We start from the raw sequence: 144,179 nt of genomic DNA, 5'->3' as shown, positions 1-144,179 counted from the left end.
ATAAGATTTACATATTTTCGTACCGTAAAATGACATAGATGTTAGATACAATGTAATTCAGGGGTGCCGTGGATGAAAAGGTTATTGACCCGGGCCAGAAAAGTTTGAGAACCACTGCATGCAGTAGAAGACTGTAAAATCCTCAGCGTTAATATAACTTGGTGTACACATGTACTGATCTGGTTCCATTTGTACACTCTCTGAAGTACAAATGGGTTAGGTTCCTTTTGGTTCCATTTCTAGACGCTCAGCGTTGAATTAACAGAACACTCAATCAATTAAGGCCTCAGTCATTACAATATGGTGTCATTGTATAAAAATGAGGTGTTTTGGGGGGTATTTTCGATGCTGGTGATGTGAGAATATTACATGATGTACCCGCCATACGTTCTTCTGTGGACACGTGGGAGATATCGACTTCCTGTTGGCGTGTGAATAAAGTAGCGATGGTAATAACAGTGTACGTCCCTGTCTGTCTGTCGGGAGGCCCGCTGAAACACATGCACGCACGCACACACACACACATCAAAGGGAGGTGTGTGCAGTGCACGTCCGTGTGTTGTGTGTGTGCTGGCGGGGCCTCTGTCTGCGGTCCCCACCCCACATGAATAGAGCCAGGCCCAGTGCAGTCGACAGCTGTCTTCTTTGAACCCCACGAAACAAAAAAAAAGAGCCTTAAATCCACAGCCCTCCTCTTTCATGTGTTCATTTGATACCAGCCTTCCTCACCTCACTGTCACTGCATTCAGGTCCATGGCCCGAGGCCTCGACTTATACTAGTGCTACTACTGCTTCCTGCTCCAGGGCTCCACTTTAATGACGCTGTCTTCTCTGAACGTTTTAATGAAGTGGAAATGGATCTGTTATTATCTCTTATTTGTGTTTGAAACAAGAACAATACAAATATAACATTTTAACCACTTATTATGGCCCCATTTTATATTGTCCAAAAAATTGCGAGATTATCTATAGGCCTACGTTACAAGCTCGTCATAATGCACTGTGAGCTTGTAGATCGACTAATTTGCTTAGGCTGTTTCATTCAAAAATGAAAAAAACCTTTGCCTATAATGACCCAAAATAGGGATGTCAGGTTAGAGATTCTGATCAAAGTGAGCTGTTTGTGTTGGGTATTATTTTATAAGAACACAAACTGCACTGAAGGATTTCTGTTGAAATGAGTTAGAATGTGTCTTTATAAGGCATTTAGTGAGAAGTTACAGTAGCATGCATGACTGCCAATATGTGAGGCACAGTTTGACAACATGGGGGAGGAAGTTCAAACGGTCTTAATGCTTTTTAACCTTCCTTGGCTCGGGCTGCAGATTACGGTTAGTCTAATGAGCACAACTGCAAAGGCTCCACGCTTCTATTCTCAACCAATCGCAGACTCACTTCGAGACGTTTTCATTGCTCATTCCTTGCTTGCTTGAAGTTAGACAACACCCCATATTTGGGGTATAGCTGCATTGGGAATTCCTTATATGGTTATGGCAGAGTCATAGTGTCATGAGTGAGACGATGTGGTCCACCGGCCGGCCAGCCACCCTTTTCCAATTGTAATATAATAATGCTGGGTGGTGTGGTGGCAAAAATCCATAACACTAGGGTATTGATTAATTTAATGAAGCCTACTAGATGGAAATTGTGTCCCACTGAGTAACAACTGTTCGTCTCTGACAAACTGCGACTCATGCAGACCTTCTCAACAAAACTAGTTACAATTAGCGTAAACTAGACTGCACCTAAAACAAGACCTATGTCCATCATGTAAGGATTTGTTGAATGACCATCTGTTGTTACCGTTGTGAACATTGCTTGTCAATATAAGTGTGTGTGGGACATGGACTGGTGAGCTGGGAGGGAGTGATGCTGTCATTCTGTCGTACTGACAATCTACTGAGAACTATGAATAAAATAATGAAGTTTGAATCCTGACCATGGAGTCCTGCAATTTCCTGATTCGTCTACCCTCCATCTATCGGCATTAAATAATGCTACAACATTGGCATTTGAAAGCAACTGTATACAGTACCCAAAACAAGTCATTTTTAATGATGGATGCCGGTGACATGAAGCTACAAACTGACAGCCGTCACTGCGTGACGTCGTGACATGCTACAAAGTTGAACAGGAAACCTTTTGAAGCGCTACAATGTTAAGGTCAAGTGTCTCTTCCGCTGCCCTTCTCTCACCTCACAATTCCTGTTCTGTTCCATAAGTGAACGAAGTCATTATTGCCGTTAGCCAGTTCCCTGTGCTATTTAACCCTACCCTTTTATTTACCGGGACGCTAACAAAACAAAAGCAACTTGGCAGAGGTTGTCCACTATTGCGAGAGTACGAGCGCTTGAGCAACACTTCAATGGTGACTCTGTGACAGTGTAACTGGCCACACCTGACCAGTTACACTGTCACAGAGTCACCATTGAAGCTTTTGTAGCTTTGTCACTAGGAGTATGAACTTAGCATTAGGTAGTGGCCCACTACCATACCTCCCATAGACCCAATGGCCTTTGATAAAACATAAAAAAGCTACAGTACAGAGGTGAGCTAAAAATAGTAAGTTGAGGAGAAGAATGGGGAGTTCCGCGGTGTGTTCTGTGATAACCCGGGCGATTGGCCCTCTGTGTGTCCGCCTGCCTCCCATCCAACAAGGGCAATTAGAAATTCTTGAGGGCAGGATTCCTTGGCTCAATGCGTGCACGTTTGTGTGTGTGTGTGTGTGTGTGTGTGTGTGTGTGTGGTTGTGCGTAAGGGGGCAGGGGCCCAGCACTGTACCAGGCAAAGGTTTCCACCAAACTGCTCTTGCATAACTCAGTGAGTGATAACACCGGTGCATTCCTCTCAACACACATCACAACTGCCAACATCTTTTCTCCTTAGCTTCTCCCCTTTTCGCCTTGCCTATGCACTATGCAGCTAACGTTGAAATACTGCCACAGTCTATACCGCTGTCCTGCGTTGAGTCAGTGCACGCACTTTCTTCTCGTTTCGAGCGGATTTAATCAAAGCGCGGCAAGGAGCTGAGGTGGCTGGCCTGAAATGAAGACACCCTTTTCGCTCGGCTCTTTGAGGGGAGAGAGAGGAGACGGATTGGGGCTGGGTTCTCCTCCAGGGGTAGAGGTCACGTTCATCAAGAGGTAGGTCAGCTCAGGTTATGGCTGTAGGTGTTCCCACATCTATAGAGTGTCTGTCTGTCACCCTGACACAAAGCAGAGGCTGCCTCAGGCGGCATGTCTTAACATGTGGCTCAGGTGGTAGAGCAGCCGCTTGTTAAACGGAAGGTTCCCGGTTTGATCGCCAGCTCCCTTCAGTTAAGTGTCCTTGAGCAAGACACTGAACCCCTGACTGCTCCCGAGCAGGTTGGTGCCTTGATGGTTTCATCTGCCGCGTGTGTGTATGAATGGGTGTATATAATGTACATTGTACCTGTGTATAAATGCACAATTGACCATTTTAACATGTGAAACAATTTTATTTTATTTTAGCCCCACATGAAGGGAATTTTTTTTCCAGCTGATGGCAGGATGTTGGCAAGACGCTGAACCCCTAATTGCTCCCGATGTGCAGGTTGGTGCCTTGCATGGTTTCCCCCGCCATCGGTGTATGAATGTTTGTGTGAATGGGTGAATGTAATGCACAACCTATGTAAAGCGCTTTGGATAAAAGCGCTACATAAATGCACCATTTACCATTATGTTGATTCAGGGGCAACACACCTGGAGTTGTAGTTCCTGTCCAAATGCATTGGCTCTAACAGAGGTTCTCAACGTGGGGTTCGGCGGGTTCGGCCACCCCCAGGGCACCTCAAGGGGATTCCCGGGAGTTCTCAGCTAAATGAGTGATAGCTTAAGAACTAAATGGACTCTTACAATCGACATTTGTACACTCTTAAATTAACAATAAGGATTTCGCTGTGTAAATTGGGATCCTTGAAATTGATTGAGAATCACTGGGGTATAAAATTACAGAACACTTCCCTGAGAGGGAACACAGAGGAGCTGTACCTGCATTCTCAACGCATCATTATCCATCACCCAAGGAACAGCTGGTGTCCTTGACTCCCGCTGCCTCATAGGGCCCTCGACTCCCGCTGCCTCATAGGGCCCTCGACTCCCGCTGCCTCATAGGGCCCTCGACTCCCGCTGCCTCATAGGGCCCTTGCAGGGCTGTGTTGCGTCTTTGCTGCCCCTTGATTGGCTGTGGGGATACGAAGAGGTCCCTGCGCCTGGAGACCTATTTTGTTGACAGAGAGAGAGCAAGAGAGAGACAGAGAGGGAGAGAAAGAGAGGTTCAAATTCAAAGGGTGTGTTTGGAAGGCTGTAAAAACTACTTTTAACTTGGCATGGCGATGGCGCCGTCCATAATTTGGGCATTTCATTATACCATAGATGACAATTGTTCCAAAATGTAATGATAAAAATATCAGATCTACAAGCTCACAGGGTGCCATGATGAGAGGTGTGAGGTGTGAGCTTGTAGATCTGCTATTTTCACTATTTTGTCCTAGGAAGAGTTGTAACTTGTAATAGAGCTAAAGTGGTTAAACTGGTTGAAAGGTGTACATTTATAGACCTCTTACTGTGTGTGTGTGTGTGTGTGTGTGTGTGTGTGTGTGTGTGTGTGTGAGAGAGAGAAAAAGAGAGAGAGAGAGAGAGTGGCAGAAAGCAACAGAAAGGGGGATGGTCAGCTGATGTTTGGGCCCATGGACTTTGATCCTCATTTCCTTCCTGATTCATATATTGAATGAAATCTGCTGATCATTGACTTGCAGCCAGAGACCAGTGGGTGTGACTGCATTCAGTCAACAAGGTCATACCATCCTCAGGGTGTTGTGGCTGGTGTCTTATCTAATGATGAGCATGAATCCTGCATGTGCCTTTTTCGTCTCAAGGGATCATAGATCATACACATGCATTGACTACGGCTAGGGTTCTCAACCTGTGGGTCATCACAGGTTGGGGGGGGGGGGTTTGCCAGATTATATGGCCGCGACTAGGCCGCGAGACATGCACAAAGATATTCCCGGGGTCCCCAGTCGGGGGTCCCCGGCCAAAAAGGTTGAGAACCCCTGGCCTACGGTATCATTCACAATCACAATACACATGCACCGCAAACAGGTATAAAATGCATTACATTCTGACTGTACACAAGATAGAGCCCCAGCTGGCGCCCTAGTGTGTATAGTTTCAATGTACAGATTCTAGATGTTTTGAAATTATACTGTTTAGACCGATGATATAGATTCTTGGTTTACCTTACCTTATATGATCCTAGAAGATTACTATTTCTATGCATTTGATGTATTACCTCGTGTTTTGTTGCTTACTGTAAATGAGGAGCGTCATTAAGAGCGTCTGCTAAATGCCTAAATTGTAAATTGTTTTAGCTTTTGTAGTGTAGTCCTCTATAGTGACGCATTGGAGAGTGTAAATGACAGAGCGGCAATAACTGACTATTTGTAAGAATAGAAAAAGCACTCTGCTTGGACTGTAAATGTATGCATTTCCTAGGGTAAATGTAGGTTAATCAGATTATACGGTCTGTAAAGATGCCACCTTATTTTTATTGCCATCCGTTGCCATTTAGCTATTTTTATTCCCATTTCTATTCTACTTGTATTATAATTAGAGGTGCAACAATTAATCAAACTAATCGATTTAATCGATTATAATATTGATCATTTAAGAATGAATCCTTATTTTGGAATTATATGCAATCTATGTAAAGCTATAGAAATGCACCATGTTGTATATGGTTATGGGCGTATCGGGTTTGTTCTGTTCTCTGGGATTACTCACTTTAGTTTACAGGCATGCACCTTATTTTAATCACATTTAAACGTTTCGTTTTTTCATAAATTAGTGCTCTACTTCATCGTACAAGAGTGTCATGCGAAAGTGGAAAGAAAAGCCAATCTACAAGCTCATGTGTCACGACGTGTAGTAGATGTACTATTTACTTTTTTTATTTAGAAAGTACCATAGTTACAGTATGTCTGTCTGTGGGTTTAAAGAATCATTGTAACCATTGTAAAGTATTAACCAGAGCTTCTAACTAACCTACAGTATATAAATAAAAATAGTAAATAATAACTACATTGGATCCATTTGAAGACAGGTTATTTTTTGGACATACAAGGTCTTGGACATACACGTACATTCGTACAAGGTTTCCACCTGCCTGACAGCGAAGGTGTAGTCCTTGTTGATAACAAATATATTCATTATATTCATATTCACTGTTGATAGGCTGTACATTATTCAGATACTCACTGCTAAAGGCTGGTTGACATATACATTACTGTATATTCAGTCTCACATTCACTTTGGATAGTCCGTGCATAATCAATCCATTCATATATCCATTGACGCAGATGCATATTCATGCATAGATTCACTGCTGATAGAGTGTACATTTACTTTACTGTATATTCATTGACAGAATATCCACGTTAACTCAGTCAGACACCCTTCAGATTTCTGGTGTTAGACTATTCTATTTTATCTAAATGTTTATCCCTCTACCTAAACCTATCCTGTGTTTCACTCTCACTGCTGTTGCTGCTATGAGTTTATCTTATCGCTAAATAGCAGAATATACAACAAGTAAGACGCGCAAACGCGTGAAGCGAACGCAGCTCGTGTGTGTGTGGTTGTGTGTGTGTGTGTGTGTGTGTGTGTGTGTGTGTGTGTGTGTGTGTGTGTGTGTGTGTGCGTGCGTGCGTGCCACAGCTGCGCCCTCTGGTGGCGGGCCGGTGGTGTAACAGCGTGACACACACACACAGCGTGACACACAGACACTCAGCCCCTGCTGTCATAGTAAGTGGCTCACTGCGTTCGCAACCAGATACAGCGCCGGTTATTAACTTTTTTTAATAACCATTTCCTGCCACAGTTAGGCCTGTCACAATTATTACATAATTGTCTAATCGCAATTTTTTGAGTTAATGGCAATTATTTTGTCATAATCGTCATAATTGTTTCCATGTTGAAACATTTTCATACATTAAAATAGCTGAAATAGGAGATCTACATGCTCACTTGTAGATCTGTCACTTCGTGATGCATTGTAAAATAATGAATGTCAGTATTTTTTTTTGTATATTTCCGTTATGTCATATTTACCCTGTGCATTTTTTTTTATTACGAGGCAAACTAAATGTTCCAATGTTCAATGCCAAAAACACAATGAAATCCTTAATCACAATGAATTGTGTGATAATTAATCATCAACTTAAATTGGTAATGGTGACAGGCTAGTAGCTACAGTATGATGTCCAGGAAACCAAGTGGTTTCTGTTTCCATTCTTCATGAAGTGCTGTTCCAGTGAAGGGGCGTGGCACTGCCTCACGTCCAAAGATTTAGTTCTGGTTCAATCTCTGGTTCACTCTCATATCCTTTATGAGATAAATGAGGTGATTATGGAGTGAGTTATGGAGTGTCATGACTGGGCCTTTGAGGGGGCGAAGCGAGCTGGGTGTCTGGGTATCTCCCTGCCCACACCACTGCTGAGGTCAGATGTATATTTTGGCCATGGCTATCGGGATTACCAAGAATTGTAAATTACCAAGAGCTACAAATCTCATTTAATTGGAACCTTTAACACGGCTGTCTTGTAAATTGCAGACAAAGAAACCCGACTAGAATCTAAGCTTATGTGCTTGTTTTCAATGTCGGCGCTGAACTCTACTGTCTGTCAGCAGGAGAAATGGCAGATATTTATAACAAGGCCAAAAATAAAAAGTACCAATGAAGATCACTTGGCGTGGTAGAAAGTAACTATAAGTACATTTACTTGAGTATTTCCAATTTACAGTACTTTTACTTCTAACCTACTGGTACTCATAGTCATACTGGTGCTCATTAACGTCACATAGGTGAACCAACACATGAACACGGACATTGCTGTTCCTTGGAGTGGTTGCACCACTCAAAAATCACACCTGTGTGAAGTGGTGCATCATCAGCATGCATCATCTCACTGGCCAATCAGAATGCCTGTTGCCACAAATTTACGTCAGATTTGGCAGACATTTGACCTAATTTCTCCTTTCATTGTCAATGGCAAATATTGAGACGTGTGGGGTGAAAAGCTGTATATAGGAGGGGCTAGCGCCCCTCAAAAAATCAGGATACATTTATATATACAAAGTGTAAAATAATAAAAACCAACAGACCCACCCATCCATCCCAGCTAGGACATTATTCTATAATCAATTGTATCAATTGATGAATGTCACAAAAAGCATACCTGTGCAAATTATGTTATCATTTCCCTCTTTTATGTGTACAATTTGAGGTGATCTCTCATTCACCTTGTGTTATATAGAAGGTGCCTCACACCTTCTCAAACACAATGCATGTGTAAGTAATGGGCATGGCGCGCCACAGGTCGATGTGTGGCGTTTCCCCAGCGTGGCAACAGGTCCCAGTGGGCAGGGCCCTGGCTGTGTCTTCACCTGACTGCCTCTCTGGTCCCAGTGGGCAGGGCCCTGGCTGTGTCTTCACCTGACTGCCTCTCTGGAGGACGCCTCTCCACATCACAAACACATGTTGCATCATTAGCCAGATCTGCTGTTCCCCTGCACGCAGGAACAAGCAGCCCAGGGCTCCATGATACAGGCTCTCTCTGGGAGAGATCAGTGCTTATTCATGTCTGACACACGGGCTGAAATGGATTTGCTGGTGGCTCTGTATAGCTTAACGAGCATTTGAATGTTATATATGTGAGATATTATGAACAGAAGCTTGAAAACGTGGAAAGCTATGATGTCTTCCGAGGCCCATATTTTGAACGTTCACATAATCTGGGAGATAAAACGGAGTGCTTTGCTTTGCTCTTCTTATAGCTTTTGTTCTAATCTGATTGATGTGTGTGTGTGTGTGTGTGTGTGTGTGTGTGTGTGTGTGTGTGTGTGTGTGTGTGTGTGTGTGTGTGTGTGTGTGTGTGTGTGTGTGTGTGTGTGTGTGTGTAATGGCCATAAAACAGTTAGAATTGATGTGAGCTGGTGATTAATGGCTGTGTGGTTTTTACCCTGCTATAAAATATTACTGTATTTATATGATTACTGGTGTATAGTCTATCAATTGTATCAATTGAATGAAATAATCTTTATTGTGCAAATGTGTACATTCTGGCCAATGGGAACTGTGTCTAACTTAGACTATTGTGTATGTGTACTGTAACATTGAACTATTAATTTACCGGTATGTCCATTTGCCCTGTTCTTTGTTCATACGGTTGAGGCATTAGATACAACATAATCGTTCTAACGTTCCTGAAAGAGGCATTGTTTGTGCTCTGCTGGCAGCTGGTTCCTTTTAAGGACAGCAAGGGAGGTTGGTTGGTTGGTCAGTCAGTCCAACAAATAAGATATCTTAAACCTTAAGCCACTGTACATACAATTGTGTAAATTACTTCGACCACTTAAACCCTGTATACTTTGGTGTACGAATGTCATACAGGAAACGCAACAAGTCACAATATACATTATAAGCCTGTAGATCTGTTTTTTTTGCCAAATGTCCATCGCCTGTTATGCCTTGCAGACTAGGGACGCTAGGGCTCAAGTGGTTAAGGGGAAACCAATACAAAATATCTTATTTTCACTGTGCCCAAACATTAACCCATTTAGACGGTTAGACCTGATAGAGGCTGACCAGTTTTCTGAAAAACCTATGTTTCTATTTTCAGTGGTTCTCATGTCAAGAACCCGGCCGATATTATCTGTATTTGGCCACGGACCCCCATATGAAAATATGTTGTTCCTGCAGGGACCTTGAAAACGTTCACGTTGAAAGAATATATATGCAAAGGTTTATGCCACATTTTCACATTTTTTCAAAAATAGCAGATTTACAAGCTCGTAGCGCGGCACTAGGTGCCACGCTATGAGCTTGTAGATCTGCTATTTTTCAATAGCTAAAGCATAACAATGCTTAAAACACCAAAAGGGGTTCCCACCCAGAATAAGGTGGTTTTAGACGGTCAGTTGTGTGGGTGAAGTGTTGCCTCTTTGACTAATCCATGTATCTTTTCTAGTCAAAGGAATGAAACATCTCATACTCGCTCATGTGACAAGTAAAAGGCCTGGAATGACCCACATAACAAGGCTTTTGTTAGAGACAGACACACTTTTCCTTTCCCTCGGGTGAGCTCATAACACAAACATAGACTGAGGTATACACCCAGTGCTTCTGATGTTATTGAACTTATTGAATCTATTGTCATTTTCCTCATCGTAATGCCTTAGTAAACACATCACACAGCTAGCTAATTACCTGGGACCAAACAGAGAATCTTTTGGAAGGAACGGGCAGGTGTGTTTGGAGATGTTTGTTGCGCTATCATAGTCGTTCATAATGCAGTTGACTGAGCACACAAACCATTTCATGCTAGTAGACAATGCCAGATTTGGCCCCAAGGCAGCGAGGCGCACATGCTATTTAGTGCGGCGCACAATGACTAGTGACCTTGAGGTCGACATTCAAACTCATTTTCTAAACAAACTCCCAACGTCTCAGGCATGGCTGCCTCTCACCCCTCACTGCTGAAACTTGACACAGGGCAAGCCCTCCACAAAGGTGATTGATAGGCAATGAGAACCACACCAATGGCATAGTGCATGTCCCTCTCTCTCTATCTCTGTGTGTGTGTGTGTGTGTGTGTGTGTGTGTGTGTGTGTGTGTGTGTGTGTGTGTGTGTGTGTGTGTGTGTGTGTGTGTGTGTATAGTGTGTGTGTGCATTTGTAAATGCATTCGTGCATGAGTCTGTCTGCAGTTGTGTGGGTGTGCATTATGTGTGTGGAGGCAAGTGTTTTAATCTTTGCGATCATCCTTATCATGTATTAAATTGTACTTATCACTACCAGTGGCTTTTAATGGACACTCAATATTCCATGGATAGATTATATATCGCCGTAGATTGACTGTCCAAATTTTAAATGTATGCATTCTCTCACTGTGTATGTAGCTGGCTGACACTACAGTGCATACTGTACTGTATGTAGGTTATATATTGTCAGCCCCACATTTTATGTGTCTAGTGGGATACGACCAGCAGTGGTGTAAAGTAACTAAGTTAATTTACTTAAGTACAATTTTGAGGTATTTGTACTTTGAGTATTTCAAATTTCCAGTGGCCTACATTTATTTCTACTCCACTACATCTCACAGGCAAACATTGCACTTTGACTTCACTACATTTATTTGAAAATTTTAGTTAGGCCTACTAGTTACTTTGTAGATTTGGATTATTATTACAAAACATACATTAACCACTTCAGCCCCATTATATATATATTTCAGCCATTTGAAAATAGCTGATCTATAAGCTCACAATGTGTCGCACAGCAATGCATTGTGAACTTGTAACATTTTTTTGAAAACGTGAAATGGGACATTCTGCATTGAGAGTACTTTTTTTTTTACTTTTGGTACTTTCAGTATATTTTGATGCCAATTCTTTCGTACTTTTAATTAATTTTGAATTGCAGACTTGTACTTTTACAAAATATTTCTAGATTGCAGTATTGCTACTTTTACTTAAGTAAAGAATGAGAGTACTTTCCCCCCCACTGCATATGACATATGAAATGGATGGTGATAGATTGTACAGTATATTAGGCTATTAATACAGTATGTTTCACCACTGATTATATATTCCTCATTTATCCACTGTAGATTTAATATTGAAAGGTTGTTATACAGTAGATTGTTCGAGTGCAGACAGCCAGACCTGACCATATATATCCTATTTGGCATTTTGAATATTAGTTAATTAATACTACTACCTGTAGTCGACTCCTATCTGTGCCTGTCCTGTGTTTCATACTGCGGTGCTGCAATGACATCTGAATTGACTTTGTGGAATCAATAAAGGTCTGTTCTCTGTTAGCCCTGCCTGTTGTCTCCCTTAGTAAGAGGAGATTCACCTTTGGATGAAGGGCAGATATTTGGTGAATCAAGCAGGAGACCTGGGTTTGAATCCAAATGGTAATATCAACATTAGGCGATTAGGGTGATTGCCCAACAAAATGTGCAACGTCAAATTCCTGGTAAAATGCTTACTACTTTCCTTACATGAATTGATCTTGTGTGGATTTACGTTATGTGGCTTTACCGTACGTGGATTAATCTTATGTGGACCATGCCATGTGGATTTACCTAATATGGATTTACCTTTCCTTGCTGCACGAATACTATAACTGCATATCGGTATCTGTTATTGCTCTAGTGAATTGCACCTTACGTATTTTTGCACCTGTGGCTACCGTTAACATCACCATATTGCTGCACCGTATGTACATTTCTGGATGGCACTTACACCCCTGCCTTCTAATGAGAGCACAAAATATCTATATATTCTTCACTAGTCCGATCCAGAGAACACAGTTTGCCGGCCACTACTAGAGAGCTGATCATGAGGTTATTCTTCCCTTCTTCTCTGGAATCCTGCCTCAAAGCAGACCAGAGGTAGAAAACTGTCGTTCCCTGATGTCATCGCTTGGGACACATGCATCAGTAAGCAGGAACTGGGGATGGCAATGACGGACTGGGAAGTCTGATCTCGACCACGGTCGAAAAATGTGGATGATGCCATTTCCTAACCTCATGTATATACCAGTATACTTCTACCTGTACTGTATGTATGGCGTATGCATGTATACAGTATATCTATTGATTATTTGACTTGTTCCTATCCTGTGTTTTTCTCCTTGATCTTCCTCTGTCTCTATCCTTCTCCATTGTCATGCAAACTACAAATGGAGGGTGCAGGGGGAAACGATTTTCACCCGCACCCACTTCTAAAACCCATAAACCTGTGTGACCGTACATTTGATTTAGATTCTGATATAAACACTAGTGTATAGAGTCTGTTTAGGTGTGTGCTATCACATTATGGAGTTTATGCATTACTCTGCACTATTCCTATATGGTGAGGAAGGGCTTTCCCATTGCTTGCACCGACATCAGACTAAAACAATAGTAAGTCGGCCTCAACCAGCGGGCCAGCCAAACAGGTGTGTTGTGGAATAAGATGCAATAATAATTGGTGTGGCTTGCTCCCCTTCCCCTCCCGTCCCTATGGTAACTGCCACACTGGGGATTACGGGGTACGGTGGTGACATACACACGCCACACCCCTTACTAAATCCTCTGAGGGCCAATTACCTGCTGCTGCTGGAAGGCGGCAAGTTGGAGCAAGGCTGTGGTTGCTAGACTGCTTGTGTGCACCTCAGTCCCTCGGCGATTCCCTTATACCACTCCTTCATGCTCAAATCTCCTCAAGTGTCCAAACTATACGCGTCTTGCGGGTTCCGTCTGTAGAGGTAAAACGGTGAAACGTAAAAGTCATACACTGTAAAAATCGAACGAACGTATTCCAGTGCCGTCATTCATGAGTGCATTGCAATAGCGGTGGCCTCACTTGGCGGCTGCATGACGTGCAGACATTGTTCTCCGGTAACCAGGCAGACATTGTTCTCCGGTAACCAGGCAGACAGGGGAGCTAATTGGCGAGAGACTCCGTAGAAATCAGTGGTTGAGTGGCTGATCAGGGTAATGAGGGGCCTTTAAACATCGCACCTGTGCTATAAGTCCTCCAATTTCCTGTAAGACAATGTAAATCTATGTAATTATCCCAGAGTCACCTGAGCAGCAGGGCAGTGCATGAAGACAGCTGGATGAAACAACAGAAACGACCAAACAAACAGATGCTACTTTTTGCTATGGATGGGTGTTAATGATAAGGTGTGTCTACTAATGGACTGTCTATCGAGGGTGACAATACATTCTGGCTATGGCAGTGGTTCTCAAACATGTCATTTTCAAGGAACCATGGGTTCGGGGACCTGTAAGGGTCCATTTTGAACCCGAACTTACAGACCTGTAAGGGTCCATTTGGAAAGTAGCATGGAAGCCATTGGAAACGGTACAGCCTTTTATATCTGTAACTATAGTATATCTGTTACTACTATTATGTTCCTGTATATTTAAGTGCATATATATACAGAAATTCAACACGCATCATACTGTAGCATCGAACTATAGAATATGTGCATGTCATGTTTTCATTACCGCTGATCGGAACTGGAACTGATAAATACCTGTGACATGTGTCGTATACCTATGCGACATTGCCTACGTGACATTGCCTATGTGACATTGCCTACGTGACATTGCCTATGTGACATTGCCTACGTGACATTGCCTACGTGACATTGCCTACGTGACATTGCCTACGTGACATTGCCTATGTGACATTGCCTACGTGACATTGCCTATGTGACATTGCCTACGTGACATTGCCTATGTGACATTGCCTATGTGACATTGCCTACGTGACATTGCCTATGTGCAATAACCTTTCCAGCTAAAGATAAAAGTCAGATGTTCACGAGCTGTTTTTGTTCAGTAGGAAAGGGGCTTACGTTGAACAATCATGCTAGGATAGGATATCTCTGTATTCAGGCTAATATCAGGCTACATCTCTCGACAGGGGTTATACACGCAAGTGTTGGTGTAAAAGAGTTGTCGATGACCCATTTAGATCGGGGTCAGACATGTTTGTTTAACCTGTGTCACTGCAGGTTGAGCTATTGCGAACTGGCTGATTATGATTATATATAGTCTAGAGTAGACTCTACACATTGATAATGTGATGTAGTGTAGTGTAGTACCCTGTAAAAGGGGAGATCTCAGTAAGAAAGCTGGACACAGTGTTTCCTCTCTGTCAGCAGTATGAGAATCATTTATTCACTTTTAGTTCAGAAATATTAACATAGTCACAATGTTTCATTGCAATATCAACCTTTCTCTATGCAGGTAAATACCATTTTTAGCATAATAACATGTCTCTTTTCTCACAATAACATAAACACAAAATCGTTTTCTCTTATTTCTCTTGCCTGCATGAATGCATGCAAGTTACCCACACACACACACACACACACACACACACACACACATTAGCAACGTTGTACACTGCATGTAGCATGGCCACGTTGTGTTGCATTGTGCACTGAATCCACATACTGTATGATCCAAACTCTCAAAATAATACTTCCAAAACACTTTATATTTGGTCACAAAGTTACTCAAGATATACACAACACATCATAACAACACTGTAATCAGTCATGAACAGAAATACTCATTTTATACCTGTAAAAGGGGAGATCTCAGTAAGAAAGCTGGACACAGTGTTTCCTCTCTGTCAGCAGTATGAGAATGAAACAACAAGCCCGCGCTCTCTCACTTGCTCCCTCTACAGACAAGACCAATCGATTACCAACACCAAGTGTGAAGTAGTAGATTACAGATGCACTGATCTATTCTGACTCTGTTCTCCTTTTAACTATTAAATCTGAATCACAGAACATATTATTTGCTAAATGAATTGTCCAACTAGATCACTGCCATGGATCCCAGCTATATCACTCTATCACACACTCCCCTGCAACATTAGATGTCGTCCCGACATCACATTTAGGAACCAAAGGTTCTCAACCTGGTATCAGTTTCTCATATTCAGTCCAAACCCTATTTTATGTCTAGTATCCCTGCAGAAAGAAGGGTTGGTAAACCTGGAATGGGTTCGGCCATATTGGCATGGGTTGCATTTCTCTATATTGGGGCTGATACTGATAAAACACTCCATTGGCATGTGCTGCACTATAGCATGATGGGGTGCCTAGTTGGTCATAAGTAAAGGTTTTAGGGGCGTGTCTTTCCCTACTCGGCCTGCCATGCACTCGTTCTCCCTCATCTTCGCTTGAACTTGGACATGGGGATAGGCCTATGGGGTTTCCATACTGGGCTTCTTCCACTGGTTGTACATAGTCATCCTGTGTCTCAGACTCCTCCGTGTTCGTTACAGGCCTTTCTTCAACTATTGGGTCGTCAGCACTTCCAACAGGTGTTTCTTGTTCACTGTCCTCTTGTGAGTCAATGTCATCACGCACCCATTCTGCATTGGGTACTTGACGCTGCACCACCGGCTCATAATAAAAACCCCATTCATCATTGTCACATTCCTCTTCCTGGCTCGTGTTTTCTGAGACTGTTCTTGTCCTTCTTTCCTTTTCCATAGGTGCTGCTTTTGGCTGGACTTCCAACGGTAAGTGGTCACATGGTAGCAACAAGTTGCGGTGCAAGACTCTCAATCTTCCTTGTCCCTGCTCAGGCTTAACTTCGTAGACCGGGATGTCTTTTCCAACCTGGCGGACCACCACATAGATGTGGTCTTCCCAATGATTGCGAAGCTTTCCAGTGCCTCCTCTTGGTGTCAGATTTCTGACCAGGACACGGTCACCAGGATGCAACAATGAGCTCCTCACTTTTTCATCATAGTGTCGTTTACTTCTGTCTGTTGACGTCTTTGCATTCTCTTGCACTATTTCATATGCTTCCTGCATTTCTCTCTTCCATTTCTCCATGTATGCACGGTGGTCTGCTTTTCCTTTTTCAGAGGTAAGACCAAACAGAAGGTCAATGGGTAACCTTGGGGACCTTCCAAATAGAAGGTAAAAAGGGGAGAAACCTGTAACATCGCATCGTGTGCAGTTATATGCATAGATCAACTTGTTCAGGGATTCTTTCCAGTTGGTTTTCTGCTTATCGGTAAGTGTCTTTAGCATTTGCAGCAATGTCCGGTTAAAGCGTTCGACTTGCCCGTTTCCCTGCGGGTGATAGGGTGTCGTTCGCGATCCTGCTACGCCACAGTTCCTTTTCAGTTGTGCGAAAAGCTGATTCTCAAATTCGCCTCCTTGATCATGGTGGATCCGTGCTGGCATGCCGAACTTCAGGGCATAATCGTTGAATATTCGCTCAGCAACTGTTTTGGCAGACTTGTTGGTGGTGGCATAAGCCTGTGCAAAACGAGTAAAGTGATCAACGATCACCAATATATATTCGTAGCCGCCTTTACATTTGTCCAAGTGGAGGAAATCGATCGACACAAGTTCAAATGGCTGCGTGGTGACAATATTGGTAAGAGGTGCCCGTGTTTCTCTGCATGGCCTCTTTTGCTTCAGGCATGAACAAGTTCTAGCCACATAATGTTCAATTTCCTTTTGCATGTAGGGCCAAAAGAATCTGTCCCTGATCAGTGATGTTGTTCGATCAATGCCTTGATGGCCCATGTCATCATGCAACTCCTTCAGTACAGTGGCCTTATACCTCTCAGGTAGTACAAGCTGCGTTTTGTTTGATGTTTTCCTGCGGAGAATGCCATGTTCATCAATATGAAGTCTTTCCCATTCACGCAGTAGACACTTGCTTGGCTTACTGAGGGCATTAATTACATGTCCTGGGGGCTTGCTGTCCCTCAATTTGCACTGCATTATTAGACCAATACTTTCATCATCTTGTTGTGCTTGCTGAATCTTTTTAATCGAGAGCGGTCTGTGTGTATCTTCACTCAATGCCGTACATTGAAGATCGGTAAGTATCGAGCAGACCCATGGTGAGCTGGAGTCTTGCATTTCAACAGCTTGCTTTGTTGCTGCCACACAATCTGATGCCAACTCTTCTGTACACTGTTCCATCACCTTCTCAATATTCACAGGCATTCTCGACAGGCTGTCGGCATCCACATTTTCTTTCCCTGGACGATATCGGATGGTGAAATGAAAGTCAGCGAGCTCCGCTACCCATCTATATCCAGTTGCATTGAGCTTGGCACTTGACAGGACATAAGTGAGTGGATTATTATCCGTGAACACAGTGAAAGTCGGTGCATAATACAGGTAATCCCTAAATTTTTCTGTGATTGCCCACTTCAAGGCTAGGAATTCCAACTTTCCTGAGTGTAAATGATAATTTCGTTCAGCTGTGTTCAGTGTCCGGGAACCGTAGGCTATCACTCTGAGTTTACCTTCTTGTTGTTGGTATAGAACTGCCCCGAGACCTTGATTTGACGCATCAGTATGGAGGACAAATGGCTGCGAGAAGTCTGGGAATGCGAGGATTGGTGGCTCAACCAGACAATCTATTAGCCGCTCCAATATGGCTTGATGTTTTTCAATCCAGACAATTGGTTTGTTTGACGGCACTCCTTTACTCTTCCTCGTCACCCGCCTGGTGTTTGTCTTAAGTTGTGGCACATTGTTGTCTTCTGTTGCTTTCAGCAAGTCATAAAGTGGCCCAGCGATACGGGAAAAGTCCTTTATGTATTGTCTGTAGTAGCTTAATAGTCCCATGACAGTTCGTAGCTCTCCTACGTTGCTCGGTCTCTTATCTTTCAAGGCTCGCACAGCAATAGTGTCAGCTGGATCGACTTTACTACCTTCGGACGAAACGACTCTTCCCAGATAGCGCACCTCTCGTTTAAACAACTCACACTTGCTCGGTTTTAGTTTGATCCCATATTTCCTCAACAGCCGAAGCACTCTCCTGACATGATTTACATGATCCTCAAATGACTGACTGTACACAAGTGTGTCATCCAAATATGGAATGCAAATGTTGTCTCGTACGTCTTCCAAACACTCCTCCATACAGCGCTGGAAGACTGCGGGCGCATTCATCAACCCGAATGGGATCCTTACCCATTCATACAGACCCCATGGAGTCACAAATGCAGTCAACTGTCTACTGTCTTCATCCACAAAGCCCTGATGGTAGGCCTTTCCTTGGTCTAGTAATGAAAACCACGAGTTGCCACCAAGACTGTCAAGGATGTCCTGCACTCGTGGAATGGGTTGTCTATCAGGGTGGGTCTTTTTGTTTAGTTCCCTGTAGTCTATGCAAAGGCGTAGGCTGCCATCCTTTTTTCTTACGCAGACAACCGGTGAGGCATAAGGTGAGTTGGATTTCTTCACCCACCCTTGTGCAATCAGATTGTGCAGGTAGTCTTTCATCTCTTTATATAATGGCTTCGGCACCGACAGGTAAGTACGCGCTACAGGCTCCATATCTTTCAATGATATGCTCAACTTCAATTTCTCGACACATCCAATGTCATTGTCTGATTCAGAGAAAGATGAACGTTCTTCATGAAGCATATTCTTTACTATTTCTCGTTCGGGCTCATCCAAGTGGCTGAGGTCAATTGGTGGACTCCATTGAGTGTCAGTAACCAGCTCACCCTCTGCATTCACTTGACTCACTGACACTGGGGGTCGGTGTTTGGGCTTCTCTAAAACAGTAGCTGGATACACAGCCTGCACCTGCTGTAAGGTGCCCACAACAGTTCTCCCTGACAACTCAATATCATGATCAGTGGGGTTTTGGACATCAAGGACAATGTAAGGTGGGGCCCCACTTCTGAGGGTTACCAAAGTCTCACAAAACTCTAGGCCTTCAGCCCACTGAGGATTTATGTCAGGCTCAAATACTAGTGTGGTAGCCTTCTTCAATGGCCATGTCTGTGCTTTACAGTCAATCTGAACAGAGGTGTGTTTTGGGACAGTTACTTTTTCTTTTGTTGTCCTCACAACATAGTCACATGACTGTTCTGCAGTAACCAGATCAATGAATGCCGTGACATTCTCTCTCTCAAGACTTGGGAACGCTGTTCTCAATGTCTCATGCAAGTGTTCTCTCTTCATAGTATCAAGTTGTTCTGTAGTGCTGGTTTTGACAATTTCCTCAATGACATTAAAGCCTAGGATGGGCTGTGAAAGACATCCGCCTTCCATCACTAGCATGGGGACAACAAGTTTCGTGGGGTCAGTTCCCTCTGCAGCTAATCCAAAAGTGACCTCAATGAAACCCTTATATGGCATTCTCCCTCCATTAGCGGCTGTGATCTTCAAATCCCCAGGGGCATCCAGTAGTTCAGACACATCTCTTAAATGTGCCTGTGGCAAATTTGTGTTTTTCCACTCTTCATCAACAATACAAACTTGGGAGCCTGTATCCCATAATGCTCTGGTTTTAAGACCTTGTATGTAGCATTCAACTATACAGCGTTTTCCGACCAGCCCAACAAGACGAGGACGGCTGTCCTCTTTTTCTGTGTAGACAGCTTTTACTTTTGGGTGAGAGTACTGGTTGCACCGTTTTCTATGTCTTGGCCAATGCTCCACTTGACATGTTTTTGAACAGTAAGTGTCATTTTTACATGTTGCACATCTCATAAGCCTTTGGTCTCTCCCAGGGGCACCACAGTTTGAGCAATGTGGTTGGGACATTATACTGTTGCTGGTTACTCCCAGTCCCGTGGGGGCAACCCTCACCCGTTTAAAGGACCCTCTTTGTCTTGTCTGGTTCCTCTCACTCTGCAGCCTGCGATGAAATGTTCGCTACTACCGCATCTGTAACAGTGGGTGCAATATTCATTTCCACTTTGCTGGCAGCCAACACATCTGTTCTGACGAGCACGATTCTGGGTCGGGTATTGCTGTGGTGAGAACCCTTGCTGATACTGTGCTCTCTCTTCTCTTCGTCCTGGGGAAGGCCAGTAGTGTTGTGGGGGATACTGGAACTGGGGAGGGGGGATGCATTCCTGCGCTACTGGGGAGGCAAAATACTGTGTTTGTGCTGAGTTAGGCTGGCGGATTGACTCTTTGATTTGTGCAACCTCAGCGCCTATGTTTTTTAATAATGCCATGTCGGAACGCATTTCTTTTAGTTGACTTAGTACATCAGGATGAGTTTTGTTGGTGGATTCTAAGTTTGAGGGTTTATTTTTTTTATCTGTGTCATCAGACTGGACTGTGTGCACAGAGGTTGGCCGCTGGTGGGTAAGTAGTTTCTTTTTATCCTGTCTTTCTGTTTCGTTTGCACATGCAATGTTTAGTTTTTCAAGGAGTAGCTCATCACTAGTTGTTGTTTGTTGCAGATAAGGCTGAAGGTCGCTTCTAATGCTATCATTTTGCAGACCTGTGAGAACGGTATGGAGAAACATGCTCTGTACAAGGACAGGATCATATTTTAGACCAGACTCTGCTTCCTGTGAAGCGAATAGTATTTTTTGTCTTAAATCTAGGGCCCGGATAAGGAAGTTTTGTGGCGTTTCCTTACTACTTTGGGCCTCTGACGTGAGCTGTTTATACAGTTCTGTTGCTCCCTTTTCTTGGTAATGGGACCTGAGAATTCTCCTCAAAGTAGGTAGTGTGAGGTTGCTTTTTCCCTCCAGGTAACTACGTAATTGTAAGCCTGGTGCAATTGCCCTGATCACTGCATCAACTATTTCAATCTCAGGAAATCCCTTGTTGATCCCTTGCTCAATTTGGTGGGCTAGACTGGAGAATGTGAGTTTATCTTTTTGCCCCGGTTCGCCAATTTGGCCTGATATTTTGTATTCTCTATTCCACTGTAATGAAACATGCGGTTGGGGGACAGAGGCAAGGTCCTTACCAACATTATCCTCCCCCCCACTGATTTTGTTGGCTCTCTGGTTTGATTTCTCGTGTAGTGCTAATGATAATGTTAATTTTAACATCTCAAGCTCCTTTTGCAACCTCTCAGTTTCTGAGGGTTGAACAACCTGTTGCCCCAAGCCCGTCTCTTTTGCACCAGGGGACACCTGTTTTTCTTTTTCCATTTGTTCACCCCGTTTTAACTCAGTAATTTTATCTTTCAGGCAAAGTAACTCTGCCATACCCAGGTCCTCAAGTTCAAGTAAACCTTCTCTCTCCAAATGTCCTGTGACATGGGCAATGAGAGCAGGGCGACCTTTCCCCTTTACATTTTCACGCTTTGAACCAGCAATTGACAGAAAATCACAAATTTCAATCAAGGCATCCCTTCTCAATGTATATAGAGCACCACCAATTTCTAATTTCAACTCCTCTAGTGCTGAGGAACCCATGTCAGCGTCTGAATCAGACATCTCAGTCGCTGGCCTGTGGGAAATGTCAGTGCGATAAAATACCTTTTCTTTGTAGAATAGACCACACTGTTCTCTGACCAGTGGATGTCAGTGTGATCCAAAACCCTCTCTCCACCGAACAGGCAACACAGTTCTTCGGCCCGTGGATTCTTTTGTGTAGAATTTCTTCCCCCACAGAATAGGCAACACAGTTCTTTGGCCCGTTGATTCTGTGGTGTAGAATTATTTTCTTCACAGAATAGGCAACACAGTTCTTTGGCCCGTTGATTCTGCGGTGTAGAATTTTTTTCTCCACAGAATAGGCAACACAGTTCTTTGGCCCGTTGATTCTGTGGTGTAGATTTTTTTTCTCCACAGAATAGGCAACACAGTTCTTTGACACGTGGATGTTGGCGTGGTGTGGGACCTCCTTGCAGAGTCGACAACACAACTTGTGAACCTGTGGACATCAGTGTGGTGGAGACTCTCTTTGCAGAGTAAACGCAGCTTTCCTGGCACCAGTGGTTAACCTCAGATTGCATACAAGTCTCTCTACGCAGTTGTTGAACCACCACACACTATCTTCCACCCTGGTTGGTTGTAGATGAAAAATGGTTGAATGTTGATCGGGGACGTCTATCTTAGACAGCTGGCCCTCGTTGCATTCATCCCGGCTCGAGCCCCCAAAATGTAGTACCCTGTAAAAGGGGAGATCTCAGTAAGAAAGCTGGACACAGTGTTTCCTCTCTGTCAGCAGTATGAGAATCATTTATTCACTTTTAGTTCAGAAATATTAACATAGTCACAATGTTTCATTGCAATATCAACCTTTCTCTATGCAGGTAAATACCATTTTTAGCATAATAACATGTCTCTTTTCTCACAATAACATAAACACAAAATCGTTTTCTCTTATTTCTCTTGCCTGCATGAATGCATGCAAGTTACCCACACACACACACACACACACACACACACACACACACATTAGCAACGTTGTACACTGCATGTAGCATGGCCACGTTGTGTTGCATTGTGCACTGAATCCACATACTGTATGATCCAAACTCTCAAAATAATACTTCCAAAACACTTTATATTTGGTCACAAAGTTACTCAAGATATACACAACACATCATAACAACACTGTAATCAGTCATGAACAGAAATACTCATTTTATACCTGTAAAAGGGGAGATCTCAGTAAGAAAGCTGGACACAGTGTTTCCTCTCTGTCAGCAGTATGAGAATGAAACAACAAGCCCGCGCTCTCTCACTTGCTCCCTCTACAGACAAGACCAATCGATTACCAACACCAAGTGTGAAGTAGTAGATTACAGATGCACTGATCTATTCTGACTCTGTTCTCCTTTTAACTATTAAATCTGAATCACAGAACATATTATTTGCTAAATGAATTGTCCAACTAGATCACTGCCATGGATCCCAGCTATATCACTCTATCACAGTAGCACACAATGATACTCAATGTTAATAACTGATCTTAAAACTGATTCACTGAACATTTACTGTATTTAGCTTACACAGCGGGCTAATCAGCGATTGTTTGAGCCAATTGCATTTGCAACTGAAATTCAACATATTTCTCACCATTCTGTATGAAAATATTAACTTGTACCTACAGTATCAGTATCTGCCAAAGCTTTTAGAAAGATTTTTCTTACTTTACTATATTCAATGATGGTCACAATATCCTGCCTGAAAGAAGGCCTGAAGAAGGTCAGTATAGACCCAAAGCTTGCAAATAAATATATTGATTGTGCACAGATTTGAGTGTGCGGAGCTTCCCATTATCGTTTCTTCATTATCCTTTTGTCCAGTGTGAGTGTCAATATCCATAAAATACATAATCTACACAATAGCACTGTTTTCTTGTCCTAATCTGTTTGCTTTGTCTTTGTCAGTCTTGTTTCTTGTACAGCACTTTTTGTCAACCTTTGGCCGTTGTAATATGTGCTTTATAGTATACATAAAAGTTTGAGTTGAGTTGAGCACTAAAACATTGTATTCTCTTCTAGCAAAACAAATATTAGCTTAAAAAAAACGACATCTAATGTTTGGAAGCACACCTTGCACAAGTTAAAGGGTGGGCTGTTGTACAGCACCAACAATGAGGGCTATTACACACCCCTGTATCCAAGATACAGCGTATCAGTTATTGTAAACTAGTTTGTCATTTGCATACAACTACAACAAGTTAGGTATCCTGAGAAACAAAAGACAACAATACAACAGTTAGGTTTTAACATTTGAAACAACAAGAAGCCATGGCATGGATCCAGGTGGCACTGCATTCTGCTGGGTGAGGTGACTGAGGAAGGCTAAACACATCACATTATTGGCTATTATTTTGTCGATCTAGCCTAGAAACAAAAGGTGTTGATATTCTAATTCCTAATCTCATCTATATACTTCTTATCATCAGCAGTATCACCACTACCACAATGGGGATGTGACAAAACACACCATAGCCTACGGTCCTTCCACAGAGGCACCACCAAAGGGGCATCCTGACTGGATGCCCTCGGGTGCATGTGTTTGGTCCGACGTACTAACAGTCCTACAGTAATGAGTTCGACACCCAAAACAGTAACCCAACCCAACCCAACCTCACAGGAAGCCATGGGATAGTTTAACCTGCCCCCGGGTTAAGTTGTAACCTGCAACGCATGTCGGGAGCCACGGATTAGTTTTAACCTGCCACAGGTTAAGTTGAACCCTGCAACGCATGTCGGGAGCCACGGGTTAGTTTTAACCTGTCACAAGTTAGTTTTAACCTGCTGTGGATGTCGGGAGCCACGGGTTAGTTTTAACCTGCCACGGGTTAGTTTTAACCTGCCGTGCATGTTGGGAGCCACGGGTGAGTGTTAACCCACAGCACGGGTTAGTTGTAACTGGCAGCGCATGTCCGGAACGACGGTGTTGTCGAACTAATCATGCCTGTCGGACTGTTAATATGTCTAAGAAACGGATGCACCCCACTGGCCTCAACTGAAAAGCGCCGTAGAGGGTGGTATGGACAGCCCAGAGCATCCGTTGACATGAGCTTCCCGCCACACAGGATATAATATACACCAGACGACAGGGACATGCAGAGAGCGTTAGAGAGGCAGGGGCTGAAATCCCGTAAGACGGCACTTTTGGACGAAAATAGCAAAAATAGGGGCGCAACCCAGCACTCTTTAGCTAGTGGTGTACGACATGGATTTCAAAACAAAATTGTTCAACGCAAAATACTGTGTTTAAGTTCAGGAGACTTCGGAAAAAAAGCAATTCTCCTGAATGCTGCTTTCCGGCATGGCATGGAAAGGAGTGTAAATGGCAGTTGTTTTACATACGGGTAAAAGGGCAGGGGCTGAAACCCCCTTTGATGTCTATGTGTGCACGTCCCTGCCAGACGATATGTGAGTAAATCCTGTAGTATTATCAAAGACCCTTACCTAGCGACCCCAACTATGGACCGTTTCAACTGCTACTCTGGGACAGCTCTTTCTACCAGGCAACCAGGCTTATGAACAATAGACAATAACGATCTGTTGTCTGTCTGTTTCTCACACACACACACACACACACACACACACACACACACACACACACACACACACACACACACACACACACACACACACACACACACACACACACACACACACACACACACACACACACAGGGATGTAACATTTATTAAGGGTGAAAGGTGCTGAAATGTTTGAAATGTTTTACCACAAGTTATTTTATTGCTAATTCTTTGCGATAATTTTTTCTGGTTGCCGCAATGTCAAGGAGCCAAAACCGTTAAGTTCCACTTATGCTGGTACTGTATGATGCATGTAAGAAATAATCTGTCAGCATGTCAGACCACTTATATCATTTATCATAATTACAAAAGTAATTCTAGGAGAGCCACTGCGCTTGGGGGCCACTTGTGATTGTATGCGTTTGTGTACATTTGCTATTGCGTGCGTGTTTGTTGTTGAGGGGTGTGTGTCGCCTGTTTGGCTGCTGATGGCAGTCCTTGCGTCCTGCCTTGCGTGACAGGCCTGCCAGATAGCCATCAGTATCCAAATGAGTGCAGGTCAGGCCCCCGTGCTTCACTCTAAACCTCATTTGGTATGCAAATGAATATCCGAAACAAAGCAAACCATTCAGACTGGGGCAAGTTGACCATCCATTTCCTCTGAAGAGGCCTAGCTTCATTCAGGGACAGAAGATGTTGAGAATGGTGATGTTGAGACTTTTATAATGCATAAAATTGCTTATACTGGTGGTGTCGTATACCAAATTAACCAAATGACCATAACAGCCATTGCGGTTTTTGACACAATTGCCAATTTCATGGCATTGTTAAATTTGTTAATTTAACATTCTATTTAATAAACAATATAGATGCATTTCTCATCGCCCCCGTGAGGAAATCTCACAGGTTGTTGGACTCTACAGATCCTCTAGTCTAAATCTCACAGGTTGTTGGACTCACAGATCCTCTAGTCTAAATCTCACAGGTTGTTGGACTCACAGATCCTCTAGTCTAAATCTCACAGGTTGTTGGACTCACAGATCCTCTAGTCTAAATCTCACAGGTTGTTGGACTCACAGATCCTCTAGTCTAGCGATCACCTCTTTGCTCTCCTGCCAACGCAGCAGCACCTCAGCAGCAGCAACCTGCGCCACGCCCCTGAAACAGGATCCGGCTCGGGCTTTGTGCTCATTGTTGAGAGACTAATCCAGACAATTACACCTCAAGACTGAGAGTGGCTTGCCTTGCCCAGCAGCTAGCCTCGCCCTGGACGAGGACTGGGATTAGCCCCTCATGCCTCTGGGGCGGTGAGCCTCAAGCCTATACGTACCACCCCCCCCCCCCCCCAGTTGATTGACAGACCCCACTCACTGCTCCTGCTTTGGTCTGAGCAAGTGTGAGCAGACGTTTGGGTTTGGCCCGGGACAGTCCCGGGTTATCAAGCCGGTTATCCCCGAGATCCGACGAATATCTGTAACACATTCAATATCCCCCGGTTTTGGCCGCAGTTAAGACCTGAGGACGGTTCTACAAATGCCTTCTAAATCATGACAGTTTTATGAAAAACCCTATGTTTCTATGTCAGTAGTTCTCAAACATTTTCATGTCAAGGACCCCCAAAAATATATGTAATTGGCCGCCGACCCCCATCTGAAAATATGTTGTTCCAGGGACCCCCAGGGACCCCCCCCCCCCCCCCCCCCCCCCCAGAAGCAGATTTGACTTAAAAACGTTCGCTCTGAAAGAATATATATTCAAAGATTTGCACCACATTTTCACGATTAAAAAAAAATAGCAGATCTACAAGCTCGTAGTGCGGCTATGAGCTTCTAGATCTGATATTTTTCAATAGCTAAAGTCTAACATAATGCTAAAACACCAAAAGGGGTTCCCGTACTGAATGGGTTAAATGTTTTGGTTCTTTTAGTACATAGATGTTTAGTCCATCATGTTCTGTTCACTCATCCTAATGACAACCCCTTGTGAAAAAATATACATTATAGCAGACCTACAAGAGCTCACTGTGTAGCTTGGCTATTTTAGCTATTTTTGAAATTGGATTTGTCTGAGCTCTCTCCCGCCATGGCCTCAAACCGCCAGTGTGTGTCTCTGCTTTGCTCACCTGCACTTTGTTCACCTGTCATTCGCTCTATAAACGCAGCAGGGTTATAGTTGGCCTCAAATGGGCGCGTGAACACAAAGAGAGGGAGAAACAAAGAGAGAGTGAGAGAGAAAGAAAGAAAGAAAGAAAGAGTGGGCCTGGAGAACAGGAAAAGGGCAAAGGGCAGGTACTTCAGGTTACGGCCATGTCATACGCCAAAAGTAGGCCAGGGTTCATGTATGTCATAAAATGATGTGTACACATCTTCAGGGGGTGGGGGAGGAGGTAAGGGGCTTCTCGACCATAATAGTTTGACAGTTTCTTGATACTTAACTTTTCTCAGCGCGAGCACCTCTCCTCGTCCCCATCCCTCAGAGAGGATGGTGGCCGAGGGTGACGGCGCTTGCCGTCAACTGCTGTGAGTGTTGTGATATAGGAACATAGGAGGCCGTTCCCACAGAAGCTGGAGCTGACATCATAAACGAAGAAAAAAAACACAGACTCACACACACACACACACACACACAACAAGGTACCTGGGGCGGATGAGAGGAAGGGAAGGTGGGGGCATGCGAACCGATGGGAGTCGGGGGGGGATGGGGGTGGGCGGCCTAGGGGTGTTTCGTCTCGACTGCGATTGGCTAAGCGTGTCGCGGTGGACACACCTGTGGGTGCCAGAGGCTAAGGAGATTGGCTGCGACCTGAAATTTACACCTGCGGGGGGAGGGAGGAGGGCTACATGTAAACCAAGCCCTTTACAAGTTCTGTCTCTCTTCTTGAGGAGCTTAACCAACGAACATCGGCGACAAGAACCCGGAAAGAAGAAGCAGAAGAAGAAGAAGAAGAAGAGGGAAAAAAAACTACTTTAAAGAGGCGCCGGCCGGGAGAGACTTCACTAGCTTCAACGCCGGTTTGGTTTTGTTTCCGCGACGGGCCGGTCTTCTCCGTCCCATGGATGGATCTGACCTCCCAGCGAGCTGACCCGACACTTTATCTACCCGAAAAAGGACAGCGTCTTTTTTTTTCACCACCGAAGCCTACAAAAGTTGACCGTCCTTCAGCGAGAAGGAGGAAAGAGGAAGACTAAGCCAGAGAGGCGTCAGCGCCAGCGCACAATGATGTCTCTTGTCTTGGGTTTCTGGCTCAATGACCACACCTGGGGACAGACAGGGTAAAAACTCACAAACGTGATAATTTCTTTGTCTGCTGTTACATAATTTTGGTTGAAACACTTGCCGTTTGTCGTTGACATAGTTAGAGCTTTACGGACATTTTGTTTTATATTGACTTACAGTAGGCACTGATCAGGAAATGCGTGGCAAACCAATTAGGTCATTGCGTGAAGCCTTCGGCATTTGTACGCCGATATAGGAGGGTCGAGTTAGTTTCGATGGGAAGCAAAAGCTTAATCTGTATCAAATTCCAGCTCCATTTAAACAGAGAAAGGAGAGGAAACAATAGAAGCCAACGCTCATTCCTAAACTGGATAGACCAGTTGGGGCAGGTAAAGGCAAGCTGCCAGACTTGTCAAAGGATATGAAAACGATGGCAGATCCCTGCTTTTGGAAGACTGAAAATGTTCTTTACAATAGGACATTTGAGCAAATGGTAACAATTTTTACAAATTGGAGAACAGATAACAGATTATTTGTTTCTTTATAGGGAAAACGTATTGTGAAATTGGATGTTTAGTTGTAAAGGATTCTTGCCTCAGCGAGCGATAATTCATATGAGAAACTACGTCGACAACTTTTCTCTAACACCTGTTGACTGACAAGCCTTTGTGGTCTTTTGCTAAGATATTGTCTGTTGAAGAGGAGGCTAAAATACCAAGGGTGGACATGTTCTTGCTTGTCTTTTGGCTTGTGTAGCTAGAGATTTGAGAGAATAATCCCTGTTTTTTTGCCTTTGATCTAAGAAAAGGAAAGCTAGTAGTACAGCGTGCAGAACATAAAATGTCTGCTCATCCATTTTATTTGCCTCCGTGGTTTCTGTAGCAGTTTGATAGAGAAAGAATTTAGTCGACTTCCTCCGAGCAGATAAATTCAGAAAAAACCGCAAGTTCACTTCTTCTTGGTTGATTTAAGCCGGTGTTCTTTAGTAGCTCTTATGAGGTTCGGAAAGGCATCGGTAAAATGGAGGGAAAATGTCGACCACGTACTGTACAGCAGTGAATGCAGAGCGAGGTGGAAGGTTGTGATTGGTGGAAATGGAGACATTTGTTCAATTCTTTCATATTATTTGAATAGCTGCGAGTCACATGAGTTCTAATAGCTATGCCAGTGTGTGACAACAGGGTGGAAACAAGAGTAGGATTTCAGCCAAAAGTGAGATGAAATGCGATGATAGGGACATCAAACAAAATGGTGGACCTGCTTCTGAATGGTTGCTTTTATAATGTTTGTTCACAGCTAGCGATTTGAAGCAGAAGAGCAACTGCCTTGTAATAAAAAGGAACTGTTGCTCTTATCACCACACAGGTTGAGAGGTCAAGTTAAAGCAGCATTTGACGTTAGTGGATTGACTTAATGACAGTTTTACATAGGCCATGTGTCATGGTCAATTTGAACAGTTACAACTATGCTGTGTATGATGTATTTCCCCCCCCCAAGAACAGAGCAATGATAATTAGGTGATAACTGACATTCAAAGTAATAACTGCAACTTTATGGCAGCAGTCATATTTAATGAAACATAAGTTACAGGACAGGAGCTACACTTGGGAATTCTTCACTGAGCATTAAGACGAGCATTAAGACAAGCATTAGAGAATTAGAAAAGAACGAATACAACCCTTTTTGATTATCAAATTTCTTGCAAATTTCACCCATTCATTTAAATATTCAAATCAGAAAGGGAAACTGGCTGCAAGGGAGGAGTTGATGATAGGGACATATTTACATATTTGCAATACTGAACCAAGTAGCAGTAGCTTTTAGACATGTGGTTCTCAAAGTGGGGTTCGGGGAACCCCAGGGGTCATCGAGGGGGTCCCAGGGGGTTCACAGCTAATTCAGTTCACACAGCATCAACTACTTTCACATTACAACATATATAATAGACTATTAATAGACTATTATAATAGACTGCTATTTAAAATTGTATTTATTCAATCTTTCTAAGTGAAAGATTTAGTATATTTTTTGAAACATTCTAACAACACAAATCTTCCACGGGGGTCCTTGGTACAACATATTTTCAGATGGGGTTTACAAACTAAAATCTATTTAACATGAGATACTGAGAAGATGTAAAGTGGAGTAGAACAGAAAAGAAAAAATAAACAGGGACGCAGCTACACATCATGGTAACTAGGCGACTCCCCAGTAGTAGGAAGGCCCAATCAGGTGTCGTTGAGATAAGGTACGGACTTAAATAAGGTTTTGGGTTTCCCCAACCATTGTTTTCTCACAAAGACGCCAACTATTGATTAAGGACCAGGCTGGTTTACCTATCAGGTTGTTCATTTCACAGTGGAGTCACATTCCAGCACATGAGGGCAGGGTTACCTGAGCACGTCCTCACTTACAAACAGCCACAAGCGTGGGCAGCCATAAGCGGTTGTGCTCCCACCAGAAAAGAGCACCACGCAGCTTCAACAATGGAATAATAACCCACACAAGGAACCAAGTTTTGCAGAAGAGGAAATATTTGGAAGGACATGTCAGGTTAGAACTAATTCAAAGGAAGTTCGCTGGAGGTACTGTAGGCGTCTATCAGGGGTGGGGTGGGGATGTAACGCAGGACAAACTCTACCTTGACCAGATACTATTACTTTTGTGGACACTGGACACTGCTTCTTTCTGCCTACTCTGGGCTAATCTTTTTTTCTTTCTCTCTCTCTCCCTCTTTTCTTCCTCAGAGGGCCTGCAGCACTGGTTTATAATGCTGATGATTAACTAAATAGAGTCTGGGAGAGCAGGTCTGCTTGGCTTTCTCATTTCACTGACCGGGAAGAAGACGCCGCGCGTTCTCAGACAACTGGCTGGAAATTCAAGTTCTTTTTTTTTTCTTTTTTTCTCTACCCTCCAGTCCATACTCACTCTCTCCCTTTGGTTTTGTTACAATCTTTCCTTGGGGGTACCTTTCATGACGGTAAGGTTACAGGTGTATTCTACGTTTTCCCTCTTCTTGCCTTCCTTTCCTTGAACTTTTCCCTCCCTCATGCTCTGTTCTCTCTGTCCCTCCTCCTCCCCCCTCTCTCACACACTCAAGCTCTTCTATTTCGCCTTGCTTTGCAGGATGACTGGAAACCTGTTCTTTTCCCCCCCATTTTTTCTTTTTACACAATAACTAAATCACACAATGATTCCGTTTTCTGTCTTGAACGAAATGTGTCACTTTGTGCGACATGGAAATGATAAGGCAAAATGGCAAAAGTAACATCAGTTAAGTAAAATGGGACATTATAAAACCCCTAACCCGAACTGTAGAATGATTTGCTGAAATAAATGGGGAACTTCCCTTTATTTGCACACGTTATCTGTAGATTATTGGCTAATATGCTTCACCTCTAATGTGACTAAAACATTTGTAATGCGCTCGTTCAGGCCTCACTGCAAACGTGTACGTAGATTGAAATTTTGGCTACATGGACAAAAGATAAAGGTGTAAAAATAGCATTATACAGGACAGCACAAACAGGGAGTGTGCCGCTTTCACACCGTGTACCTGTGAATGACACACGTTATTCAGTAAACGAGGGCTGACTGCATGACCTTCTGCCTACACAGCGTAGGCACAGGTCAGCCTGAACAGCATTCCTTCAGGCTTTCATCACAACGCAAACAGCAAAGACGGGATACTCTGAGAGGGCTGAGGAGGTTGATTTATACTCCGTCGTACGCCACAAAGTATAAATTCGGCTAATGAGGAAAGAAAATAAATCACGTCACCGCCAAGTTGCTTACATTTCATAATGAGAGATCTGTTGAAATGCATTTGACAGCCAGCATGCATTTATTAGAGACAGCTAGTGCGCCATGTTGCAACGTTACAAAAACATGAGCGCCATTCTCCAGGGAATATGGTGCAAATAACTCCAGGGGTTGCTCGACACTTTGTGGTATTACAGGATGGATGTGTGCGAGGAAATGTTTGAAATAAGTAACCGCCATCCATTGTGTGAGAAGCAGCTGTCGCAGCCTTGCCATGCCGTAGACACAGACCAGTCGGAACAGGTTTGGGCAATCATTAACAACGGCTTGTGGCCCAATCTTCTGTGACAGCTAAACTCCAGAACAAAGGATCCGCAATAATACATAAGGGAGAGCGAGGGATGAAGCTAATGACTGCTCACGTTATAAAATGCTAACTTCAGGCATGCAGCTCGGTTCTCCACAGTTTCTTATTAATATTTCTACCATAATGTTCATTCATTTTGTTTGGATAATTCATCAATTTCTAAGAAAATATTTCTTGGGCCTATTTGGTTTTACCTGCGTCAAACATTTCATATTAATTAAAGCCCCAATGTACTGTATTTCTTAATATTACTCATGGTTGATAGGTTCGAAACCACTCAATTTTTCTACCTTTTTTTAATGTTATTTTTTCCAGTTTTAGAAGTCTATGGCATGCCAAAGGATTAACTTTATGACTACATCATTCAGTAGCTCATGCCTTTACCAGAGGTGTTGGTCAGGAGAAACCTTGGACGATTATCTCCATCTTACGAGGCAGCATTGGATAGCATATCACTTTCTCTAATACTGCCTGGTAATGATGATGATCGCTGTCCACTATACTGCCATGAATCCCGTCACGTTTGACACGTTAAGCAAGATTAGTAGACTGCTACAGACAACTATTATTAATCATATTATTACGTTTGGCTACAGCTTTGCCCAAAAAAGCAGGGGGTTGTTTGGGGTGGGTGGGAGGGTTTCCAAATAACAGAATTGGCTCTCAGGACCCATCTTACCTGACAGTGGTGGATTGTACATGTGTGTTCTAACACTGTCTGGTAACGATGTTTTCTGGGTGACCCATGGACTGCAGCCTAACCCAACTCTGAAACATACCACGCTCAATGAGTCACTCTCCAAGCACTGGTTCCCAATCACTGGGTCGCGGACACATTGTTATGGGTACCTTTCCTTTTCTTTTTTTTTTGCTCACTACATTTAGTTTTTTAATTATTGTCGTCGTTTCAAAACATCTTCAAAAACATTCCCCCAAAAAAGCTAACATTTTCATGAATTAAAAACAAAGTTCTATTTTTTTTCAGTGATTTCATGAAGAAATCAAACCAAAAACTAAGAAATTCCATAAATTAGAAAATGTTTAAGAAGTAGTGAAAATAGCCGATCTACAAGCTCACAACGTGGCGCAAAGCGATGCGCTGTGAGCTTGTAGATCTGCTATTTTTACTATTTTAATGTCTAATCTCTCTTTTGGGTCTCAGCCTGAAAAGTTTGGGAACCAATGCTCTACTAAAGCACAGCCATTTTGACTCTAATAGTTGAGACTTCAGTTGTTCTTTAGTATCTCTGGATTTTAATGAATGTTTTTCCATCTACAAGATTCCTCCGATGATGTCATTGTTAGGTAAACTTACCTGTGGCCTTAGTCACCAACATTATTTTAGCTGAAGTTATAGTGCACCATGTAAGCTCTGGAGCTATAGCTGTAACTTGAACACTTAAAATTCATTGTACATCTGTCAAATTGTGAAAATACTACCTTTCTACAAACTCTGAGCTTGTCTATTGACGCCTATGATGACATGCCCAGAATAGGGAGACTATAGGTTTCATGTGGTTAAAACCGATGTAATAATAAGTTTTAACCTATTAAATCAGATAATTCTGATATCCATTCATTTCAACCTCCTTTTGAGTTTGTGAGAAACAAATTACTTTCCTCTGGGAAATGAAAAAAGAGTAGACAAAAATTTGGGCCCTAAAGCTCTGCCATTGTTCTTCCTCTCTGTACTTCCCTGTCCTGTATTCATTTTTTTTCTTTCTTTCTTTTTTATGGCGACCCCTCCCTGTCCGAGAGTATCAGTGGGTTGATGGTTCCACCGGTCGTGCCGGGAGTCGTTTCCTTGTTCCCTCCCCCTGTACAGTGTGGGCCTTTGTGCTGTGTGGCCACGATTGGTCCGTAACTCGCCTTACCTGCGTGGCACATCCTGTAACTGACACATGAGCTCACCTGAGCACTTAACGACAAAAATAGACCTCAACGACACTGCCGTCTCTTCCCTCTATACCCGCTAAACCCACAGCCTGTGTGCTAATAGAATTACAGCATATTTCAACAGTCAAGAATGATTCATTCACGTGAATGAATCATTAAAGTAAGTAAAGATATTAATTGAAGGTTTAGTATACCGGAACAAAATACTTTTTGAACCACCAGACCACCCCCACACATATTTTCCTTTTTGAATTTCAGAGGACGCTGATAAGGTATTTTAAGTGAAATGAGCAGATCCCTCGAGGCAAATGAGGGTTTTATCCCTTGCCAGTAGGAAAATAAATCCCAATTAAATGTGTGGAACCTTCAAACAGTCACCACAGACGAAGGCAAATAATAAAGACAGAGCTGGCAGAGGCCTAATGTTTGTTTAAGGAGGGAGAATTACCCAGCAAATATTAAGCCACACCTATATTTGCCCACCCAGCTCCATTATCCGAGTCATAGACACACGCAATATATAGCTTAGCTTTTTTTTTGTCCTTCCCTTCTTGTTTAGTCACCGCCCTTTTCTTTCTCCTGGCGTCAAACAGCATCAGTTTCAGAGAGTAATGATGAAACCAGGAAGGCTATATAGGTTTCGTTTAAAAAGAAAACGCCATGAAAAGAGTTTGCTTTAAAGCTTCCTTTGTCGTCTCCCTTGGCCTGCTCTTACTTATACAGTCAAAATGTCAGCTCTCTCCACGGGTTTGTTGTTCCTGTCCATGCATGGCAAATCACTGTCAATATCCAGTACTACTGAACTACACTGTGTGGGCTTTGTAGACACTACGAAGTACACAGTAAATTCCTCAGTGTATAATTATTCAATCCAATCGTAACTCTAGCAGACTAGTGTACAAATTGAACCGAATGTCCATTTTGGTTACATTGGTACACTCGTGGAGTAAAGGAGTTTACTGTGTAGTGTGCTCGTTTCGTCCTTTTTTGCTGCTTGCATGTCTCACTGTCTCTTCTGGTTTCTCCTTCCTCGGTCGTGTACAGGTACTGTAAAAAGCTCAGAGGTGATCCTTCCAGCCCGTTGATAGGCGTCTTACCAGACATGGTTAGATGTAATTATTTGTCTCTAATACTGTCTGGTAATGCCGTCCATTAAATGGCATTACCTTCCGCTCTCTCTCATTTCTCTCTGTCACTCTTTAACGTGTCAAGTGCCCCCCGTCACCTTTGGCAGACAGCGCAGTGTATTTATTGACCAAAAGCTGTACAGTCGACGCACAAGTGATTATGTATAGCGACAGATGGGGTGGAATAGACGAATGACGGCGATAATGTATATGGAACTATGAGCCTTGCACTGGAAGAATGATTGAATTCTTGGGGTTTCTTCTATGTGGTTTGTGTCAGAGTTCCCTTTGTTCAGCGGCTATTCCCCATAATGCCTTTAGAACATGACTGCACCTGCTGACTATTTGAGTTTCAATAAAAGGCTGTACATGTGAAGGTTAAACGTGTGATACAGTATGTTGTGTTGAATGCCATGCACGGAAAACATTCATATATCATTAAAACAGTATTTGTATACTATGTAATAAAAAAAAAATGTTTTGAATGAAATAAGTGCTTCTTTTCCGTGTTATGGACCTCTACAGGTCAATTTTTACACTGACATAGTTAAATTAACCCTAACACAGGATTTTTACAATCTAGTGTCATCCAAGAACATTTCCTCAGGTAACTGTAGCCTCATGTTTCTGAATGTATATAATTACACTTATCTTCATTATACAAAGTAACTGCAATATTATATCATGTTATGTACGGAAATCCTGAATAAAAAAAGTTAAAATGGCCTATTTTTATCATTTCCTTTTTCTGATTTATATAATAATACCATTGTAGTATTTTTAAAAAGGGAACATTTAACCACTTAAACTCTCTGCAATGAGTAAACTGCCATTTAGTTGACCAGTGCAGACTCTGTATTTGACCTAATCTTTTTACCCCCCCTATATACCAATTTTCTTTGCTGAGAGTTCAAAACGTGTCGCTGTTTGAGCTCATTGATCTGCCATTTTCGTCCGTGAATGTTACCTCCAAAATTGTGATGCTAGAGTTCAAGTGGTTAAAAGTGTATTTTAGGGCTTTTTATTTTATTATCCACTGGGCCTCCATTTCTCTGGTCATTGTGTTCTGGAGAACTCTTGCCTGCACAGACCGGAATGCCAAGCCCCCAGTCAGGTGTGGATCGGGTTACAGGTGAACAGAGCTCCTTTTTAAATGCCTCAATTTACCCATGAGGTCCCCCCCATCAGCTAAGCCCTCATTGTGTCCTAGAAAAGGCCCGGCGACGTGGCCTGCTTGATAAGCCCAGAAGCACAAGGGACCCGGGTTATTATCAGTGGTGGGAAAAAGTACTCACATTCTTTACTTAAGTAAAAGTATCAATGTAGAACTACTAACTAAAAGTCCAGAATTCAAAAGTAAAAGTACCAAAGTATTGGTATCAAAATGAACTTCGTTTCAAGTTTTCAAATGTATAACAATCTTTTGAAAATAGAAGATCTACAAGCTCAAAATGCATCGCATTGTGACGCGTTGTGAAAAAAGTACAATATTTGCCTCTGAGTAGAAGTAAAAGTATTGGAAACTGGAAATACCCAAGTAAAGTACAAATACCTCAAAATTGGACTTAAGTGCAGTACTTAAGTAAATGTACTTAGTTACTTTCCAACACTGCCAGAAGTACAAGGGACCCAGGTTATTACAACTTTACAGTGACAATTTATATGCTTATACAGTAACTGCTTTTATTTTGTTGTTACACTAGCCTTTTTTAATCAACACCCCCCTTGCTCTACCCTCTCTCTCACTCACTCACGCAAACACACACATAAATTGGCCTATTGGTGTTTGATTAGGGCTGTTAGCCTGGGGGTTCAGTTGACTGGTTAAATGCAGCTGTGATTTTATCAGGAACGAACACAAAGACAAAAACCATTTGGCCATTTACCAGAACAGGCTCCTCAAGGCCCCATTAACCTCTTACTGTAAGTGCTACTGCAAAAAATTGAAAATCAAAAAAGAACAGTCCAATCCGGGATTTGTATGAATGAATAACATGTTATTTTATCCAATCTGTATGGGAGAGTATTTTAATACAATATAATCACATCTTGCATTCCAGTGAGAAATTTTGCCCCTTGGTGTCAGCTTGAACACAATGAATAAAGTTATTTGAAACAGACACAGTACACCACATCTCCACTGGACACTAGAGAGAGACAACGGACATTGTAGCTTTTAAGGGTTACGTTGACATTTTGACTGTCTTTAGTTTGCCATCTCTTTTTTGTTGGCAGCCATTCACCATACTACAGTAAGAAATAAGGTTCCCTTCAGCTATTCCTAAAAAAATATTGTTAGCATGACTTTGAAGCCAAGAGGAACTGCACTAGCAAGCTAATAGTTTAGATAGTGGTTAGTACTAGTAGAGGCTATACCTTTTAATAGGGAATGATAACAAGCCATTTGTTAGTAGAGTAAAATGTAGAAAGGGAACCTAAAATTGAATGTGTGTTTACTATTCATACACAATATTGAAGTCTGTTAATGAATCCAACCAAATTACTGAATAAAAGAAACATTTAACAAGGGCTGCAACAGGGGATTCATTCAAAAGATTTGAAAGAAAAAAGTGCCAACCTACAAGCTTACAACGCGTTGAATATAAAAAAAAGTCTATTAGCAGTCTTTCACATAATATATTCTTTGATATGTAAACAAAAAACAAACACACACCTCTCCATTATTCGACGAATAGAACAAGTCAAAACGATCAATAGCAGCCCTACACGTGACCTAGAATGACATTCAGCAGCATGCCAGTCAATTGGACGCAGGAAGAAATCCTGCTTCGTCATCCTGCTGCGTGGAGGCTGAACAGAGAATGGACGTCGGCGAGCGGCCATCTTGAATGAGTGTGACATCATCATCATTCACAAACCAGCCACTGGCATGTTACATTCCAGACACGGAGAGCTCGTGAAGGATTCCAGCGCTGGTCTGTGCATGCTCCCAGTCGGACCAGATTCCTTTGCTACGCTCCACTACGGAGGAGTAGGGCTTAAGTTCAATTGAGTTTGCCACTGAGGTGGAACGTACAGCAGAGCCGAGGGCTAAACCGGTGTGACATATAGTATAGCTACGGGTGTGGTGACGTAGGCCTCGGCGCGCTGTCACGCACTCACCCGAGGAGGGAACTCCTTTAAGTGGTGAGCCAGAGGCTTTGAAAAGAGTGAACTGCAGGTGAAATTGAAATTGTAAAAAGTAATTTGGCCATAAACTAGGTCGTATAGATGGTAGTACCGTGTGGTAGTAGTAGCCACTGAAATACTCAAGACAGCCGGATTACAAAATAATCATTATGGCTTCCATGAGAGAAAGGCAATACATTAAAAAAAAAACATTTTAACTCGAATGTCATCCGAGTTAAATGGAAGCAGGAAGACACTTTTCAGCATTTGTTTGATCTTCCATTGAAGTGCAATCATTAAAGATTTGCCAACGCTGATGGAATGAGGCCAGGACGTCGGAACAAAGCGTGCTGTTCTACAATCGTGGCAGTTAGGTCTGAATACGCTCGTTTGTGTCTTCATACCGTTAAGCTGCTGACTGGGTTAGCAGCTTTGCAACCAGGTGTGTCTGTTTAGAATGGCGGCCCAAAACGCATCGTTGCCAAGGGAACCGTACTACACACAAAGAGTGATGCTTTAAAAAAGTGCTGCTGATCCCTGAATATTTGGTTATCATTCATGCAATAGTGTACAGCACACCCATTGTGTTTTCAAGCTCTGCAAAACCAGATCCTGACGCTTGTTTTCTTTATACAGCTTAGCTTTATACAATGATGCTAGTAATGACAGCAAACGGGCGGTATCTTTAAAACTATTCAAAGAGAGAAAACAACGAGTGCCTCTCTACATTTTGGGTGACCACAGAAGCTTAGTAAAATGCAGATTCTGATGGAATGTCCTTTTTGAGTGGTGCAACCACTCCTACAAGCAGCAATGTCCGTGTACCTGTGTGTGTATGTACCTGTGTGTGTACCTGTTTGTTTGTATGTATGTATAAGTGAGCACGAGTATGTGACTTAATAATAGCAGTAGGGGGCACCAGAAACAGTGAGAGGGGTAGTAGCAGCAATGTCCGTGTACCTGTGTATGTGTGTGTGTGTGTGTGTGTGTACCTGTTTGTATGTATAAGTGAGCACGAGTATGTGACTTAATAATAGCAGTAGGGGGTGCCAGAAACAGTGAGAGGGGTAGTGCTGTGTCTCTAATGAGAGAGAGTGAGAGAGAGAGAGAGAGAGAGAGAGAGAGAGGGGGGGGGGGGGGGGGGGGGGATTGCACCACTCAGTTCATAAGTGTGTGATTTTTTCTAAGTGAAAGCCCTTTTCTATATATGACGGCCAGGCATTGACAATAATGGTTGCCCACCATGTCCCTGGCAGGTAAATAAAGATTTTGGGCAAGTGGAGTTTGCTTTCTGGTTGGCCGACCGGGTAAGTGCTCGTTGGTTATAAAGACAACAGGAGATGTCTGTCTAAACACCCGAACGAGGCCAGAGCACTCTGTCTTCTGGTCTGTGGAATGTAAAATAAGAGCACTATTAAGTGAACCCATAGTCATATTCATAGCCATGTATATATTTGGCATAGAAAATGAGGTATGACATTTTGTATCGCACAGCCCCAGAAAGTAAAAAAGAAAAAAGTTAAATGGTAATTCACTATTTACCTATCATGTTATATAATGGATTAATTACTTTTTTGGGCAAGTGGACATGACCTGTATCTACCTGTGCCTCTAGAGACATTAGTGTCAACCACTGTACGTGGTTGAATAGTCAAAAGAAATCTCCAATCTACAAACTCACAATGCGGGAGGCGTTGTGAACTTATAGATTTGAATGACATATACCCAAAACAGTGACAATAGCTAGAATGAGATGAAGGAATTAGGATCTGTATATCAAAGTAAATACACTGTCAAATCATGCAGAAATGGAATTTGGCTGTTCTTTTTTTAATTAAGCTTTAAAGGGACACTTCACCCCTTTTGCAACCAGATCTTATTTTAATGTTGTTTGGGAGACAATAAACACTTTCCTGGGGTTTTTATGTGGGTAATATGTCTATTTAGATATTTTAGTATTTAAAAGTGTCTTCCTGGACTATATCCCCCAGGAAAGTTCTTGTCTCCCTCCCAAACATCATTAAAATAAGATCTGGTTGCACAGCATAGTACCCTGGGTTCTAAACAAGCCTCCATAACTTATTGGTTGCATACAAATTCTCCTTCATGTACAGTACAGTATGTCCTCACTGTTCCGTATCAGATATGGCCCAAAATGAATACAATTCTCAGCATTTATTCCCAAAAGAATGAGGTTTCACTGAGAAAAAAAAAGATGATACTGGCATATAGCATTGTCCTTGCGGTTTTGGATGCGTGTCAAAACCAGTTTTAGTGAAACTAGACTTGAGTATGTCCCCTTCTTGTATGTCTCACCTACGGTGGGATGGATTGGCTCGAGACCATGGGAAACGCTGCCTTCCCCGCAGACCCCCCACCCCCACCCTCAATGGTGTAATTCTGTAAGGAAATCATGAATAGCGGGAGAGAGAGAGACCCCATTGAAACGGGTCTTTCTTTACATTGTAACTTAACTCCATTCCTTCCCCTATAACACCTTGACAAGGAGAATCCTTCCAAATAATGGGTTGTGCAGGGACACCATTGCTGCAGGCAGCACCCCTGTAATTGCAAAACTACTTCCTGGTGCGAGAGGCGGTTGAGATGACATGGGAATGGGCTCGTCTCCAAAGACACACAGCTCGCAGTGTCCCCGCCCAGTGACAAGGCCCGCCCATCCGCGTGCGCGCACGCACGCACACACACATGCACGCACGCACATGCACGCACGCGCACACAGGTTTGTATTACTATACTTGTGAGGACATCAACATTTTGAAGACAGCTTATTTTATGAATGCCATTTCAAAATATTTTACCGTTTTTAACCCCAACCCTAAATCCGAAAACAGCAGATCCTGCATGTGTAGATCTGCTGTTTTTGGTGCACAACACAAGTACTTTTAGGTAATAATCTGGCACAACTGTAACCCCAACCCCTAAACCTCTAAATGTCTAATCCTAATCTTTTCTGAATTTTAAACCTAACTCTACAAATATGTTTTAACCATAAAACAACCTTTTATTATTATGAGGAGTCCTGACAATGTCCATTTCTCAAATTCTGCTACACTTGTACAGACATTTGGACCTCACAAGTATATTAATACACGTACACACACACACACACACACACTCAGACATTAAATAAGATATACTCATGTACAAACATATGCCCTAGCAGGTGTACACGCACACGCACGCACACACACGCACACGCACGTCGCACACACACATGCTTGCACAGTCTTGGCAGATGGCGGGCTGAGGAATCGGTGGGGCTGTAAAACAAACCTGTTCTCTTTGTCCACCTACTCGGCACTTTGCACAGTGTGTCTATCAGATGGCAGCTCTTTATCAAGGTGTGGCTGACATTGGGCTCAACACCAGCCAAACACAAAGCACTTTTTACACAAGAAATATGCCTCTAATAATAAATGCCTCAGTCTGTACTAATGTTCTTGCCAAAGACCTGTTTCAGTCTTTGCTGCCATTTTTTGCACTCCAAATGAGGCGTTTACAAAGCCACAGCAGCCTCGTGAGTGACGGAACATGGCTGTGTGGCTGGTGTCTTAATAACTTTCTGCGTTTTACGGTGAAATACATTTCTTAAGACTTTAACAAGACTGGCGTAGAGGGAAGTAACGCACGCCTCATGATGAGATGATCCATAATTGTATGGTTGCATGGATGCTTGTTAGAAAAGACGCCCATCCCTGTCAATTATCAGCCAGTTGGGAGGAAGAGGAGATTATGGTTAATTGCCAACTGTGGTTGGTGCCTATGGGCGAGCCCTCAGTTATCAAATCATGGAGACAGGGAGTGATTAGTGGATTTTCCATACGAGGAGACAAATGCTGCTAATGTTGCTCAACTGCATGCTTGGAATTGCATCTAGTAACTTCACAATATAACTTTTATCAGTATGCCAGAATAGCAATCATTTTATGACATGTCCAATAATGAAGACTCATTTTTGAGTGGTGCCTAACCGCTCCAATGAACAGATGTGTGTCTCTATGTATCTATGTCTCCATGTATGTCCGAGTACGGACAGCTGCACTGTTGCCGTGGCCGTGTGGGTCTCTATGTATGTCTGTTTCCTGTTTCACTGAGATCAGCTGACCAGACGCTCCTAAAAGATCTGTGCACGCCACTGAAACTGAAAGCCTTATCGGTCACAACACCGACATCTGTGGAACACTCTGCCATTAGCTGTCAGGGCTGGCCATTTTAAAATCCATATTAAAGACACATCTATTCTGCCTGGCCTTTTAAAAAAACAACTGCCCCCATGGAGGCAGTGGGGCAAGGAAAATGTAATTGCGACTGTAGGTCGCATTTACTATGAAAATCTGCATTTCCGTGTGTCATGTCACACCTTCATATAGTCACGCCTCGTGACATCGCGCCTACATTTCCATATATGGAGCTGACCTGTTCTGACAATCCTTAATACCTTATGTTGATCTGACCTCATCAAACCCTGTACACTCAAGACACGCTCCATTTATGGCCAGTACAGAATTCATTCCATATGTTGATCTGACCCCCCCATGCCAAAGCGCCAGCACTTGCCCAGCAGTGTGCCGGCACTCATGCGGATGCGTGCACGTGTGCTTCTCGCCCTCAGGGCGTCTTACTGGTATACGTGATATTTGCCAAATTTGTTATTTAAAAAGATCTTAAAAGTCCTTAAATTGTCACTTTAGAAATGTACAGATACCCTGTCTGCACTCATACTTTATGACATGGGTTTTCAACAGGTGATCCGTGGACCACTGGTGGTCCGTGGAGGTATTGCATGTGGTCCCTGACCATGCATTTAGTAATGTAGGATTTGTTGATTTGTTTTAAATGTTCTTTCCACTAGTTGAGAAACCGTGAACTGAATGACCTGGTGACCTATGATGAGTCCATCCATGTAGTCATTTACTGACAAGTTGGAGTTCAAGAAATTCAACAGAAAAAGGGAGTTAGAATCTCAAGAAGGGGGAAGTGCACCGGATTGTCTGGTTGAGTCATTATTATTAGGACATTTTACCAGTAGTAGTCAACGGTTGAGAAACAGTGGGATGTATACACATGGGATGCATAGCAAGTGTTAACTTACAAAATAACTCATCTTAGCCCATATCCCCACCCAACACAATAGTGGTCCCCAGGTTGATATAAGTCAGGGTGGTGGTCCCTGGTTCACAATCAGTTGAAAACCCTTGCTTTATGACTATTTGTTTACTGTTGAGTGAGAAAACAATGTTCACATTAAGCGAATCATCTGGCATCTGGGAACCCCCCCCCCCCCCCCCCCCCCCCTTCCAAAAAGAATCTTTTAGGGACCCCCGGTTTGGGAACCATTGCACTAGATAGAATATTGTCGCTACAATGAAGTCAAGCAACACCATGTTGAAGCCCATTGCGCACTCACTTCGCTCATCATGTTGAAGCCCATAGCGCACTCATTTCGCTCGTCATGTTGAAGCCCATAGCGCACTCACTTCGCTCGTCATGTTGAAGCCCATAGCACACTCACTTCGCTCGTGCCATAGCAGTTTGTGCTGTCACATTCCATCCATGAGTCCTGAATTTCACATTGTATGCCCAGGGCTTGCCAGCAGGTGTGTGTTTGAGTTTGCCTTCATTATGATGAGAGAATCCAAAGCATGTCACCAACACAACCTCTCAGAAGTTTTGACTTCACCCTTTTTATGTCTGGACACAATACGTTGAAAGGCCAACAAATCCCTTTTGATTGACAGCCTGTTCTCGTGTTACTCATATAGGGTTCACAGCAGACGAACGGATTACTGGCAATTAATATTGAATGATGTTAAACGCAGGTAGAGGGCCAATGTGGGACACTTATCCTTGAGTGGTATGTGCTGGGTTGATTGTATGGCTCGTTTTCAATATAATTAGCAACTGTTGCCTAGGGGCCCATTGCCAGGGCAACCAGTGATTGTTTACACTGGCCAAGCGTGTGCCCACATTGACCGAAGATTGGCCAGTCGACTTCACTTCTCTGTTCTCTCTGTAAAAGTTAGCCATTTCTCTGGTACCTCCCGTTGGGACTACATTTGGGTGGAGGAGGGGGATTAGATGGAGGCTTCATGCAATTTCTGCTGACCGTGTGCTTCAAGTGAAGTGAGTAAGTGACGCTCTCCAGTTCTAGAAACAGCAGCCAGTAAGGTCAGATTTCACCCCTTGACAGGCAGCGCAAAACGCCACATTCATTTCATTCATGTATTGCTCATGCTACGTTTTTGTCATCTCACGTCTGCTAAAACTTGATAAATGTATTGCCAGAAAAAACTAAAATTAAATGACCACTAAACTATTTGCTGTGATGGGTATCAATCAGCTTACAGAAATCAATTCAAGCATGTGCAGTATACACCAGGATGAAAGAAAAGCCAAAGCCACTAGTGCTCTCCTTTCAATGTATCTCAAGTCTATCTTGACTCAATCTTCAGAATTGGATATAGCCTGTGCTCTCTGCTCTGTTAACCGTACAGGGCCAAGACGAGACAGACAGACAGACGTGTCGTCCACCTCTCTCTCTCCCCTTGGCTGACGGCCAGGCCCCAATGGAAATTCTCAATTCTCCCCCAACGATGCGGGTGATCAGTGGCAGCGAATGACGTCATCCAAGTATTGGGTTGAGCCCAGCCCTGAGGGTGAAGCAGGGTTGACGGCGCTGCCAGAGGGAAACGCCGCAGCAGGGACACAAGTGAAGGAGGAGGAAGCACGCGAGTGTCCTGCAGCGATCGGGACATCGCAGCAGGGGGACACAGAGGTGTCAGGAGGACAGGATCCGTTGTGCCCAATTAACCGCAGGTTCAATGAGGAGGTAACGTCAGCCGAAGGTCCGGAGGAGGCAACAGAGAGGTCCGGCCGGGGGAGTGCGGAGGAGGAAGGGGGCAGGAGCAGTGATGGAGGGCCAGGTGTGTGTGGGGAAAGGTGGGCCGTCTCATGATTCAAATGACTACAACTGAGTGTTGCTTAAAAAAAGGATAGGAAAAAACACTTTTTTTCCTATCGATTACTCACCCCATGGAGACTTGAATTCATATAATTTTCTAGTTTTTTGTCACATTCCTAAGCCAATAATGTGATGACCAGCAGTGTTTCCCTATGGAGACACACAGTCTCCTCTGCGTCTCCATAGGGAACCACTGCTGGTTATTGAATTACTAGCTTAGGAATGCGACAAAATCTTAAAAAAATATATATCCATGAATTCAGGTCTCCAATCGATAGAATTTTTTTTGGGGGTGAACTAACTAACTTTACACACCGGAAGCGTGGCAAATTAACCATACAGAAAGTCAGAAACGCGTGTGGATATTTCACGTGAAAAGACCCACGTGGTTTATAACGTGTCCATACAGGTGGATGGCATTATTTGCGGTGAACATTTTACTTTGTTTCAAAAAGAAAGGCCGCTTTATTACCACCTAATATCCGTGTTCTGTGTGGTTGTACTCGTTACACAAGCAACAGTTATAATTATAATATAAGTGATATTTGTTAGTTAAAATAAGTGTTAGTAATCATTGCTAAAGCCTTTTTGTTCAGTAGCAGGGATCTTGCTGTGTCTCTGCTGCTCTTTAGTAAATGACTCAGGGATACTATTATCATCCAACCAGGAGAGATAATTGGAACGCAATCAAATTAAATAAATGAAAATTTATTTTCAAGTGCTGGAGACACAGGAAGATCCATATTACTGAACAAATAATGTCTATATAGCAATGATTACTATCAGAATATTGAGCTCTAACAAAAAACATTATTTCACTGCCGTTTACTGGAAATCCTGTATTTCAAATTAGAACCGTTACCGATTACTGGAAATCCCGTAAATGAGCGTTTTATATTAATATGAAACAGCTGCACTGCAAACCAGCCTGTAGTCATGCCCCGGTTGCTATGCAACGCCTCCGTCAACCCCAGCACAAGGACTTTTGCACACGGCCCCCCAGATCTAAAATGCCTCGTAAATCTGAAACTACGGGCGCTCTCTGTGGTTTTGAAAAAAAACATCCGATGTTTGGATGGGATTTGTGATTTTTCACCTGCTGGCGATCGACATCTTACCATTTCTGGCGAAAGGTGAACATCGTAAGGTAATGCTAACACTATAGCCGTTTCTTCTCCTCTCACTTCACGAGGCCATGTAAAGGACTAGAAAACCCGTCATATCCGTCGGCAGGGTTTAACTACCTCCTCAGACTGTGTGTGTGAGTGCATGCGTGTATGCTAGTTAAATTCAACGTTTAGAGGTTAGGTTGAGGGGTTGGGTTTGGTGTCGTGCATTGGAAACAGCACAAGCCCACAGCTTGTAGATTGGCATTTTTTGGTTTGGGTTATGGTTAAAATGAAATGGCCAAAAACGATAAAACAAAATCACCGTCCTAAAATGTTGACATCCTCACAAGTAGGCTACAGTATAGTAATACAATTGTGTTTATGTGTGTGTGTATAATGTATATGTGTGTGCGTGCATGCATGCGTGCGTGTCAGGTATGTGTCTGGTGGAGCGTTACTTCAGTGTGGGCAGGAGCAACAGGAGAACCCCTTCCAGACGATTGGAGGAGCTCTCCTACCCAGACAGGGAGAGGGAACCCCGGGGCTCTGGACCCTTCTATTTCTTCGGAGGTGCCAACGGGGCCGAAATGTAAGTACAAAACACTCTTTTCTGCATTATATGCTTTGCCTCATATGCTTTCAAACAACACAGATGCCCACTAGCTGTACAACTTATAGTGAATACGTTGGCTAATAACTTAACTACGTTCAGCCTGTCGCCCCTACGTACGTCATTATAGGGGAACATTTTCCAAAATGTTCATGAAATGAAATGTAACAAATCGATACATTTCAGAAATGTGCAAAAATTGCACTTTTTTCTTTTTTGTGAGGGAACAGGGGAGGGTGGGCTATATGTATGCCTGTAATACTGAAAAAAAAGGCAGATGTATATTCTCTATTTCTGACATTTCATATATACAGTATGTTTCAAATGAAAATGAAACCTATTTATTTCAGCTAAACTGCATGAACTCATGACCTGTGGATAACAGTATGTTGGTAAGACACAGTAAGTACAGTAGAAGTGTGATGGATTTTCTCCCTGGTCTAGAGTGAGCGATTATTGCGAGAGCAAAGGATGGAGGCGGACCTACGACGTGCGCAGGGAGGATTTCAAGCTGAAGTGGTGCGAGACCAAGTCTCCGGCCAACTACTACAGCTTCAGAGAAGGTAAAAGCAGTCATTGGTGATGTGAGACGACACCAAACACACTTTGTGGTAATTCTATACATTACACTCCCTTATGGTAATTACAGTACACTGCCTTTCCCCCGCACAGAAAACTGGGACACCTCACACCTGGTATTTTTTGTTATACTGTACACTATCATCATTGTTGCGGGTGAAGGCTAGCTCTGGTCCATATCAGTGTTGATTTCGTCGACTAATACTAAGACGAAAAAATCCGGTTTTTCACTGACGAAAACTAAATGAAAACTAAGCTATGATGACTAAAACTAAGACTACATATATTGACAATTTCGTCAGCAAATAAGAACTAGACTAAAATGTTAGGAATGGACTAGTGGACAAAAGATCCATTACAAGTCATTTTACACAAAAAAATATTTTGCTAGTATTGCCTACTCACTGGTTTAGCAGTCCAGGCACCTTATCTGGTAATCCAGCATGACAGTCTGTTGCGGGTTCGAGTCCCGACGAACTTTACTGTGTGTCTTCCCTCCCCCATCTCTCTCTCCCCGTTTCCGGTCTAACTTACTGTAATCTATCAATAAAGGAAAAAATATATAAAAAAAAAGACTGGTAGAAAGGCTCTCAGCACCCCACCTTCCGTGTAAAATACACTTTTTGGCCAGAAAACAAATTATTCCACTGACTGGACTGAAACAAATTTTAGTTACTCGGACTCCTGTGCTCCACTCCACCTACAGATCTTGCCAATGTTTTACAGAAAGTTGGGGGGCTGAGAGACTTTCCACCCAGGAGAGTAGGCGTTCAACACATTAAAACCATCTTTGTTTTGATGAGTAAAAAAGTGTGTTCTTTATTTTTACTAAAGCCGAGAGAATGCGCTACCGGTGATTTGAAAGAAATGTCCGAAGATTCACATAGAGCTAAGGAGAACTCCTAATGCCATGGACCAGAGCTAGGTGAACGCCATACGTCTCCCTCAAAAAGGATTAGGTTTATTCTATTCCAGGATGAATATTTGACAGAATCAAGATCTACAAGTTCACAACGCATTGCAATGTGACATGTTGTGAGCTTGTAGATCGCTGTTTTCAGTTTCGATTTGAATTAGAATCACGATTCTCATTATTAACGCTTCAAAATCGATTAATAATTTCCAAAAATCGATTTTCAAAAATAAAAAATAAAATACATGTATGCATTCCCTATGCAATCTGTAGCTATGGATAGCAAGTTACAAGGTGTGATGTCTATGGACGAAGCACCAACACACACACAGACACGCACGCACGCACGCACACGCACACACACACGCACACACCTATATGACTGCCTGGCACCATCGGCGCCATGCCATGAAAATCAAAATTCCATCCATGTCTGCATCCAGGTAAACAGCTGGTGTTCCAGATTCCAAACAACAAGGTTCTGACCACTAAGATCGGTCTTCTCTGCAGTCTTCGAGAGTATGACCGTGTCAGTACCAAAGTCAACCATGGTCAAGGACAGAGGTGAGACAACAAATCCACACAAAATTTTACAGCTCGCTTCTAGCTGATTTGACTCCATTTTCACATCCATTTTCCAAATGGGTACACTGGTTTCAAAAGGGAGGGATGAACCATTATCGGTCTCCATTGTTGTCGTAAGAGAATACTGTGAGTTTCATGTCAGTTTTTCTCGGTTACACACTAATGGCTTCTGGTATACTGTATCCCTTGGCTTCAATAAATAATGTTCACAATGGTAGCAAACATCTTGGGGCAGAATATAACAACTTTCTGCACACAATGTGACAAGCTTGTGGTGATGTCAGGATATTTCTGGAGCAACGTATTCCTTGGAGCACAGACCATGCCGTTTACTCAGGTTTCATTGAGGTGACCTGCTTGCATGAACTAGCTGTAGGCAAGCTTATACTGAAGGTAGCAATATGGTAGGCTAAAGGACATATTGACACCAGATACTAGTAGAAATATAATCAAATTTCTGTTCTAATTCACGTAGACTTCATGTCTTCATGATGAACTTGTCTTAACATCTCAACCCTGAAGCACCAAGGGAACATCACACATTTACACCTACAGTAGCTGGAATTTAATTTAGACTAACTTTCATTTAAATCTTCGTATCCAACTATAGCCTTAAAAAGGATATTTCTGTCCCTGGAGGGAGGGCAGAATCCATTTCTTCCGACCGACGGTCGGTCGCTTTAGCACCGTCGCGACGCACCGTCGAACGGTCCTATTTCGGTCCGTCGGTCCGTCGTTCCGTCGGTCGGTCGGTCTGTGGCTCCGTCGCTCCGTCGGTCCGTCGCTCCGTGGCTCCGTCGCTCCGTCGGTCGGTCCGTTTTTGCGTCGCGACGGACCGCCGGTCGCAGGTTTAGGGTGGATGGATTCTGCCCTTGCTGCCCAAATGGTAACTCTGTCATTTCTCTACCGTTTTGGACGGGGGTGGGCTCTTTGGAATCGTGTGGCCCCCCTGGAGGTTTCTATGGGGGTCTCGAGGTTCGGGGACCCCTGGGGACCCCCAGGGACCCGCAAATGGTAATGTCACCTGTGGACACTAACTGTAATTGTCTCGCTGTCTCGCTGCTGCGCTGCGCCGCACAGACAGCAGCTTGTGTGTAACATGTGCGTTCGTGCCGTGTTGCTGGTATATTATTATTATTATATTTTTTGCGCCGCCGCGTTGTCTCGCTGCTGCGCTGCACAGACAGCAGCTTGTGTGTAACATGTGCGTTCGTGTAAATGTTCGTGTAAATGTTTTAGGTCGGCCGGTCGGTGATTTGGTCTGTCCTTCATATATTTTTTTTTCTGCTCTCGTTGGACTTAACTTTAAAAGTCCAATGGAACACCTCTTTGTAACGGGTCGCTGTAGTATAGTGGTCTAATTCCTCGCCTCTATATTCTTTTTTGCTGAGGACGCTGGTTCAATTCCCGCTCGCGGCAGACCAAAATTATTATATTTTAGACAGACACACAGACAGACAGACAGACTGCCTGTCTGCCTGCCTGTCTGCCTGCCTAATGTATTGTAAATAATGTATTCATTCCATACGGCTATTTTTTTTTAATATAAAAACTTTTGTCTTTCGCGCGATTCGAACCAGCGTCGTCAGCACCAAAACATTGAGAGGCGAGTGATTAAACCGCTAGACTACAGCGGCCATACGTTACAAAGAAGTGTTTCATTGGACTTATAAAGACAATAGCACCCAGCTGCAGTCTCGCAAGGGGAGGGACCGGAAGTGCTTTTATTTCCGGCTTCCACGTGCACAAGCGCACATACACGCACGCAAAATATAATGCGCGTGCACGACACGCACTTGCTGGTGCGCGCTTAAATGCCGGGTGTATATAGTACCATCTGTGCTTAAACATAATTACGTGGTCGGTTTGGAAAAGTTTGAAGTAGTTTGTTGTAGGTAATATTTTAATTGAAAGCTTATTAGTTGGTGGTATAAGTGTGCATATTTGAAGAAATGCAAATCTAACAATAATAAAATGATATGCAATAATAGGCTAGGCCTATATGGTCGATTATAACATAATGATATCAAGGCATTTAAGTAATGTAATAAGTTGCTATAACCCCGTACCCCTGTCCCACACACACCATGTCCAGACCATAGACCACAGACACACGACCATATGCATTTAATTTACTATGAAAACCTGCATTTCCCGTCAGTCAGTCAGTAAGTGTGTCATGTCACGCCTCGTGTCATGCCTCCATATATGGTCACGCCTCATGACACGTCACACCACCATATATGGCCGTTTCCATATGATATAAGATCCCGACACTGACCTCATCAAACCCTGGATAGCCATACATTGAAAAGACTGGATCATCACCTAGATCTCCATATATGGAGCTGAGGCGGCCAGCAACTCTACATCTGACCTCATAATGTAATAATCAGCTCATAATGTAATTAAAAGACGAGCACATAACTTAATAGATTTTTCTATAATGTAATAATGTGTTACATTAAGAACCTCCACATAGGCGACTCATACTGTAATAAAACTTCATAATGCAATAATGTCTTTATAATGTATGAGCTGATTATTACATATTGCATTATATTTCGCGTGCGTGTATGTGCGCTTGTGCACGTGGAAGCCGGAAATAAAAGCACTTCCGGTCCCTCCCCTTGCGAGACTGCAGCTGGGTGCTATTGTCTTTATAAGTCCAATGAAACACTTCTTTGTAACGTATGGCCGCTGTAGTCTAGCGGTTTAATCACTCGCCTCTCAATGTTTTGGTGCTGACGACGCTGGTTCGAATCGCGCGAAAGACAAAAGTTTTTATATTAAAAAAAAATAGCCGTATGGAATGAATACATTATTTACAATACATTAGGCAGGCAGACAGGCAGGCAGACAGGCAGTCTGTCTGTCTGTCTGTGTGTCTGTCTAAAATATAATAATTTTGGTCTGCCGCGAGCGGGAATTGAACCAGCGTCCTCAGCAAAAAAGAATAGAGAGGCGAGGAATTAGACCACTATACCACAGCGACCCGTTACAAAGAGGTGTTCCATTGGACTTTTAAAGTTAAGTCCAACGAGAGCAGAAAAAAATATATATGAAGGACAGACCAAATCACCGACCGGCCGACCTAAAACATTTACACGAACATTTACACGAACGCACATGTTACACACAAGCTGCTGTCTGTGCAGCGCAGCAGCGAGACAACGCGGCGGCGCAAAAAATATAATAATAATAATATACCAGCAACACAGCACGAACGCACATGTTACACACAAGCTGCTGTCTGTGCGGCACAGCGCAGCAGCGAGACAGCGAGACAATTACAGTTAGTGTCCACAGGTGACATTACCATTTGGGGGTCCCTGGGGGTCCCCAGGGGTCCCCGAACCTCGAGACCCCCATAGAAACCTCCAGGGGGGCCACACGATTCCAAAGAGCCCACCTCCGTCCAAAACGGTAGAGAAATGACAGAGTTACCATTTGGGCAGCAAGGGCAGAATCCATCCACCCTAAACCTGCGACCGGCGGTCCGTCGCGACGCAAAAACGGACCGACCGACGGAGCCACGGAGCGACGGAGCCACGGAGCGACGGACCGACGGAGCGACGGAGCCACAGACCGACCGACCGACGGAACGACGGACCGACGGACCGAAATAGGACCGTTCGACGGTGCGTCGCGACGGAGCGACGGTGCTGAAGCGACCGACCGTCGGTCGGAAGAAATGGATTCTGCCCTTGCTGTGTCCCTGTGTCCCTGGCTGTGTCCGAGCATGAAAATAGCGTTATAGCGTTTGCTCACCACCAAGTGTCACTGTTGCACAGCCACACACAGACACACACACAGGCCAGTGAGGGCTTGTACAGTACAGTACAGTACAGTACAGTACAGTACAGTACAGTACAGTACAGTACAGTACAGTACAGTACAGTACAGTACAGTACAGTACAGTACAGTACAGTACAACTCACTTCAGACAGGTCTGATTTTTTTATTTGGATTTATCATACATTCCATGGTCAAATAGCTGTTAAAACACATTGTGTGAGAGCTTGTAGAGCTTGAATTATATATAAAAGGAGGAAACCCCCACAGGTATGACCGTTCTACATTATTCATGGCCTCCATTAATATTTCCCTGTGGTCTGCAATAGGCCTGCAACTATTGATTATTTTCATAGCAAGTATTCTATCAATTAGTAGTTTTTTTTCTTCTTTCTTTTAAGAAAATAATAAATAAATTTAGAGTGGGCAATTATTTTTACCCCCATTTCTCTCCAATTTAGCCGTTATGCAAATAATTCATCCCGGTGGGAGGACATGACAACACAGAAATGTGTTGTCATGTGTTGTATCCAAACGAATCTGCCAGTAAAAAAACCCCAAAGAAAATCTCTGTGATATTATCTAACTCCTCCCGCCAACACTTACTGCTGAAAGGTGCCACCCCAGCCCGTAGGAGTATGTGCAGTGACAATTATCACACTCCCCGGCCAGCTTTCCTCCCCCAAATGTATAGGCGCCCGACAAAGGCCGATGCACCACTGTGGATTCGAACTCACAACCTCCATGGTGGTGGTTAGCTGGTGGACAGGTGTCACTACGGTGTCATGTAAACATTGAAACATGAAAATAGCAGATCTACAAGCTCCCAGTCCCAACACAATACGACGCCTCTATATATCGACAATTAATTTGTCACTAGTTTTTTTTAAACCCTTTGCCTATAATTATGTTATGAAATGATTATTGCTTATTATTGATTAAATCAATTAGTTTGATTAACTAATGAACGCGTACATTATTCATGGGATCTGTTGATAATTCCCTATTGCTGTTTAGTACTAGGAGACTGAAAATGGAGGACTTCTTTCCTGCAACATTCCGCTTGGACATGAAGGACGAGAGAGAGGCTTTCTTTGCCCTACAGCAAGGTAAAACATTGTGACACAGCTGCACAGTAGCATGGTGATACTATCACACTGGTTAAACTAGATTCTTGTTTTGTGAGGGGGCGTTCGTGGGAAAAGTTAGCAAGAACTCGTTCCAGTCGTTGAATTTGCAAAGAGAAGAGAAATTATGGAATTTGCCTGGTGATGCAACTATCGACAATCTTCTTTGCGATAACTTTGATAGGAACACAGAGAATTAGGTTTTTTTTAATTGCCGCGAAAATGTTGAATTTACTTTTTTATAATTGAGCAAATCGATGAATATGATTAACTACTTAATCACTATTTTATATACCGGTACTTACAAAAACTATTCTAAAGAAAAAAAGTGAGATTTACTGTAAATATGTTTTCGTTTCGATTAGCGATAATTTTGTATAATCCATTAAATCAATTTGTTTGACGAACTGTTCAACTCCTCGATGATGACATAGCAACCTTGTTTCATTGGGGGGTTAGTGCACTTCACCTCCCATAAGGCCATGGGAAACTCAGCAGCGGAACATGTTGCCATAGCGACCAGTCAGAAGAGGGCAGGGCTGAGACACACAAAGGGAAATGTTCAACAGGCTCCCAGGCCTGTACAGTACGTTGCTATTGGACTGTACAAAGCTCACTCCAGTGGCCAAGCTTGTATAGCTTGCAGTGGTGGAAGAAGTACTCAGATTTTATATCAATACTACAATATAGAAATAAATAGTCTGTGTATGAAAGTACACACACGAGAAACGTGAATACTCGAGTGCAATATACCAATGTAATGAAAGTACCGCAACATTGTACTGTAGTAAAGGTACTTACAGTAAGTAGTTTACTGTCCACCACTGTGGACTGAGCATGGAATCTTCAGCCGGTTTGAGTAAATGGTGACGAGTGATTGACAGCCTAAACCTAACCCTAAACCTCAGTAAAACTATAATATGGGGACGTCATCATTTGGTCATTCCGGCTGAAGATCACATGCTCGTTACAACACTCACTCCAGTGGCCATGCTTGTAGCCGTGGGCTGCGTGGGCACAAGAAATCGTTCAGCCACAGTGCAACTCTGAACCATACCGCAGTGCTGTAAAGTAACTAGGTACTTTTAAAGTAACTAGGTACTATTATCAAAGTACTGTACAATTTTGAGGCATTTGTACTTTACTTGAGTATTTCCAATACCTTTACTTCTACTCCACTACAACTCAGAGGCAAATATTGTATTTTTTACTCCATTACTTTTATTTGAAAACTTTAGTTACTAGTTACTTTGTAGATTTTGATTATGACAAAATATACAGTAACCACTTCAGCACTACTGTATATAAACGTCATTTGAAAATAGCTGATCTACAAGCTCACAATGCGTCGCGATGCGAGCTTGTAGATCAGCTATTTTCAAAAACTTGAAATGGCACATTCTGCATAACGACTACTTTTTTTTTGTACTTTAAGTGTTTTGATGCCAATACATTTTGAATTCCATACTATTACTAATGGAGTAGTTCTGTATCGCAGCATTGATACTTTAAAAAACTTTTGAGTACTTTTCCCACCGCTGAACGATACCACGGTTTGGTCTGTGCGTTGTTCACTGAGGCACGAGGCCTTCAGCATTATGTCAACATGAGGTACGGACAGTAATGGCGAACATATGGTTATCAGAAAGTCAATACAAACACACAGACACACAGTCATCTCTGGGAGATGAATGAATCTGTGGAACATGTACAGCACAGGACAGGAAGGCTCAGCTTAAACCTGAACAGATCAGAGAAGGTTTTGCAGACTTTGCTGCCCTCCCTCTCCAGAGTGGTGGAAGTGTATATAGGGTGCCGGAGCTGTGCTTAGCCATGCAATTCAGTTCAGTTAACCTCCAATATATAGAATAGTCTCTCGAGACAGACTGTTGCCTAACCCAATCTTCAAAGAGAGCTAATGCAAATCGAAGTCGATCTTTGCAGTCGCGTAAATAATTCTGTACATCAAGTTGTTTATATAGCGTAGATGCTTAGCAGAAATTGTGGACAAAGATTGTGGAATAGTTGTCTGGTTTCAGAGAATATTACTAGACTATAACATAGGGAGGGATCTCATCAAGTCTTACACCCCAGCCTCTGGGGCAGACTTACTGTACCACTCTGCCTGGTGGTTGCTACAGTAGGTGCGAGCAACAGGGAGACACACATGTGGATATGTAAGCCCACGGGTCTGAACCAGGGGAGAGGCATCTTCCTCCTGAGAAGCCAGAAGGACATCACCACCCTCAGACTAAAGCTACAGGATCTGGAGGACAGCCAACAATACAAGATGCACTTCCGACAGCCTCAAGCACGCATTGTGCAACAGTGAGTGAACACAATTCTTCACATTTCAACTATTCTGTTACATCACATTACATTCGAGCATTCCATGCAAATGAAACCTTTTGGTTCCATTCATGTACATTTTCTCAGAGATAAATGAACACTGACAATGTTTCAGTGTGGATTTGGATTGGGGTCGAAGAGATTATTTTTAATGGCGGTCTGTGGCCTCATGCATATCAAATTGAGGGCCCTTTAACCCATTTAGACCTGAGACCAGATTCTACAAAATGTCTTAGAAATGCTAACAGTTTTCTGAAATATTTGTATATCAGTGCAGTGGTGAACAAACTTTTTCATTGTTTCAGGGACCCCCCAGAAGCAAAGATTTTAGTTAAAACGTTCCTTGTGAAAAAATAAGATTTGTGCTACATTTTTCAAAAATAGGAGCTCTACAAGCGCTATGAGCTTGGTTGAGAATCACCGCTTTAGAAGTTGGCCCATCAACAAATGTGTCCTCTCACCCCCCCCCCCCCACACACACACACACACACACACACACACACACACACACAGGTACATCCAGAACCCGCTGCTCCTGAAGGGGCGGAAGTTTGACGTGCGCTCCTACCTGATGATTGCCTGCACGTCTCCTTACATGGTCTTCTTTCGCCATGGCTACGTACGACTGACCTGCGATCGCTACGACCCCGACTCTAACAATCTGTCCGCCCACCTGACAAACCAGGTAGACTTGTAATGCATAACTGGAACAGATTTTAACATATTATATATTTAGAGTATCACTAATACTGTACCACTTAACACGGCAGAATATAGACACTGGGGTTCAAGTGGTTTATAAATCAGATTTCCCTTACTTATCCCTTTATACTTTATTGCATGCGTCAAGTTGCACAAGCACTACTGAGATCAGAGATCTGTTTCCATCTCCATCTCCCTCTCCCTCGTGTTGTAAAACATTGTGCAGGAGTGTTTAATCGCCTGGTAGAGACATACACTCTATAGATAATGATCAATTAACCTTACCATAATATCAAAAACCAACCATGTTTAGGACACGTTGTGAATTCAAAGTGGTTTTGCTTGTGTTGTATAGTTTAATTGATCATATTATAGAAATTGTATGAGTGTCTCTTACCAGGTGGAAAAGATAAGCCATTGTGTTGTGTTGGATCATGTCTAGCAGTCAAGAAAAACATTCCAATCGGACTCTAATTACCTAAAGTAGCACAACAGATATACAAGCTTACAACATCTCACAATGCAGCGAGTTTTGAGTTTGTAGATCAGCTATTTCCGCAAAGAGATTTGAAGTTGAGGGTAAAAGGAGCAGACCTAGTATACAGCCCTGCATGACCACGATCAAGTAAGTATATAGTGTTTAACTTTCCCAATATGCACATGGCTTAATAACATTTTGGCTTATAAATATCACGGTCCTGAAGCATTTAGTTTTTTACTAGTCTCTCAAGACAGACTGTTGCCTCAGGGGTCGCTGTTTTCCTGAATATTTGACGATGGGATTCTCAGATTGATTTTTTAGTGGTGCAACCACTCCAAGGAACAGCAATGTCCGTGTTCACCTACCTATGTGGCCCAGTATGACTATGAGTACCAGTAGGGGCGCTGTTGTGCCAGAAACAGAGAGAGAGATAGTATTAGTGCTGCACTGTTGTCTGCTAATGAGAGAGAGAGAGAGGAGAGGAGGGGGGGGGGAGGAGGAGAGTTGCACCACTCAGTTCACTCAGTTAGTTGTTTTACTAATGATGCTCAAAAAACGCCCACTTCCAACTAATGCCATAATGTGTCCTTTAATGTGTTAATAGTGTTGATATACAACCCATAACCCCAATAATTGGGAAAGTATGGAAAAGCTCATTTGATTTAGCATCCGAGTGATTAGGTGAAGATGACCTTTTATTACTCAGGAATGTTATGCACAGCTATGATATTCATAAAAACAAACTATGGCTATTATTATTATTAATAGCAAATTAGCAATACTACTAATAATAATAGTAGTACCTTTAAGGGTTGGGGTATTGCCAAGTACATTTGCACATACCTGTACAGTTAGGGGTTAAGTGTGCTGCTCGTTGAGTTGCGGTTCAAACCAGCGACCTTGCGATTTCCAGATTGCCTCTACAGTGTCAGTCGGCCATCCTTTGCCCACGGTAGCTTCCTGTAATAGGTTGGCATGACATAACAGATCATAGTTTGTCAAAAATGGGGTCATTTCATTCCACTCCAACTAGGTAATGTGATGTCCTTAATCATGCACATTATATGTAGAGTCTACATTGTAGACTACATATAACTGTCATGCATCTGCTGCTATTTGACTGCCACATCCCACTGCTACAGTAATTGTAACCACCCACCATTATGTAGGCCTACATTTTGGAACTTATGTTATGTAATTTCACATGGCCAGGTGGCCCCAATATTGATATCTGACCTGTTTTGTGATGCAGGGCAGGCTATCACAGCAGTTGACTTGACATTGAGGTAATGAAACCCCAGACTGATTTTGTAGTTTGTTTTTCAGTTCGTTGAAAAGCTACAGCAGATTAAAAGCATGGCAGTCTAGCAGTAAAGCAACACAGGTACACCAAACAAAACAAATTGAATATTGTCTGCTTGTTTCTATAGGTCTTGACATAAATGTGCAACTTGCAACTTTGGGTATTTAGAAAAGCGCTATATAAATCTGAGCTATTATTATTATTATTAACTAAAATCCATAGAAGGCTCTGCTAAAATCTAACATGAATTTGATTCGCTGCAGCTGTAGTTTACATCATTCAGTAGTCTACATCACTGTGTAGTGTAGAGGTCTATTACAGTGATTATGCAGCCTTGAAAGTGCAATGATTTTTTATTACCCTGTCCTGCTGTAGTGTCAAACAATTACTACAAAATCAGCCTAGGGATTTCTCCTTTGAGTTGTTGTCGAAGTCGAAGACAAAATGGCTCATGATTATAATGATGCGGGTTTCGCCATTTGACAGTATTTACCTCCTTTTATTTTATCTTCAAAGCACAGTAGCCTAGTGTGCATATTGAGCACGCACTTGCACGCACTGCCAGTCTGCCACTGATCCGCAATAGTTCTTCCTCCCTCCACGTGGAAAGCCCGGTGACGCGACTGCATGGTTTGCTGAGTTCTAGCCTTAGATCAAGAGTATTCAAGACTATCCTAAATGTATTTTTATCGAGTATGAATGCTGTTACTTTCGTTAGTTCCATGGTAACGCCTGCGGTCTCCGAGACCGAGACCATGCGATGGTGGTTAGTTCAAGCAAGATAGTTCCCCCACAATGGCTCAGTCTCACCTGTGTCTACTCTGTGTGTGTGTGTGTGTGTGTGTGTGTGTGTGTGTGTGTGTGTGTTGCTCCCCCTGCTGGCTCATCTAGTGTATGCAGAAGAAGAATCCTTTGTACAGCTTGGTGAAGGAGGACACAGTGTGGTCCATGGAGACTTTCAACAGCTACATCAACGACAGGTTCAGGGCTGCCAAAGGCCTGCCGTTGGACTGGGTGATGGGTGTCTTTGCAGTGAGTCTACTCGTGGATTGTGCTTAACCCTTTTGGGGATCATCAGTTAGTATTATAGCCTAGTTTATAATGAGTGTTGCTGCTCATTGCAATACTAATGGTTTGGTTAATTCATAATTTGTATTACCCGTAATTTAACTCTGTGTACAATACAATACAGAGACGAATTACCTGAAAATTAATTTAATTTATAGGCCTTTTTATATAATTGGTTTAGTGATGTCTCATGTAAAAATGTAAATGTCTATGCAGTTTGCATACCAAAATGTGAATTTTGTTTGTGATTGCTGGGTAAAATATTTCAAACTTGTGATGAGCATTTTCCTGTATTCATTACTCTAATTAAAATGTACCATCATTTTATGACCTCGAATAATTGCATAGATTTGAATTTGAAGAATTGTATGATAAAAATGAATTAACAGATTAATCAATTATGAAAAATAATGGTTAGTTGAAACGCTATGTTTGATAGATACATTGATCCATCTAACACAGCTTACAGTACAATGGGAGGGAGAGCAAATGTTTTACATGAGAGCGGTCCCATTCAGAATGCCTGGCCATGGTAGATCCATACTGAGCTACAGTAGCCTTATAGAGGCTATAATATTGTTTTGGTTAAATTATTTCTTTCTTTCTCTCTGTCATCAGAAGCGCATGCAGCAGATTATGACCCAGTGTTTTCTCGCGGTCAAATCCAAGCTGGACCGCAGACTGGGCATATTTGACCTGTTTGGCTGTGATTTTATGGTCGATGAGGAATTCAAGGTATTAAAAATAATATGTATCTATTTATTTATTTTAATTCAGAGACATTTAGCTTACCTATTTTGTCCAAAAGTGTGTGTTGACCAAGATCACCTTCATCTACCCTGAAAAGGTCTGGTTATTGGAGATGAACTGTAACCCAGCTCTCCACACTAACTGTAGGGTCCTGAAGGAAGTGATACCCGATGCTGTTGTGGAGACTTTGGGTGAGTGCATAACTTGGTGTTAGTATGAAATCACATTCAATCCACTTATTTTGAGAGATATGTAAGAATATTAGAACACAGTTACTTTAGTGAATTTTATAATAGTTAAAAACAAATTACACTAGTATTCACCGTTTGAACAATTTGATTTGTTCATTGTCAAATAGCATTTATTTTATTAGCCTAAGGTCTAATCTTGAGCAATTTATATTCCCCATTCCTTCCATCTTCATATAGATCTAACCCTTGAGATCTTCAACAAGTCTCGCAGAGGACAGCAAATCCTACCCTTGGCCAGGCAGAGGGAGTTTGTGCTCCTGTTCAATGGGGAATCTCCCCCTGCTTCTGCTTTGCCCCGCCGCAAGAGGTCAAAAGGTCGAAAGAAATTGAAGAGAGTGTCTGAACCGAAAGCCAACAAGAAGATGCCAAACTCTGCACCAGTAAAGTGTACCCAGAGGAAATCAAGAGAAAGGAGCCACATTAGATCAACAGCTTCCTCCGCAACTTGTGTGAGTCATTTGGCGGCTGCTGGTGTAGAGGACAGTTCCAATCCTGATTACACCTTTTCTATTTCAACCTCCCCTATCCATCATTCTGCTCCAACAAGAGAACACCTATCAATGCAGGCACTTCGAGATTCATCTGCTGGCCCGTTGGTTGCTCCAAAACCACATCTTGTAGCTAAACCTGTAGAGCCCCCCAAACACCACCTGCCTTTGCGCAAGTCACAGTCACAGCCCCGGACTGAACTCAAGCTCAGCAAATGCACCTGGCTTCACCCCTCAGGGCCCCCAGTCCACCCTGAGTCGCAGCGGAAGATGAGTGACGTCAAGTCGCTTTCAACACCGTCTCTGAGCGAGGTGTCGCAAGTGTCCTCTCGCTTCTCACTGTCCCGCACAACGCGGTCTGTGTGGATGGAGAGTCACAACAACAGACATGGACCTGATAAGCAGGAGTGTGGAGAAGATGCAAAGAACACAGGGATCAACGTGAAAGACAAACTGAAACCATAAATGCCTCATAAATAATATGAGGCATTTATGGTTTCAGTTTGTCTTATATATTATATGCAACAAATCTGCAATGCTCTAGTTCCAGCATAGAACTATACTGTGTTCAATCTGGACAAATATGTTTGTGTAATGTGTTATTAAAGTATAATAAAGTGTAATCTCTCTTAATAATGCCTTTGTGGCATTGGATTGATAATTAATCTATCAAACATGTCTCTGCTGCAAAGTATCTCCACTGTATCTCCAATACTTTGTAGTACAATGAATTGTGAAAATAGCAGACTTCTTTGTTTTGAAATGTTTTGACTGCCCTACAGTGACATGTCCAAAATGAAAATGACATTTCAACAGATCTATAAATGTACTCACCGGACGTAGCATGACCTTTTTTTCTGCAGCTGCAAATGGAGCAATGAACATGCAGACAACCACAAACCACACCATACAGCAGGGTTCGACAGCGTCTGTAGCTATAGGCGAGAGGCATTGTGGTTCATGCTTCACATGACAGATCAAATGCCCCTTGGAATATCCTCCTGTCTCAAATAGGATTCCATACAAATGATGAATACACAGACATGATATTGTGCACTCATACTTTACACCCACACAACACATTGCTCTATATAGCCCCAAACCAACTGTGGTTATGGCTTGCTGTTATGACTGCAACCCCTTGCCTTATGGTTTCATAACAGTTAATTGCTTAACAGTCCACATTCAGATTCTGCACATGTAAACACAGGCGTTACACTTCCACCGTTTTGCCTACATGGTCAGGTCTTTCCCAACGGCTCTGTGATCAGTTGCTCCACCCGCGACAAGGTGCCTCCAGAGACAGGCTGACAACATCAGGAGGATTGCTGCTTGAAAAACATGAGGGGAATGACTGCTCAGCCGCTTAATCGTTTTCTGATTGCAATTGTTCAACACTGTTACCATGACATTGAGGTCAACTGTGTCTGACAGATAATGACAACAAAGCTTGTCTCCTGACAGAAGTTAAAGTGTCAGCACCTTCCCAGCTCGAGGCTGTGTTTGAAAACCCTGAGTGAGGAAGCTGCTCGGTGCCCTGCACTGAGGCAACTAACAGGAAGGAAGAAACAATCTGGCTAGCAACTCAGCTTTGACACCTCTCTCTATCTTGAGCCTCCATGGGCATGTATTTGGTGGCCAAAAGGGGAAACTAGGGCTTAGCTGCAACCCCCTCCTTCTCTGGTGCAGAATATCCTCTTTTGGTACACAATACCAGCCGCTGTCTATATCACGTCTCTTTGGTGTGGATGAGTCACACTGGACAGATGGTACTCACTGTGTGGAGACTGGAGCTAAAGGTACAGTAGGAGTTGTCCGTCACATTGAGGAGTGGACACTTTGGTCATGGGATGTTGCAGTGTGACCCAGAGTCATACTGGGATTGATGAGGTGGGACCTGACGAGATTGAACTCCTGGAACTTTCTGGGGACAATTTAGGGTAAGGAAAATATTCATTCATAATGTAATTCAGACAGCATGTTTATCTTATAATTATAAATGTCATACAATATTAACCCAAGTTATATAGAGGGGTTGTTCTGTTGACTTCAGTAGAAAAGGAAGTGGTAAATAGCTGTGACGTAAAAGAGCAGTGAGATAACAGCCTACTTTTGTTTCAACTTGTGTGGCATTCTATGACATTTGGATTTACACTAGCTGTATCCACTGCCACTGTATCCACTGTATGTATACCACTGAGCCTTAAGCAGCCACTTTTCAAAGTCCACAACTGCATTTTGGTAATTTTGCAGTTTCAAGTGCTTTGCAGCTCTTCATCAATATTTGATCTACATGCTGCTGCTTGTCTTTGTGAGTTTTGGGATCGGATTTTGTTTTACAAATTGAAATCCTATTATGAACTTAAAATCTGCAGGGGATAAGATAATCGATTAATAATCAATCCTTATTTGGGGCACAAAGTAGCAAATATTGTTAATCAATTCATTGATTTGTAGGCTTGCTTCTCGATTATTAAAAAGTAATATAATAGTAATAATCGTTAAGAAAACAAGGGATAGTTGCAGCCCTAGCAACCAGACGGCATCCTTGATTATATCCATTGACACCAAACCTAATGAGACGGGACAACTAATTTGTCTGTATTTACTCCACATGAACTTGGAAGTCAGTGATGCAGAGCTGATGTGATTAGAAGATGGTAAAAAGACAATGGATGATGGTGGCTCAGCCAGTTAATGCACTTACACCACATGCTCCATGTGAGTTGCGAGGACAGGACACGGATATGAATCTAGCTCTGGCACTTTTCCTGGTGTTATGTCTTGCGTGTCTCTCCTCTCTTTGCCCTCGGTTAATTAATTGCCTGGCTGAATATAGCTGACAACAGCCAAAAAGTTATCAAAAAAGCCTTGCTGCGAAGCCTGCGATTCCATTTGTACAATAAGGAGTGTATAGCACAGAGATCATGGGTGAGACAAATCCCCACTCATTTCTGAGACTGGGGGATTATCAGAGGCTAATACCTGTCCATATGTGCCTGAACTGCAACGCTTGCAAGCAGCCATAATATATATGCACACATTGCTGACGTATGCACCTATAAAGCAATCATGATGTATGCTTGTCAGCTTGATGTACCGTATGTATACTGTACAGTAGGCCGCATGCACTCATACACACACATGCATCCAAAGAGTGTGCGGTTATCACGGAGGTGAAAAGCAACCCATGAATGCAGCATCTAGCCCACCGTAATGTCAGGTCCATTCCCAGCCTTACAAATTGTTTACAAATTTGTTTGCATGTGCAGCATCACCATCTCACTGTATGAGCCAGATTCAGTGTGTGTGCAAAAAACACACACCCGTGTGAAGTGAGTGGTGCAACTCTGTGTGGGGGTCCCCGGAAGTCCAGACCCACAGGAACGCAACGTGGCCAGGGGGTCGGCCCGGTTTCCGGCGAGCTGCCCCTTGTCCGAAATGGTTGAGAAATGACAGAGTTACCGTGTGGGGGTCCCCAGGGGGTCCCTCTGTAGTCTACTCTACTGTACTGTCACTGTACTGTACTTTAACACCCCAAATCATCATGTGTGTGTTAGGCTGCGCAACAGTGACACTTGGTTGTGAAAACCAACCAAAAGCTATTTCCGTGCTCGGACACAGCCAGTGACCCAGGCAGGCACACACTAGCTATGGTTGTGCACCACTCAAAAATCACACTGGTCTGATCACATGTGGCTGCCACAGGACCTCACGAGTGGGGTCCTGTTTCTTTCTCCCTGAAAGCCAGACGTTGGAGGGGATAGTGCCCCTCACAAAGGTCAGATGGTGCAGGTCTGACTGTGCACTGACACACAGTAATCTGATTATGTCTGACTATTGTCTAGCAACAGCTAGGGCGGTCACATCTTTTGGTAACTACTGTAGGTAACTGACAATGGTAACTGACATTTAAAATGACAAATGGTATACTCTAAACAATATGGTCAACATAAAATGCAAGGAAACAAGGAAGAATAAAGTAGTTATGATGATGAAGGACCACAATGGAAATGCGCTCTGAAGCTTTATTATTGTGTTTCATCCTTTTGACTGATATATACCGGTAAATACTGTGTACTGTGTATCAATCACAATCTCACAAGTTTGAATTAACACTAATTAGCCCGCAGACCCCCATTTGAAGAGAAAATGCCAGGGACCCCCATAAGAGAAGATTTTTACTGATCTAGCAGTGGTTCTCAACCCGTTAAATTTTAAGGACCCCCAGCCCAGTTTGACATGCATTAGTCTACGGACCCCCATTTAATGGCATTTCTATCTCTGAGAGACAAATTTATATTGTAAAATCAAAGTTAATTTAACTCTGAGAGTGTAGGATGGAACCAAATGGACCATTTGGTTCCATTTGTACACTCTCTGAGTTATAGACCCATAAGGGTCCATTTGGTTCCTAACTATCATTTAGCTGCGTCCCTGGAACTCCCTCAAGGACCCCTAGGGGTCCTATGGACCCCACTTTGGGAACCACTGGTATAGACGACCCTGCTCTATTCATAATCACGTCCAATGGTATGCATTGTTGCAAGATACATAACAAGTGCTTGTATGGTTCAGGGTATGGAAGCTTGGGGAAAGCAGACTGCAGCTGTCAGCGAGGGATGGAGACGATGAACCACCACCTCAATACCCCTCAGTAAGTCATCTTCAACAAAAACTAAAAAACAATTCATAATAAAAAAGGTTATTATTATCCCCATGGGGAAATGACAGTACTTCTGTTCTGTACATTAGCAGTGGTGTGAAGTAACTAAGTACATGTACACTTTTTAGGTATTTTCTATTTAATTTACTGGAGTATTTCCAATTTTCTGTACATTTACCTCTACTCCACTACATCTCAGAGGCAAATATTGTACTTTTACACCACTACAGTTAGTTGAAAGCAGCAAAGGTCGTCATGAACGAAATTCAAACACACAATGTGCTGTCAGGCCAAAGCCTACAGTGGGGTTCCATTCCTTAGTACCGGCCTGACACCTAGAGGTTTCTATACGTACCCAGGAACCTCTGGAAGCCACACCTCTGATGGGTGTGGTTTAGTCTTAAGGGGTGTGTTTTTTTCACCCACTGTGTAATATAATAAACGGACAGTAGGTGGCAGTAGGACAGTAGGACAGAGGCCAGAGCAACTATACATCCCGGCTTGCAAATTAACCAAGTAATAAAAAAAACATAGTGCTCTTTTCTGTTAACTACAGTCTCGGTCTTCTTTCACCGGAGTAAGGCGGGGCTCTCGCCAACTTAAAGTCTTTTAAGGGTTTAACTGAACACAAACTGCCTGTCTTCGTTCACAGGATTAAGGTGACACTTTAACTAGAATATGCTTTCTTCGATAAACATCAACAAGGTCTTCTTCTTTCACAGTCTTCAGGGTCTTCTCTTCAGTAAACATCCACAAGGTGCTTTTCTTCATTCACAATTCTTCTTATTATCCTTAGCTTCTCAAGCGTCTGTAAGTGCCTCTTCTTAACAAAACGTGTGATAGTGAGAGAACGTTTGTCTTACTGCGACCTTAACGTGCGGTGGACTGCCGGTTGATACGAGGGTCCCGTCTTCTGCTACTCGTCCCCGAACCGAGCCAGGAGGGTTTCCAGGTATGTGCGGCTTTCCAGGCGACACTTATTTATGGGGGGCACACACTCCTGTGTGTGCTTTCAGCCCCACTCCTACAAGCCTGATGGAGCGGAATACAAGACAGATTCGAGTGGCGGTACAAACAATCAAACAGTACGTTTAGTTCGTGTTGCTGGATCCATTTAGTGAGAGAAGTGTGGACTTACCATCCAGAGCCAAGTTGTCGGCATACGCTGCCCGAGCGTCTTGGAGTGAACCAGCGAGTGACACTGCTAAGTGTGAGTGTCGTTTATAAAGGGCGCGGCTGACAGATTGCGGCTGTCGTTGATTGCTAATACGGGCGGCGGCCGGATTAGGCGCAGCTGGTTTAGGATCGCTCTGGGGTAGTAGACGGCGTCTATGACACGTCCGTGGGCGGAGCGTGTCGGCGCGGCCGGCGTTTGTCTGGTTGCCACAGGAACGCGCCCCTTATTCTGGTGGTACTGTGGCGAGACTACACAACATGTTCCACCACTGCCTATTAGGAGCAACGTGCAGCCCCAGGGGGTGAGGATAGGGCTTCAGAGACACCTCCTCGACACGAAGCCAGGAGGAGCCGGGGATCAAACCGAGCTTCTGGTGCCCAGACGGACGCTATTGTACCTCCTGAGTCACTGCCGCCTGCAAGAGTTCAAGAGGTCAGTGGAATTGAGCGTGTGTGTGTGTGTGTGTGTGTGTGTGTGTGTGTGTGTGTGTGTGTGTGTGTGTGTGTGTGTGTGTGTGTGTGCGTGTGCGTGTGCGTGTGCCTGCATGTTTGTGTGTGGCTGTGTGTGTGTATGTTTGCGTGCAAGACAGAGACAGAGAGAGAATGAATATGCACGGTTTACTTATATGTAGTTTGACAAAATCTGTGTATGTGCAAAGTATCAGTGTGCATTTCTGGTACTTAAGACATAAGTAGGTGTTCTGCCATGTGCTCATGAACCAACCAATTAGAGGTTGGTTGCTCAATTTGAGCAAATGACTGAATACATTTGCAATACGGTAATATCAGACTGCGGCAAGCAGTTGCACTGACTGTGACAGACTGTCTTCAACATCAACATTTTCCACTCTAAACTGTTATTTGAGTTGAGAGGAGTCATGTTCTATATACAATGCATACAGTTAGTACAACAGGAATTTCCATGACACAGGTGAGAGACATTGTATTCTTCATTTACTGTGTGAATGTTTCCAACCCAAAATAGGCTTAGGGAAGAAATAGCACAGTAGCCAAAGGAAAACAGTTATTCCACAGTACTTGGAATGTCAGGGTTGTTGGATTGATGTAGGCCTACATGTGTGAACAAGGGAACTGCGGTCAAGTCAAAAGTCTTATAATGGGTTTCCAGTCCAACTAAAGGGCACAAAATATAAAAAATGCAATCAGCACTTACAAATAAGTGGTTTTAATCATGCACAGCAATATAGTTGCCAGTGCTGATGACTTCCTGTAATGTATTGTATACCTGTCTGTCTGTCTGTCTGTCTGTCTGTCTGTCTGTCTGTCTGTCTGTCTGTCTGTCTGTCTGTCTGTCTGATGTCACTGCTGCCACAGCTCTTATATGATAAAAATAAGCCAATAACCTTTCATGGTAAGAGGAAGTGTATTGTATCTTCTCTGACGAATTAGGTCAATTCAAGTTCCTCCTTAATGCTACTCCTGTCTTCTCTGTGTCATGATTTTGGACAGTATTGTGGACAGGGTGTAAGCAGACCTTTGTAATTTCATTAATTATTCTTAATTTACAAAAAGCAGGATAAATGTGACAAATATTTATAAATGCGTCATCTAGTTGTACAAAATAATCACTGGTATACTGAAATGAACTCCAGTACGCAGCTATACCTGCAGACCTGTGTCAAGCTAATAGTCATAATAATCATAGACTAGACTAGAGGATGATAGAATTTGAGCAAGAAACATCAGTTTAAGTATTTTTACAAAAAATATCTGTTTAAAGGTGATTTAAAGACATTTGCTACTGATGGATTAAATGATTGCTTATTGATTATTTCTCATAATCCATACTGTTGCACCCCCCCCCCACCCTCTCTCTCCCACTAGGTGGTGCTGTGGGGCAGAAGCAGAAGTGAGTTGTATCACAGGATCTACTCTCAGCAGTGTCTCCAGGGCTGGGAGGGCCAGCCTGCACACATGTATGGAGAGATCCTCCACTCCTCCTTGGTGTCTGTCTTTAACGCCTACACACAGGTTGGGCTTTAAACTATCCTATTTGATGTCTTATAGCCATTATTATCTCAATTACCTTTTCAGAAGCGTGGTGTGTTTTAAAATGTATTAAAAAAAGCACAATACATATCACGAATCGATTAACCTCTTTGGTGACATTTTATACTATCTGGGAAAGTATTTGAAATATGTTGACATGCCCAAAATAGGGATTTATTACAAATCGATTGTTTTATAAAAAATATCGATTATCGTTTGATTAAAGGAGTGGTTCAGCCCCAAAAACATTTTCTATCAATTACACAAGCCATCAGAATGTGACAAAAACAAGAAATTCTCCATGAATTGAAGGCTTCATGGTTTACTCCTTTAGCTGTTGAACCCCTATACACAAAGTAACACTGCAGAATAGAACACAACTCGCAGTGTTGTCCTTTGAAAACACCTTCCAAGTTTATTCTCTGAGAGACCTTTGAATGATCTTTTTATTCAGATGACTTTATTAAAAATGATCTTTTCTGTTTACGGTGTGAACGTCACGGAAATGTTCATGTAGTGTATCTCACCAAAGTAATGACACTGTTGAACATGTAGGCTACAATTAGTCGTTTACCTAAAGGGTAGACAGACACTAGACTGGGCGTCATCACCAATTTTTTTTTTACCTACAGCCTACAGGCAGCAATGTTGCTTGATAAAGTAATGGGTAGGTGAATTCTAAATTAAACCATATAATGACACATAATAGCAAATTATTTTGTCAACACTCACAAATAAGTATGTAAACACTTTAATAATGCACAGCAGCAGAACCTAACCTCAGCATTTCTGAGACATAGGTGTGAAGTCTGGTTGTCAGACATGGCTAGCACATTCATGTCATGCACGTCATATACAAAATAGATTTTTGTTTGGAGACAGCACGTATCCAGACAGTGTGCAGGTGTGTTGACTGTCAAAACCATTTCATGTACAGTATAATGTCCATTTGTTCCCACAGGAAACAAGAGAACATTTCCTGGTTTTGTTCTCGTTCCACTTGTTGCTGCTGTCTCTGGACCACTTTCACCATGACCTTATTTATGAGGTACTGTACTCTCTGTTTTACCACTTAAAACCTATAATAATAATAATAATAACAACAACAACAATAATAAAGCTTTATTTATATAGCACCGTTCAAGAACAAGGTCACAAAGTGCTTAACAACAAAGGAAACCCAACAAAGAACACAATAACAATAGCAAAGCATTGGATAACAGAAAGTGAAAAATACATCAGAAAATACATAACATTCACAACGATAAAGGATTTAAAAGCAGCTTTATAGAAATGGGTCTTCAGGAGTGATTTAAAACGAGGAACCGAGTCAGCAAGCCTGATCTCCAGGAGCAGCTAGGGCATTCCACAGTAAAGGTGCCTGATCTCCAGGAGCAGCTAGGGCATTCCACAGTAAGCCTGATCTCCAGGAGCAGCTAGGGCATTCCACAGTAAAGCCTGATCTCCAGGAGCAGCTAGGGCATTCCACAGTAAAGCCTGATCTCCAGGAGCAGCTAGGGCATTCCACAGTAAAGGTGCCTGATCTCCAGGAGCAGCTAGGGCATTCCACAGTAAAGGTGCATGGACTGCAAAGGCCCGGTCGCCTATAGTTTTTGAGTGGTGCAACCACTCCTACAAGCAGCAATGTCCGTGTACCTGTGTGTGTACCTGTTTGTTTGTATGTATGTATAAGTGAGCACGAGTATGTGACTTAATAATAGCAGTAGGGGGCGCCAGAAACAGTGAGAGGGGTAGTAGCAGCAATGTCCGTGTACCTGTGTGTGTGTGTGTGTGTGTGTGTGTGTGTGTGTGTGTGTGTGTGTGTGTGTGTGTGTGTGTGTGTGTGTGTGTGTGTGTGTGTGTGTGTGTGTGTGTGTACCTGTTTGTATGTATAAGTGAGCACGAGTATGTGACTTAATAATAGCAGTAGGGGGCACCAGAAACAGTGAGAGGGGTAGTAGCAGCAATGTCCGTGTACCTGTGTGTGTGTGTGTGTGTGTGTGTGTGTGTGTGTGTGTGTGTGTGTGTGTGTGTGTGTGTGTGTGTGTGTGTGTGTGTGTGTGTGTGTGTGTGTGTGTGTGTGTGTGTGTGTGTGTGTGTACCTGTTTGTATGTATAAGTGAGCACAAGTATGTGACTTAATAATAGCAGTAGGGGGCGCCAGAAACAGTGAGAGGGGTAGTAGCAGCAATGTCGTGTACCTGTGTGTGTGTGTGTGTGTGTGTACCTGTTTGTATGTATAAGTGAGCACGAGTATGTGACTTAATAATAGCAGTAGGGGGTGCCAGAAACAGTGAGAGGGGTAGTGCTGTGTCTCTAATGAGAGAGAGTGAGAGAGAGAGAGAGATAGAGAGAGAGAGGGGGGGGGGGGAATTGCACCACTCAGTTCACATGTGTGTGATTTTTTTTTTTAAACAGTTTTTATTGTAAGTAGAGCCTTGCCTGAGGATTTCAGCTCGCGGGCAGGCTCAGGTCGAGTAGGTCCGATATGTAGGATGGAGCAAGGCCGGTTGTGGCCTTGAATGTAAAGAGCAGAATTTTGAAGTCAATATGAGATTGGCAACCAGTGGAGGGTGGCCAGGATAGGTGTGATATGGTCAAAGTTGGGCGTGAAAGGAAGGGTTTGATTTTTTTAATATTGCGAAGGTGTTAGAATGAGGACTGGACAACCTTTTTTACATGGCCCTCCAGCGAGAGGTTGGAATCTAGGGTGACACCTAGGTTTCTAGCTGCGGCACAGTTTGACCCCTTTCATGAAGACGAGAGGCCCAGGAAATAATTCATTTTCATAATTAATTTCAAAAAGTATTTACCGGTATTCAAAGATATGTAAGCCTCGAACAAAGCCAACTCGGATCGTGACAAATCATGACAACAAACATCTTCTTTGTAATTATTTGTTCGGGATATATTTATCTTTCTGACCATGATACATTAAGAACACACACATATTATAGAAAACAATATACAATATAGAAAACAAATTCTATGTATAAGCTTGGCTGGATCGACTATTTCTGCTATAGTCTTAGCAGGCCTTGTGAAACAGACCTAAGTGAACCCAAAGCTTGGGTATAGGCTATACTTTGTTACATTTAAACATTTAGCTGTGTTGGTCCTGGGAATATTTCTTTAGGCAAGACAACAACAAGAATTATACGAGTTTATGCTAAACAAAAGGAAACCTGGAAATGAATGGAATAGCCACAACAAAAGATACATTCCATGGCTGAATCTGCTGTTGGGGGTATTTCAGGAAGATAAAAGACCCATTGTGCTGCCAAAGAATATACGGTACATCTACAGTATGAAAACGTATAGAATAACCTACAGGTGGCTCTCATAAAGGGGCATTTCAACCATTTAGAACAGAACTGTATTTTGTGTCTTCAGTGCAACTTATTCACTTGGGAGTGAAAAAAACGAATACTGATACTGTAGTAACCCGTGCTATAATAGTTTTAGTTCAGTAAGTGTTTGTTCAGTAAATTCAGGGTCTCCCCATCTCTCCATTTCTTTAGTAAACATAAAACAATCAGATTTGAGTTCCAGTTCCATTTCTGCTCTGCAACAACAATCATCATCATCATCATCATCATCATCATCATCATTATTTATATAGCACCTTTCTTAACCCATTTAGACCTGAGGACGATTCGTCATTCTCAAACATTTTCTTGTGAAGGACTCCCAAAAATATATGTAATTGGCCGCCGACCCCATCTGAAAATATGTTGTTCCAGGTACCCCCCAGAGGCAAAGATTTGAGTTAAAAACGTTCGCTCTGAAAGAATATATTCAAACATTTGGGCCACATTTTCACGATTTTTCAAAAATAGCAGACGTACAAGCTCATATCGCGGCACTCTTTGCCGCGCTATGAGCTTGTATATCTGCTATTAAAACACCAAAAGGGGTTCTGCCCAAAATGGGTTAACAATGTTACAAAGTGTTAAAATCAACCAAACAACGTGGCCTGGTTGGCATCTGTCACTTGATCTAATTGGAACTGGGTCCTGTTGTATTGTTGTTGGGGATTTCCAGTGGAACATATCTATGGCAGGTCAGGGCCCTGTTCAAAGGCAGTAAGTAGAAATACTCTAGTAAAAGTCCTGTATTCAAATTCAATTTCACTTGAATACAAAAGTATTTTTTTCATTCAAATGTTTCCAAAATTGGTCAAAAATAGGGATCTACAGGCTTACAATGCACTGCAATGTGACACATTGTGAGCTTGTAGGTCTGCTATATTTTCGAATAGACAAAATATAAAATAAGGCTTAGTTGGATTACCGGTATGTCTGTTTTGTAATGATAATCTAAATCGACAAAGTAACTTGTAACTAAAGCTGTCGAATAATTGTAGTGGAGCAAAAAGTACAACATTTGCCTCTGAGATATAATGGAGTATAAAGTATCGAAAAAAGTGACATACTCAAGTAAAGGAAAAGTACACCACTGATGAGCTGCTTGCCTTATCTCCTCAGGGCATCCTTCCTCTTTCTGGACTGTCCGTACGAGCATTGTCCCTCCCTGACACATCACATTCATCACATATGTTTGAGATCAGCGGTGAGTCACGGGACACTTGCTTTAAGGAAAAACAAACAGTAAAACATTGATTCTCAAACTTTTTTCATGTCAAGGGCCAATGTATTTGGCATCTGAAAATATTTTGTGCCAGGGACATACAAGATTATTTGTTGTTTAAAAGAATATGCAAAATATTTCAGCGATTCTCAAGATTTTTGAAAATAGCGAATCGCTTTGTGAGCTTGTAGATCGGCTATTTTAAAATAGCCAATGTACTTTCAGTATATGGGCTTAACATTAACACATTTAGCTGTATATGGGCTTAACATTAACACATTTAGCTAGGGACACTCTGTAACCCCCCCCCCCCCCCCCCCCACCACCACCCGAGGAGTTCACTTTGACACTTTGAGAAACACTGCAGTAAAAGACCCCAAAAACAAGACAACAGAGGAAAATGGCAAGATTGTAAATGGCAGAGCTTGATTTCTACTATTTTGTTAAGGTCCAATGGTGGATTCCAAGGTGATTATTTGTGCCAGTGCTACAGAGTTGAGGACATGGATGGAGTACCTGGAACACAGAAGATACAAGTCAACGGAACAACTCAGTCCCTCCCACTGTGCACTTCCATATCTAGTAATAACATTATATCAATTTCCCGAATTAAACATTTTCTTTTCCTTTTCTTTTTTTCTCTACATTGATATATTCTGCTCCTCTTGTTTATGCCGCAGTTACCCTGTGATGAGCACTGGAAAAGAGAGGAGCTGAAATCGTACCTAGAAAAAGCTCCAATATGGCAGTGGGAGGGTTCTCCTATCCAACACATGGGTCAGCCAGGATATATATCCCTTGTGCACATCATTAATGCGCAAAGACAGGTAAATGAGCTCCCAACGGGCGGTATTAAAACTAAAATGCCACTGCTGCAGTATGTTTGCCGGGAACCTACCAAGGCGTTACCTATTATGGTAAAGTCATGGCTTGCTGCAGGTTTTTTGCAGCACTGTTTTGTTTGTATTGGACATTCTCAGGCTTCCATCATTATGAGTTTCTGGGTCGTTAAAGAGCCAAAACACGAAACCTTTTGGGATGTTGTAAAGTGCACGAGGAAGACAAAATGTTTGAGTACAGAAGTGGGACCAAGTCCCCATATTCATTCATTCATGCATTCATCCATCCATCCATCCATCCATCCATCCGGTCGTTCATTCATTCATTCATTCATTCATTCATTCATACATAGACAGACAGATAAACAGCCTCATAACAATTGGTTGGCATCATGTTGCGGCTCAACCAATCTGGGAATCCATTGGTTAAGTCTCAAAACAAGTCTTTATATCATACAGTTCAAGTCAGGGTTAAGCTACTCACGTCGAAGTCCAGTGCAAGTCTTTGCAAGCTGTCAAATCCATTAGTCAAGTCTGACTCGAGTCCAATCAGTCCAGTACATAGCGAGTCTAGTCCACACATCTGTCCCAATATCAAGGTGCCCTCTATTTCTATTACAGTAGTGTTATGACAGCTAACACAATGATCGTAATTGTGACACTGGACGCTTTGTTGCAGGGAATCCAAGAAAGGCTCATGATCCTCTTCCCTCAAGATGTCCTTCTGCTGTCAGTGGATAACAAACGCCTGAATGTGAGATATGAGGTAGCGTAAAACGATACTATGGGAAAGCTCCACGATAATACCACTGAACACTGTGACCTATCCACCTGTTATTATTACATAGTGGTTGTTCTTTTGACACATGACATATTACACATTGTCGTTGCTTACGCATATACCCACCCATAACACCCATCTGCTCTGGGAAATGAGGCTGAATATGGTCTAAATGTAATGCTGTCTCTTGCTAATAAACGCATTTGAATCAGGGGAAACTTGTGGTACTACAAATCTAGGAGGAAGTGGTGAATGTTACATGTGCTACAAATCTACAAATCTAGGAGGAAGTGGTGAATGTTACATGTGCTTCAGTGTACCATATGGATTAAATGTTCTTATCTCTTGTCAACTGCAATAGGGTAGGTTACCCAGGAAAAGCATCAAAGCCATGGAGAGGTCCTCAGTTCCCGGAAGACTCCAGTTTGAACTGACAGGTGATTCACTGACTTGCATTATATTCTAGTACAGAAACCATAGCCTCTCAGCAAATCTAAAATCTTGAGTGCTAATGAAACTTTAATGTACAAAAAGAAATTGGGGGGTGGAGGGGGCACGGTGGTCGGTAGCAGCTAGAAGGGTGCTGGGGGCATGTTCTCTCCTCTGTGTCATCAGCGCCCATACCCTAGGTGGGGTTGCCGAAAGGGCCTTTCTGTGTGGAGTTTGCATGTTCTCCCCTCTCACAAAAACATGCAGTAATCCTGGTCTCTATACTGCCTCGCCCTGGTCAAACGGGCGCCTGATAGAGGGGAAAGGAACTGGTGGAAATACTGTAACATGTTCCTTCCATGCGCTACGTCCTACCAGGGAAACTTCCCCTGTCAGGTTATAAGAAGCGGCCTGCTCACTCCTCACGCATTGAAGGAAGCATGAGCTCAGTTCGGGGCTCTCCCCAGGCTGGCAGAGGGAGAGTAGCCCCCAGGATTACAGCTTAGGCAATTGGCACCGGGTGAAAAAATGTGATGATTTGGTTTCATTTGTACACTCTTTATTGTGCAGAACTAGATGACAGCGAAATAAACTATACTGTACAGTACAGTGAAGCATAATGCATAATGTACTTTGCTTCAGGTAACCTGATGGAGCCCCTGCAAGTCATCTGTACAAGTCCAGAAGACTACCAGAACTGGATGTTTAATTTACAACAGGTAACGGCCCTCTTGTCTGAATTACAGTTCAGCTTGGAAATAAACGTAGAAAATAGGTAATCTTATGCAAATACCATCTGACATGGCTGGATAGTTTAGTTTACCCTGAAAAATATGCTAGATGCATCCCTCCGATTTGAGTGATGTTTTTGCTTGAGGAACGTTTTCAGGACCTATGATGACGCTGTGAAGTCATTTGAATCCGACAATCTAATTTAAGAACAAAAATGCCCCGTTGATGATCAAGTCATTCCTTTTCTCAGTTCCATTAATGTACTGTAGACTCTATGGAGATATGGAAGTTACATTTGTACACGATTCCCAATTTGAAATGTAATGGGTCTGCCTATGTGATGTAATGGGTCTGTAATGTAAATGTAATGGGTCTGCCTATGTGATGTAATGGGTCTGTAATGTAATGTAATGGGTCTGCTTATGTGATCCACAGCCTGACAGAAACAGCAACGTCACAGCGAAACACGTCGCTCCTCCAATCATGCCAAAGCGACACAGGAGTAGAAAGGAATCTCAGGAACCAATGATAACCGGATGGAGCTGACTCATCAATTCATTTCTCTCCTGTACTGTATAATAAAACCCAAACATGTAGATAGTGTGTACATTAGTTTCTATTGGGACCCAACTACAAGATACTGTACTCTAATGAAATCTCAGGCAAGGGGTTCTTTTTCAGTCCTGTAGCCACAGTTACTTAGGTTTATGCTCGCTCTGGGAGCCAGGCTAATGAAAATGCACTTATAGCCGTATACTGTGAGGACAGAACACAATCATGGCCATTGTGAGACCTGAGTCACTGTTTAAAAATGCCAGGCTGTGTAGGGTCTGTAAGGGCAATTTCACGCTTTAAGTAGTTGCAGAGAACAAGTTTCACGTGGAATTGAACATTGCATTGTATTGGCATCTGTATTGCAGATGACGGTACTATGATTGCAGAAGACAACCCAAGAGGACAAAATGGTCGATATTGCACATTTTCATTTCTATCCTGCCTGATCTCTGATTTATTTTTAATCGATATAATACAGTAACAACTTTTTTCTAATCAAACAATAAAGAGTAAAAAAAAAGTGATTGAAACATGAAACAGCAATAAAAGGAGTATTTGCATTTATTTTAAGAATCAAACATCTACAGTGGTGTGCTGAAACCCAGAAAACATCCAGTGTATCATACTGTTTGATATAGCTATCTTTCACTGCCAAATTCAGCATTATGGAATATCAAATCCTGCTCATATAAATTATCATAAACGTAAATGAACCATATACTATTTTTTTATACATGTAGCTACGTACATCTAGTACAGAAAGTAAATTTACATCAGTATCTCCATAGAGAATAACCAGCTATAGGAGCATAAATACCGCAATCATAAAACAGAAATCTTTAAATTAGAACTACCATCATAGTTGGTGTAACAAAAGTCGATTTATAAACATTTCATGTGCCACTGGATTGGTTTACATCTTAATGTCATTAATAGTGGTTGACCGATAACATACAGTACACTTACATTACAGTACGTTATTGACCTTCAGTCTATGGAGTGGTGAGAGCAGAAGTCCCCCCCACCCCAAAACTATAGATCCAATCTCATTTGATGGGAAAAGATGTAGGCCTAAATGCAAGTCAGTGCTCTGTGTACGTTTTAAATGTAAGCATTGGGTCTAGGAACGTTTATTTTTAAGTTAATACAACTCAATTTGTCAAGCCGCTCTTAGAGGCTAAGTTTGGCAATTTTAGACTCATATACTGTAGGTCTAGAATCAATGAACTTACCCTTTAATGTAAGGTATAAAAGCCTTTTCAAGATGCACAGAGCCATGGATACAGAGCCAAAGCTTTGGAAAGCTTTTGGAAATAATGTGCTTAGTCATTTCAAAGAGCATTGAATGCATTCACAGCCAGCATGCAAAAAGGAAGTTGCAATTTTGGCATGTTCTAGCAGCTGCATATATTATGGACCCACATGAATTTAAAGATAAAACATCAACAGTGAAGCTTTAAAGTCGTATTAAACTTAATTGTATTGTATACATGACATTGTGCACACATCACACGGTGCGCTAATGATGGACATTTCAGTGTTCCACCTCCAATTTCTGTGTGACACACTTGATGCGTATATTGTCTCGGAGGTTGCGGAGGCGTGCACTGCGACTTGTGATCTCCTCCACGTAGGTTTTGGGGAACCAGCCCCGTTCTCCGTCAGACAGTCGGATACCTTCCACCCAACCTGGGAAAATATAGCAACCCTTAGTAATCCAAACACAGTACCTAGTTTTTTTTTGCAATTTGCTCACCATTCAGAAAGTCTTTTGTTATATTTAGCTTACAGTTGATTATCAAATATATTGTGCATTTTCGAATGTTGGCATTGAAGCATTTGCTAATAGATAAATTGGTGTCAGAGTCTTACCGTCACTGGTAATGGTTTTGGCTTGAAGAATATCTGCTTTCTCCAATGTTAACTCATCATGCTCTTGTGCCTTATAGCTCTTGATGCACTGAACTTGAGATAGATCTAACAATGAAAGAAAAAAGCAAAAATAGGTAAGAAAATCCCACTTTATCACATAAAAGGACTGGCAAGCAAGCAGCGGCAGTACTCGCATTATTGGTGACATGGCAGCCTCCACTATGCTGAAATATACAAAAAAACATATCTTGACTATACAAGGTAGAAACTCGATAGAAGTTTTCTTGATGAGGTTTTCATATATTATGGTTTCACCATACTGTACAATGAGGGTGAATGTATTTCCTACTTCCGGTTCCTTTTTATACAGCAAACAGAAACAACAGATTAAGATCAACAATATTTGGACATAATATATCCTTCCCACTGAACCAATGGCCAAAGTTTCTAAGTTCAACATCGCATTAGAGCAAACCATAGTACTCACCTTCATTCTCACTCGCCTGCTCAATGTCTGAGTCAGATGGAAACATTGCTGTGATCCATCTCTGCTTTCCACTCCTTGGTAGTACAAACAAACAAACATTTAGAGCAAAGGCTCAAATGTCCAATGAATCAGAACAGTAAGGAAATGGTTTCTAAAAAGAAGCCCTCTGGCATGGTTCTGGACTTTCGAAGAACATCATTCATAGGAAACTACTCATCAAGGCTCTATGAAGTGTGGGGAAGGCTATATACCGTAAGCTGTGGGAGTAGTAATACTCACTCAGTATGGGCTTTGAGTAAGATCTGATGCTTGAGCTGTGGGCCCTCACAGAGTTGGAGGTGGAAGATGAAGCCTGAAATGCCCTGGAGCTTCTGACTGAGGTCCTTCACTTTCAACTCTCCAATCTTGGCATGGACAAATACCATGAACTTCCACGTGCTGCGCAGAAACACGAGAGGAACGCGTCATTCTGGGATCAACGTGAACGCACTACAAAACACTACAGTAGTGTATTTTGCTTGTTACATTTGAGATAAGGTACTGTAGTTAAAGGACCATGCTGGTGGTCTGGCAGATCTATCCCATTGACTACGACTCACGGTACACTTGACATTACTTACTGCCAACAGTTCCAATTTAATTTCAGTAATAAAAATGAGCTATAAAAATAAACTTCCAGATATTAAAATTGCTTAAGACATGTAACACACACCGCTGCATTTCACCGAACCATTTTTTTTTTTTAAGATATTTTTTTGCGGCTTGCTTTTTTTATTGGTTTTTGAAGGGACAGACAGTAGGCTGACAGGAAACGGGAGAGAGATGGGGGATGACATGCAGTAAAGGCCGTGTCGGGCTCGGGAGTCGAACCCGCGGCACACTGCGACTGGATTACCAGTCGGGTGCCCAGACGATTACGCCACCGCCTGGGCTACCGAACCATTATTGTGGTCATGCATGTCATAATGCACTTGAAAGCATTGATTAATTAAAAATATCTTTGGGGAAAAAAAATACAATAATGAGATATATACCTGTGTGTGTGATATATATATATATATATATATATATATATATATACATATATATACACACACACACACACACACACACACACACACACAGTCACACACTGTGAGATATTTGCCCCCCCTTGTGGCCGTGAAGGGTACTGCGCCCGGGTGCGTTTGTAATTGACTAATAAATAAATTAATAATCATTAATGTGTCAAATGGAACAAAGGGCTTCGTTACACCCTCCATATGCATATGGTCAATGCCTGTGTGAAAAGTGGGAGTGATTGGTGCAGGCAGTAAGGAGTTACGGCACTGTTTCTGACAGACACACACACACACACACGGACAGACATTCGGTTAATTATAGTATGATGATGATGATGATAGAATATGGCCAAAGCTGTGAATAGATAATGTCCAGTATCAATGCTGGTATGCTCGGTTAATCATGGGTTTAGCGAGTCTTTTTTCGAAGGTGTTAATTCCTTCACTGCATGGGATCAGGACTTACTCCTTCCTTCTGGACAGCAGCAGACAGTCGTTGAACAGGTGGAGGTACACAGGCTTTGTGGGGAACTTGAGCTTGGACCCAGAAATGCTCATCACCTGAGTGTCCACTTCCAGTAGCTCACCATGCTTGACCAGCCAGCGGGACTGAGAGATCAGAGGAAATATCTGGAAGGGGGAAGATTGCAGTGTAAAGTAAGCCGCCTCATGGAAATTGTTATTATTAGCTATACAATAGATTGGAAAACGAAGATATAGCAAAGTGCAAAAACTTACCTTCCCCTCAAAATTAATTTTCTTGTTGAGGTGAATAAGCTCCTCCATTCTTTTCATAGACTGCACACTGAAATTACATTCCATTATGATCTGTGGAGACATAGTCCAACATAGCTATCACTGTCAAGTAATAACAACGTAACAAAGTTTTGTTTGCGTTACACCAGTTATTCACTATAGTCAATCACTACCTTTTTCAGCTCATTGAAGGCTTTCGTCGCAGTGTCTTCATCTCGCGAGCCTGGCGTTGTCCTCTTTAAGATATTCTAGAAGGTAAAGTAGAAATCACTTGAAGACATGCCACATAGTAAACATCACTGCCACGTACTTTAATGCTATTCAAAGAGACTGGGCTAAGCTAAGAGCTGCAAAATACTTGGAAATAGAATAGAAATAACCCATTGATGATGGCTCACATAATTGAAACCAAGCGCTAACATGAATTCTGTCATCAAAGTTCACTGCTGTACCTCCACCAGCATTTTGAGTCGTGTGATCCGCTGGAAAGGAAGGATTAGGAAGGAGGCGAGAGGAAGTCTTTGGCAGATGGGGTCTTCCTCCAAGCGAGCCAGGATACTAGGGAAGCGAGCGTTCTCCTGCCTGAGAGGATAGAAGTTTAGAAGCTGAAACACTCTTTAGAAATGTAAGTAGAGCATTAAGATCATTTAGAAAGGGCAGGTATGAAAGCACACGTGAACGCCATTACAGAAACATTTGCATTTCCCTCAGCATTAACATTCTACAGGGAATTAAAATGTTGCTCACAGCAAACGCTGGTAGGTTTGTTCTTGGTAGGCCTGGTTGGTTACATACGGCAAGTAGACCCGACGTAGGGCTGGGCAATGGTCAAAGACGATGTCACATACGTCAAATCGCAGGATGTCCTCTTCTAGTCTGTGCTCCAGATCCCGAAGGAATCTATGGATAATTAAGCAGAATCATCAGAGACAACACATACATTGGAATTTCGTATAACCAAAGTGGCACATACAATAAAAGCCATCTTACCTCTCACTGACATCTTTGACCTCAGGTAGCTTAGAGAAGAGCCATTGTTTATCCTGAGCTCCCAGACACTCGCCTAGCTCCTGGGAGAACATGAAGTGGTCCACTGCAATCGTCAAGCTGCGAATGTATGACGCTTCAGATGTCACCAGCTCAAACTTGGCCTGATTTGAAAAGGAAATAATATACCTCAGTCAATGTACAAACTATGTACAATACAAACTATTTTGACTATTTTGACTATTTGCTCAGCTGTAATGTGCATTTTCCTAGCATAGTTTAGGTCCCACATTCAGTGACCTTGTGGCCTTCGGATCGAGGTGTTAACAATATAGAAAAGACAACTCCCATCAAAATAGAAATGCCTCATCTACGGACAATTTGAATACTGTATAACCAGAGGGCCCTATTTTCAGCCCTGCACTATCCCTTGGCACTACCCGCTACCGGTTAATTATACCCAAGGCAGCTGTCTCTGTCCCCAAACGGTATCTTACGGCCATGCTACCTGCTATATATTATGCAGACTCCGTTATTTGCTCCTGGAGGTGTGCGTGTGCGTGTTGTTGGGTAGCACGACTTGGCCTTATTGGTGAAATAAACTTGCTTTGCCTTGCCTTGCCTTCCTTGGACCCAAACCACTCAAGGACAAATGCATATAGCAACTTAACAGAACCACAAGAACACAATAATTACACAGGAATGATGAAGGAATGCCAATGCAAAAAACATAATCTTTCTTAAATGTTCCATGTTCACCTCCTGTAATTTCCTTTCCTCGTTGCTGAAGTTGTCCAGCTGGCCACTGCTTCGAACATCAGGGATATCCTGCCACAGAGCGAAAGCGGAGCCTCGTGACGAACGGAAGGAACTGGACGGGGAGAGATTGGATGGAGACGGCGTGCCATCGGACCCCTCTTCCCTAAGCTCCTCCTCTGTGCTTGGCTCCTCCCCCTGTTGCCTCTGGATCTCTCTGTTAATGGCCACGTCGCTGTACTCCTGGTATAGAATCGCTAGGATGTGAAGACAAGCCAAAACGAAAGAAAAGGGTGAGATCGTGATCCTGTCAATACAATTGTATACTTTAAATCCTTATCCTTGCTGTATCCTTAAACAGATACAGCATGTGAACATTGCAGGACAACTTACAGCTAGGCAAAAAGCGAGACAGGCGATTTGAACTTGTGAGAGGGGGAGGTGAACCCCAGTCTTCCTCTATGGATTTCTTTCTCATCCTGTGAGGAAGAGGAGAACAGTCAAGCAAACGTAAAGAATGTCAACATTAGACATGACAGCCTTTGCACCGGACTATAACTGCATTTAAAGTGTCTCCTTCAGGGAATAGTCACCCAAGTTTGGTGCTCCAACGATGTAACGGCATGCTACAGTCACTGGAGGGTAGTGGTGGCGGGGGGCCAACAGGACTGTCACTAGAACCCCCCGAGCATCGATGCCTCATGTTGGACTTCGCTAAAGAGGAACGAGCAGATGCTGTAAGTTGGTAATGTACAGCTACAAAATTCATGGGTATGAATGGGTGTAAGTCCAAACCACACCAATGATTCTAGTTGCATTGTTGCGTTTTGGGCCTTAGGCTTATGTTATCGAAATTTGTAGAGGGAACACATTGCAAAGTCAGTTCCGGGTTTTAGGACTACAAATTGTAGCAATCAATTAACCCAGGAACAATTGTGTCACCGGTACACACATTGTTTTGTGCTTATAATAATGAATCCAGTGACATTGGTTTGCTTTGATTAAATTCTTATTTTTAACTAACAATTTCTTAGAAAGTGCCTAAATAACATTTTCATGTTAGTTGTAGTTTTCCATCAGTTTTTTGTAGCTGGCTTTATATATTGGATGGAGCCCGCACACCACAGGTATAAGAAAGACGTTCTTTATTGAGAATTCTGTCAGAATTCTCAATAAAGAACGTCTTTCTTATACCTGTGGTGTGCGGGCTCCATCCAATATCTGCTGAAGTTTCTTTAGCCCAGCACCCAGCCTGTGGATGTGCGTATTCTACGTCCGCTCTACATCTTCTTTATACACATTTTGGATGAAAACGTTGGCATACTGATGACATGCATGATGTGTATAATGGCTCCTAGTCTTGCGGCCGACTCACAGTCAGGGTTGGGGCTGAGGCTGCTGGAGCTCTGCCTGTCCCGGGACGCTACCCGAGCAGACAGCGACTTCCCCAACTTCAGGGTGAAGGAGCTCTTCCTCTGGGACAGCTGCAGCCTGGATATCAGTTCCGAGGCCGAGAAGCGCCGGCGCTCGTGGTCCCCTTGGCGAGGTCGCGATAAAGAGCTCCCCCCAGTGGAAGCCAAAGTCTCTATGCTCTCACAGTCCTCTCCCGCCATCGAGTCTTCTATTATATGCAGGGGCTCCTCGGGCAAAGTGTCAGAGTAAAACGGGTTTGGGAGGTCCATAGCCTCTGTAGGCGAGGGACTGGTGATCGCCTCGGAGGAAGAGATTCCGTTATCGTCTTCCTCCAGGAATGACGCAAAGGGTCCTGGGAAACCATACTCTCCATCCAGACTTGGACTGCTGAGAGACTCGTCGCTCAAGCTATCCGGGGAGTAGACTCGCATCTTTCGCCCTAGCAAACAGGAGGAAGAATATTAAAGGACCACTTCACCACTTTTCAACCTATCTTCATATAATTGGTCCTCACTAATGATCATGATAAAATGGCACAATTTGTTTGAGGAGCCCTAGACCCTCCGAAATCCAGCTTTTAGTGTATGTTCACAAACTTTGTCCTACACAAACATTAAAATGAATGATGTCATTGAATCATTTCAACTTGGCCAACCACTAGAACCTTGGAGTGTACTGTAGGTCTATCTTTGTACGTCTTTAAATGTTCTGATGAATTGAAAATGGAAGACCCTGGTGTAAACAAGTCTTAGTGCTTTTTCTGGTTTTACCCTCGTAGCCGTTTTTGTATTGACCTGGACTTTCATTGAACTGTACACCCATTCTACAAACTGTGAATACAAATTTCAATCAATCAATCAATCAATCAATCACGGTACTCACGGAGGGACTTCTGCTTCAGCGAACCCTGAGACGCTCTCCTCTGTGGCAGGTACGTGTCTGGACTCTGGAACCCCGGGCCCTCGGGGGAGGACGGGGAGCCAGGCAGCTGAGAATCCCAGGAGTCTCGGTCAGTATAAAGGGAAGACAGAGGTAAAGACAGCGGGAGGCTAAGCGCCGCATGGAGGGGACGGCACACGGTCGTTACTGAGATGGGTCTCTCCGGCTCCTGAGAAGCATCGGTCCCGGTGTCGCTCTGGCCGCCAAACTCGTCAAACTCGCCTCTCAAAGTCTGCGAGTCCAAATTCAAGTTTGCGTCGTAGTCGTCGTTCAGGTTGCTCCTCCTCCTGTGGCGGCCATTTTGTATTTCATTCAGCTCGTTCAGCGTGTGCTGCAGACCGTTCAGTGCCAGAGTGCGCGTCGTGCACTGTGTGTCCAGAGTAATGGCAGACCTGGCTGAACCGAGGCCATTGATTTTAGGAGTCACGGGTGACTGTAGCTCGATGAAGGCGAGCGTTTCCTGCTGGCACACGGCGACGTGCTTGTGGTGGCATGGCCGCAGCAAAGATCTGTCATCTCGGGCCTCACTCAAAGCTTGGGACTCGCCTGAGCCAGGGATCCACATGCTGGGGCTCTCTCCTCGGCAGTGAAAGGCGTGGAGGTGGGGCTGAAAGTCAGGGAGAGGCGACAATCCATACCCAGGGAGCATAACGGAACAAATTCATGGACGCTGCAGAAGTGGAGAGAAGAGAGAAAGAGGTCACATTCATATCCATGTACAAACTTATATTTTAATTAGTCACTGACTGAAATATTCATTTTCTCCCATTGCCAATTCCCCCATATAGTCCCTGTCACTGCTGCACTGCTGAGCCCTATAACGGGAGTTATAGAATACCTTACACAACCTTTATTAGAATCAAAGGATAATTACAACCTAAAGATATTATAGATATTATTATTATAGAGATAGGTTTGGCCTGTTTAACCTATTGACCAAGACTCACTGTATACAGCAGGCTACTTGACATTACTGTCGACCATTTTCCAAACGTACATAGGTACATTTGGTAACATTTTATTGACTTTAGAGGAGAAGACACTAACAGAAGATGGTCTATGACGTATATCATGGCTGAAGCTGTAAATGGACAATGACAATGTATTGACAGTTCAATGGTCCTTAAAATCTCAAATCTAGATAGATACAGAGACAAGCGTCTCTGGATAATATCGAGCCGCTCCGTAGAACGATAACTGGAGTAAAATTCCATGGACACAGTGACATTTATACTCAAAGCAAATTTGGATTCCTTTCTGGCCTGTAAATGTTTGCGCAACAACATTATTTGGAGGCAACTACAAATGTGGTACAAATGTCAATGTCTCAATTCATTCAATGCCTAAACCAGGGGTGCCCAAAAGGTACATTGTAGATTGCGATCTACCAGTAGATCATAAAGGCTGTGCAGGTAGACCATGCCCCTAACAATATCATTTACATATAAAAAATATATTTGCAGCATCTGCCACTTGAATTGACAACAAAAAGGGACTGTCGCTCAAATCAACAATGCAATACTTTGTTTCCAATATTGTTGCACACAAACTTCAGTAGCATTATGAAAAATATCTACCAATTCCATTTTCTCCATTTCCCATTCCAAGTGCGTTTGTCTTATATGTAACGCCAGCACTGCTATTGTCAGCAATCGGTTAATTTCTTTGGTGGGTTTGGTGGGTTGTTGAGCTGGTCATTTTGAAAGTAGCTCTCAAGTCAAAAAAGTGTGGGCACCCCTAAACCAGTGGTTCTCAAAGTCGGGACCGGGGACCCCCAGGGGTCCTTGAGGGAGTTCCAGGGGACCCTGACGGGTCCATTTGTACACTCTCAGAGTTAAATTAACATTGATTTTACAATATAAATTGGGGTCCCAGAGTTAGAAATGCCATTAAATGGGGTCTGTAGACTAATATGCATGTCAAACTGGGGGTCCTTGAAATGAAACGGGTTGAGAATCACTGCTAGAGCCGTATAAAATCTTCTCTTATGGGGTCCCTGGTATATCTTTTCAAATGGGGTTCCGCAGGGCTAATTAGTGTCAATTTGGGGGTCCTTGAAATGAAAAAGTTTGGGAACCGCACTGGCCTAAACAATCTGGCCAGGGAAAAGAAATAAGCTAACCCCCCCACCCTCCCTCATCCCCACCCACCACCTGTCTGGGGTCAGAGGCAGCATGTGAGCTGAACAATGCCATGGACACTGGCACACAGGACAGGTCCATTTAGATGTTATAACCTAGTTATACTCTATCTAAGTAACAATCTTGCTTCAAACATCTTACGCACAATAGGACAGCGGTCACACTGCTCTCTTGCTTTATGATTCCCCCTTGCTGTTGTATACATGTTTATTGTTTAGTATTGATATTAACGCTGGTACAATATCTGATGAGTGATGACGGAACAAAACAAATTAGTCTTATGTACCTGTACACAAGACTAGAAAATAACTCCCATTAATATTGAACCCTTGATGCTCGATAGCCCAACAAGTAACCGTAAGAAAACAGAACCGTAAGAAAAAGGAACATTGAGCTGTTGCTGGTGCTTTAGTCCTTTGTAACTAAAAACACCAGAAAAATACAAAATACAGCAACAAACTGCTTATCCAGCGATTAGAGATGGGTGACAGCACAGAAACTCATGGCTGGTAAATTGGCTTCAGTGACGTCAGAGGATTCCATGGACTTGATCATGTGTTACGTAACACAGTGGTGGTCAAGTATAATGAACAGTGAGTGAATTGTTATTTGTGACATGAAGGTTTCTGTTCATCTGGAAGCACTGGAGAGGGCTGTGGGCTGTGCTCTATACCAGTGGACCCCCAAATTGACACTAACGTTAGCCGTGCGGACCCCCATGTGAAAATATATGCCAGGGACCCCCATAAGAGAAGGTTTTTACGGCTCTAGCAGTGATTCTCAACCCATTTAATTTCAAGGACTCCCTGTTTTGTTTGACACGCATTAGTCTACGGACCACCATTTAATGGCATTTCTATCTCTGGGACTCTAAAAAACTCAGATATGTATGAGTGTACAAATGGAACAAAATGGACCCGTTTGTACTCTCTGAGTTACAGACCCATAAGGGTCCATTTAGTTACAAACTATCATTTAGCTGGGGAGTCTGGGGACCCCCTGGAACTCCCTCAAGGACCCCTGGGGGTCCCCGGACCCAACTTTGGGAACCACTGCACTATACACTAAAATCCAATTTAACTCTTATCCTGGAGTGTAACAAATGGACCAGAGTCAAGAGTTAATTAAACAGTCGTTGCGCAGCCCTCTCCAGCACCAGCAGATGAAGTGGAAGTCATGGATGGAGCTCCGGACTTCACTGTGTTAACATGGCTCCCGTTACATTGTTGCGGTTTGACCCGTCCACATTTAACATGCCATCCATACGATACGCGCACAAACATGCACACACAGGCTCGCTCAGGCGCTTCCTGCAGGAATTAGCGAGATGAAGGCTAAGACGACACGTGCACTGGTGCAGGATGTGTTTCCGCACGCACACACGCACACCACTGCAAAATCATGAGTGTTCATGGGGGGGGGGGGGGGGGGGGGGGTTACAAATGGACCCGAAAGGTTCCATTAACATTCAAGATTTTACTGTGTGGTGCACACCTCAGTCGGGTGCAGTGTCTTCTGAGCTATGTCTTCCTGCTTTAATTAAAGACCACTTCACACATCACAGCCCCTGTACTTATCGCGCACGAGCGTGTGCACACACACACACACACACACACACACACACACACACGGCCAGACAGAATACCCACAACAGTCAAACAGAGTTAGAAGTAGACAGCACATCCTCACCACTCTCACCTTTCACCTGAGATGTGAGGCCCATCGATCACATTGACCATCTGTCTTCATCCCTGTCAGAGCCTGACTGTGTCTGCCAGAGAGACACTCTTAAAGCACTGCTTTTTGTTTTCTCCCAGTTTGATATGCATCAGGCAACGGACACCCATTTGACAGTATTAATTTAACTCTGAGAGGGTACAAAGGGAACCAAATGGACCTGTACCCCACATAGTAACAACATGCAGTGTATGTGTGTGTGTGTGTGTGTCTCACAATACGTCCTGCTGCTACATTGTGCACTTGTAGATTGGCTATTTTTGGAGCGAGACACCGCACGCAACGATACAGTCCTACTGTATAAAATAATTAAGTTCTTGACATGCATTATTTAATTTCAAGCTTTTTCCCCACACCATGCCTATTATAGTATAATGTATCAATTTCTTTCTGAACTTTGATGACATTTAAAAAAAAGAAATGTTGAGACATTTAACAAAAGGCTATTGTGCCTATACCTTTTCCCCCCCGTTGACCACCTGTAATTATGCCATTGACCACTACTCTAGTGGTCAATGGACCACTGATTGAGACACCGATTCAGTACAATTCAGCAGCATTTCTAAAAGCATGTTTCCAGGGAGAGTCTCTTAAAGATGAACCCTGTTCTCCCACATTCTACCACTAGCACTTATCCAAGAGGTAGGGAACCCTCCTCCAACCACTGCACAATGAGGTGCTAGTTGTAGTGTTTTACATACAGTAACAGTACTCTACTATATGGTCGGAACCCCACTGATCAATGAGGGGGGTCCAGGGGGGTACACAACAAAATGAGGAACAGCTTAAACATTTAAGCCGCATTGAATTTTGAAAATACAGTAACTAATAGGCTATACAAGCTTGCATTCGTTATGAGCTTCTACTGTCTAGATCGGCTACTTTTAAAGAATGTTGACAAAGTCTTCTCTTACTGGCACAAACTCTTCTCAAATGGGTGTCTGTGGTCAAATTAATCTATTTGGGGGTCCTTGATATGAAAATGTTTGAGAACCACTGGTTTATATCATACTGTACATATTGGTTAAACATAATATTTTAGTCATTAAAAATAAGTTGTAGATTGACGGTAGTAAAGCACACCGGTGAAACACACAGGCCTTTTGGGAACCAGTTCAGTTCTTTTAAGTTGTGTTCGCGAAATATTTCGCTCTATGGGAGGTTTTCCTTTCCAAAACCGAGGTGCAGAACTTCATTTATGAACTCATCACAGGACATGAGAATAATGTACTGTGGGTTTAAGAGTGGTGACGTCAGACGCCCAAAGCCTCACGCCAGGGCTCCACTGGGCGCGTTGCGTCACGCGTGCGTCACGCGTGCGTGCGTCAAAAAACGAACCGGTTCAATTTTATGGTGACGGAGACGCGACGCAACGCGGGCAGTGGAGCCACCCTCCATTGATTAAAAGGGCACATTCCCGACACTGACGGAGACGCGCCGCAGACGCGCCGCAGACGCGCCGCAGACGCGCCGCAGACGCGCCGCAGACGCGCCGCAGACGCGCCCAGTGGAGCCCTGGCGTCAGGGTTCAAAAGGCTGCGTCTGCGTCACCGCCTCATTCGTTTTCCTTCTGCCAAGAGAGGTACTGCAAGAGCTTTACTAGCCAGTTTTGTTTGGAGTGATTTACGTCTCATAAATCGGGCAAGAGAAGGCCTCGAGCTCCGTGCGGCCTTCCTGCTCCCTCCAGCGGGATCTCGTCAGCCCATCAACGAGGCTCCCCCGAGCCCGGTGGTTGCGACAACGGGATGTCGGATGCAGTCCTAGGACTCCACCGACAACTACCGCTACTACTACTTCACGCAGCGGCCAAAGGCACGAGTCTCACTCGACGTGGTTCCCCAGCGACCCTCGACTACCGACTGCTTCCCTCAACATTACAGGTATGTACATTGTGAAGCTAGGTTTGTTTAGCTGTTTAGCTAACCTTTTTGAGGTCGGGAGTAGCAACCTCGTTGGATGGCCGATGCCACCCTAGCATGCTTAGCATTCTAGATAGGCTGCTTTCAAGGTGGACGACGGAAAACGAGCTCCTCCAGAGGACGCCCCGGGACCGACGGCCGCCGCTCTTCTCCGCCCTACAGGAAGGACGCTCCCAAAGGACGTGGTTATGGGAAGCGGAAGTGATGTGCCCGGCCGGGTTCAGAGGGGGGTCAAGGCCGCACCCCCCCTTCCTCCTACAATTCAGGGTTCAGCGCAGAGAGTAGTGGTCACGGACCTCACTCTCGAACCGCAAAACAAAAACGTTTCAGAGGGGATGTACATGCAGCTGCTGCCTCTGTACAAACCCCTCAAAGTGTTGTAATGTTTTGTAAAAGAAACAAAAAACACAAAAACACAAAAAAACAACTATGAAACGAACTCTGAAGGGCATAGGCCCGAATGTGGGAGGCATAACCCACTCTGTGACAGCATTAGCTGTCACATTAGCTGTCACAGGCCAGAGCCAGATTTCTCTCACACTCTAACAAAGTTGAAAAGAGAAAAATGGCCATGCCTCTACGCACCCAGGCCGCTAGAGGGCACCAGAGCCTCACAGACAGAGCCTCCCCCGAGAACAGGGAGTCCTCTGTCTCATCACCTAGCTCAGTGGCAGATGTGCGGGGCTTCCCCCGTGGATCATGTGCACTGTAGCGACAGGATACAGGCTCCAATTTGCCTCGAAACCACCCACCTTCGAGAAAATTATTTTCTCGCGAGCGAGTGGAGAGGCGGTGCACATTCTGCAGGAGGGAATCTTTCCCTCCTACAGAAAGGCGCCATTTCAGAGGTCTCTGCCAACCAGTCTCTCAACGGGTTTTATTCCCGCTATTTCCTGGTGAAAAAGAAGGGGGCGGGCTTCGCCCCATTCTAGATCTCAGAGCCCTGAATCGCTTTTTGAAGACATTCCGCTTCAAAATGTTGACGCCGCCAGTCCTACTACGCTCACTCCGCAAAGGGGACTGGTTCACGTCAATAGACCTACAGGACGCTTATTTTCACATGCCAATTTACCCCCCGCACAGAAAGTTTCTGCGCTTCGGGTTCGAAGGGAGAGTATACGAATACAACGTCCTCCCCTTCGGAATGTCCTTGAGTCCGAGAGTCTTTGTGAAGTGTACAGCCGCAGCTATAACTCCACTACGACGACAGGGCATTCGTCTAGCAACATATATAGACGACTGGATCCTGTCAGCAGACTCTCCACAGGAGGTGCTGTTGCACACACACCAAGTACTCAGCCACCTCCACTCTCTCAGGTTTCAAATCAACCAGGAGAAGAGCATGTTAATTCCGACACAGTCTATAGACTTCATCGGTATAACACTAGACTCGATCTCATTCACAGCTCGCCCGAGCCAAGAGAGAATAGAGGCAATAATACATTCCGCGGCATCATTCAAGAGGGAACGTTCGATTCCTTTTCATGCATGCCTCCGGATGGCGGGGCTTATGGCCTCAGTGGTTCACATAATCCGCCTAGCCAGGCTGAATATGAGACCTTTTCAACGGTGGATGAATGCTTTACGCATACCTATGCACCGTCGCCACCAGAGGGTAACAGTGACGTCACAATGCGTGCTGGCCCTGAAATGGTGGGCAGACAGACGGACTCTCTCAGAGGGCGTCCCTATGGGCAGACCTCTGACCAGGAAAGTCGTCACCACAGACGCCAGCATGACTGGCTGGGGAGCCACACTGGAGGGCACTACAACCAGAGGGATGTGGACAGAAATTTACGGTCCTGCCACATCAACTATCTGGAGCTGATGGCGGTACTCCTCGCTCTGAGGGACATCAACAAGCAAGGGGGACTCAGGTCCCATCGCTTACATCAGCTGGCTCAGAGACTCACAATGTGGTGCGACGCTCGTCTACTATCACAGCGTGTCACGTCCCGGGTGTTCTGAACACAGGGGCGGACCTGCTGTCCAGAGGACCCCTCCGCTACGCAGACTGGTCACTACATCCCCAGGTAGCGAACCAGATCTGGGACAGGTTCGGGACACCCAAGGTGGACCTTTTTGCCTCAGAGCAGGACACGAAGTGTCCTCTCTTCTTCGCCATGGGAGGACCATCGACATTGGGGCTAGACAGCTCTAGCACACCAATGGCCCAGGTCCCTCCTCTACGCCTTTCCCCCACTGAGTCTCATTCTTCCCACTCTGGACAGAGTGAGAACTCGGGGTCAGTCCTCAGGGCTCTAACCAATGAGCCCTTCGAGCCACTGCAGACGGCTGACCTAAAATGTTTTACTCTAAAGACAGCCCTCCTAGTCGCCCTGACGACCGCTAAAAGGGTCAGCGATCTACACGCACTCTCGACCACCCCAGAGTGCATGAGATTCGACGAAAGGTCAACCAAGGTCACCATTAAAGCAAACCCAGCCTTCTTACCAAAGAACGCTTTCTCAGTTTGCGTACCGGTGGATCTACAGGCTTTCCTGTAGATCCTTCGCTACTGAAGAGGACAGGAGGCTGAACTGCCTTTGTCCAGTAAGAGCCCTCCGCACTTACATGGACAGACAGAACAGGCCCCTCAAGGATAGGTCATCAACTGTTCATATCCTGGGGTGACAGAACCATGGGGAAACCTGTCACAAAGGTTACTATCTCAACCTGGATAGTGCAGGCCATTCGCCTGGCGGAGGGGAGTGGAGCCCCCGCTAACGCTAAAGGCTCATTCCACAAGAGGCATGGCAGCATCCTGGGCACTCCACAAGGGTGTCTCAATCCAGGATGTCTGCACGGCGGCAAGCTGGTCCTCCTCCTCGACCTTCGCCACATACTATAACCTAGATGTGGCAGTGCCCTCTCTAGCGCACGCGGTCTTGGGAGCTGCCGCACCATAAATGGACTCCGATCAAGTCCATACCACAAGAGCTCTAGAGGAAATGAGGCAGCGCCCCTCCTCCCTCTATAAAACCCAGGCTGCCTGGGGCAGACTCCACCCTACCCCAGTTAGCCGCTCCGGGAAGACACTGACACCTTTCCACCCTGTGGGACCGGGCTAAAAACCTAAGGTTTAGCCCTTATCCAAGTGAGTCCTAGGACTCACTTGGCTAGTTCAGGATACGGGAGTTCATAAGGTCCCATAGAGCGAAATATTTCGCGAACACAACTTAAAAGAACATGGAGGTTACTTTAGTAACCATGGTTCTTTAAGTAAGTGAGCGAAATATTTCGCTGAACACCCTCTTGGCAGAAGGAAAAGTGTTCGAATGAGGCGGTGACGCAGACGCAGCCTTTTGAACCCCGAGGCTTTGGGCGTCTGACGTCACCGCTCTTTTTTTTTTTTTTTTTTTTTTAGATATTTTTTTTGCGGCTTACGCCTTTTTATTGATTTTTGAAGGGACAGACAGTAGGCTGACAGGAAACGGGAGAGAGATGGGGGGATGACATGCAGTAAAGGCCGTGTCGGGTCCGGGAGTCGAACCCGCGGCACACTGCGACTGGATTACCAGTCCGGTGCCCAGACCGTTACCAGCCTGGGCCGACGTCACCACTCTTAAACCCACAGTACATTATTCTCATGTCCTGTGATGAGTTCATAAATGAAGTTCTGCACCTCGGTTTTGGAAAGGAAAACCTCCCATAGAGCGAAATATTTCGCTCACTTACTTAAAGAACCATGGTTACTAAAGTAACCTCCATGTTCTTTTTGGTTCTTAGTCCATGAGCCAGAGCTCCAAAATTGGAATGTTAATTATGAATTGAGTGTGCAAAACCATACCTATATTAAATTGTTATCACCATGAAACTTCCCCAGTTGATTACTTACTACTGTGGAAGGGTTATCATATATTAATTTACTTATATTAATCCTATAAACAATGTAATATAAGTATGGTTTTGCACACTCAATTCATAATTGAGTACTACAGACGAAAAACTGTTTAAGTCCACACTAATTATCCATAATGTATAAATGATGGATAAGGGGTCAGGACAACGAGGCCTTTTCGTGGAGGGGTCAGAATAAAATTTGAACATAAACTGTTTTTCGTCTGTAGTACTCATTTATTAACGTTCCAATTTTGGAGGTATGGCTCATAAAGTAAAAACTGGTTCTGAACTGAACCGGTTCCCAGCCGGTGGAAAAGGGGGTCACAGTGTTTCTGCAGGTTCTGAACTGAACCGGTTCCCAGCCGGTGGAAAGGGGGTCACAGTGTTTCTGAACTGAACCGGTTCCCAGCCGGTGGAAAGGGGGTCACAGTGTTTCTGGTTCTGAACTGAACCGGTTCCCAGCCGGTGGAAAGGGGGTCACAGTGTTTCTGGTTCTGAATTGAACCGGTTCCCAGCCGGTGGAAAGGGGGTCACAGTGTTTCTGGTTCTGAACTGAACCGGTTCCCAGCCGGTGGAAAAAGGGGGTCACAGTGTTTCTGAACTGAACCGGTTCCCAACCGGTGGAAAGGGGGTCACAGTGTTTCTGAACTGAACCGGTTCCCAGCCGGTGGAAAGGGGGTCACAGTGTTTCTGGTTCTGAACTGAACCGGTTCCCAGCCGGTGGAAAGGGGGTCACAGTGTTTCTGGTTCTGAACTGAACCGGTTCCCAGCCGGTGGAAAGGGGGTCACAGTGTTTCTGAACTGAACCGGTTCCCAGCCGGTGGAAAGTTGTCAAAGTGTTTCTGAACTGAACCGGTTCCCAACCGGTGGAAAGAGGGTCACAGTGTTTCTTGCTGGATGTTTAGAGTCTCTTAAAGTACACCGATGGGGACACATCCATCAGTGGTGGAAAGTACATTTCCTTATGTACTGTACTTAAGTACAACTTTGAGGTATTTGTACTTTACTTGAGTATGTCAAATCTTCTGTACTTTTACTCCACTATACAATTATTTGAAAACGTTACTTACTCGTTCATTTATTAATACAAAAACACACATTAACCACGTCAGCCCTACATACATTTCGGCCTTTTGAAAATAGCCCATCTACAAGGTCAAAGCAACGCATTGTGAGCTTGTAGATCTGCCAAAGACTTTTTACTACATTTGAAAACTTGACATGGGACATTCTGCTTTCACTACATTTTGATGGCAATACTTTTGTACTTTTACTCAAGTACATTTTGAATTCCAGACTTTTACTTTGTAACAGAGTACTTCTACATTGCAGTATGGATAGTTTTACTTAAGTACAACATTTGAGCACTTTTTCTACCACTGCTTAAAGTAGAGCGGTGGGGACACGTCCATCTTGACAGGCTGTTTAAACAGAGCCCACTGAGGCAGAGTCTGTGATTGTTTCCCCCCCTGCTTCCTGAACAGCTAATCCTCAACTTCTGACTTAAACACCAGGTAAGTGGAATAGTTCAGACACAAATATGCACAGGCACGTGCACGCCCACACACACACACACACACACACACACACACACGTGCATAATATGCACACGCCGAGTCATTCACGTGCACTTGAATGTGTCACCACCACCACCGGCACGGCAGTACACAGTGTGTACTGACTGTAGGAACAGGCACATGCACATGCCGTACGCAAACACTCGTGTACGATCCTACCCCTCCCTTTTGAAACAGCCACACCCACTCTCACTGCAAAGGTAGGAAACCTGGTCGACTCTATCCCTCTTAAACACACATACATTGTTGTGTGCACACAACACACACACACACACACACACACACACACACACACACACACACACACACACACACAGAGAGAGAGCAGACACAAACGGTTACCTGTTCCCTGCTGCAGACAAAGGCAGCCTTTATCTGTGCGACTGGGGCAAGCACAGGATACCCAAGAGGCTGTGGGAACAGCTTATGCTGCTAACTCTGAGAGTGTACAACCAAATAGACCAGTAACGGCCCATTTGTACAGTACACTCCGAGGTAAATGAGCATTGAGGATTTTACTGTGTGGAAACACTAAACTCCTCCACTCATAATGCTACCATACATTTTAATCCTGTTACAAACATACTGTATGGTGCTTACACATTATTGCCAAATCCTTCTGTCAAATTAAGGGGCGTTTACTGGTCAGTTATTTTCATGGCACAGCAATATCCGGAGAGCTAATTTTACTCAGATTTGACTGTTTCTCAATAATAAGCAGGTCAATTGTTACCATGAACCCCACACCAATTCAGTCCATGAATCAAAGTATTCTTTTGTATAAAAGCAGTCAACATGTGGTAATAACCCACTCACCGCATTCATCAAAACACAAAAAGCATCCGATTACATGCATTTTGCATTCCCCGTGATGATGCTATTATATCGGGCCATTCAAATAAATTCCAAAGACTTATAATTTTCCTTGTCATAGCAGGGTGTTATTTGTGAGCCTTATGGACTTTGCTGCCAGAGTTGCTCCCTGTAATTTCTCTAGGCTGCCATAAGACAGCATGTCTGCATACAGCACTTAATGAATGATGGCACTCTGGCATCTCTTTTATGACAGCAGCGATAAAAGGAGATATACAGCATATATTTTTTTATAATAAGATTTTTCATCTTGAAGGCTCAGAATGATCCCTTTGGCATGAATACGAGTATAAACCTAACGCTGATTCAGCTTTGTGAAAGCCCAAAATGTTGTGTAATAGCATCATTACAGTCCGTTTGATGTTTACCAGGGAAGACGAGGGTGTTACAACAAAATGTGTTCACCGTCAGAAACACTTGTGGTTGATGGGAGTTTAAGAGACTTTTCCGGAGCATTTACGTTTCTGATGTGTGGTTTGTGTGACGTTGGTTGATGGTTCTGTGCATGCATGGTGGTTGGTTAGTGGTAATTTTTTGGGAGAATCAGTGTTCCTTTGTCAGGATTTCAGTGTTTAGTTCAATCTCAGAAACTACACACAATATCTTGCATCTGACAATACTTTATGAGGATGGATTATGGCCGTGTGCGGGCAACAACGCGTGGGCTCTGGGTGGGTAACATGGCTGTGAGTCCAGTTTGTTTGGTCAGACAGGCCGGAGTGTCCTGGCGGTGTGGTGTGAGCAGATCCTGTGTATGTGTGAGGTCGCAGTGAAACTTTGTCACATCAGACCACTAATTGCACGGCAGCAGACTGCATGAAGCCCACACTGTCTGCTTAGACGAGTGACACCGGAGACATGACATAATTTTGTGTGTCACTTCTGGGAAAAAGTTCCGCGCTGCTTCTTGTGTTTAGGGATCGTTGTTTATTAAGAGGAATCCAAGAGGAAGGAGTGATGTTAACTAGCCACGGAAAAATAACAAGGTTTATTTCAAGCATTCTTTTCAGTGACTTTGGAAATAGCGGGCTTTATTTAAATCCTTCACTATACTGTCTTATTGCTTCTTGAATTGTGAATACACACATTTTAATTTCAGGTTTGGCTAAAATGTGGCTCTCAGTGTGTTGAATTTAAAGCCATTTCTGATCACTCAATGAGGTGAGTCAGATGGTCTTGTATGCTGCATCTAGTGTCAGACCATCTTCCAAATTCAAATATCTCAGCAAAATGTTTCAGCCATTCCATTCCAGAGAAGCATGTGCATAGGAGGGCAAAGTGACCGGCTAATTGGCTTCTTTTTTTTCCTTGTAAGATAAGCCATTTGGATTCCGTGAGCATGGCTGAGTGAATTCGGGTCAGGGGTTCCTTTGGTATTTGTCCCTCTTCCGTCCGGCTCCCACTCAGACAGGTGAGCTTCCCAGAGGCTATGGAGGAGGAGGAGCGGTCGAGGGGTGGCACCTGAATGTTTACACACGATGTGGGTCCTCCTAATCCTACTTTATAGCCTCCAGCAGATATACCCGTGTCCCACCAAGACACCATCAAGACCAATACTGACAACCTGGCTTAGTATCACACAGGGCACTGACACGAGGCCCCCATTGGACAAATGACTGAATGTTGTGCGTGCGTGTGTGTGCGGCTGTGCGCGCGTGCGTTTGTGTGTATGTATACACTGCAGTGGTATCTATCCATCTTTGATTGCATGTAATAAGACATAAGGGAGACCTTCCCTAACCTTGTCCCGGTCTGGCTCAGCTGAGCAGGTTTGGGGCTAATATAAACAGACAGGGCAAACAACAATATCTCATTTAAAAGCCTGGAAAAAAATGGGGACCATCTCACATGCAAACGTCAAGACTTTGGGAACTTTTGACACCTGCCCCCCTCCCCCCCATGCCCTTCCACAATAACAACTCCAGACAGATAGAAAGCTAGGAAAAACAGCAAGGGATAAACCAAGTAAAAATCCCAGTGTTAATGCAACTGTGAAGAGTGTATGTAACCATTTGAACATAATAAGAACATTACTGCGCAATGCAGCAACAACCAAATGACCTGATCCAATTATGTTGCACTATCATGATTCATGAGTCATAAAAGCTACTTAAAGCAAATACGATGAAGGGCTGAGGAGGATCCAACGCACTGCAGTAAATCCACACAATCCCATAATGAGAACCGTCTGACAAAGAACAGTGGGATCTTTGATATTGGAGGCTCGGCTGAAGCCCATGTGAGAATAACTTCCTAGGAAAGGAGGACTTTGGGTGCGTGTGTTCAGGTCACATGCATAATATTGATTATATTGTTCCAGGAATATACCACATTACTTTAATAAAGAAACTTTGTATTGTTACATTGATTGTTGTCATCATGGTCAGCCACTTCAGAGATGCAGCTACAGTAACATATTTAAATGTTATGTAGCGTCTAAAATACTGCACATTTGCTTAGTCTTATACAGTAGTTACTGAGAATACCAAGCGACTCGCCCCTTTACCAACTCGCCCCGGGCATACAGCCGGCGGAACTGTGCGGCCTGGTACTCCTAAAGTAAACTAAGTATATTATGCTTAAATGGTTAAACCTAAACTTATTCCTAACCTTAACCTCAGTAAAACTATGCCTAAATCTAACCCTATACCTAAACTTATCTATGCCTAACCCTAAACTTATTTCTAACCTTATTCTCAGTCAAATAAAATAAAGAATACAAGAACCGCCGGACCGAGCGGTCGACGTGAGGTCGGCGGAAAAATGGAGGGGTGAGATGGTTTAGGGGAGACCGTACCTGATACCGTTAATGAATAGCTCTATAGTTCAATACAAGCACAAATGCATTGAACAAATCAGTGACTGGATGTGACAGAATTATTTTCAGTAAAACAAAGACAGAATTGAAGTAACAGTTTTTGGAGCCAAAAAAAAGAAGGAAAAAAAATAAAAGTTAAAAAGAAAAAAAAGGAATCAGGCCTCAGACCTCATTTGGTAATGTTAAAAACCACAACCCTAAACATAAATCTTGGTGTAGTGGTCATGGACTCGGACGTGAATCTCAACAGCCTTAAGAGAATTACATTGTCATGATGAGTCTACAATCACTTTAAGAATAATATCAAGGATTAAAGGACTATTATGTCTCAGCAGGATTTGGAAAAACATGTCCATATGTTTATGTCTAATGTGTTTAAGAATAATGTACATGTTTTGTTAAATTGAATCTACCTCTTCATATAAACTCCACTATAATCAGATGAGGAAATTAGTCCAAGACTGGTCCTCCCTTAATTGAGTGTGGTTTGGGAATACTATTACATTGAGGTTCACCGAATGTTGTGAAGAATGTCTGGCATCCACTTATCTGCTGTGTTCCCATTTCACCTTGAGCTATTTGTATTATCATGTTTTTTTCTTTTTCTTTTCTCCCATTCTGGCTCTAATGTGTATTAAAAGTACCTCTGGCTGGTGTTCTCTACACTCAAACTGTCAATCAATCGGCTACACGTCGATTCCCATCTGATCCTCTGCCACTGAACTCTCAAGAGGCTGACCTACTTTAGAGTTTAACCACTTGAGCATTCATATACATTCAAAACAAGCCAATCTATTGAGCTTGTAGACTGCCTATTTGTGGCGAAGAGATTTTGTGTACGTAGGACGGTGGAAAAAAAGTAGTGTACTTAGGTCCGTTTCACTAAGAATAGAGGGTTTTAGTGGGTTAAAGCTAATGTATCTCCTGCATTCATCGCCTCCATGTTGTTAACTCGCACTCCTCCCTGGCTGTTGTCGCCACGCTTCAGGTTTTTCAGCCAAGCACCAGCATTTTCTTGTCAACCCCCACTCTTCACCTCCCCTTTCTTTTATTATCTGGACAGGTATGGACAAGTAACCCAAAGAGCTGCTTGTTGTGAAATGTGATCAGGTAAAAGTGGCGCAAACATAACGAGCTGACCAGGCTATAGGTCTCCAGAAAACGTTTTGCTGTTGCCCAGAGAGGTGAAGCTACAGGTAGGCCTACCCTCTAATAAAATAAAATAAATGACTGAAAAACCGCACCGTGTCATCGGGATTAGGGGATGAATCCAACAAGGGCTGACTCAGTGCCAGCATTTTGCACATTGTGAAGACAAAGAGAGAAGGGGAAAAAAATCGAGTTGTTTCTTTAAGGAAGTTCTTTAAGGAAGAACTTTAAGTCAGATAAGCTACGACACGGCAAACACATGGCACAGTGTAAACATTTTTAGACTTTCAGTAAATTAACACAAGGAACAAGGAAGCACCATATCTCAACCAGTTTCTATGGAAGAAGTCATTCCTCCCAGGTCAAAAAAATGCATTATTTCTTGCATGAGTGTGCATGTGAAACTCTCTACCCGTATTGGCCAACTCCCAACCTGGCCTAGCCTGAAGGCTACAGTCCTAGACAGGTGTGCAAGCAACACAACCGGAGAGACACTTTTTCCCCACATTGCCTCCAGGCTAAGGTTTTTTCACGTCTGCTTTAACATTCCCACATGCAAATATCCGTTCACACGCAGGTTAAAATCATTAAATGTGCAGCCTTTAAGGGGTTCTTAAATCCTCCGAAGAATGCCACCCAGATCTAAACGAACATATTGACGTATGCTTGATGTATGCACCAGATTACTTTATCCACTTAAGGCTCTACTTCAAAAATAGCAGATCTACAGTACAAGCTCACAACTAGTCATATTGTGACATGCTGTGTACTCTACTACTATTTTCTCTGATGTTCACCTGTTTTTGCCAAATGTTTGTCTATAAATGTTTGCGATTTTTACTACCTACAGTATAAAGACAATACCAAAATAGGTCATCACCAAGTCGAAAGTGGTTAAGGAACACAAACATCATTGAGAAGACAGCATAACAAACATAAATCTGTCAGTGGTCAAGTTTATCGAGCATTTCAAGACAAGTTCACGTCCAACTCCTGTGCTGCCCCCCCCCCCCCCCCCCCCAAACGAGACCCTCTGACACTTTCCACATTCCCTGAATGACTAGGCCCCTGTCATTCCTCTGAAATTGCCCACTAAGCTGAGGCAGGGGACAAACAAAGAAACTCAACTATCCACGTGCAAAAAAGCAAAGGCTACTATTATACACCGTTAAGCCCACTGCTATTTAGGCCAAACGCTGAAAAGGCTAAGAAAGTGGTTGACCCTTGTCAAAAACACTATAGTATCATTTCACTTTAAGACAAAAAGTGAACTTTGGAGGTCAGCAGGCAAATTTGTCTCCACTTTCGAAGCGGGGTTTCAGTGCACTCGGTGGGGTTGAGGGTAATCACCTTGTTTTGATGGCGTGTGTGTGTGTTTAAGCGCAGGTAGGATTTACAGTACCTGCCAAAGTTGGTCGGGGTAAGGTGGGGAAGAAGGGTGGGGAAGAAGGGTGGGGCACGGCGTGCGCGCACGCACACACACACACACACACACACACACACACACACACACACACACACACACACACACACACACACACACACACACACACACACACACACACACAGCGTGTCTGAGTGGCAGGTGATGGGGCAGGTGCTCTCCAGACATGCAGCGATGAATGGGAGGAGGGTTGGGTGGAGGGCGCACGGTGTGGTTATAAATCTAGGCATGATATGAACAGGCCTCGACCAAAAATCTAATCCGTCACTGCTGCTATGGGCCTCACAATCAGAAAATAACAAAACTGGCACAGACAAGAGAGACAAACAGCTGTCATGTTCTACCCTGCAGTCTGTGATGCTGCACAGCGGGAGACGATCTGTACACTTGTGTATTCATGCTTCGATATGACGAAGGTGGTGTGTCCGACGAACAGACCTAGCCATAGTGATTCACATAATGATGCCAGAAACACACCCAGAAAGTTGCCCAGCTTGTGTACCAACTTGTGCTGCAGCCCAAAATAACATTGCCGTCTGGATTGAAACCTTGTATCAGCATATTTCCGTAAATGCCTATACTTTGTTAAACTACAGTGTCACACAATAGTAGGGAGAATGCAATGCTCAGGACGCGGTGCGAGCTTGTAGATCCGCTATTTTTACTTATTTTTCTTTAAGTGAAAGTGGTTAAGTGTGTGTGTGTGTGTGTGTGTGGGGGGACGGGTTATATATTTTTAACCAATGAAAAGTATAAACAAGAGCTTGTGTTTTAAAAAGAATATACACATTTGGAGTGAACACATGCAGGTTAATTTTCTTTTTCTCCATTTCCTGAAAAGTAATAACCGTCGTCTCGGACAGACAAAGTTTCCACACCAACGCCGACAGTGACGCTACAGTACAGCATGTACAGTACTACCTGCGTACGTACATACAGACATCCTCCACATAATGGGACAACACAGACAAGGCTGCCAGACACAGACAAAGGCTCTGACTTGAACTCGGGACGCAGACGAGCTCACGTGACGATACACTGAGTCATCCCCGAGCGCAGACTGAGCAGCAGGCAGGGCATCACCCGGGCTCACCCTCGATCACTTCTGCTACATTACAGACCATCATTACGCTGCGAGAGGCGAGTCCAAAGACGTCTGGAGGGGTTGAGTGACCTATTTTAAGTTAACCCATTTTCGACGGGAACGCATCTGTGTCGCCGCATAGCGGTTGACCACTTTAAACCATTATTTTATACTTTAGCTGTTGAGAAATAGCAGATCTGCAAGCTCGTATAGCACGGCATTAAATCGTGAAAATGTGTGCAAATCTTTCACAGCAAACGTTTTTTTGACTTGTATCTTTGCTTCTGGGAGGTCTCTGAAACAACATATTTTCAGATGAGGGTCGGCGGCCAATTACATATAGTATGATTTCTGGGGTCCTTGACATGAAATAGTTTGAGAACCACTGATATAGAAACATAGGTTTTTCAGAAAAGTCTCAGCATTTAGAAGACATTTGTAGAATCTGGCCCCAGTCCTAAACGGGTTAAACGCCAGTTCACCAAAGCAGTACTAAAAGAAGTGCGTAATGGGATTCCGGGGCACTAAACAGTTATATGGCTTGGCTGTTGAATGTCATCGATGCGTCGTGTGTTTGTCCATCACGAAGCTGTGTCAACAACCCGGAGCAACTGAAGACGGCCCTGCCAGAGACTCTGGGTCAAATAGACAAAAACATGCACAAAACCGCCTGCGCCAGAGAATATCCAACGGTCGCCTTGGAGAAACAGACATACATTTGACATATTACTGGTACGGTTTGCCACACAGAGACAACAACACACATACTGTAGACAGGGACGTGCAGAGTGTTAGAGAGGCAGGGGCTGAAATCCCATAAGAGGGCACTTTTGAACAAAAAATTGTGAAAATAGCTGATCTACAAGCTCACAACGCGTCACGCTGCGACATGCTGAGAGCTTGTAGATCAGCTATTTTCGGGGCGCAACCCAGCACTCTTTAGCTAGTGGAGATGCAGTGTACGACATGGATTTCTAAACAAATTTGTTCAACGCAAAATACTGTGTTCAAATTCAGGAGACTTCGGGAAAAAAGCAATTCTCCTGAATGCTGCCTTCCAGCATGGCATGGAAAGGAGTGGAATTTTCATTTCTTTCACCATAATAGATGCTGCATTTGTGGTCTGGAAAGGGCAGTTGTTTTACAGATGGATTTAAGGGCAGGGGCTGAAGCCCCCTTTGATGTCTATGTGTGCACGTCCCTGAACATGAACCAAACACTATCCTTAGTGCAGTGGTTCTCAAACAGTCAAGAGTACATGTATACCCCCGTATGGATCATGTATTAAGAGTATACCCCCATATTGATCATGTATTAAGCTGTTGACTCCCATTTGACACCTGTAAGTAAGTACAGAATGCTACAACTGTCTTCACTGTAAGGGGCAGGGGTGGAAAAAAAGTACCCACATTTCTTACTTAAGTAAGAGTATCGATACTGCAATGTAGAAATGCTCTTGTTGCAAGTAAAAGTCCGGAATTCATGTACTTGAGTAAAAAGTACAAATACCTCAAAAGTCAAAATTTTACTTTTCTTAAGTACAGTACAGTTCAGTTCTTAAGTACAGTACAGTTCTTAAGTAAATGTACTTAGTTACATTCCACCACTGGTTAAGGGGGAAAGAGAAAGCTATAATCTGTATAATAATTCTTATACATTATTATTCTGTCATTGGATTACTTTATAGAACCTACTGTAGAAGCTGGTGAAATTATACTGAAACCAACCACTTTCAATCTGGTGTCCCTGTTCTGTGCATGTTATAGGCAAAGAATAAAAATAAAAATAAATAGAGAAAATAGCAGATCTACAAGCTTGCGTTGTTTCGGCAATTTCTGAAGCAGTGTTTAAAAAGCAGTCCTGATTTTGCTGGGGAGCCCCTCGAACCCCCTCAAGGGGCCCTGGGGAGCTTTAGTGTCTACAAACACGGGGTCACACTTAGCCTAAGGCTACGAAACGTCTCGACTCCTAAGTTCCACTGTGCCCTGCAAAAGAAATACTACAGTGAGGAGAGTGCAACACCGGCGCCAAGTTTTCAGCCATGTACAGTCTCATCTCGTTTTTTTTTTTTAACAACCCCTCATCCAACATAGTCCAGACATGCACTTACCTGCCCCGCTCGGCAACAACTCACAGCTCCACGACTGTAAGGCATCGCACCGAAGCCCATGGCTTAGAACCGACCTCACCTCTCTCTGCACAATGCCTACTGCTTCAGCAAGCATTGTTATTACCGATGCAAGCGCACAACGCTTCCAACAGAATACATTAAAATAAAAGCTAATCATAAAACCCTGGGGAGGAAGGTTATGCATGAGCTATGCAATGCTTATTCACATAAATGTGAAGGTGCGCGTGTGTGTGTGCGCGCGCACACGTGTGTCACGGCACGTGAAACAGCGCTGACACGCCATGCACGCCGGCAGCAGAGTACTGTACATCAACGCTCAGTGCTTCAGCAGAGTACTGTACATCAACGCTCAGTGCTTCAGCAGAGTACTGTACATCAACGCTCAGTGCTTCGAGACCTGCCATCGAGTGGCCCACTCCCCCCCCACCCCCCCCCCCCCCAATTATGATGAAAAGGAGTTTTAAGACACCAAAGCCCGTTTTCAGTTTTCTTTGTCATTACAATGTCATGTCTGTAAGTGAAGAGGAAGAATGCATCCCATATATATATATATATTGTGCGCGGTGACATAACGTGTCACGGCGAGTGCGTTTGGTATATCCCATAGGAGGCTGACAGAGTCCTCCACACAGATCCTCTACAGTGCTACCTTTGTCTCCAGCAGCTAGTGCACCACACTGACACAGACAAAGCAGTGCACCTGACATGCAGCAGTGGCATTACTTTTTCTCCCCCCCCTTCCCTTTCTCCAAAAGTGCACACAGCGGCGCACAGCCCGGGTGACTCGCAGACAAACAACGCAGGCTCAACTTTCACCACCCCATCCCCGACAAACAAAACACTTAAACGCTACATAATCACTGACAGTGGAACGGAATGTCCCCAGTATTGATTTCCACAAAGAAAAAGTACATCTACATATTGAGACTGAGATCTTATTTGCAGTGTGCACAGGGAAAAACCTCAGTGTTAATCTGACTCTGAAGAGTGTACGGGACCGAATGGACCCTTGTGGTTCCATTGGGTTCCACTTGAGGTTTTACAGTGTGACAACCCACAGAGAGAGTGCGGTTACTGTCCCGTGTACTGTACCTCATGAGTGTCAGTATGTTGCATGCTGGATGGTGGCCAGCATCGCTGTTTGAATCCGGGCCGTCCCAGGGTCAGGCTGAGCCGCTGCTGTGCTATCCATTGCTGCCTTGCGTTCCTCTCGGCTTTCTTGTTTCCCCCTTTCTCCCTGGTTTTCTTTAAACTCCCGTCTGCAAATCCCCGGCGGCACCCGGACAGGGGGTCCTGGACGAAGCCGTTGCTCCGAAGCCCCCCTCTTCTGTCCTTCTGTATTCCTCAGGCAGCAGAAAAACAGGTTGAAAAAAAGCTCCAACAACAACAACCACTTGCTGTTCTCTGGGCTACTTACAATGCAGATCCCTCTGTAAGCTCTTCTCCTCTCCTCGCTCACATTTCTCGCTCTCTCCCTACAACCCTCTCTCTCCTTTTTGCTCCCTCCCTCTCTTTCTTTCTCCCTGCTACTGTTGGGGAAGCACTCTGCTGTTTTCCCTTGCCCTCCCCTCCCTTGGAGTCTAATAGTTATTTAGTGTCTCATTTCAACACCTGCTTGGGGGGAGAGAGAGAGAGAGAGAGAGAGAGAGAGAGAGAGAGAGAGAGAGAGAGAGAGAGAGAGAGAGAGAGAGAGAGGCGGGGGGGGGGGGGCAACAAGGAAGGAACTATAATGAAAAATCTCATATACTCAGCTCACATACACTCTTTGCAAGTGAGTGTGTGTGAGCGTGCACGCTCGTGTGTGTGTGTGTTTGCGTGTGTGTTAACATGCAGTAAATGTGAGACAATAGCAGCAGGTTTAGAGGAAGAAGTTTTGTTTTGTATACACATGTTAAAAAGAGTTATGTGGCATTATGTGTGTGTGTGTGTGTGTGTGTGTGTGTGTGTGTGTGTTTCAGCTGCAGGAATGTGTGAGATACATTGGGAGAATGTCTGTGCATGTGCAGAAACTGCAGAGAAGCATGTGTGTACGGAAGTGACGTATGTGGGCATGCATGCATGAATGCAAATTATTTGTGTGAGCGAGCGGCCGACCGCGTGCATGTGCCCTATGTGTGCATGTGTGTGCGTGTGTGCTTGACACAGCAACATTAAATCAAATGTTCTTTTGTGTTCTGTTTGGTTGCATTTGTAGACTCTCAGTTAAATTAACTAATTTAACAACTTGAACCCTTTGCATAATCTGCGGGGGGAGGACAAGAGCCAAAAAATAGCACATCTACAACATTCTGCATTGTGACACGTTGTGAGCTTGCAGATCAGCTATTTCTGGCAAAGATATTTGATGTAGATGGGAAAAAAGCAGTCCAAGTACAGTTGCAACTCACTCAGATCAGTTTCCCTAAGAATAGAGGGTATAAGTGGTTAACATTTGACAGTGCTAAGAATAGAGGGTATAAGTGGTTAACATTTGACAGTGTTAAGAATAGAGGGTATAAGTGGTTAACATTTGACAGTGTTAAGAATAGAGGGTATAAGTGGTTAACATTTGACAGTGCTAAGAATAGAGGGTATAAGTGGTTAACATTTGACAGTGTTAAGAATAGAGGGTATAAGTGGTTAACATTTGACAGTGCTAAGAATAGAGGGTATAAGTGGTTAACATTTGACAGTGCTAAGAATAGAGGGTATAAGTGGTTAACATTTGACAGTGCTAAGAATAGAGGGTATAAGTGGTTAACATTTGACAGTGCTAAGAATAGAGGGTATAAGTGGTTAACATTTGACAGTGTTAACTGTTAAGTGTACAAGATGACATTTGGGAGACAGAGAGCGGCAGCTAAGGCATGCTGCAGAGCTCTGTGTCCCTGCCATCGCTGCCTGGCATTTTATCGACCTAATTACTCTCTAATCAAACATGAAAAGGCCTATGTGGAAAAACAGGTTACCTCGGGCCAGCGCTGTATCCAGTCAAATCCTCAGTGTTTGTTTAACTCTGGCTGTAGTGTAAATGTAACCCAAATGGATAAAATAACCACGTACCGATACCCACTCCAGCAGTGCTGAGAGATATGCTCAAGAGGGAAACTGTGCTCTGAAAGCCTGGGAGTTCTCTTGTAGGCACTACCTTATCGAGGACTTCCTATTTAATTACAGCTATTAATTAACTAATGAATTAGAAATAGAATGCCTTTGCGTGATGGGGGTTGGTACCTGGTTCGCAGGACATGTGATATGAGCTTCAGCGCTTTCTAACCTTTTCTGGGTCGGAGCCCACTTGAAAATCTCAAATGCGTTTGTGGCCAACCCTCAGTCTCGGGTGGGCCACAAGCATTTTCAGAGCATGTTTACTGGATCAATGCTAATTGGTATAACTATGAAAACCCCAGCTTTAAAGGAAAGATACCAGGTACTTTTTTTTTTACATAAATAATTTGATATTAATGTTATATTATCATTAAAATCTAAGCCAATTATTGGGGGGGGGGGCACTTGCAATACCCTCACGGCCCACCAGTAGGCCCCGACCCACAGGTCGGGAACTCGTGAGAGTGTACAAATTTGTACACGTTTGTACACTCTCAGAGTTACAGACCCATAAGGGTCCATTTGGTTCCAAACTATCATTTAGCTGGGGACACCCTGAAACTCCCTCAATGACCCCACTTTGGGAACCACTGCTATAGAGAACAGCACACACACACACACACACACACACACACACACACACATACACAGGCGTGATCTTTCTTCTCATACTGTACTCATGTACAGTACTTTAGCGTGGCAGTGGGAAAGTCAGGTCAGTCAGTAAATGCTTCAGAGTCCACATTGCATACCTGCTGCTTGCTGACATGTACTAACGCTGCACTGCTCTTCCTGCGGGCCATGGAGGAGGAGGAGGAGGAGGAACGCACAGCAATCATAACAATAAAAAAAAAGAAGAAAAAGAAAACGATGAACGTGGCTAAAAAAGACGGGCTGGTGGTAAGTGAGACAGAAGGAGGGAGAGGAAGGTGCAGAGCGACAGGGTAGAGGTAGTGAGACAGAAGGAGGGAGAGGAAGGTGCAGAGCGACAGGGTAGAGGTAGTGAGACAGAAGGAGGGAGAGGAAGGTGCAGAGCGACAGGGTAGAGGTAGTGAGACAGAAGGAGGGAGAGGGAGGTGCAGAGCGACAGGGTAGAGGTAGTGAGACAGAAGGAGGGAGAGGAAGGTGCAGAGCGACAGGGTAGAGGTAGTGAGACAGAAGGAGGGAGAGGGAGGTGCAGAGCGACAGGGTAGAGGTAGTGAGACAGAAGGAGGGAGAGGAAGGTGCAGAGCGACAGGGTAGAGGTAGTGAGACAGAAGGAGGGAGAGGGAGGTGCAGAGCGACAGGGTAGAGGTAGTGAGACAGAAGGAGGGAGAGGAAGGTGCAGAGCGACAGGGTAGAGGTAGTGAGACAGAAGGAGGGAGAGGGAGGTGCAGAGCGACAGGGTAGAGGTAGTGAGACAGAAGGAGGGAGAGGAAGGTGCAGAGCGACAGGGTAGAGGTAGTGAGACAGAAGGAGGGAGAGGAAGGTGCAGAGCGACAGGGTAGAGGTAGTGAGACAGAAGGAGGGAGAGGAAGGTGCAGAGCGACAGGGTAGAGGTAGTGAGACAGAAGGAGGGAGAGGAAGGTGCAGAGCGACAGGGTAGAGGTAGTGAGACAGAAGGAGGGAGAGGAAGGTGCAGAGCGACAGGGTAGAGATAGAGGAGGAGAGGAGGGGAGCGCCACGGAGAGAGGGAACAAAAGAGTAGAAAAGAGGGGAGGAGAGAGAGCAAGAGGGGTGACACAGCGGTGAGGAGGATGAGAAGGGAAGGGGGGGGAATCAGAAGTACCCCAAGGCCACACACACACACACACACACACACACACACACACACGCACGCACACACACAGTAAAATCCACAGTGTTAAATCGGCAATCTGGAACTTATTTGAATGAATAAAACATTATTTTAATCAAGATGCATGGTATAGAATATATAGCATATACTGTACCAGTACCTAACACTTCTGCAGTGGTTGGATGTGGGTCTCCCTACACTCTTCCAATGAGAAAATGGTATCAGGTACAGTAGACACCTGCAGGTGGACAAGTAGTACTGCCTGAAGCTCCTATAAGTGCAGTATCTCCTGTGTGGTCAAGCAGAGATTTCATCTTGGATTTTGGCCTCTCTGGGTATAGGCCCCTGGCCTAGCGGTCCAGGCGCGCACATACCACATAATACTGTAGGCTCTAATGCAGCCTGACAGCGCATCGCAGGTTCGAATCTCAAACACGATGATCTTTTCTGCGTGCCACTCCCCGTCTCGCTCTCTCCACTGTATACGGGGCGGCTCAGGGGTAGAGGTGGATGGTATCCGCAAGGTTGCCAGTTCGAACCCGGGCTCCCCCCAGAGTTAGTGTCGAAGTGTTCTTGCAAGACTCTGAACCGCTAATTGCTCCTGATGTGCTGGTTGGTGCCTTGCATGGTTTCCGCCGCCATCGGTGTATGAATGCCGTGTGAATGGGTGAATGTAATGCACAATCTATGTAAAGCACCATGGATAAAGGCGCTACATACATGCACCATTTACCATTTATACTATGACTAAAGGCATACTGTATATATCTTGGGTCTTTCAGGCGGGAGAGACCTGGGCTCAAATCCGGATGAAACATAAAACGTATGGATGATTGCAGCTTTAAAGTAATACTCAGGATTTGACAGTGTACCCGTATGGTTGAGGATTGTGAAGGGAGGGAGTAGGCTGCAATTGAAGTGAGAGAGAGAGATAGAGAGATTAAGAGAGAGGGAGAAAGAAATCATTAAAGAACAGCTGTCTCCCTCCGACTCTTCATAAATCACTGTCTGTGTCATGTGTGCCCCTCGGTTTAGAAAAGGTCACGTTTGTTAACGTGTGATGGATAAGAGGAGGAGGAGAGACAAGCTGTGGTTGGAAGTAATGAAGTCCATTTACTCAAGTAGCCTACTGTATCTTAAGTTAAAGTTTGAGGTATTTCAATACTTCTACTCCACTACATCTCAATATTGTACATTTTACCCTACTTTATTATTGTCTCCACCAGGCCGAAGGCATGTGGGGAGAGTATGTTTTGCACTCCATCCGTCCGTGTGTCCGTCCGTCCGTCCGTCCGTCCGTCCGTGAGCAGCTAATCTCGGCCACCGTTAACCCGATCGATGCCAAATTTTGCACACACACTCCCTGGATGCCAACGATGAACCTCTGCCCCGAACTTTCCACAACGGCCTGTTATAGCGCCACCAGGAGGCCGCTTTGTGCAAAACAAGTTTTTGCACAGTACACCTACAGATTTTGTCCAAACATCACGCAAATTGGTACACAGTCTCTCTAGAGCCATTCAACGAAACCGGTATTTCAGATTTCTCACACTCCATCCTGATTGGTTAAGATTGGCTTCCAAAATTCACAGGAATGCTCAGTTTCAAACAAAATGCTGCAAATCATGAGCACATCGCGTGATTTCCGTGAAATTGTGCACCCACATTCCCACTAGGCCGAGGACGAAATGCCACATGAACAATTTCAACTCAGACTCAAGGTAGCGCTATAACTGGCCGAAAAGTGTTTTTACCTCTAACTGCACGGATCTGTGGATAACTTTGTATGCCAACTCCCTAGAGGCCAAGGAAAAACCTTTGCCTGGAATTTTTCACATCTGCTCTTTATAGCGCCACCAGGAGGCCGACATATGTAAAACACATTTTCTATTATTACTCCTTCAGATTTTATCCAAATTTCACGCAAATCGGTATACACTATCTCCATAGTCATGTGATCAACACGGAGCGGCACCATTTCCCATCTTCCATCCTGATTGGCTAAGATTGGCTTCCAAAGCTCACACGATTCGTCCATTTCGAAAAAAGGCCACAAATCACAAACACAGTGTGCAATTTCCGTTAAATTATACACGCACATTTTCACTAGGCCGAGGACGACATGCCACAATTTTTTCCTCAAAATCAGCCTCACGGTGGCGCTATAACAGGCCAATTCCTGTTTTTAGCTATAACTGCATCGATCTGTATACAACTTATGTAGGCACACATGGAAAAACATTGTACCCGCATCCCTCCAACACGAACCTCCGGCCCAAATCTTCCTCAACAGCCTGTTATAGCGCCACCATGAGGCCACAACCTGACCTGCCCTGGTGGAGACCTGTGCCGATTGGCACTTTGTCTAGTTAGTTAATCTTTTTTAAACATTTGAGTACCTTTACTTTGGTACGTATCTATATTTTGACACTTTTCTACTTTTCTGAATAAAAGCTGTTTACTTGTAACAGAGTATTTCTACCGTGAGGTATTGCTACAATTGAGTAAAAACTACTTCAGCCACCAGTGGAGATAGGAGAGGTAGAAAACCTCTCTTACGGATGATGCATTCATTGGTTTCTGTTGTTTTCTTGCATTCATCAAACTATATTTATTCAGGATTCTTTGCAAAACAGCTCACACACAAAATGCGAGTGGTGTTTACTGTATGTTGTCATAGCAATTCTTACACTGAAACCATCAGCAACATAACAGTGAGTTTTCCATCTGCACACAAATACACACACACAAAAATCGCACATGTGCGAACTGAACGGTGCAACTATACTTGTATTTGTTACTTGTGTGTGTGCCTTGGAGTCAAGCACAGTTGTTGACTTAAGCAGCTGCAGGGTCAATAGTTCCTGCTCAGAGGGTCAGGGGTCAATATGTCACACACACACACACACACACACACACACACACACACACACACACACACACACACACACTGGAGGCGGTTGGCACCGTTCAAAATGACCCCAATGGACACGACAGGTCCATTAGGGTAAGTTTTTAAAGTCTCAGAGGAAATTGAACACTGTATTTCACTGTGTAGCCATTCAACTCAACTGTGTGTGTGTGTGTGCACAGAGAAGTAGAATATGGACATTTGCAGTTACTTGAGCAGAATTTCAATAGAGTGCAAGCAATACGCGCATCATGTGAAATGTGAGCTCAGACAGATCAAAACGTAAAAAGAAAATGGACGAATAGAATCCGTTGTAGTGTTTGAATCACTGCTCCTTGTGCTTGGCCTTGGCTTGGAGATGAAAGAAGTCCATAATATTGATACCATGATCGAAGCCTTTTTCTGAAAATGGACAAGATGAATCCTCAACAGACACTTTACTGTCATGCTTCTGTGAACAAAATCCAATCGCGTCCAATCAAAGAGAGACAGCAGTCCAGTGAGGAGGAGGAGACACCCAGTCCACCGACGGTAGCCCGAACCAGTGTCTTTTCCATCAAAGGATGTCTCTACAGTCTACGCGGTAAAAATACTCAGTGTTCATTTTATCCATTTGCAACTCAGCGGTTCTACAACTGCATGGGGTGTAACCATGGTACTGTATAATGTAGCACATCTACAGTATTTGGAGGTGGTTTCCCTCTCTTCCATTGAGAAATGTAGACCCTAGGTGTCGGGTATAGCAGTGGCTCCCAAAGTGGGGTCCGGGGACACCCAGGGGTCCTTGAGGGAGCTAAATGATAGTTTGGAACCAAATGGACCCTTATGGGTCTGTAACTCTGAGAGTGTACAAATGGAACCCGTTAAAGTTAAATTAACATTGATTTTACGATATAAATTGGGGTATCAGAGATAGAAATGCCATTAAATGGGGGTCTGTAGCCTATTGCATATCAAACTGGGGGTCCTTGAAATGAAAATAGTTGTGAATCACTGCTATAGAGGTAAAACAAATTCTCTCTTGACGGTCTCCCTGGCATATCTTTTCAAATGGGGGTCCGCAGGCTAATAAATGACGATTTGGGGGTCCTTGACATGGAAAAGTTTGGGAACCACTGGGGTATACTCCTAGTGGGGTATAGGACCAGTGGACTGGTCGATGTTAGCCCCAGAAGCTCATGAGCACAACATCTCCCTCCCTAATAGTTCCGGCCTATCTCCTTCTTATCTCCCAAAGTGAGGATGACGTTCTTGGATGAGCGGTAGAAATCTGGTCTCGTACATGACGTTATACATGCATGACCGGGTCAATAAGAGATTCAGGAGGAGACTACTGAGCTACTGAGTCCTATTGGCTTTAGGAATGCAACAAAAACAAACAAATAAAAAACAAATCAAGGCTTCATGGGGTGTGTAATAAATATGGAAAATACCGGTAAAGTCATTATTTGTCATTATTATACTCCTTTAATGTGTAAGCTGGAGACCTGGGTTGGAATCCCAGCGAGGACATAACAGTAACAGATTGCATCTTAAAATGAGCACTGAGGATTCTTTTTGCTGCGTAAATCTCCGCTATCCCTGGGCAAACTGTATCTCCCCTCCCCTCCCCTCCCCTCCTCGTCTTCATTGCAGTGTCTCTCGGGCTCTGCGGTCTTAACTCATGTTGCCAGAGGACGCGTTGCTTGCTTGAAGGCAGGGCAGGGCGTACAGTAGAGGGTTGACAGGGCAGGGCGTACAGTAGAGGGTTGACAGGGCAGGGCGTACAGTAGAGGGTTGACAGGGCAGGGCGTACAGTAGAGGGTTGACAGGGCAAGGAGTACAGTAGAGGGTTGAAGAAGGTAGACAAGACAGACAGAGAGAGAGATATAATTCTATATGTCAGTGGACTTCTGACTGAAGCAGACAAAAACACCTTAAGGGCATAATTTACACCTTAAGGACAAAAATACCGTAACTGATTCGGTTAGAAAATGTGTTATTTTACCATAAGTGGCTAATTTACACCTTGTTGCAACGACAATGAAAATGCTGTAACTGAATCAGTTACTCATGTGTTATTTTTTTGTCTGTGACAAAGCAGGTTATACATAAGCTTTTGAGCTTACTGCTACAGTATGACATAGTCCAGTGGTTCTCAAAGTGGGGTCCATGAGAGGCTTCCAGGTTGTGTTGCTGCTTGCAGCTTACCTTGCCCATGTAAAGATGAAACAATAAAGTGCCTTAAAGGACTCCGTGAGTGCTGGTATTCTCTTTCTTCTAAAGTGTTTCCTGACCGTGCACCCAGTAAAATGTTGCAAGAGATTGAGACAGTGGAGTTGTGCGTGCTTCCCTCTTTTCAAAAGCTTCCAGGGGGTCCCCAGCAGCTAAATCAGATAATATTGCTTCAGAGTCCGTTTCACCACTTCAACCCTCTATATGCATTGGATATTTGAAAATAGCAAATCTACACGTCCACAAAGTGTTGCTACTACATTTTAAACATTTTCACAACACAAATACATATAATATTCATGTGGGGGTAATGATGTGAAAACATTTGAGAACCACTGAAATAGCCTACTGTACATAAAACAGAGAATGTAACATTAAACTACACTTTGAATTATTGTTTTTGTGCAGTTCTATTCCAAAGGATCTTTTATACAGTAAAAAACTAAACAAAATAATGAACCTTAGGGGTCCATTCTGTTATTGAGGGGCGCTAGCCCCTCCTATATACAGGTTGAATGTGTATGTGTGTGTGTGTGTGTGTGTGTGTGTGTGTGTATTGTACACTGAAAATTGTCCATTAACTGATTAAACTTGGAAAGTATCTGTGTCATTTTAGATTTTAACCACTTAACCATTTCCATTACATTTGATTAGAATCTAAACCAAGCATGAGGTGAGGCAGAACAGATTGAGGACTATACTCACCCTACCGTCAGGAAAGGAAAAACACATCACAACATTGTTGGTCAGAACACAGGGACACACACACACCATCAACACAGCACAGCACTGAGCTAGGGGGGCAAGCAGCTAAACGAATTGATTCATCAGATATAAAAGAGATAGATAATGGTTTACATTCATGTGCATGAAAACAGTTGCATGAAACGGGGAAATATAAAATAGGGCTATTGAAAGTTTAATCATGTTAATGAATTTAGACGATTTTTTTATAAAAAATATATTTTTTTATTTGCTTCTCAATCGTTCGAGTAATTGGAAAAGTGATCTTTATCATAATCGCTAAGAAAATAATGGAGTTGCAGCGCATGCATCAGTCCAGCATGGGTGGCCAGCCGGGCTGGGGACGGTGCACGATGTTATGTTGGCTGTACAACAGCCTGGGGGCGGGGGATTTAACACGCCGCCGTTCTCAGGTGCAGAATTTGACCTCCGGTTTTACAGGTATAGTTAACTACCGCTTTAAAAGACCTCTGCATCGTAATTATTGGTAGATTAGTTATTAGGATAGAATACCATATATATATACTAGACCGGTGCCCGGCTGTAGAGCACCGAGTCGGTAACGATGGAAGTTGGAGATCCATGCCTCACCCGGCTATACAATACCCGTTGTACCCGTCCTTTTCTATTTGATTAATTCAATAATAAGGAAGTGATTAAATGATTAAATGGTAATAAATACATAGGCATGTGGGAGGTTCTCATTAATTAATCTCTCTGAAATTAGTGGTCATGACGCATTTTACTGCCAGGGAGGAAAGTGAGTCATTACCACGAACGACTTTCCCCTTGAACATTCCTTTACCATTTCCCCCAGTTTATTATTCCTTAGGAAATCATCTCAGGGATATCTACTTGGTTATACCAGTTATACCTCCACAGAATGCTATAAAATTGTATCTGGTAATGCGAGAACATCTTCAACAATCACGTTCACTTGTGTGGGACTGTGGAGTCGGGACTCTACAGACTACAGTATGACAGCAAGTCGAGCTGCAGGTGCTTTGCAAAGTGTGTAGTGAGTTTGTAGGAGGTACTAGGTTCCTAGGCACAGGGGGCTTTAGAAGCCTATAAAGTGTGGAATTTATTTATGGGAAAAAAGCAGTCTGGGAGACAGGTTTAATATGTAACCTATTAACACTACTGCCCCACTTGCCCTGTTGGGAATGCAATTGATCGCACATAGGAGATTTCCTTCGCAGTACCAAGCCACAGGGAATAAACTATGGTTCTGGCTACAACTACAGCACACCGTGAATGTAAAAAAGAATTTCATATCAATCAGTTCACATGACCATGTGTGGTAAATGCTAAATCAACCATATGATACGGTTGTGGAAAGCCATGCAGATGCAACGCAAGGAAGACCAAACGAGGAAGGACAAGGAAAAAGACAGTAAAAGACAGAACACAAAACAGGAAAAGTGGTTCTCTTAAAGAGTCTCTAGGACCCTAGGTCTGTGTGTGTGCGCGACGTGCGTGCGTGTGTGTGTGTGTGTGTGCATGCGTGCATGTCCCTGTGTTCCACTGACCTGGCCCATGGCCTCGACTCACCAGCAGAGCCTCCTGGTTGTCGGTGAGGGCCTGCTTGGCCAGGAAGCGTTCGCGCTTGATCTGCACCTCCAGAGACTCGGGCACGTCGGGCACCATCCAGTCGATGGCACGCAGCACGAAGAACACCGCATGCTGCCAAGTGATGAGGGGAGGGGAGAGAGAGAGAGAGAGATTAACACCCAAGGAAGATTTACAGCTGAAAAGAGAGAGAACTGCCGCGCCAGCTACACCTCCAGGTTTAAGAGCTTATCGTAACCACATTAACCCCCCTGCCCCACTGGGGCATTTCATCTGAAAATATAGTCTAGACTATAGGGCCAGTGGTGGAAAAACTACTCAACTGTTTTGCTTAAGCAAAACAGCAAAAGTATCAATCAAAAGCAAAAGTATCAATACTGCAATGTAGAACTACTACGTTACAAGTTTTCAAATGCATGTACAAATCCTTTAAAAATAGCAGATCTAAGCTCGCAATACGTAATTAATAATCAAAATCTACAAAATAATAACTACAGTACAAATACTTCAAAATTGTACTTAAGTAAATGTACTTAGTTACTTTCCATCACTAGTGGTCTAGGCCTTATGTTGAGCTTATTTTATCCTCTATGCCGGTGTCGTTGCGACACCATCATACAACGACGTATAACTCAGGCATAAGCGGTTACAGTTAAAGCTGCAGGATGCCACGTGTAAAGCACAACTGCCTCAATGTTTTTCAGGCCAAGGACCATTAGCTGATACTGCGAGAGAGATTAAGCAGGGACCCCCACTACATATTGTGTTGCAAACCTTTTCATCAACGTGTTTGACAGCACTGCCGGTCATCAGTGTATGTTGGATTCATTCATGTTAATGTGTATTAAATACTTAATGAACATGACCCTGGCCCTGTACTTGGTCTGCTCTTTCTCCCCCTCTACACCAAACCTCTTTGCCAAAAATGGCCGATCTACAAGCAATGCGTAGTGAGCTCGCAGATCTTGCTATTTTCGGCAAATGGTCCACCTAAGAACAGGGATGCTTGTGTTCAAGTGGTTAATAATGAAAAAACATAAGATGTTCTTAACACAAAAACATTTAACCCCCTGTAGTGACTCTGAGGACTAGTACCTAGGGGTCTCGTATCCCCTGTCTAAGACCCCTGATTTAGAGAATAAGTGCTGAATATATCAAGTGCAAAAAGTGCCGATGTGTGTGATGTGTCACATTTCTGCTGAAGCATGAATCAGGTTTAAGAAGCCAACAGGGGGAGGAGAGAGTGAGGGCTGCTGCGTCCAGAGATGGAGGAGAGATGATGGACATGGAGAGAAAGGCAGCACGATATTGACAAAATCAGAGAAGACGGTAGAAAAGAGAGAGCGTATGAAGCATTGGAACGGAAGAGACGAGAAGGGGAGCGACAAGATAGCTAATCAATACGGTGGTTATAAACCTGAAGAGATGGATGACAGATTGTTGAGGCTAAGCCAGTTTCAACACTGCCACATAAATTACCGTGGACATACGGGCAAGCATGACATGAAATGGACAACACTGAAACATCAGTCATAGGCAACACAGTTGAATGGAACGATAAAATACAGCAATGATGACTATTTATTTCAAGGTTCCCTGTTTGATATGCATTAGGGCCCAATACACACACACGGCATAATATGATTAGGCCACGCACTGACATTTTTCTGTGGGACTCCCACCCCACACTTCTGGTTTGCTAGCTAGTCGAGGCCTATACAAGATATACAACGTGATGTCACACTGTGTTGTTGTAATAGTGGCGGACCTGTCCAGTGTCCATTATATAAATAAAGGTATTGGGTCAGACACACCTGGGGGGGCAACATTTTGTGAGGTAGTCTTGTCAGTTGTCTCCTTCTCTACAGCTAGCTAGCTGCTTAGCAGAAATGGAAAAATACATTTTCGTATGCAGCACAAAAAATACCCTTCCGAATTGAAGAGCAGATGACAGCTTCTTGTTGTCAACTTTTACAGGGCGTTGTTACAAGTCTCTCTTACATTCAAAGATGGTGGAATAGATAGTCTGGCTTGAGAGACTATAGTGTTGATTTACAAATGGACCCGTACAGGTCCATTTGGTTCCACCTCAAGGTCCTCACAGAGTTTCTGAGTACACTGTTGCGGTCTTACCTCAAATGCAATGATGAAGCCCAGTCTTACAGCAAGCAGCTCCCAGTAAAACAACGTGTAGTTTCCATCATCATCTCTGAAAGCTTTATACCTTAAGAAGACACACACATCTATCTGTTAAGTCTTGTCATTGTCAATCAACACAAGAGGCATCTGACATGCAGCTGCAACAATAACATGAGAAATGCTGCCCTCTGTTGGTCCAGTCTCTGAATCTCATAACGAGTGCTACATTTAAACTTTTGGAGTTTTTCCAGAATTAAAAAGAAAGACTAACATCCAAGAGGTCTGTAGGTTCAGGGTCAGGCTTTTAGAGACGTTATTGTTGATGTTTTCCCATTTTAATTTCTGGCGTGCTACAAGAAAAATACAACTTATAGCAATTTCTTCCCCAAGCATTCGCACATGCAGAGTGAGCCTTTTTGCTCCGTCAACGTGCAGTTCACCTGCACATCGGGTAGACGGTGTAATTAGCCGGAGCATGAGCCAGGCTGAAGTTGACATATCCATGCAGCTCTTTATGAAACTTGTACTGGTACAGCAAGCGAGGCAAGAAATCTGATGTGAAGGCGATCAAGAAAGCCTGTGGACATAAAAGCATGAAAGAATATGGATGTAGATCACCAGTGGCGGAGGGAATGTCCCACGGGCCCCGATGCGAGATTGACAGCCCAGATCCTCCCCCCCCCCCCCCCCCCGTGCACGCGGTGAACGCCGAAAGGGACCATACGACCCAACAAGTGTTTAAAGAATCAGTGTCATTTTAGATTTTAGCGCCATTCAAAAATAGCAGATATACAAGCTCAATCTGCTATTTTTGAAGTGTTTGAATAACTTTGAATGACAAAAAAAGTTTGAGAACTTCCGATTTAGAAGGCATTTGTTGTAGAATCGGCCTCAGGTCTTAATGGGTTCTGAACATGTTTGTACAAGGGTGTAATTTTTTATATTAGCTGTCTGCAAACGTTTTGTAAAAAGTGTAAAAAAAGTCAAATATGAACAACTTGGACGGTGCACACAGTAAATCCTCAGCACGTGACGCACATTGACTATGACGGACAGGTGTGACAGGCCCTCCAGGATGTTGAACCAGACGCCTATGTTCTGGGCGCGCTCGGCCACCGGGCGCCGGTACTCGCACACAAACTTGTGGGCGTCCAGGCGAACCTCTGCCCAGTTGTTGAGGAGCGCAAAGAGAGGCGCCAGCGGGAACGCCGCCACGAAGATGGTGATGAACCCAAACTGCAACACTGTTGATGAAAACGGTCATACATTTCAAAAACATTAAAAAAAAAAAAACTATCAAATATTAGTCATAAGACAAAATATAGGCCAGCCATTCCAAATTGTGTCCAAAAGATCAAACTTCAGGTTCAGTTGACACAGCCATAATAATAATACAAAAGGACAACTTGTTCTGTGGGCAATTATTGGTAATAATAGTCTTGCGTAGCCACTAGCCAGAAAACTATTCCACAATCTCCGAATGCTATATTCTGGAACTACACCTCCCGAAATCCCAGTAAGGAAGCTGCCATTTCCGTTATATTTTAATATAACATTAGAGCTTATTTTTTTATTTCCATTTCTGCTAATAAGCAAGCTATATATATGCTTAGATCATTTATATTTATATTAGGATACATTTGCGTGTCTGTAAAGACGAAATGGAAGTGGGGAGGAGGCTCCACTTCCGCTTTATATTTTATTCTTCCCTTGTGTCCAGACTGTATGATGGAAGCATTAGAGCATCTGTCAGACAGACAGACAGACAGACAGACAGACCCTCACCCATCTCCAGGTATTCCTCAAACAGGCCCTCATACTCCACCAGCTGGTAGTCTTCCTCCCAGCGGCGCGGTTCATCGGACACCTTGCTCCCCCGCACCGTGGCCATATCTCGCTGCTGGCGCCAGGCCTTCACCTTACTGTCAAACAGGGCACAATGATTAAAGTCAATTAAAATAGCACACTCACCACAGGGCTTATAGTACTGTAGCAGCTTCTGCTTCTTTAACCACTTGAATCCCAACATCAACTAATTATTCTAAGAGAACACAAAAGAGACTTAGGAGGGAGATTTTTTGTTTGTGTAACAGTGTCCAATTTTCTCTATGCGCTCTGACTGTACAGTACAGTACACACAATACAGTACATTGTTGAACACACACACACACACACACACACACACACACACACACACACACACACACACACACACACACACACACACACACACACACACACACACACAGTTGACTGTGCCAGTACTGCAGTAATAGTACGGTATAGGGCTGTACTCAGTGTACTGCACCAAGCAAACACATCTCCACTCAACATGAAGGGAAGTTTAATGCAACACAGACTACAGGCTTGATTTATTATACTTGATTGATTTATACACAATAACACAAAGAAAGAACTTAGCTGCCATTAAGTGGCCGTAACGAGGCACGTTGGTGAGCTTGCAGATCTGCTCATTTTCTGCGAAGAGATTTAGGGCTCCATTTTCGTCCATGCTAAACCCCTTATTCCTAAACTTCTTTGTCTTCTTTTTTTTTTTTTTTTTTTTTACTATTTTGAACAACATTTCTGAATAGTTAAAATAGCCAATCTACAAGCTCACAACATGTCGATGTTGATCGGCTATGTTTTTCAAAATAGTAAAAAAAGGCAAAGAAGTTTAGTTTAGGGATAAGGGGTTTAGCATTTAGACGAAATAGAGCCCTAGGTGCTATATCTTGCGCCACCTACTTAACTACTCTTCTAATCTTGTTTTTCAAGATAGTAAATTATGGCAAAGAAGTTGGTACTGTAAGGCACGCCCAAGATTGGGGCCATTAGTGTAGATGGAAAAATATACCAGTTGTAACTGGTCGGTCTTACTAAGATTAGAGGGTTTACGTGGTTAACCCATTAAGACCTGGTACATATGTGTCACGTTAGCTTTTAACCAGAAAAATAGCAGATCTATACAAGCTCATAGCGCGGCACCAAATGATGCACTACGAGCTTGTAAATAATTGTGAAAATGGTGGTGCATATCGTTGAATATATATTCTTTCACAGCGAACGTTTTTTAACTCAAATATTTGCTTCCGGGGGCCCCCTGGAACAACATATTTTCAGATGGGGGGGCCAAATACAGATAATTCTGTCGGTCCATGACATGAAGAAGTTTGAGCACCACTGATACGTTTTTCAGAAAACTGTCAGGATTGTGTAGAATCTGGTCTCTGGTCTTAACCCATTTTGGGCGGGAACCCCTTTTGGTGTTTTAAGAATCGTGAAAATGTGCCTAAAATCTTTGAAATTTGAATATATATTATTACAGAGTGAACATTTTAACTCAAATCTTTGCTTCTGGGGAGGTCCCTGGAACAACATCATTTCAGATGGGGGGGAGGCATATTGCATATCATTTTTGGGGTCCTTGACATGAAATATTGAGAACCACCGATATAGAAACATGAGGTTTTTCAGAAAAAAATACTTTTCAGAAAGAAATACTACTTACGGGATGACAAACTCCTGGACATTGCCGATGACCTGCTTCCCTACCATGATTATGAACAGCTGCTCGGCCAGCTCAATCAGACAGCCACCTGGACCGCACTGTGCACACACACACACACACACACACACACACACACACACACACACACACACACACACACACACACACACACACACACACACACACACACACACACACACACACACAATGATGATAATAATACTGGTACTAATCTACTACCACTGCTACTAATAATAATAGATAATAATGATCAAAAGTAGGGTAAAATATATAGTGTATAAAACAGATCAAAATGTAATACCCGTATTGTCCTGAATATAAGAAGACTCTGATTATAAGACGACCCCCATTTTTCAAAACTCATTTGTGGAAAAAGAACATTGAATGTCCAATAGTCTAGTCCCCGATTATAATAAGACCCGTTTTTTTTGTATAATTCCATTAAAAAAACGCAAGTCTTATATTCAGGCCAAAGGGTATGCGTGTGATATCATCATCAAACTCAGAAGTTATGCAGGAATGCCTACTGACTGGCAAAAAACTAATTTCTGGCGTTGACAACCCATGCATGCAAACAGAAAAGTCCTATCTGATTGCATTAAACAACGTTAAACAATGTTAAACTCACTTTGCATGGTGCTTTGCCACTCGATGTGCCATTCACTTTAAGCATGCACATACCCTCTATAGGGTAAATAATAATAATTTAAAATAAATGAAAATACACAAACAAATTCCTGTCTATACTACAAATTACTGTAACTTTAGGGACTTAAAAGCTACAGCTGATTTGCTCCCAATAAGCTCCTTGCTCGACCTAAAGCAGACTACTGTACCGAAACCGTGGAACTAGGCTAAGAACCACAAATATCATCCAAACATAATAGAGAAAACTCACATCTTCGTTTCTCATCCCAAATAAGGTGCCATAGTTGGTGGGATAACCCACAAATCTATCAGTGACATGAAAAAAGAAAATTAAATTCTTTACATTGAATTATTTTTTAGGGGAAAAAAAGTTAACAAATTAACCACATGTACATTCTGCAAAAAGTAGCTGATCTACAAGCTTGTGTCGCACGCTGGCGCGTTGTGAGCTTGTAGATCAGCTGTTTTCAATGAGGAAATTTGGAGGAAAAAAGGAGGGGTCGAAGTACAGTTTATAGGGTTTAACCTGGAACATAATCTGTGACACCTTAGCTTTTAACCACGTTAACCATTATTTTAAACTTTAGCTGTCGAAAAATATCAGATCTACAAGCTCATATAGCGAAAAGCTCATAGCGAGCTTAGTAGATCTGCTATTTTTGAAAAATGTGAGAACATTTTAAACTCTATAATTTGCTTCTGTGGATCCAGATGGGGGCCGGCGGACAAATACAGATCATTTTGGGAATCCTTGGCAGGAAACATTTTGAGCACCACTGATAAGATATAGAAACATGGATTTAGTAGACATTTGTAAAAATCGACCTCAGGTCTTAATGGGTTTAAGTGGAAAACAGTGTTGCATTCCGTTGCTGTCGGGAGAAAACCTAACTCCATTTAGGAGGTTTTAGATTGTTTTTGCATAAATCAGTGCTATAGTCCGAAAATATTGAACCAATGGAATGTAGTAAAAAAAACTAAAAAAATGCTTTGGACAAAACCTCTCAACTCCAGTGGACAAATTGTCTGCTAAAGCAACTAACTCTCCCCCTCTCATGCAAGTAATTGAAAATACTGTATATAAAGTCACAACACTAACTTTGATGAGGCAGAATTGCTTTGTTTTCAAAATATACGGTTTTCTCAATTTCCTGAAAGATTTATATTTTTCATTTCCTGAACATTTTGGAGTTAGGTGGTTTCTTCCCGACAGAGCCATAGAGTAAGACAGAGTTACGACAACTCCGTTCACTTCATTGGGCCAGGCTCTTCTACATACGTTTACAGAATGCTTTGTCTATGGGCTCGCGTGAGTACATGAACCACGCGAGAAGGCTGTTTTCTGCCCCCTCAATGTCGTAACTTTGTCTTACTGAATGGCTCTGCTTCCCCGACAGCAGAGATAGTGTGAGTCACTTCTCTCTCACCTCCCCTTGAAGAAGGCAACGTAGAAGGGAGAGGAGTAGAAGTTGACAAACTGGAAGACAAACACCTTGAAAGTGAAAGCGTCTTCATACTGGGTCTGCGTTCTGTGCATCTCTGTCAGAAGGAAGACAATAAACATGATCTTCAACTCAAGTCACTAAAAGAGTAACTAGGATCAACTTTTAGCGTGCTCGCGTCTCTGTCCATGGTTCATTTCACGAACTGACTGTTCAGCAGCAAAGTGTCTTGTGCACACTGCCAGTATGGCACTCTTTTTTTTTGTTTTACATTTATAATTTATATTTCAGAATCAGCTTTATTGTCACATCACAGATTTACCAAGTAAAAGAGTGGGTGAAATTCGTTTTTGTGCATAGTTCCTATCATATTTATTTTCTATAGAAAAGAAAGGGAGGAATAAGGGGGTGTGGGAGGGGAAGGGGGAAAGGAGATCAAGGAAAAGAGACAAGGTAAAAAAAAATAAAAAAAACATATTTACACATAAACCTGAGATAAGGTACAGTACAAAGTTGTGTGTATATATATATATATATAATGCACAATGTACTGTACATTGCATTATATACTGTGGGGTCTCGCTAGCGACACCCCGCGATGGTAAGTGCGTTGCCAGGGCAACCAGACACGCTGTCAGACAGAAGACGCCTCGGACCGTTAGGCCCGCCCTCGGCCGCATAGTAGGGAATGTATACGTGCCAAATCTCCTCCTCCGCCAGATTGAGATGATGGAACGACCACACCCAAATCAGCAAGCGGCCACACCCGTCATATAAAAAGGAAGATTCAGTCTGCGTCTGACAGCGGCTGGTTCACACACACGCTCACGGAGGCACGCACAGCAACCGTCGGGGGGTAAGAAGACACACACACTTCCACCAAACACCCCTTCATGTGTATAACCCTGCATGTCTTAACTGTCACTCTCCTCTCACCACAGGCTTTTAGGAACGGTCCAGGAAATGTCCGAGGGACAGAGACTATCGGACTGTATGAATAAAATATAGGAACAGGAGTTCCAGTTCCCACGTATCGCGCTGCGGGAGGGGGGCAGCCCTACCACAACGACGACGACGCGGAAACTACAAATAATAAGGTCGGAAAGAAACCTATAATTCTGAGACATTGCATTGAGCCCTGTCTGGCAAACAGGCGCTCATTATATACGCCGGATCGGCTGAACGGCTTGTGCTCTCTCGGAGCTGAACCCCCGCTATGGGAGAAGACCCGCTACAGTTAAAGATAAAGACCGATGACGTCACGAAGCAAGGCATCGCCGTCACCTCTTATCGTTTATTAAAAACCAAAGCCCTCCAGTGAGGAGTGAGCTATCAGAGACTGTACAAACCTGAGTTGAAATCTAATCTTCTGTTCTCATCCTTCTCAAGGCTGTGGAAGACGCCTGTGAAACAAATACTGTATGGAATATAATTTATCCGGAACCTATGTGGGGTTTCTCCTGCCTGCTGTATGATTTGCTACTAAACAAATAAAAAGCCGTTTGAAACTGCTGCAATCCCCTGTTCCACCTGCTCATTGGTCACAGACCTGCCACAATACTTTCATACAAAACACAGAAGTCAGTGCGTTGTACATGGAATTAACTTCCTAAATGTCATGGTATTAACGTGCAAAATCTAATCTAATCTAAATCGTCATAATCTACATAGAAAAAAGGAGTCAGGACTGACACTGGTATAATCCACGAGTAGGCCCATGAGGTAGAGCAAAGAAAAAAGGTCAAGTCCCTCGTGGTATAATCCACATACAGGCCGGTCCAAGGAAGAGCTACGTGAAATATCTTTTACTGTATTAGATTTGAATTTTATATTCCGTGGGGGACTGACCTAAAGACTAACCTTAGCCCTGAAGACTTGAGCTTAAACACATTTTAGTGCACCTGCAGTAAAACCTAAAGTACTCCGACCTGGAAGTCAGTGGATGCTCTTCCTCCACGCGCTGGGCATTGATCCCGTATATCAACGGGGAAGGCACCAACAGTAAAAGATGCTTCGGAGCAGTGGGCATCGCTGCTGTATATCAAACGGGAGGGGTGCCAAAGAGTGCCGCTGGCTCTTACCCCATTTAGTGAGCTTCTCTGCTAATGCGGTGTAAACCTGTCCCATCAGCAGAATTAGCCCCAAATTCACCATGCTGCTGGAGATGTTGGCGATGTTCCCTGCCTGTGGGCGCGCACACACACACACACACACACACACACTTTGTGTTACTTAAATGAGGATTTCCTGCCGCGTTGAAGGTGAGGCTGGTGCCAAGTGCCGAAGATGGCAGATCAACAAGCTCACAAAGTGACGCGGTGCAACAAGCTATGAGCTTGTAGATCGGCCATTTTCGCCATGCGACACAGTATAAAATGAGGCTAAAGCGTACCTGTGTGCGCAGCACTGGGCTCCCAGTGTGGAACATCATGACGCTGATGATAGCACGGTACATGATCACCGTCACCAGGAAGATCATCACCACACACAGCTGAGTGACGGGCAAAAGATTACAATTCATTTCACTGACTTCATTAAGCACAGGTGAAAACCATGGCTCACGTTTTGGTATCAATGCCACAATGTGGGAAAAGTACTGACATGAAAATATACTTAGTACCAAAAGTAAGTACCGTAATCATTATGCAGAATGTACCATTTCATACGTTTTCAAATGTAAAAAAAGTATTTTGGAAAAAAAAACAGATCTACCAGCTCAGTTGAACAGCTATTTTCAAATACCCCAACGTTTAAATAGGGCTGAATGTTTTTGCATTAATAATAAAGCTCTACAAAGTGAACTAATAATTGTAGTTGTGTAAAAAGTACAATATTTGCCTCTGAGATTGCCTCTCTTAAGTACAGTACTACTTGAGTACATGTACGTAGTGACTTTCCACCACAGCATAACGGCAGAGGTGTGTACCTGTATGATAAAAACAGCTTTGTCCTGCCGCCTACATTTCAACATCAATACAAGGTCTCATTGTGTGTACTCATTATGTATTTTCCAGATGGTCACATATTGCACCCTGGTGAATGTTCCCTTTCTGTGCTGACTAGCCTCTGTGATAACAATGCTGACTCAGCGCTGTATCCGAGCATGCCATTTGTAATTGAGATTGGATAATCTTCTACAGTATACTGTAGGTCAGTACACGTCCAGAGGCCACATGACGTGGTTCAATTAAATTCAGACATTTTTTGATTTTTGTCCATTATTGTTATTGAGTGGAAGAACCCACAGGTCTTTTAACCACTTGAACCCTCGAATCCCCATTTGGGGCTTTTTTGAGCGGCGCTAGCCCCTTCTACAGCTTTTGTCCGCGTCTCAATATTTGCCATTGACAATGAATGGAGAAATTAGGTCAAAACTCTGCCAAATATACACATCAAAACATTAAACGCCATTCACATTGAAGGGAAAATTTACGTCATACTGTATGTAGTAGACGAGCAAATCGGCTAACCAATCAGATGTCGGTGGGAGCGCTTGGCCAATAATGGCGCTTAAGCGCTTGGCCAGTAGATATCAAAGCTCTACTGATTGGCCAGTATGAGATGATGCATGATGATGTACGATGACAAGAGCGCCCCTCACTTCACACAGGTGTGTTTTTTTTTTTTTTTTTTTAATCTGCAATTGTTTTAAATTGCTAAAACAGCCATTAAAAAAAAAAAAAAAAAAAGATGACTATTAAAGGTGAGATAAGAAAACAGACCACCTATTAAAATACAGAGTGTCTCACCATAATAACGATGACCATGGACCCAGTTAGCATGCGGGTCAATACAGAGTGTCTCACCATAATAACGATGACCATGGACCCAGTTAGCATGCGGGTCAGCCTAGCTTTCTCTGGGAAGTAGGGCTCCTTGACCCCCGTCACCGGGTTCTCCTCCATAGCAGGGGCCATTGCTACAAAATCTGGTCTGGGTCGCTCCTGGAGAGACAAGGGGGACATTGAAATGTATGACCACATCGACTTGTAAAACGTAATTGATTCATCAGCAAGAGTGACGTGCGAAGTTGAAAACTCATGTCACGTGACGTCACAAATAGATTCGGTCTCTAAACTACCTCCTCCTGGCGCCTGGTGGAGGGGAAAGTAACTGGTCGGAATAACGTGTTCCTTCCACGCGCTACGTCCAGCCGGTGAAACTCTCCCCTGTCAGGTGAAAAGAAGCAGCTTGGACTCCTCATGCATAGAAAGAAGCATGAGGTCAGTCCGCTGCCCCCCCATGTGGGCAGAGAAAGTGTAGCGCCCAGGATTACATTAGATAATTGACACTGGGTGAAAAAATGGGTTGCAAAATCATGGGATAAAACTCATGTGAAGAAAATAAACCGAAATTGACTCTCCATATTGGCAAATCAGCCCCCCCTCCCAATGAAAAAACTATTACTCATAAAGCTAACTGTAAACTAACTGTCTAATATTAAATCGAGGTGATGGGTGGACACGAAACCTCTTCTTCTTGGAAGTCCATGCAGTCCCAGTGGTGGGCGAGGGTGGCCATTTTGCGTTTCCAGTACTCCAAGAAGGTAACAGCCCAGAAGGACATGAACACGCTGAAGAAAACCGTGCCTGGGTGATCAAACAGGTAGCCCACCTGAAAGACAGACAGGAGAGGCAAAGATGACTCCTGGTACTGAACCCATTTTTTGGGTGCAGTTGCAGTACCCATGCTTCATTTCTACAGGCATCCCTGCTTTGGCCGTGTCATTATAGGCCAAATAAATACAAATGTTGAACAAGCAAAAGATAGCAGAATGCTCACAAGTCACAATACTATAAATAGGATTTAAGTGTTAAACTTGCCAGCAGAAAACGATCTTTACTAAAAACACAATGTAGTTTTGGGAGAACAGTTGTTGAATAAACCCTGGATTTAGTACCTTGGCCATGGGGCAGATGTCTGACATGTTCCACGACTTACAGGTGTTACACAAAGGACACATCAGGTAGCTGTCTCCACTGTCACAGATCTCCTTCCTGCAGACATGCATGGTATACATACAGATAATAGAACCGATCAATTTAATGTATTATTTAAAAAAAAATGCGATAAATTTCATTAAATTACTGATAATGAATGATGAATTGCACTTTTCCAAGTGCTCAAAGCGCTTTACAATGGTCCATTCATTCATACATTGGGAGGTGAAGCGGCGAACAGTCGACGCCACTTCCCACATTCACACACCAATGGTGGCGAGCTCACACCGACCGACTCATTGGAGGCAATGTAGGGTTCAGTGTCTTGCCCAAGGACACTTCCACATGTAGACAGGATGAGCTGGGATTCGAACCGCCGACCCAGGGATCATTTTGATTAACACAATCCATGCCACCTGTTACAATAGAAACGCTGGCCAGGTGCAAGAGATAAGGGACAAATGAAAGAATAAATAACCGTGGGCGCATCCATCTGTGTCAGATAAAAATTAAAATAAATTACTGATTAATAATCCATCTGTATTTTGGGCATGTCATTATAGGCAACAAGCTTCAAAAATAGCAGATCTACAAGCTCACAATGCGTCACTACTACGCAACGTCCTAGGCCTTGTGCAACAAAGTAGAAAATAATGCTCAAGTGGTTAATCTATATCTAGACTTATACAATTGTATATTAAAAGCCATGCAGATTTAGTTCTTAGTAAAGTTATATAATGGGAAATCTGAATCACCTCTGCTTCTCAGAAGCACAATTAAATGGTAAACAGGACTGCGTCACTGAATTCTTATCAGCAATTTGATTTGATTTTTATTAATGATCCCCATTAGCTGGTGCCATAGCAACCAGCTAGTCTTCCTGGGGTCCACATAAGAATAAACATTACACTAGACATACAATTAGTAAATAAAAAATAGCTAAGATTAGTGAAAACAAAAAAAAAACAAAAAACACACAACACTTCACTGTATCAAATGGAATTTTAGATGCTTTTTAACGAGGTTTCGAGGCAGGTTATTCCAAAGTGACAATAATCTAAAAATAAATGATGAAAGATGAATGCGAGAGGCTGAGAGGGCTGTTTCTTAGGATACAAAATCCTATGCTTCTGCCATCTGTTGTTCAACCTTGATCCCAGTAAAAGCACAGTGATTGTGTGGGTGAATTAATATTTTGGATGGGATGGCAGCTAGGATGGCTAGCTGCAACTGTGAATGCTGCAATGCACACCATTAAGATATAAGATGCAGCACTCAAAAGAAGAGAGAGAGACCTCTAGACTATGTGAATAATGGAAAGATCATTATCCACTAATTGCCGTGGTGCAGTTCATTATTACCAATACAGATCTCCCCGTTAGTCTCCAGTGATTCGTGGCCCTAATCTAACACTACAGATGAACAGGCACACAAGTGTCCCGTACGTTAAGACAATTGCTTTTGCTTCCCAAACATTATTGTCTCGTTCGTCGTAAACTCTTTGGTATTTCTCATTTGCCACTTATTCGAACTGAAGGCACTATAAATATAGCTGCGGGGTGAGTGCAAACTGAAAACACTAAGCCCCTCGGAGGAGGAAGTCATGGTCAGTATGGCTGCCATGGAAACAGATAGGGTGAAATAAGGACCTTCTGACGAGGCGTTATTACAGCTTGCCGTCACCCAGAGATTCACTTCAGAAGGGAAACAATCCAGCACTGCAGTGTCGGTCGGTAGAAGGGAGCTCACCGAGGTGATGCATTATTAAAACCCATTTAGGCCTGAGGACGATTCTACAAATGCCTGAAAAACCTCATGTTTCTATGTCGTTCTCAAACTATTTCATGTCAAGGATCCCAGAAATTATATGAAATTGGCCACCGACCCCCATCTGAAAATATGTTGTTCCAGGGACCCCCCCAGAAGCAGAGATTTGAGTTAAAATGTTCGCTCTGAAAGAATATACATTCAAAGATTTGCACCACATTTTCACGAATTTTCAAAAATAGCAGACCTACAAGCTCGTAGCGTGGCACTCGGTGCCGCGCTATGAGCTTGTATATCTGCTATTTTTCAATAGCTAAAGTGTAACATAATGCTTAAAACACTAAATGGGTTCCCGCCCAGAATAGGTTAAATATTCTAACCTGACCACATACCCATGTGGTTTACACAATTAGTGTGTTGATTTTAGGCTCTGCCCAGCTGGAATTCCAGGAGGCTGAAATAGTGTATTTGGCCGTGTGTGTGTGTGTGTGTGTGTGTGTGTGTGTGTGTGGCTCTGCGTGCGTGCGCGTCGATGCTTGCGTGTCTGTGTGTGTCTCTGTCTGTTTGTCTGTCTGTGCGTAAACAATCTCTGGAACCGCTGGACTGATCAGAGTGAAACTTTTCATGCTTGCTGCAGTTTGCCAACAAAGTATGATGTATCTATATTTCTGGGAGATCTGACTTGCCCACTCTGAGCATCACTCACTGAGTCCTCAACGATAGACACGACAGGCTTGAAGTCCATCGGTGGGGCAGTTCTCGAGATGTGCCAGTGACACACACACACACACACACACACACACACACACACACACACACACACGTGTGAGATAGCCAAAATGGCCATCAGCTTGTCGATTGGCTATTTTCGCGACTTTTGCGCACCAGTGACGTGCGACGAAGTATAACATAGGATTTAAGTGGTTTAATCACTATACAAATCACTATATAATTATTTCACTATGGCTATTATGAGGAAGCATGGCTGATGGATGATGGAGCCATAATCATATTAGCAGCAGGCAATTTGTAGCTGCAAATGGATGGCTATTAAAGCGATTGATGAAAAGATGAAAAGATATGCTGATGATATGCACTGATGGCCTAGCTGCTAGGCCGTTATTTAGACCCTTTAGAATATAGCTGCTAGGGCGTTATTTAGACCCTTTAGAATATAGCTGCTAGGGCGTTATTTAGACCCTTTAGAATATAGCTGCTAGGCCGTTATTTAGACCCTTTAGAATATAGCTGCTAGGCCGTTATTTAGACCCTTTAGAATATAGCTGCTAGGGCGTTATTTAGACCCTTTAGAATATAGCTGCTAGGGCGTTATTTAGACTCTTTAGAATATAGCTGCTAGGCCCTAGCAACTATATTCTAATAACGGCATGGCTTCTCTGTGGATTTCTGATATCATGTTGATGATGTCATATTGATGATGGCAGTCTTGACGAAATATTGGGGGATAACGGTACAAACTGTACCTACTGGCAGCGTGCACAAGACATTTGCACCGATCGTTCCAGGGGTTTGTGACACTAGCCGCAGATACACAGACAGACATTGAGACCCATAGACCCATAAAATCGTCTCTTTAATAAAAAGAAAAGAGGTCCCCACCATGTCAGGTAGGTTATTGTTGCCTCCTGGTGTGAAATGTGAAAAGGAGCCAGGCCTAGGCCTTTCATTAAAGGTATATTCAGTGATTTCACTTAATTCAAATATCACTTATTTTTTTGTTTTGTTGTGATAATCCTCCCTACTATAGAGTGTGCTGGCCATATAAGGAGTTCCTCCCTGTCCCCAGTTAACCCCTGGGGGTCAAAAAACCTTAGGTTTCGTTTTTGACTCTATCCTGATTGGACGAAAGGCTGGGTCCCACAGCCAAAAACGAAACCTAAGGTTTTTTGAGTGAAATCACTGAATATACCTTTAAGGCTTTTTGTTCCAAAAATATGTTTTAAAAAAATCGACCTGCTGGTATAGCACTACAACAGGCCAATTTGAAAAGGGCGGCATTTCAAGGAAATCGCATGCAGCATTCATGATTTGAGGTATTTTGTTCAACACGGACCAATCCTGCAAATTTACTGTGTACCGATGTGTGTGATGCATGGATACAAATCTGTAGGAGTATATATATATATATATATATATATATATATATATATATATTTCAAAAGTCTGCCTATTGGTGGTGCTATAACAGGCCGATCTGAAATATCTGGGGCAGAGGTCCTGCTCCAGCACCCAGAGAGTGTGCATGCACAGTTTCACTGCAATCGGTGCCAGAGATTAGCTGTTCACAGACTGACAGACGGACACACAGACGAACGGACGGACAGACAGGGTGCAAAACATAGTCTCTCAGCCTGGTGGAGACAATGAGCTGAGCAGCAATCCCCGAGTACAAAAAAATGCAAGAAATAATTCTTAAATTCTTGCTCTCAAAGCAAGAAATGTTGCAAAACTAATGTTCCTCTTAATGTCTGAAAGAATGACATTAGCCAAGCTTCATCAACCAGACTTTATCATAGTGCGGCGGATAACCAAATCAATTGTGCATTTTATGACTAAAGCATGAAACTTTCAGCATCTGGTGACCTTGAGGGGTCATTGACCTCAGAATTGCATTTTTTGCACGTTTTGCTCCATTATTTTCCACTATAATAATGTATTATGTTTGTTAAATGGAATATCAGCAAGACCTATGAGTATGTTTGCCATGGATATCATACAGTAACGATGTGTCTGGCTGCCATCTGCAAGTTCTTTTTGGTATGTTTTTTTTGGCATGATTTTATAACCTCTGTTTTAACCCATTTTGACCTGGGAAGGCTGGGATCATATTCTAAAAATGTCTTCTAAATCCTGACAGTTTTCTGAAAAAGCTATGTTTCTATGTCAGTCGTTCTTTGATTTTTCAAAAATTGCAGACCTACAAGTTCTTTTAGATCTGCTATTTTTCAATAGCTAAAGCATAACAATGCTAACACCAAAAGGGGTTCCCTCCCAAAATGGGTGTCAATATACTTAGCTGTCACATTGGCTACACAGACAAATTCCCAGTGTTACATTTATATCCATTTGAGTTAAATTAGCACTAGATTTTACTGTGTACAAATCTCTGCGCGATTCATCCTGTAAAAAGAGCCGAAACTATCAATTATCTAGATTCTAGAATCTGTCCGATGAAACAATGTAACCCATTCAGTTTCTCCGCACACACACACATTCACAAACTTTCTTATTTTTCAAACAATCTTAGTTTCTGTCCTGTTTTATTTCTTTAAACCATTTTTTATATGATTAAAACCATGGCAAATGCCCATTGGAATACAATATACAAACAATAAGGAGACATATGTGATGCCTAAAAGCAGAGGTTTGGACTCACGCGGGGGTGTTGCTTCCCATGGACATGACTCCTGACACGAACACCAAGGTTCCCACCACTGCAGCAGGCAGCAGCCAGGCTGTGTAGAAACCTGCAGACAGACAGAAATAAATGTCTGTTCCACCCTGGATTAGCTGCTCCATATTAAACCTATCTATATGGAGCAATAGTGGCAGCATGTCCCATTGGGACACATGACTCTTCCTGAAAATGACCAATTCTTTCATTTTTCTTCCAATTTAACTGAAAAATGCCAATTCCCAATTCCTTGTGTATTCTAGTCTCTTGTCACAGATGCCTCCTAAAGTTGGTGCTAGGGAGAGCACAGACAACCATCATGGCTAGAGGTGTAAACTGGCACTGCCCTCCTCACGATTCAATTCGATTATGTTTCACCAGCTAACGATTCGGTTCAACGATGCATTGCAATGCATCACGATGCATTACTCTTTTCTATTACTGCACAACATGTAAAGTCAATACAGTCACAACACATTTCATTTAGAATTATATTATATATTGTATACAGAACAGGATGTACCCAAATGTTATTATTATACTATACTTTTATGTATCAATGTATTACATCCATGGTTGATTCTTTTCATCCGACAATGAGGACAAAATGTGGGGCGCCCGCTGGCACAGGCACACACCACATACACTAGGCTCTAATGGAGCCTGGCAGCATGTTGCTCCCCGTCTCTCTCTCACCCAGTTTCCTGTCAATCTCCACTGGTACAATCAATAAAAGCAGATAAAAATATCTTTAAAAACTAAAGGAGGACATAATGTGTCCACCCTGAACACAGGCACCCTGACCAATATGTAGGAGCTGCTAGTGAGATCGCTCTCCCTCGCCCATAGAGATCGCTCTCCCTCGCCCAGCTTCCCTCCTGCCAGTGCCAACATGGCCAGTTGTTCTTGCTTGAATGCCCGGCCAAGCCGGATGCACCTCTGAGGTGGTGGTGGGCAGGAATGTCACCCCTTGCACCCCCCCCAGCGCCCAGATTTTAGGCATTTTAAGAACATACCACACAAGTTCATCATTCACCGAAGAATAAGTTCACAGGGGATTTGATGCATCGCAAAAAACAGCTTTTTAAGACCAGAGTTAAATGTATTAATGCAATAGCTGTAAAATGAATAGTGAATAGTATGGCAATCCGCCTTATATGTAAGCAATCTTAAAATGCATGGAAAGGACGATGAGAATACTGAAATCCTGCAGAATTGCGAGTGTGGTTGCCTCTCTCTTTCACTGAGTTGGGTATGTCACTGACACCGTATACTGTCCAATCAGATGAGGGCAAAGTGCACAAAAGCTTTGGGAAGAGTTCCGAATCACTGGCCAATCAGAGGGGATAATAGAGTTATTGCACGCCAACAGTCTCCTTGCCTATAGGCAACCACACTAATTAAAGATCTCGTCTTTGGACATTAGGATGCATGCTTTACCTAGCCAGGCAAAATAAAGTGCAATCTTCTCTCCAAAGTACTCTCTGATGTGGTCCAGCGGCTGGTACTTGCACCATTTGGACCAGCGGGCCCAGTAGTGGAACAGAACCTGCCTCTTATTCAGCTCGTCAGGTCGCACCTCGTACTTTGGCAGCTCAAAGGGACCCTGAGCAACAGGACAGGCAAACAGTCAAATCCTCAGCATGAATTTAACTCTGAGAGTTGTACAAATACCAAAACAAATACAATCTCTGACTAACTGTGCACATGTGCTGATAAGAGAGATGACTACAGTGAAACTGTAGTGATGATCTAACCTCATGCAGAGGGAAAGCGGCTGTGTACGCCCCCTCGTTAAGCAGCCTCGCCACGCCAACCTCTGCTCGCTTCCTCTTGCCATACTGCGTCCGAGCAAGAATCTCATACACCTGGAATGGAGACGATTTAATTAATCTCATACACCTGGAATGGAGACCATTTAGGGTCCATCACTTGGTGCAGAATGCATTTCATTTTCATTGTGCTTTTATCGACGGGGAGTCAAATGATCACACTACACTACCAAATTAAGTGGCAATTTTAACTCGTCAAAAATGGGTCAGGATTTTGAAGCGTACTTGTACTTACTATGCGGTGCCTCTGAGTATTTGTGAAATATGTTTCCTGGTTGTTTGAACCGAGGAACCTGAAAGGAAAAGTCCATCAGGATATGCCAATGCGTGAACTATTCTGCCACATTTGTATGTACTACTACATGCAATATACATTATATGGCAGGGCCTATGACAGCTATGAAAGTGGATCAGACTATTACTTTTGCATCTTTGACTTGCGAAAGGCACATGTGTAGTAGTCCAGCGGTCTGTTTGGCACATACTCTGCCATGATGTTCGGTATGTATAGTTTCTTAAGAACCCGATCAGAAGTGTTGAAGTCTGGGTTGGGCTGCGCCTGTGGGGAAAACAACATTTCCAATCATTCACTGAATGAACAAACTCATCATTGGCATTACAGCAGCACGATATCCAGGCCAGCTTCCTTTCAAGAATAAATATAACGAGCACCTGCAGCGGTGCCCTCAGGCTGAGGTCCTCGGCATAATAAACTAGCACCTCCCACGGGGCGCTGACTTTCAGGAAATGAATGGTTTTCTTCTCATTGGATGTTTCCTCCTAGTGGGAGGAGTCAAGAGAGGGAACACAAAGTAAAAGCTCCTGTGCCAATTTATAATCCCGTCTGTGAAAATAGCAGATCTATAAGGTCAATTAACGATTTGCCTCCCGATGCTTTCTGAGCTTGTAGATCGTCTATTTCCAGCACAGGACATCTGTAGTAGTCATCATTAATTAATGATGGAAGCTGCTTTACACGTGACCTACTACTACTACTGTACCTTCTCCATTAGCAAGCCGACACTCTGCAGGTTCTGCACGAACCTGTCCCTCCACTCTGCCAGTTGGGCCTTCCTTCTCTCCGATCTGCTCGTCCTATCTGCCGCCGCCGTCTCCCCCTCCTCCTCCTCCTCCTCCTCCTCCTCTCTGGCGGGATCGGCCCGCTCCCTCTCCCTGGAGCGACGTCTCTTTTTGCGGGATCGCACCTCCCACACCAGCACAAAGTCTGGACCGGTGGTGGGGGGGAAAAAAGTACCCAATTGTTTCACTTTTAAGTAAAAGTATCAATACTCCACTACTCCGTTACAAGTGAAAGTCCGTCATTCATTATGTACTTGAGTAATGTAAGTGATAACTGTATGTTTTGTAATAATAATAAAAACAATTGATGTACAAATACCTCAAAATTGTACTTAAATGCAGTACTTAAGTAAATGTACTTGGTTCCTTTCCATGCACCACTGGTCTCAACACAGTTGGCAGCAGAGGCCAGCAGGGGGTTAGATTTGGGACCATCGGTCAGGGAATGCTCAGTGGATTGTCACAGCCAATGACACCCGACACCTACCTATTTTGGTGCGTCCATCTCGGAAGTAGTTCCCCTGGAGAGCGGCTGGTTGGTCGCTCTTTGTATCAAACTGAAGGTAGATGGGGTCGACATCGTCGTCATTTTCATCACCAGCTGCAGCTAAGAGCTGAACATGAACCGATACAATTCAATTATACAGTACTCTACTGCACTAAGTACTTTATTCAGTGAGCAAACAATAACAGGACGAAAGCACAATAAATAAAAAATACTCTGTTTTCTATGGGTCTCTACAAGTTTATCTTATCTTTTGCCATTAAACAGGCTCCACTTTGCAATATTGATCTTTAGCTGCACTCTCTATAAAACATATGAATAAAAGAAAAAGAAAATGCTAGGAACAAGCTTTTTCATCAAGTACTGTCTGTACACCAATCTCCTAGACCTAGATCATGGCGAAATCCATATAGAAATGCGAGACTTCTCAAAACCACAAGCTCATACACAGAGCAGAGGATGTCAGATCTTGGAGGAAAAAGCCTTTCAAGATTTACTGCATCGTCTTGGAGGGGTCGGCGAGGCGTGAAGAAAATGAGACGAGTATGGTGGGGGGTTGGGGCTTGGGGGTTACAGTCGGGCAGCATGATGGCTAATGTGATAAGCCCAATTATATTGTGTGTGATGTTTGTGGAAGTTTTTTTATTTTCCTAATGCTTCTATTGCCTAATATAATGCTCATTGCGGTTATCGGTGTCATTTCTTTGACCAAAATGGTATACTGTATAATAGCCTGTGTGGTTTTTATGGTGCCTCTGTGAGCCTGGGGAGAAGGGTTAGTGTCAGCTGACCAAATAAGGTGTTTGAATAAATTGCCAGGTTTCATTTTCACTGTGTGAAAAAATAAGATAACAATCTTTGATTATTTCTAAATGATTGTACAGTATGAAATCTGTGCACGCAAAAGTACAAGTGCATACCAATTTAAAATTAGCAAAAGATTCAGATTGGGGGTTAGGATTAGAGATTTGGGGCTACATCTTGCGCTACCCCTTAACCCTTATCCCTAAACTAATTTGCCATTTTTACCATTTTAGAAAACCTTTTACAATAGTTCAAATAGCCGATCTACAAGCTCACAATGTCTCGATGTAGATTGGTTAGTTGAACTATTTTAAAATGTTTTTCAAAATAGGAAAGTGTGTTCATGTACGCTTGTGTGTGTGCGTGCGTGTGTGTGTGTGTATGTGTGTGTGTGTGTGTGTTGCATAGAGGCGGTGTGTGTGTGTGTGTGTGTGTGTGTGTGTGTGTGTGTGGGTGGGGGGGAATAGCCCTCACATATCTCGGTGGGATGAAGCCCCCATTCCGCAGACTCCCGTAGCTGTCGCTGCCTTGGGCTTCGCCCGCGTAGTCGAGATCCAGCAGCACCTTTCTGTCTCCCATCAGCAGCTCTGAGCCTGTGAGAGTGACGAAAATGATCATGATGATGATGAGAAAGATGAAGTTCTAGCCGCTGGGTCTCACAGGTGTGTCTGACATGGGACCCGCATGGCATGGAGTTTGCACCCACAGTAAAATCCTGAGTGATAATTCAACTCTGAGAGTGTACACACTGAGTTACAAACGGTTAAACTGAAACTGAGGATTTGACTGTACAGTACAGACACTCAGTGCACATTGCATGCTGTATATATGTTTTATGCACAATATTCTGCTCACAGGTTCAGGATGCTAATGTGACCCTGTCAAGTGTCTTGACAAAAATGATGAACATGCTCTGAAAATGGAAAAGAGTGTACTGTACCTCTTCTGTAAGGGAGAGGAGCCTGGGAAGAAATAAGAAATAAGAAAAAATAAAAAACGTGGATGGAAGCGACTGCGGATGGTTCAGATATGGAGCAGTCTCTACCTCCCTTCTCCTCAGCTCTCTCTGCATCCTTTTCTCTCTTCTGCTCCATGGGGAGAATAGCGGAGCACTGTGGACTGCCGTACTGCAAAGAAAATAGGCGCAGTTAGTGGGTCGCTCCTTTTCAGCACAGGGGAATCCGCGTCAGCGCATGCAGTACGCATCCATCGCACCATAAATAATACATAATATATGCATAAAGGAACAGGGGCAAAGTAGGGGTGTGAACTGTGAATCCTCAGTAACATTCTTCTTGAATTAATTTGGTAGGGAGGGATCGTATTCCCCCAGCCACACAGGCTGATTCACACATGTAAATTGAATTAAATATACACCTTAAATAATTAATGCCATTACAAGAAAGAAAAAAACACCACTCACTGCCTTTTGTTCCCTGCCTGAAATAGCGCAGGCAAATTAAAGCTATTGCACTGACGAATAGTTCTTTGCAGAGCAACAGTTGAGAATATTATTTTGAAATAATTAGCAGTTTTCGATATATATTACTTCAAATGCCCAATTAATTATCAATGGCCATGACCTTTTAAAGGGTAGCAACAGCAAAGAACACAAGTCTATAGCTTCTTATAGTTGTAATCCAGATTGGGGAGCTCAGGGAGCCAGATTGCTCATAGAGTTGCTTGTGCCAGGATTCGATCCCACAACCTTGTGGTTCAGAGACAAGTGCTATTCCCATTGAGCTACCCAGACACAAGAAACAATGTAGATTAACATTCGATTCCATAAATCTGCAATTTTTACACTACAGGGTCCACATCTATTGTTTTTACACCACCAAGTTCACACAGGTCTGCTCTCCAAAACGTATACATTTTAGTTAAGACCATTAACATCAACTCTATATATTCTTTTTCTGTTGGAGCACCAGGGCAGTGGTGAAATGTTTAGGTGGAATAATAGTAAAAGTTTATGAACAGGATACCATGTTTGTTTGGTTCTAGTTCCATTCTTATACCTTATAGTTCCAGGCACAGAGGCATTTCTGAGTGATCTGTTCCTCATCACATTTGATTCAGATCTTCAGCTATAACATGTAGCTCTAGATTATAATGGGTTCATCGCCCCCTTGTGGCGGACAATACTACACTGTAGCTAGCCTGAGCTAACTGTTAGGTTTCTGGTCTAGAGGGGCGGGTCGCGGCTCAGATTTGCGCACGCCCTGATTGGATCTCATCGATCTGTCCGTCACCCCCGGCCCCTCCTCTCCCCCCTAGTGCAGCTCTACGTCACATCATTTGGAGCGACGCCCACCCGGAAGGGTTGACTCCCACTTTTAGACCAGAGCGGCCAATGCGTTCCTCCAGGCTTTCAATTTTTGCACCAACAAAAATGAAAGCCTGGTACCGAGGCTACACTGTAGCGCACACCTGAACAAATGATTCATAGTGCCCAAACTAATAATGTGATATACCTACCATTTTGACCTTGGTGTAGTTGTCCAAGCCATACTCTCCCGTTCTCTACCGTTTCCTGGGGCCTTAAATTGTAACCTTTATCGCACAAAAATTATTGTACAAAAGCATTATTCAACCTGTTCTGTTCTGTTGTACTGTTCCACATGTTTCTACACCATACTGTCAATGCCTAAAAGAAACAAACTTTTCAGACTTATATTGCTTCCAAGATCACCCTATGCCCACACTATCTGAAATGAACAATAAGGCCATCACACGGCTAGCACTTTCAATATCAAATGACACTGATCATCCCATGTATCGTTTTAACCTCATGCCATCTGAACAAAAAGACAGAACCTTGCCATGGAAAAAGGTCCATTTTAGTTGGGAGTTTTGTCCCCTCAGCCATCGCGGCATTAAACAAACTGCCTTGTCGATATGTGTTTTCTTTTTATGTTGGTGCTTGAACAGACTGTGAAGACATATCCTTCAAGACAATAAATATTATTAAGACAGACAGACAGACAGACAGACAGACAGACAGACATGTACATAATTACAGACGTACAGAACTACAAAATGTTATTGAATGTTTACCAGATTTTCGCAGTCTTCAGTAAATATGGGAAAACTGGGATCTGTTATATTGTGT

The 144,179-nt window shown here is 43.4% G+C and overlaps 4 protein-coding genes across 9 annotated transcripts; 2 read left to right on the top strand and 2 right to left on the bottom strand.

The window, feature by feature from the left end:
• Nucleotides 1-28,195: 28,195 nt before the first annotated feature.
• ttll10 (tubulin tyrosine ligase-like family, member 10) lies at nucleotides 28,196-62,359 on the top strand (the record flags this gene model as incomplete). Its single annotated transcript, XM_083769777.1, has 12 exons — nucleotides 28,196-28,577; nucleotides 45,318-45,746; nucleotides 47,329-47,482; nucleotides 47,948-48,066; nucleotides 49,439-49,559; nucleotides 54,399-54,484; nucleotides 56,647-56,830; nucleotides 57,365-57,536; nucleotides 60,229-60,369; nucleotides 61,024-61,140; nucleotides 61,253-61,346; nucleotides 61,584-62,359. Exons 2-12 carry the CDS (start codon nucleotides 45,440-45,442, stop codon nucleotides 62,357-62,359), a joined length of 2,271 nt encoding a protein of 756 aa, XP_083625903.1. The 5' UTR covers nucleotides 28,196-28,577; nucleotides 45,318-45,439.
• A 681-nt stretch (nucleotides 62,360-63,040) lies between these two features.
• On the top strand, nucleotides 63,041-78,148 carry LOC310861576 (putative pleckstrin homology domain-containing family N member 1). 3 transcript variants are annotated; one of them, XM_083769073.1, is made up of 12 exons: nucleotides 63,041-63,834; nucleotides 66,473-66,551; nucleotides 68,017-68,169; nucleotides 69,582-69,728; nucleotides 70,708-70,794; nucleotides 74,233-74,317; nucleotides 74,784-74,917; nucleotides 75,016-75,162; nucleotides 75,854-75,940; nucleotides 76,317-76,392; nucleotides 77,027-77,103; nucleotides 77,552-78,148. In XM_083769073.1, exons 1-12 carry the CDS (start codon nucleotides 63,740-63,742, stop codon nucleotides 77,660-77,662), a joined length of 1,278 nt encoding a protein of 425 aa, XP_083625199.1. In that variant the 5' UTR covers nucleotides 63,041-63,739; the 3' UTR covers nucleotides 77,663-78,148. The 3 variants fall into 3 exon arrangements, with proteins under 3 accessions (XP_083625199.1, XP_083625200.1, XP_083625201.1); XM_083769074.1 differs by lacking the exon at nucleotides 77,027-77,103 and having other exon boundaries at nucleotides 77,552-77,585; XM_083769075.1 differs by lacking the exon at nucleotides 77,552-78,148 and having other exon boundaries at nucleotides 76,322-76,392; nucleotides 77,027-77,061.
• A 66-nt stretch (nucleotides 78,149-78,214) lies between these two features.
• On the bottom strand, nucleotides 78,215-108,120 carry arhgef19 (Rho guanine nucleotide exchange factor (GEF) 19). Of its 4 annotated transcripts, none has more exons than XM_083768704.1 (16): nucleotides 107,751-108,120; nucleotides 85,886-86,612; nucleotides 84,966-85,442; nucleotides 84,184-84,304; nucleotides 83,984-84,069; nucleotides 83,594-83,847; nucleotides 82,838-82,998; nucleotides 82,595-82,747; nucleotides 82,300-82,429; nucleotides 82,021-82,095; nucleotides 81,830-81,919; nucleotides 81,558-81,721; nucleotides 80,310-80,468; nucleotides 80,031-80,104; nucleotides 79,544-79,648; nucleotides 78,215-79,360 (listed from the first exon to the last, which is right to left on the bottom strand). In XM_083768704.1, exons 2-16 carry the CDS (start codon nucleotides 86,589-86,591, stop codon nucleotides 79,206-79,208), a joined length of 2,910 nt encoding a protein of 969 aa, XP_083624830.1. In that variant the 5' UTR covers nucleotides 86,592-86,612; nucleotides 107,751-108,120; the 3' UTR covers nucleotides 78,215-79,205. The 4 variants fall into 4 exon arrangements, with proteins under 4 accessions (XP_083624830.1, XP_083624832.1, XP_083624831.1 ...); XM_083768706.1 differs by having other exon boundaries at nucleotides 82,643-82,747; XM_083768705.1 differs by lacking the exon at nucleotides 107,751-108,120 and adding an exon at nucleotides 106,638-106,706.
• A 7,926-nt stretch (nucleotides 108,121-116,046) lies between these two features.
• Nucleotides 116,047-142,161, bottom strand: ano11 (anoctamin 11; the record flags this gene model as incomplete). Its single annotated transcript, XM_083769776.1, has 24 exons — nucleotides 116,047-116,121; nucleotides 118,946-119,077; nucleotides 121,097-121,187; nucleotides 121,543-121,679; nucleotides 122,141-122,346; nucleotides 122,888-123,024; nucleotides 124,614-124,711; nucleotides 125,533-125,587; nucleotides 126,710-126,821; nucleotides 128,806-128,908; nucleotides 129,117-129,215; nucleotides 130,531-130,668; nucleotides 131,195-131,338; nucleotides 131,625-131,721; nucleotides 136,829-136,919; nucleotides 138,287-138,452; nucleotides 138,604-138,714; nucleotides 138,914-138,971; nucleotides 139,101-139,237; nucleotides 139,351-139,458; nucleotides 139,680-139,903; nucleotides 140,246-140,372; nucleotides 141,542-141,660; nucleotides 142,113-142,161. 24 exons carry the CDS (start codon nucleotides 142,159-142,161, stop codon nucleotides 116,095-116,097), a joined length of 2,766 nt encoding a protein of 921 aa, XP_083625902.1. The 3' UTR covers nucleotides 116,047-116,094.
• Between the last annotated feature and the right edge of the window lie 2,018 nt (nucleotides 142,162-144,179).

Source organism: Protomyctophum parallelum (genome assembly GCF_964188405.1).
Source record: "Protomyctophum parallelum genome assembly, chromosome: 7".
Lineage (NCBI taxonomy): Eukaryota > Metazoa > Chordata > Actinopteri > Myctophiformes > Myctophidae > Protomyctophum > Protomyctophum parallelum.
Note: the sequence above shows the minus strand (reverse complement) of the source record. Positions and strands in the feature narration are given on the sequence as shown.

What these genes read in the sequence shown, in the direction of transcription:
- arhgef19 (XM_083768704.1), bottom strand. Translation starts at nt 86,591, where the DNA reads ATGCTCCCTGGGTATGGATTGTCGCCTCTCCCTGACTTTCAGCCCCAC. An exon ending in GCTGAAGCAGAAGTCCCTCC is followed by an intron (nt 85,443 to 85,885) that starts GTGAGTACCGTG and finishes CCTGTTTGCTAG; the next exon opens with GGCGAAAGATGCGAGTCTAC. An exon ending in GTCTCGCTTTTTGCCTAGCT is followed by an intron (nt 83,848 to 83,983) that starts GTAAGTTGTCCT and finishes TTCACATCCTAG; the next exon opens with CGATTCTATACCAGGAGTAC.
- LOC310861576 (XM_083769073.1), top strand. Translation starts at nt 63,740, where the DNA reads ATGGGATGTTGCAGTGTGACCCAGAGTCATACTGGGATTGATGAGGTG. An exon ending in CACCACCTCAATACCCCTCA is followed by an intron (nt 66,552 to 68,016) that starts GTAAGTCATCTT and finishes ACTGCCTATTAG; the next exon opens with GAGCAACGTGCAGCCCCAGG. An exon ending in ACTGTGCACTTCCATATCTA is followed by an intron (nt 74,918 to 75,015) that starts GTAATAACATTA and finishes TTTATGCCGCAG; the next exon opens with TTACCCTGTGATGAGCACTG.